This window comes from Mobula hypostoma, chromosome 10, assembly GCF_963921235.1.
Source record: "Mobula hypostoma chromosome 10, sMobHyp1.1, whole genome shotgun sequence".
NCBI classification, from domain to species: Eukaryota; Metazoa; Chordata; class Chondrichthyes; order Myliobatiformes; family Myliobatidae; genus Mobula; species Mobula hypostoma.
The window spans coordinates 26546634-26690121 of NC_086106.1; the positions used below are offsets into that span (position 1 = coordinate 26546634).

At 48.8% G+C, this 143488-nt stretch overlaps 3 protein-coding genes and 1 long non-coding RNA gene across 5 annotated transcripts; 2 read left to right on the forward strand and 2 right to left on the reverse strand.

Annotated features, from left to right (window-relative positions):
• Positions 1-3619: 3619 nt before the first annotated feature.
• On the reverse strand, positions 3620-21778 carry LOC134353262 (uncharacterized). The gene is made up of 3 exons (XR_010019567.1): positions 21252-21778; positions 11630-11756; positions 3620-4024 (listed from the first exon to the last, which is right to left on the reverse strand). It is a non-coding gene; the product is annotated as an uncharacterized LOC134353262 (long non-coding RNA).
• Positions 5209-20857, forward strand: si:ch211-284o19.8 (protein lifeguard 1). Its single transcript, XM_063061295.1, has 7 exons — positions 5209-5427; positions 8218-8308; positions 10625-10800; positions 16843-17043; positions 17681-17809; positions 19904-20047; positions 20461-20857. The coding sequence occupies exons 1-7, from the start codon at positions 5425-5427 to the stop codon at positions 20608-20610; spliced, it is 894 nt and encodes a 297-aa protein (XP_062917365.1). The 5' UTR covers positions 5209-5424; the 3' UTR covers positions 20611-20857.
• A 1072-nt stretch (positions 21779-22850) lies between the features above and the next one.
• Positions 22851-62995, reverse strand: parp2 (poly (ADP-ribose) polymerase 2). Of its 2 annotated transcripts, none has more exons than XM_063060176.1 (19): positions 62920-62995; positions 58308-58431; positions 55876-56012; positions 54696-54905; positions 54170-54313; positions 53750-53820; positions 52536-52586; positions 51453-51549; positions 49706-49781; positions 35767-35875; positions 34128-34290; positions 33568-33706; positions 33236-33299; positions 32697-32831; positions 31282-31409; positions 31031-31130; positions 27391-27489; positions 26275-26399; positions 22851-24649 (listed from the first exon to the last, which is right to left on the reverse strand). In XM_063060176.1, the coding sequence occupies exons 1-19, from the start codon at positions 62993-62995 to the stop codon at positions 24490-24492; spliced, it is 2208 nt and encodes a 735-aa protein (XP_062916246.1). In that variant the 3' UTR covers positions 22851-24489. The 2 variants fall into 2 exon arrangements, with proteins under 2 accessions (XP_062916246.1, XP_062916245.1); XM_063060175.1 differs by lacking the exon at positions 62920-62995 and adding an exon at positions 60860-60999 and having other exon boundaries at positions 22852-24649.
• On the forward strand, positions 62947-102486 carry mettl17 (methyltransferase like 17). The gene is made up of 13 exons (XM_063060177.1): positions 62947-63210; positions 63870-64019; positions 67029-67137; positions 67474-67555; positions 81380-81453; positions 81882-81976; positions 90103-90173; positions 95529-95636; positions 95807-95875; positions 96087-96122; positions 96573-96665; positions 98270-98454; positions 99094-102486. Exons 1-13 carry the CDS (start codon positions 62994-62996, stop codon positions 99212-99214), a joined length of 1410 nt encoding a protein of 469 aa, XP_062916247.1. The 5' UTR covers positions 62947-62993; the 3' UTR covers positions 99215-102486.
• The last annotated feature ends 41002 nt before the right edge of the window (positions 102487-143488 follow it).

Sequence of the window (143488 nt, forward strand, 5' to 3'; positions counted from 1 at the left end):
TTCTGCCTCTTCCATCTTCCTCCCCCCTCCAATCTCCACCTCCCTCTCCTGCATCTCCCACTGTCCCCGTCTCTCCCATGCCTCCTCAGTAACCCACTCACCATTGCCCCCACAAATGAACCCTCTTCTGCTCCATTCCAAAGCCCCACTGACCCTCACTTGAACCTGATTCACCGCAGTTCTGACCATAGCAGAGAACCAGCTGAATTATTCAACACCCTTCAATACTCAGCAGCTTCTTCAATCCTCTTCATTAAATTCTCCGAGAGTCAGCTGATGAGTCAGCAATGTACAAAGCATATAAAATCCCATTCCAGGGGGAGGGCTGGGGAGAAGTTATGCATCCTTCACACCGTCCTATCACACACTCCCAGAGACAGAGTGAGTCTGAATCAATGGCGGTGACAAATCAGTATATTGGAGGGAGATTGAAAATCTGGCTGAGTGGTGTGACAACGACAACCTCTCACTCAATGTCAGCAGGACCAAGGGGCTGATTATTGACTTCAGGAAGAGGAAACTCGAGGTCCTCCAGCCAGTCCTCATTGGGAGAGGGTCAGCAATGTCAACTTCCTCAGTTCATCATTTCAGAGGATCTGTCCTGGGTCCAGGCCGCAAGTGCAACTATGAAGAAAGCACGACAGATCGTCTAGTCACCAAGAAGTTTGCAAAGATCCAATGTGACTTCTAATACTTTGACAGACTTCTGCAGATGTGTGGCGGAGAGTATGTTGGCTGGTTGCATCACGGCCTGGTATGAAAACACCAACATTCTGGAACAGAAAATCCTACCAAAATATAGTAGACATGGTTCAGTCCATCACAGGCAAAGCCCTCCCCAGAACTGCGCACATCCTCATGGAGCGTTCATTGCAGGAAAGCAGCATCCATTATCAGGGACCCCCATCACCCAGTTCATGCATTCAGAGGTTGTTGTCGTGGTACCTCTCAGCCAGATTTTTAATCTCCCTCCTACGTACTGATTCGTCACCAACTTTGATTCAGCTTGTGACAGTGGTGATATCAGCAATCTTGAATATGGCATTGGAGCAGTTCTTAGGCGCACGCAGTCACAGTGAGCAGAACAAGGGGGCTAAACACACAGCCTTGTGGTGCACCTGTGTTAATGGAGATGTTGTTGTCAATTCAAATTGACTGGGGTCAGCAAGTGAGATAATCGAGGATCCAATTGTGCAAGGAGGTATTGAGGTCAAGGTGTTGAAGCTTATTGATTCGTTTTGAGCAGATGATAGTATTGAATGCTGAGTTGTGGTCGACAAAAAGCATCCTGATGTATGCATCTTTGCTGTCCAGATGTTCCAGGGTTGAGTTAAGAGCCAATGAAATGGCATCTGCTGTGGACCTGTTGTGCCAGTGGGCAAACTGGAATGGGTCCAAGTTGCTCCTCAGGCAGGAATGATTATGTTTCATCACCAAACTCTCAAAGCATCACTGTGGATGTAAACGTTACTGGACGATGAAGTGGAGTAACTGGAGTGGAGTACTGTAAGTGGAGTGCCACAGGGATTGGTGCTGTGCATTGTTGTTTGTCACCTACATCAACGATCTGGATGATAATGTGGTTAATCAGCAAATTTGCAGATGACACCAAGATGGGAGGTGTAGTTGTCAGCATGGAAGACTAGCGAAGCTTGCAATGGGATCTGGACCAGCTGGAAAAATGAGCTGAGAAAATAGCAGATGGAATTTAATGTAGACAAGTGTGAGGTGTGGCATTTTGGGAGTACCGACTAGGGTAGGTCTTGCACAGTGAGTGGTGGGTCACCGAGGAGAGCAGTAGAACAAAAGGATCTGGGAATACAGGTCCATAATTGATTGAAAGTGTTATCACAGGCAGTTAGGGCTGTAAGGAAAACTTTTGGCACATTGAGCATTGAGTACAGGAGTTGGGATGTTATGCTGAAGTTGTATAAGACATTGGTAAGGTCTAAATTGGAGTCCTGCAGTCAGTTCTGGTCGTCTACCAACAGGAAAGATGTAAATAAAACTGAACGAGTACAGAGAAAAGTTAAAAGGTTGTCGCTGGGACAGAAGGACCTGAGTTTAGAGGAAACACTGAATAGGTTAGAAATTTATTCCCTAAAATGTAGAAGATTGAGGGGAGATTTGATATACAAGATTATGAGGGGTATAGGTAGGGTAAATGCAAGCAGTGTGAAACTACAACTGGAGGCCATGGGTTAAGGGTGGAAGGTGAAATGTTTAAGGGAACATGAGGAGAAACTTATTCACTCAGGTAGGTGGTGAGAGTGCGAAATGAGATGCCAGCACAAGTGGTCGATTCACTTTTGATTCCAACGTTTAAGAGAATCTTGGTTAGGTACATGGATGGGAGGGGGATGGAGGGCTCTGGTCCAGGTGCCGGTCAATGGACTAGGCAGCTTAAAAGGGTCAGCATAGACTAGATAGGCTGAAAGGCCTGTTTTGTGGTGAAGTTTTCTATGACTCTATGATAGTCATTGAGGCAGATTCTTGTTGGGCACCAGTATAATTGAAGCCTGTGGGTAGATCAGACTCCCGGAGTGAGTGGTTAAAGATCTCAGTGAGCAGCACAGATCATTAATACCTGGCGAGGTACCCCATTTGGACCTGAGCGTTCCTTGGCTCCACCCTTCTGAAGGATGCTGTCATGTTGGCCGCACAGACTGAAATCATTGGAGGCTGCGTGAGTTCCTCCATGGTTTCATGATCAAAGTGAGCCAAGAAGGCATTGGGCTCATCTGAAAGCAAAACCCTATTATCACCTATGTCACTTGATTCCACTTGGTAAGAAGTCATAGCTTTCAAGCTCAGCCATAGGTGTCCACGGTAATGAATTTAAAGTATTCAGCACTTACTGGCCAAATAAATTCCTTTTCATCTCTATTCTAAGGGGGACATCCTTTGATTTAAGGCTGTGCCCTCTGGTCCTAGACTCTCCTACCATTGAAAACATCCTTTCCACACACACTCTATTAAGGCCTTTCAATATTCTGTAGGTTTCAATGAGATTCCCCTCATTGTTCTGAACTCCTGTGAGTACAGACCCAAAGTCAAAAGACGTTCTTCATATGTTAAGCCTTTCACTCCGGGATCATTATTGTGAACCTCCTCAGGACCCTCTCCAATACCAGCACATTCTTCATTCCACATTGAGCCCAAAGCTGCATACAAAACTCCAAATGCGGAGTGTAGTGCCTGTGTGCAGGGTGTTCTTGTCGATGTGTACTGTGTAGTGTCGGTTTGCAGTGTGTGTGACAATGTGCAGCGCGTGTGGTGTGCCTGTGCGTAGTGGGTGCCGCATAGTCCCAAAGGACTGAATGGACTGGAGTGTGAGGAAAATATCAAACATCCACTCTCTCCAGGGGATCTTCTAGAGGGAATAGATACCAGGTTCCATAAACTGACCAGCTTCTTCAAAAATAAATAAAGTTGACTAATAGGATTTTTTTTTTCTGATTATGAAGATACACAGTCCTCTTTTATTGTCATTTCGTAATGCATGCATTAAGAAATGATACAATATTTCCTCCGGTGTGATATCACAAAATACAGGACAGACCAAGACTGAAAAAACTGACAAAACCAGCATCTGCAGAATTCCTGTTGTTTGCGTAATTATAACATATAGTTACAACAGTGCACGATACCATAACTTGATGAAGAAGTCCGTGAGCACAGTAAAGTTCAAAGTTTCTCAAATGTCCCACGTCCCACGCAGACGGGAGAAGGAAGAAAAACTCTCCCTGCCATGCCGACCACAATCCGACTCTGAGTTATCCGAAAACTTCAAGCTCTGATCAGCTCTCCGACACCGAGTACTGAGCGCCATCTCTGTCCGAACGACTCGACCTCCTTCTCAGTTGCCAAAAGCAGGCAAGGCTGGGGATTTTGAGGCCGACCCTCCAAAAGATTCCCAACCGCACAGTAACGACATCAGTGGACGGGCGTTTCAGAAATTTCTCCAGATGTTCCTCTGTGCTTTCACGTCCCTTCTCCATCAAATCAGAATTGTCCACGGCCCCTATTTAACAGATAACGACATCATTTTTCACCGGAGAGCTGCGCACATGCAGGCGCGCCGCCATCTTCTCCTCCCGCATCCAAGTAAAGATTTGGCCTTCAAGTAAAGATTGTACACAGGAGCTGGCCTGTGGGTGGGGGAAAGACAGAGAGAGATCCACCACAGAAACAGTCTCTTCGGGCCATCCAGTTCCTACTGAACACCAATCCCATTCCTATCAGTCCCACGCCCAGATTCTACCCCTCAGCCACACCGAGGGACAATTCACGGCAGCTGATTAACCCACCAACCCATATGACTCTGGGATGTGGGTGGGGACCAGTATTCTTGGGGAAACTATGGGGTCACAGGAAGAGCATGCAATCTCCACACACACACACACACACACACACACACACACACACACACAGCAGAGGCTGGGGTCAAATCTGAGTCTCTGGAGCTGTAAGACTGAGAAGGGAAAAGAGAGAGAAATGGATGGTTGAGAGAGACAGATTGAAGAGGCAGACAGTGGGATAGAGAGGGGGAAAGGGATACAGAGGGAAGAGAGAGGGGAAAGAGAAAGAGGGCAAGTGAGGGATGGGCAGAGAGAGAGAGAGAGAGAGAGAGAGACAGAGAGAGAGAGAGAGAGAGAGGGGGGGGAGGGAGTGGTGAGATGGCAAAGGGGGAGAAAGCCGGTGGAGAAAAGCAGAAGGAAAGAGGAGGGAGAGAGGATAAGAGGAGGGAAGATGTTGTAGAGAGAGGGAGAGGGGATGAGAAAGGAGGAGAAAGAAAAAATGAGGATGGTGGTGCAGAGGGGGAGAGTGCAAAGGTGAGAAATGGGAGAGGAGAAAAGGAAGGAAAAGGGTGGTAAAGAGGGAGGGAGGATAGAGAAGGGAAAGGGAGGGGGAAAGAGAAAAATGTGGGAGAGAGGGATGGGGAGTGGTAGGGAAAGGAAAATGGGAGGGAGGGAGTAGGGGAGTGGGGAAATAGAAGAGAAAGGGATGGAGAAGGGAGAGAGGGGGGAGGGAGAAGGCAAAGGAAAAGGGAGAGAGAGGCAGTTGAGAGAGAGGAGGAGGACAGAGAAGGTGCTTGGAGTGAAATTCATGTCATGTATCAGGCAGTGGCTGCAGGAGGAAGTATGGAGTTGTGAAACAGCACGATCCACATCCGCTGGGCCTTCCACCACTTCCCCACCCCCTCACATAATCTGTCCTGTCTCTCCGGAGCCATCCGCCCAGGGCAACTTCAAAGGAGGCTCGAGTGTCGGCAAAATCTGGGCACAGAGCCCTGCTTCGGAGGCATCAGCGGCTGCACAGCGACAAACGAAACAGCCAGAGGATCTTGGGGCCGGGCAGCGTCTGTGAAGGGAAATCTGTGGGTTGAGACTCTGCGTCAGGACTGAGAGTGGAGACGAGCAGATGGTAGGTACGGAGGGGTAAGGCAGAGGCAGGCAGACGTCCGTGACCTGAACTTCGTTCACTCCTTACCACCCAGAACTATTGCTCCTTTATTCATGGAACATGGAAACAGGCCCTTTCGGGGGGTTACTTGTCCATGCTTCCCGATCTTGTCCCATTTGCCCATATTCCTCTCAACCTACTCTGTCCATGTATCTGTCCACATGACTCTTAAACATTGTGATGATCCCCGCCTCTACCACCTCCTGTAACAGATCATTCCACACACCCACCACTCTCCTCGGTCTTCTATTTCTAGACCCACCTGCCCTGGGGAAATGACTATGACCATAAGGTCTCCCCTCAGTCTCTTTTGCTCCAGGGAAAAATGTGCCAGGCTGATTAGTGTCTTCATACAAGTCCAACCCTCTGGATCTGGTAACACCCTGGTGAATCTCCTCCGCCTTCTCCCCAACACAGCCACATCCCTCCAGTACAGCAGTGAGCAGAACTTCATACCATACACCAGGCCTCCTCTCACCCATGGAATCTTGTCTGTCCACTGAGAGGCAAGAATGGTAGGAGAGTCACTGTGGACCTCTCTCTCTGCTACTCTGTACATCTCTATTGCTCTCATTTTCTCTCTACCTTTCCCCACCTCTCTTTCACACTCATTCTCTCCCTCCCTTGCTTTCTATCCCAGTACCTTTCACTCCCTCTCGCTCACCTTAAACCTGAGCGCCTAGGTTCCAGACTCCTCTACCATGGGAGAGGGCGGCTGGGAAGATTTCCCTGAAATTACAGGGGCTGCCCGAGGTGGGGGCAGCCACCCGCCATTCTCACGCTCACCACAACCACTGCTGTCTGGGTGTGAACAAGATCCATACTGACTTCCTACCGCAGCCCGGCTTCCCCCTTTGAGACACAGCAGCCTGCCGCCCGTGGCCCCATCTGATCTCAGCTGAGAGGGCGGGAGGGAGCATCCCAGCAGACAGGACGGAGGCCATGAGACCCAGACCTTAAACTCAAACTCAAGCCTCTCCGGGAGTGATGGTCGTGGTGGGAAAGGGACGGGGCGGGGGTGGGGGGGGGAGGAGGAGGAGGATGGAGGTTTAAGTTGAAAAGTGGGTGGTAGGGGAGAGGAGGAGCGGGAAGCTGTATGGAGAGAGTGGGGAGAGGGGTGGGGGACATGTGGGGAGCAGAGGGCTGTGGAGGTGGTGTTATGGATTGACTGGTGGTTGAACTCCCTCTCTCTGCACTACAACCTCCAGTATTCAACTCCACCCCCCCTCCCCTGCCATCTTTCAAAATGTCTTTTCTTCCGGTCTCCCTCTCGTCGTTTCCGCAGTCAATGGAAACCTTGAGCAACTCACACAAACTGCCAGAGGAGCATAGGAAGTCAGGCAACTTCAATGCAGGGAAATGGACAATTGTTGTTTCAGGCCTAGACCCTTTATCAGCAGAGTATTAGTCCCCTCTATAGATGCTTTATGATCTGCTCAGATCTACCAGCATTTTGTGTTGGTGTCTCTGTCTCTCTTTCCCTCAGTTTCTCACTCTCACCATCGTTGTTTACCTCCATCTTGCCCCTCGCATCCCCCTTTCCTTTATCCTTTCCATCTTCCTTTCTCTCCTTTCCTGCTTTCCCTTCCCTTCCCCTCTCCCTTTCCTCCTTCCCCATTACTCCCTCCTTCAGTACCTGTGGGAGGGGTAGAAACTGCCTTATGACACGTGCGTAACAGAAAATGAAGTTTGGGGGAGGAGTTGTGTGACGTCACATCCAGTGCACCCTCCCCACCCAACCCTATTGAATTGACCACCACCCCACCCTGGAAACAACAGGAGAAGTAGGGAGGGGGCTGAAACTTCTGCCCTTTCCATCCAGCTTCTACAGGTCCCAGAACAGGTTAGGGAGGGGATGGGAAGGAGGAGGATAGTCTCAGTTCTAACCCTCACCACCAGGGGTACTGAGCCCATGGCTTAACTTCGTGGAAACCTGGCCTCAAAGATACCAGAACAAGCTCAAGACCGTTGACCCAACTCTACTGCAGCCACAGATCAAGGTCTGCGAACAGGTCCTTCAGCCCATCCTAGCTGTGCCGACCAAGGTAGACCCATCTAAGCCAGTCCCACATGCCCGTGGTTGGCCCAGATCCCTAGACACCTTTCCTGTCCAAGTGTCTTTCAAATGTTGTAATTGTACCCACCTCTACCACCTCCTCTGGCAGCTTGTTCACAACCCACCACCCCCGTGTGCAAAAAAATTAACCCTCAAATTTCTATTAAATCTCTCCTCTCTCAAACTTATGCCCTCTAGTTCTTGGGAAAAAGATTATGTATATTTACCCTATCTTGTGATTTGATACTCCTCTGTAACATCACCTCTCAGTCCCCTACACTATAAGGAATACTACCTATCAGAATGGTCCCCTTCATTGCCCCTGCCTGCCTTCTCACCAGATGCTGTCAGACATTGAAAAGGGTAGGGGGTAGGTAGGATGGAGAGTGAGGGAGAGGGAAGGGACAGGGAAGAAGTTGAGGGAAAGGAAAGGAAGGAGGGTAATGGAGGGGGAAGGAGGGAGTTGAGGGAGAAGGGGAAGGAGAGGGGAGGGGAAGGGGAAGGGGGTGAGGGTGAAGGTGAGAGGGGGAGGGGGAGAGTGTGAGGGGGTGAGAGGGTGGGGGAGGAAGGGAAGGGAGAGGTGGGAGGGGGGAGGGAGAGGTGGGAGACTGACCTTAAGGGTTGAGGGTAGGGTAGGGACAGAGGGGATGGTTTCAGCTATCGCCCCGACCTGATGACATCCCTCCTCTCCACAGGAACCGCCTCCTTCAGCAGCACCTACTATGAGCTCCGAATACAATGACAAGATGACCCCCGTCCACAACGAGGTGTCTGCTGCCTCGAGAGGTAATGGTGCTGCACAGGGTGACCCAACCAAGCTACTGGTGTCTCTGCAGAGCATTTCCCAACCAGCACATATGTGGAGTAACAGGGAACTTGTGGTTTAATAGTCCTGCACATCAAACGTTCACAGACTGAGGGATTGTGTATGGTGGGAGTGAATGGGAAGGGGTGGGGTCCATTGGGATTGTGTATGGTGGGAGTGAATGGGAAGGGGTGGGGTCCATTGGGATTGTGTATGGTGGGAGTGAATGGGAAGGGATGCGGTCCATTGGGATTGTATATGGTGGGAGTGAATGGGAAGGGGTGGGGTTCCATTGGGATTGTGTATGGTGGGAGTGAATGGGAAGGGGTGGGGTCCATTGGGATTGTGTATGATGGGAGTGAATGGGAAGGTGTGGGGTCTGTTGGGATTGTGTATGATGGGAGTGAATGGGAAGGGGTGGGGTCTGTTGGATTGTGTATGGTGGGAGTGAATGAGAAGGGGTGGGGTCCATTGGGATTGTGTATGGTGGGAGTGAATGGGAAGGTGTGGGGTCTGTTGGATTGTGTATGGTGGGAGTGAATGGGAAAGGGTGGGGTTCATTGGGATTGTGTATGATGGGAGTGAATAGTAAGGGGTGGGGTCCATTGGGATTGTGTATGATGGGAGTGAATGGGAAGGGATGGGGTCCATTGGGATTGTGTATGGTGGGAGTGAATGGGAAGGGGTGGGGTTCCATTGGGATTGTATATGGTATGGTGGGAGTGAATGGGAAGGGGTGGGGTCCATTGGGATTGTGTATGGTGGGAGTGAATGGGAAGGGGTGGGCTTCCATTGGGATTGTGTATGGTGGGAGTGAATGGGAAGGGGTGGGGTCTGTTGGGATTGTGTATGATGGGAGTGAATGGGAAGGGATGGGGTCCATTGGGATTGTGTATGGTGGGAGTGAATGGGAAGGGGTGGGGTCCATTGGGATTGTGTATGGTGGGAGTGAATGGGAAGGGGTGGGGTCCATTGGAATTGTGGGCAGTGGGAATGAATGGGAAGGGGTGGGGTCTGTTGGGATTGTGTATGGTGGGAGTGAATGGGAAGGGGTGGGGTCTGTTGGATTGTGTATGGTGGGAGTGAATGGGAAGGGGTGGGGTCTGTTGGGATTGTGTATGATGGGAGTGAATGGGAAGGGGTGGGGTCTGTTGGATTGTGTATGGTGGGAGTGAATGAGAAGGGGTGGGGTCCATTGGGATTGTGTATGGTAGGAGTGAATGGGAAGGCATGGGGTCCATTGGGATTGTGTATGGTGGGAGTGAATGGGAAGGGGTGGGGTCCATTGGGATTGTGTATGGTGGGAGTGAATGGGAAGGTGTGGGGTCTGTTGGATTGTGTATGGTGGGAGTGAATGGGAAGGGGTGGGGTCCATTGGGATTGTGTATGGTAGGAGTGAATGGGAAGGCATGGGGTCCATTGGAATTGTGGACAGTGGGAGTGAATGGGAAAGGGTGGGGTTCATTGGGATTGTGTATGATGGGAGTGAATAGTAAGGGGTGGGGTCCATTGGGATTGTGTATGATGGGAGTGAATGGGAAGGGATGGGGTCCATTGGGATTGTGTATGGTGGGAGTGAATGGGAAGGGGTGGGGTTCCATTGGGATTGTATATGGTATGGTGGGAGTGAATGGGAAGGGGTGGGGTCCATTGGGATTGTGTATGGTGGGAGTGAATGGGAAGGGGTGGGCTTCCATTGGGATTGTGTATGGTGGGAGTGAATGGGAAGGGGTGGGCTTCCATTGGGATTGTGTATGGTGGGAGTGAATGGGAAGGGGTGGGGTCTGTTGGGATTGTGTATGATGGGAGTGAATGGGAAGGGATGGGGTCCATTGGGATTGTGTATGGTGGGAGTGAATGGGAAGGGGTGGGGTCCATTGGGATTGTGTATGGTGGGAGTGAATGGGAAGGGGTGGGGTCCATTGGAATTGTGGGCAGTGGGAATGAATGGGAAGGGGTGGGGTCTGTTGGGATTGTGTATGGTGGGAGTGAATGGGAAGGGGTGGGGTCTGTTGGATTGTGTATGGTGGGAGTGAATGGGAAGGGGTGGGGTCCATTGGGATTGTGTATGGTGGGAGTGAATGGGAAGGCATGGGGTCCATTGAGATTGTGGGCAGTGGGAGTGAATGGGAAGGGGTGGGGTCTGTTGGATTGTGTATGGTAGGAGTGAATGGGAAGGCATGGGGTCCATTGGGATTATGGGCAGTGGGAGTGAATGGCAAGGGATGGGGACTGCTGCGATTGGACAGCCAGGCAAAATCAGAGTCAGCTATCTCACCATTGCACTTCAAATTCAGGACCTGACCCCACCTGTGCCAGCACAAGGATGGAGGAACCTCAGGAAGGTATGGCTGTAACTAACCAGAATCTTGACAATTCACCCCAAGAGGTACCACCCAGTTACACGAGCAACTCTGAAATGTTCCACCAGAGTCTAGACGATCAGAAAGTCCAGCGTCACTTCATCAGAAAGGTAAGAGAAGTGAGGGTGTGGTGAGAATGTTAGTTGGAGAAACCAGAGTGGATGGAGTCCTGCACTGTCACTGGGAATGAGTGATGGGGTGGTGCGGAGGGAGCCTCATCCTGTGCCTGACCCTGTCGGTGGGTGTATGTGAGATGGGACGGTGTGAAGGGAGCATCAGCACGTGTCTGATTCTGACACTGGGAGTGTGTGATGGGACAGTGTGGAGGGAGCCTCAACATGTAGCTGACCATGTCACCGGGAGTGTGTGTGACAGGATGATGTAGAGGGAGCCTCTTCCTATGTCACGTAAGAATGGAATGGCAGTTGTCACTGGGATCTTTCACGTGCACGTAGATTGGGGTGTATGGGTCGTTCAGGAAGCAATACCACCTTTGTCTTGTCGTGTTCATTCTGGGGCGGCTCACTCACCTTTGGACACCACCAGACACTCAGCTCTCATTTGTGTTTCCAAGTAGCTGTTTGCAATTGATAGCAGCCACACTGCTGCATGCAGCTTCGACAGATGGGCTAAACCAGATGAGAGTACCTGGAGAGCCTCATGATCTGATGAGATAGGGACATGCTTATCCTAGCATGTGGTCAGCTCTGGCAGACTGCGGATGAGAACAACAGTGACATCCAATGGCCAGGAGGGTGGTCCTGCCATGCTTCGTGCAGAGCAAAGGACATGATAAAGCACAGAGAAAGTCCTGGTCATCCATTGCAACCAAAAAAGTCACCAGTTTATGGCAACTACTTGAAACACTGGACCTGAACTTTTGAGGTTGAGAGAGTGGAACTGCCCCAGTGTAACAGGTTTTCCACTTTAAAAACTCACCAGCACAGGTCTCCTGGATATGACTGACAACCAACAGATTGAGTGAATCAAGTTCGCCTTAGTAATCTTGAGGAGGACTTCAGAGAATACATCAGAGATAACTTTCTTGAACAGCAAGTTAGTGAACCTACAAGGGAAAATGCTATCTTAGATTTTGTCCTGTGCAATGAGACAGGTAAAATTAAATATCTTGCAGTTAGGGACCATCTTGGAAAGAGTGATCACAGTATGATTCAATTCCTCATGCACTTGTATAATAGACCACAAGACATAGAATTCGATGATTTGGCCCATTGATTCTGCTCTGCTACTGATCTTGATTGTTTTTTTTTCCCCCTCTCAATCCAATTCTCCTACCTTCTCTCCCTGTAACTTTAACTGACCCTCCTGCTTTAAATGTATCCAATGACTTGGCTTCCACAACCATCTGTAGCAAGAATTTCTACAGATTCACCACCCTCTGGCTAAAGAAATTCCTCCTTTCTTCTGTTCAGGAACAGCTTCTTCCCCTCTGCCGTCTATTTCCTAAATGGACATTGAACCCATGAACACTACATCACTTTTTTAATATACAATTATTTCTGTTTTTGCACAATTTTAATCCACTCAATATATGTATTACGTAAATTGAATTATTGATTTATTATTATTTTCTTCTTCTATATTACGTATTGCATTGAACTGCTGCTGCTAAGTTAACAAATTTCACGACACGTGCCGGTGATAATAAATCAGATTCTGAAGGGCCATTCTTGTACTCTGACGCTGTGCCCTTTGGTCCTAGATTCACCTAATTTAGGAAACATCCTCTCTGCATACACTCTGATTAAGCCTTTCAATATTTCAATAAAGTAGGTTTCCCAAAGACCCCCCTCCCCCCATTATTCTAAATTCTGGTGAGCACAGGCCCAGAGTCTTCATATGTTAACCTTTTTCATTCCCAGGGCCATTTTTGTCACCTTCAACAGGACCCCACCAGTAAGCACATCTTTCCCTCTCCACCCCTCTCCGCTTTCCGCGGGGGTCGGTCCCTCCGCGACTCCCTGATCCACATGTCCCTCCCCACGGATCTCCCACCTGGCACTTACCCCTGTAAGTGTAAGTGCTACACCTGTCCCTACACCTCCTCTCTTGCCACCATTCAGGGCCCCAAACAGTCCTTCCAGCTGAGGCAACACTTCACTTGTGAGTCTGTTGGAGTCATCTATTGCATCCGGTGCGGCCTCCTGTACATTGGTGAAACCTGACGCAGATTGGGGGACCGCTTTGTCCGCCACAACAAACAGGATCTCCTGGTAGCCACCCACTTCAACTCTGCTTCCCATTTCCATTCGGATATGTCCATACATGGCGGTCTCTACTGCCATGATGAGGCTAAACTCAGGTTGGAGGAGCAACACCTGATATACCATCTAGGTAGTCTCCAGCCCCTTGGTATGAATATAGAATTCTCCAACTTCCGGTAATTCCCTCCCCCTATCCCTATGTCACTCTGCCCCCTCCCCCAGCTGCCTACCACCTCCCTCATGGTTCCACCTCCTTCTACTACCCATTGTGCTTTCTCCTATTCCTTCTTCACCTTTCCTGCCTCCCCTCCCCCACCCCTTTATCTTTCCCCTTACTGGTTTTTCACCTGGAACCTACCAGCCTTCTCCTTCCCACCCTCCCCCCACCTTCTTTATAGGGCCTCTACCCCTTCCCCCTACAGTCCTGACAAAGGGTTCCGGCCCGAAACATTGACTGATCATTTCCACGGATGCTGCCCGACCTGCTGAGTTCCTGCAGCGTTTTGTGAGTGTTGCTTTGACCTCAGCATCTGCAGATTATTTTGTGTTTACCATTTTTGTAAACCTCCTCCGGATCCTTTCCAATGCCACTCTTCTTAGGTAATCATCACGATACTCCAGGTGTAGTCTGACCAGCACTTCAGCATATTACGAAATTCCTCCTTGTCTCTCTTTGAAAGGGGCATCCTTCTATTCTGAGGCTGTAGTCCTAGACTCTCCCACGATTGGATACATCCTCTCCGCAACAGATCAATCTACAACCAGTCTATTATGCCCTAAAGAAGGGAGGCTACAATGGGATGAGGGAGGAGCTGGCTAGTGTGGACTGGGATCATAAACCTTATTGTGGGACAGTTGAGGAACAGTGGAAGTCTTTGTAAGAGATTTTTCACGGTGCTCAACAAAAGTATGTTCCAGTTAATAGCAAGGACTGTAAGGCCAAGGAGGGCTGGCCTGGATAACTAAGGAAATAAAAGAAAGCATCAAATTAAAAGCTCATGAATACAAAATCTGCCAAGAGTAGCGGGAAGTTGGAGGATTGGAAAACCGTCAAGAAGCAACAAAGAACCACTGAGCAAGCAATAAGGAAAGGGACAGTAGATTATGAAAATAAACTGGCACAAAATATAAAAAACAAATAGTAAAATATTTGTAATTATGTAAAGTAAAAAAGGGTGGCTAAAGTGAACTTCAAATAAGGATAAATTAATATTAAGAAATGTGTGGAAATGATTGAAGCCTTAAGTGACTATTTCATGGTGGAAAGCATGTCTCATATGCTAAAGAAAGATATCATGGACACATTGGAAGGTGAGGATGCCGATACGATTACTGTCACTAAAGAGGTAATGATGAGCCTGAAGGTAGACAAGTACCATGTTCTTATGGGATTCATTAGGGTATTGAAAGAAATGGCAGAAGTTATAGTAGATACAAAATTTACCAAATTTCTCTGGACTCTGGGTAGGTGCTGGTGGATTGGAAGACAGTGAATGAGACATCAGTATTTAAAAAAAAAATGGGCATCTATAGGCCGGTTAGCTTCATGTCTGTAGTCAGGAAACTGCTTGAAACTATCATTAAGGAAGTTGTTTGAGTAGATTGTCAAGGATGAGGTCATGGAGTACCTGGAGGCACATGACAAGATAGGGAGAACTCAGCACAGTTTCCTTAAAGGAAAATCCTGCCTGACAAACCTATTGCAATTTTTGGAGGAAATTACAAGTAGGCTAGACAAGGGAGATGCAGTGGATGTTGTGTATTTGGATTTTCAGAAGGCCTTGGCCAAGATGCCGCACATGAGGTTGCTAATCAAGATAAGAGCCCATGGAATTATGGGAAAGTTACATATGTGTATAGAGCGTTGGCTGATTGGCAGGAAACAGAGAGTGGGAATAAAGGGATTCTATTCTGGTTGGCTGCCGGTTACCAGTGGTGTTCCACAGGGGTCTGTGTTGGGGCTGCTTCTTTTTACATTGTACATCAACGATTTGGATTATGGAATAGATGACTTTGTGGCTAAGTTTGCTGATGATACAAAGATAGTGGAGGGGCTGGTAGTGCTGAGGAAACACAGAGTCTGTAGAGAGACTTGGATAGATTGGGAGAATGGGCAAAGAAGTGGCAAATGAAATACAATGTTGGAAAGTGTATGGTTATGCACTTTGGCAGAAGAAATAAACGGGCAGACTATTATTTAAGTGGGGAGAGAATTCAAAGTTCTGAGATGCAACGGGACTTGGGAGTGCTCGTGCAGGATACCCTTGAGGTTAACCTCCAGGTTGAGTCGGTGGTGAAGAAGGCGAATGCAATGTTGGCATTCATTTCTACAGGAAGAGAGTACAGGAGCAGGGATGTGATATTGAGGCTCTATAAGGCACTGGTGAGACCTCACTTGGAGTAGTGTGTGCAGTTTTGGGCTCCTTCTTTAAGAAAGGATATGCTGATGTTGGAGAGGGTTCAGAGAAGATTCAATAGAATGATTCCGGGAATGAGAGGGTTAACATATGAGGAACGTTTGCCAGCTCTTGGACTGTACTCCTTGGAGTTTAGAAGAATGAGGGGGGACCTCGTAGAAACATTTCGAATGCTGAAAGGCATGGACAGAGTGGATGTGGCAAAATTGTTTCCCATGGTGGGGGAGTCTAGTACGAGAGGGCATGACTTAGGGATTGAAGGGTGCCCATTCAGAACAGAGATACAAAGAAATTTTTTTAGCCAGAGGGTGGTGAATCTGTGGAATTTGTTGCCACGGGCGGCAGTGGAGGCCGAGTCATTGGGTGTATTTAAGGTGGAGATCGATAGGTATCTGAGTAGCCAGGGCATCAAAGGTTATGGTGAGAAGGTGGGGGAGTGGGACTAAATGGGAGACTGGATCAGCTCATGATAAAATGGCGGAGCAGACTCAATGAGCCGAATAGCTGACTTCTGCTCCTTTGTCTTATGGTCTTATATCAAGACAAGTGCTTCCATTAGGCAGATGGAACATCATTTCCATGATACATTAATTCATGAAGAACAGGTGTTATGCAACAAACTTACCAGAGTTCTGGACTCTGGACTCAAAGGATATAATGAGCACAGTAGACAGAGGGGAACAGATCCTCTGAAATGTAACACCAAAGAATTTAACATTGCTGATGCTGACCAGAAAGGAATAGCTCATAGACCCCGAGCTTCCTCCCGATGTCAATAATCAGCTCTTTGGTCTTATTGACATGGAGTGAGAGGTTGTGGCCCGTCACAGCATCTCCATCCTATATGCTCATTCGTCACCACCTTTCATTCAGCCAACAGCAGTGCTGTCATTAGCAAACTTAAATATGGCATTAGTGCTTCACCTCCCAGTCATAAGTATAATACTGGTTTTAGAGGCAGTGAGGAGAAGGTTCACCAGGTTGATTCAGAGATGAGGTAGTTAGCCCATGAGGAAGATTGGGTCACCTGCTGGAATTCAGAAGACTGAGTTTTATATACTCTCAATCACACAGTGTGTCTCACAGAATCATATACAATTATGATAGGGACAGATAAGCTACAGACAGGAAAGTTGTTTCCTCCGGTATGTGTGACTAGAACGAGGGGGGTATAACCTCAAGATTTGTGGGTTAGATTTAACACAGAAACTACTTTTCCCACAGAGTAGTGAACCTGTGGAATTCTCGGCCCATGGAAGCAGTGGAGGCTGCTTCATTAAATATATTGAAGGCATAGTTAGATTTTTGCATTGCAGGGGAATTAAGGGTTATGACAAAAAGGTAAGTAGGTGGAGATGAATCCAAGGCCAGGTCGGCCATGATCTTATTGAATGGTGGAGTACATTTGACAGGCTAAATGGCCGACTCCTGTTCCCTTCTTATGGCTCTTTCCCTGGGAGTGTGTGGCGGGACAGGATTGAGGGAGCCTCATACTGTGTCCTCTCCCCAGGTGTTTGTGATTCTGGGTGTACAGTTGCTCTTCACCTTTGGTCTGGTCTGCGCCTTCACCTTCTCATCAGACATCAAGCTCTTTGTCCAGAAAACCCCAGCGATATACTATCCCTCCTTCGCAGTCTTCTTTGTCACCCTCATCACTCTGACCTTCTGCAAAAGCGTTCAGCGCCGATACCCTTGGAACATCATCTGCCTGGTAAGACCCATGGTCTCTCTCCTCACTTGTCCTCCCCCTTCTCACTCCTTCTACCCACATATCATTCCACCCTCACTCCCTTGACCCTCTTGACATCCTGCCTCTCCTCCCCCTTGTCATTTCCTCTGTCACCTCTCTTTTTCTTCCCTCTCCCTTCGCCACTTTCCTCTCTCCCTCTTTCCAACCCAACTCACACCCACCTGCTTACCCTCTGCTGTGCAACTCTCGGGGGAAAGGGGGGGGGAGGGGAGGGAGGGAGGGAGGGAGGGAGGGAGAGGGAGAGGGAGAGAGGGGGAGAGAGAGAGAGAGAGAGAGAGAGAGAGAGAGAGAGAGAGAGAGAGAGAGAGAGAGAGAGAGAGAGAGAGAGAGAGAGAAGGGGTATGGAGAGTGGGGTAGGGGATGGAGAGGGGGAGAGAGGGGAGAGAGGGGAGAGAAAGAAAGAAGATGATGTGCAAAAGGTTGTGATGGAGTGACAGAAAGAGAAAGAACAAGTGAGGCAGATAGACTGAAAGACTGAGGGACAGGAAAGGTGAGAGAGCAAAGAGGGAGGAAAGACGAGCTAGACATGGACAGGTTGTGGATCTTGTCTTCTGCTCCCGTTCTGGACTCCACCTGACCTACTGTACTCCTTCTGCAGGCCTTCCTGACCCTCAGCCTCTCCTACATGGTCGCTATGGTAGCCTCCTACAATGACATCACCTCTGTTATGATTGCTCTGGGCAGCACGGTGGCTGTGTGTCTCGGCATCATCCTCTTCTGCAGTCAGGTGAGTCCCCTTGTCCTACACAGCAGTTCATTTGGCCCTTCTCGTACGCGCCAGTTTGCGGAACAGTCCTATTCTCCCATTCTGCAGGTGGGAAGGACATGGTTGCACTGGAGAGAGGGTGAAGATGCCCCAGGATGTTACTGGAAGTAGAGGACTTTAGGTACAGGGAGGGACTGTTTTCCGTGGAAGAAACAGCGTTGAGGGGTGATCCGGTAGAGGTTTATAAAATCTGACAATGGATAAAGCAGACCATCATGTAAGGAAGAGAAAACGTCGACATAGAGAGTGCAAGAGGAGAGAGGTTCGGCTCCGGTGATACAGGGTCCTAATGAAAGTGCCCCCGGGATATTGTGTAAAAGTCTGGTCTCTCGACCCAAGGAAGGGAAAGCCTGAGTCAGAGGTTCACTGAATTGCTTCCTAGAATGGCGGTGGTGGATTGTCCCATTTGGAGAGATTAAATAGACCGGACCTGTACTCTCTGGGGTTGGGAGAATGACAGAACTCATTGAAATCCCTCCAGGGCGAGACAGGTGAGTGTGGGGGATGGGGTTTCCCGATGACTGGATATGCCAGGCCCGGTGGTGGTGGTGTGTGGGGGGGTGGGTGTTCTCCATCTCAGGTTCAGGGCCATTCAGGACAGATGAGGAGAGATTCTTCTCCTGCCCCAGTGGAGGGAGAACCTCTGGAAATCTCTCCCCGAGGGTAGAGAAGGAGGGATCTATTGATGAGTTCAGTTGAAACAGAGACCAAGAGAGCAAACAGAGACCAATGGAATCAAATGCCACAGACTTGACCTCATTGAATGGTGATCAGGTTCCATTCAGAAGCGAGACTGGACACTTGGTCGAGAGGTGCCACAGTAACAACCTCTCACTCAGCATCAGCAAAACTAAAAAGCTGATTGTTTGACTTTAGCAAAGGCAAAGAGGGTGAACATGCACCAGTCTACACAGGGGGAAATCAGCAGTGGAGAGAATCGGTAGCTATAAATTCCTGTTTGTTTACATATCGAATCACTCCTGCCAGGCTCAGCACATAGGAGCAATCACGAGGAAAGGCGCCAATGTCTTCACCTACACTTGGTTTGTCACTGAACACTTCTGCAGATGTACTATTGGAAACATTCTGGCTGGTTGCATCACAGCCAGGTACTACAACTCGTATGCACAGAAACTTAAGCAGCTGTAGAGATCACAGGCACATCAGAATCCACAGGAGTCGATACATCAAGATGACACTATCCATTATTGAAGATCCTCACCATCTCATGCCATATTCTCATAGTTACCATCAGGAAGACGATAAAGAAGCCTGAAGTCCCACGCCTCCAAGTCCATCTCTCTGCCAAGAGAACTTTTCTATCCCTGAGTAACCACCCCTCTGGTCAGGAGGACTTCTCTTGCACAGGAAGAGCTCTCTGCCGTTGGGTCACCACCTCTTTGGTCAGAAGAGCTTAAGTGTTTCTGGATAACCACCTCTCTCATCAGGTGGACCTCCCTGTTCATGGGTAACCACCACTTTGGTGATGAGAAGCCCTCTGTCTCTGGATAACCACCTCTCTGGTCAGGAGAACAATTTTATCCTTGGGTAACCAACTCTCCGGTCAGGTGGACCTCTGTCCTCGGGTAACACCTCTCTGGTCAGGAGGATGTCTCTGTCTCTGGGTAACCACCCCCTCTGGCCAGGTGGACCTCTCGGACATTGGGTAGCCACCTCTTCGATCACGAGGACCTCTCCATCATAGGGTAATCACTCCCTGATCAAACAAAACCCTCCGTACCTGGGTATATACCTCTCTGGGCAAGAGGACCTACGGGTAATCACCTCACTGGGGAGGACTTCTGTCCTTGGGTACCACCTTTCTGGTCAGGAGGAACTGTTCGTCCCTGGGCATTCACCTCTCTGCCAATGGAACCTTAACCGCATGGGATGTCCCACACTTGGGAAGGTTGGGTCTTCAGTGATGGTGAGGAAGATTGGAAGATAACTTGCTCATGTATAGATGGACTTGAGCAGGTGACAATAAACTTATCTTTCAGTTCTCCCTGACGCTAACTTTGTTTTTTTCTCCCTCTCCCTTCCACCTGCCCCTAGACCCGGCTCGACTTGACCTGCTGTTATGGCTTCCTCCTGGTCTTTTCGATTGTGGTTTTCATGTTCGGATTCTTCTGCATCTTCTTCTACAACCAAGTACTGCAAGTGGTCTATGGGTCCTTGGGAGCTCTGCTCTTCTCGCTGGTGAGTACAGGGTATAGGATACTGCCTCTCTTCATCCACCTCTGGGAACACCACCCCCCACACCCTAACCCCTCCCCCCCCACCAACAGTTGGGCGAGGAAGCACATTTTTTTGTCCAGTCTGGACAACAGAGTGCTCAGAATAGAGGGTCTTTTGAAGACTTTATAGTTTGGAGACAGCTAGTTAAATGGAAAGTGAAGTACTCTCCATACTGTCTCGTCAAATAGGGCCAAGGTCAGACTCAGTCTGCACCATCCCACACCCCAGGACCAGATCAGATATGGTGAGATTCTCCCAGGGACAGGGTCAGGCATGGGTGAGGCTCTCTCCACATCAGGTCACAGGGGCAGGGAATGCTGCTCTCCCACCACAACCGCACTCCCCACTACCCACTCCTTTTCTTTTCCTTCCAGTTTCTGGCTGTTGACATCCAGCTCGTACTGGGCAACAACCAGCTTGAGCTGAGCCCCGAAGATTATGTCCTTGCTGTACTGATCCTCTACTTGGACATCATCAACATCTTCATTTACCTGCTGATGATCATGGGCGTCACACGGCAGTAGGGGAAGAGGTCCTGAGATCAGCAGTGTGGAGAGGGAGACTGGTCTAACCACAGAGGGCATGTTGTGCACTTCAGGGGACTGGCATATTGGGATGCTGCAGCCTTTCCTACACCCCAAACCCAATGGGCACCTCTGCTGCACCTTCCTCTTCCCTCCCACTCGCTTCCAATCCAACCTGCTTCCTCCCCACCTACCCCATCCCTCACCTAGCTTAAGTGCAGCAAAACTGTCTTATCATTAATAAAGTATTTTTCATAACTTGGCTTTGAGGGGAACTGGTTGGGGGCGGTGTTTGGGTGGGTGGAACCTGCTAGCCACCTCCTCCCCCACCCCCATGTACAATACCTCTGCCCCCTGCACAGGTACTGTAGACAGGAGAGGCTTGAAGGGATGTTGGTAAACTTCAGGCAAATGGCCACTGGGTGCCTTGGTCAGCACGGCTGAGTTGGGCTGCAGGACCTGTTTCTGTGCTATACAATGTGGCTCCCTCTCCCCGACTCAACAGGTTTATTCTCTCTTCCCATCACACAGTAATACAGCAGGGAGGCACACCCTTCAACTCAACATACCTAACTGAGCTGGTCCCACCTGCCAGCGTTTCAACCATGTCCCTGTAAAACCTTTCCCAACTTTTCACCCACCATTTGGTTAGGAATTATTGGAGAATGAAGTCAGGGAGATAGTCCAATCACACTCTCTCTCCCTAACCGAGATGCAGGTCAGGTGGCATCGGTGAATGGAAAGGACCAGTTTTGGATGAGACCCTTCAGTTTCTTCAGTCACACTGAGCATCTTCGTTCTGTCTGTCGCAAAAGGTACATTCGTCAAGCACCCCCTCACCATCCACCAAAAGTAGCGAAACATTTTAATTCCAATTTCCATTCACAAGTTAGTCTATGGCCTCTTGTGCTGAGATGAGGCCACCCTCAGGGAGGAGGAGCAACACCTTGTATTAAATCTGGGTAGCCTCCAACCTGATGCATGAATATCAATCTCTCTTTGGGTAAAAAAGAAACTACCCCCCTCCCTTCTTACTCTTATTTCCCACTCTGACCTTTTACCTCTTCTCATCTGCCTGGGTCCCCTTCTCCTTCCCTTCGACCTGTGGTTCACTCTCCTCTCCTCTCAGGTTCCTTCTTCTCCAGCTCTTTACCTTCCCTACCCACATGGCTTCGCTTATCTATCACCTTCCAGCAAGTCTCCTTCCCCTCCCCTACTTTTTCATTCTGCCGTCTTCCCCCTTCCTTCTCAGTGCTGAAGAAGAGTCACTGCTACGATGAGGCTGAAGCCACTCTCAGGTTAGAGGAGCAATACTTTATATTCTGTATTCTTCAGCCAGAAGGTACAAACATTGATTTCCCTAACTTCCATTAAATGCTTCCCCCGCCCCTTCTCTTTGTTTTCGTTCCCCATTTTGGTTCCCCTTTCTTCTCAGCTGCGCATCACCTCGTTGCCTTAATACCACAGACTACTGTCCTCTCCTACTGGATTCCTTCTTCAGCCTTTTATCTCTTCCAGCTCTCACCTCCTAGCTTCCCACATCATTCCCTCTCCCTACCACCCACCCATTTTGCCTCCCTCTCATCTAGTCTCACCTATCAGCTTAACCTACTCTCCCTCACCCCCCTTCTGCCCACTTCCTCTCCAGTTCTGATGATGAAGGGTCCCAACCCGAAATGTCAACTGTTCATTCCCCACCACAGATTCTGCCTGAATTCCTCCAGCCTTTTGTGTGTGTTGCTCAAGATTTACAAGCATCTGCAGAATCTGTTGTCTCTCCTTACCCACCAATCAGAAGGGACATTCCATCTCCCTGATTGGATGGCACACACATCGATTGGATGGTACACTAACACTCCTCTTCCGATTGGATGGTACACTAACACTCCTCTTCCGATTGGATGGTACACTAACACTCCTCTTCCGATTGCATGGTACACTCATGCTCCCTTTCCATGATTGGACATTTCATTCCCTCCTGTCCTCAAACACAAATTAGGCAGTGAACTCACTCACCTCTTGCTCAGCAACTGGACAGAACCCTCACTGCCACTCACCGACTGGATGGGACACTCTCAGTGCCGCTCATCGATTGGACAGAACACTCACACTGCCACTTTCTGATGGGACAGGACACTGTCCCCTCACTTGCTGATTGGATAGTGCCCCTTTCCTCAACAAGAACCCAAGCCCAATTTTAAAAACACACCACTCCATGTCAAAACAAAGCACACAAGTTTGTATTTTCTTCTTACAAATGTATCAAACTTATGGTAACCAGCCTCCCCCACATACACCGTGTAAGTTCCTTCTTCCAGCACCCAAACCCGCCCCCGAGGACGGTCACCCCCCCGCCACTCCTTCTCTGCCCCAGACGTGGCCCTCTGGCATCCAGCTGGGGAAGGAAGGAGGCAGGTTACCTCATGAGGAGAGGTCAGACAGGCCAGGTCTGAAGCCATCCAGGGAGGGAAAAGGGGACTGGATTGAAATACATCCCATCCTGGGACTGGCATGATGACACGGTGTGTTTTCCTTCCTGTGCGAGGATCTGGAACTGGTAGGAGGAGAAGGTGGGTCACCGTCCAAAAACAAAGGGATTGCTCTTTAATGATGGAGAACAGAGGGTGATATTTTATTTTGGGTTGGATGGATCTTGGGAATTCCTACCCTCAAGGGAAGGTGGGAATGGAATGTGGGGATATCTGTAAGGTCAAGGGAAGACGGATTCTCAGTGAGGGTCTGGCGGGGGGGGGTGCAATTGGAGAGGAACATGAGGTCTAGATTGCTGTCAGGTGGGCTGTGACCGTGTAAGAATTGGGTTCAGTCTGAGGAAGGGCTGAATGGTCTCCTGATTCCAAATTGCATTTCCATAGGATGCTCCAAGTTGTTGAACAATCAGCTGAATCGGTTTTGGGGATAACCGCTGGAATGTGGTTTCCTATGCTTCTGGATTTGCCTCCTGAGCTAACTCATCAGCATACAGGCCTGAACTCCTGGCTCAAGGGCCAGACCCACCTTAGCAGGGTGGTACAGAGTATCGTGGGTCAGTTTCCTGAGGAGGGAGGAGGTTCCCTTACCGGGTTAAACCCGAAATTGTTGTGATTTAGGGGAACAAGAGCCAGTCTTATTGAAAGGTGCGAGGTCGTGGGGAGAGGGCTTAATGGGCGAAATGCTAAGAGGGTGTTTCTCTAGTGGGGGGAAGATTCCAGAACTGGGTGGCGGGGTGGGGGGGTGGCACAGTCTCTGTTATATTGTGTAGAGACCTGGTCTCCCGACCCAAGGAGGGGGATATTGTGACAAAGGAAGTACAGGAGGACAGTGATCCTCTTAAGCTTGGGTCTCTTGGTGAGACCACCCCTGCAATATTGTGCACAGGTCTGGGCACCCAACCTTAGGAAGTAGAGGTGTGTGACAGAGGGAACACAGAGAAGGTTTACCAGCTCGGTCCCTGGGATGGGGACGGGGGATTACCCATGCAGAAAGATTAAGCAGTCCTCTCTGGGGTTTGGGACAATGAGAGGATAACTCATTCAGAACCCTCCTGAGGCACGACAGATAACAGAGTAGGTGAGGGGGACGGGGTTTCCTCCTTACTGTCCCAGACCAGAAGGGAGGTAGGAGGTCACTCAGAACAAGGGTTTGCTGGTCAGAATAGATGGGTAGAGATTCTCTCCTGCCTCCCCCACCCCCTAGACGGAGGCGAATCTTTGGAAATCTCTCCCCCAGAGGGAGATGTGGGTTGATGAGTTTTGGATATGAAGGAAATTGGCAGAATGTTAATGTCAGTCTGACAGAACAAGGGGTGGGTGGTTTGCCTCTGATGGAGAGGCCAGCAGCCCTTGGTGAGGAGGTCCTCATGGATACCAATTGCCCAGCTGCTCACCACAGGGAGACAAAGTCGAATTGCACCTTGAGCAGGTACCTCATGCGCACCTGGGCGGGCTGGTAGACCACGTATTCGTTGTAGTTTAGGGTGTAACCATGGGGGTTCTTCACTCCTGTCTCCTTCCCGGGGCCCATGGGGACCATCACACCATCTCTGTAGAGCAGGGGATGGGAGGAGAAGGCAGTGAGATGGGGGATGGAGGGCAGGTGATGAAATCGTGAGGAGTGGGAGCGGAGCAGGAGGAGGTGGGGGTGGGTTGGAGGAGGAGGTGGGGTGGGGTGGGGTGGAGCAGGGGGAATGGGGTGGAGGGTAGGGAGGGAAGAACAAGAGAACATCAAAATCATAAGAAAGGAACCAGGGCTTGAACAATCTCCCCTGACCTTGGGCCCTGTCCATGTACCCATTCCCAGGGAAAAAGTCTCACCACCCCATCTTATCCTTGCAACTTAACCTCTCCTGCCCACATTCCCATCAACTCCCCAGGCCTATATACTGGGTGACAATTCCCAGCGGCTGATTAACGCACATGTCTCTGGGACGTGGGAGGGAACTGGAGCCCTTGGGGGAATCCCACAGGGTCACAGGGGAGAACACAGACGCTCCTCTCATATATATATACACACACACACACACACACACACACACACACACACACACACGTGCGCGTGAGGTGGTGGAGATGGGAATTGAACCCGGATCTCCGGCTCTGTTGGACAGCAGCTTTCACCGCTGGGCCAAGTGCCAGCTCTCAGACACTCACCCAGCTGAGAGCTTACATTTGCTTCCCTGGGGAAGTGCAGACTGCAGCTCTGCACAGTCCGGAGAGGCGGTCGTTCTCTATGGCAGACACTCACAGCTTGTGCTAGAGTGCGCAGTGCCGGAATCGCTGGACGAGCACCTGAAAGACCCCGAGCCCTTCACTTCTGCTGGCTTCCAACTGGGCAGAATCTCCCCTCCACCCACCCCCCCCCCACTTATTTAAGGCTCTACTTCACCCACCACCTCCTCTAGGGGCAATTAAATGCTAACCAAGATGAGATGCAAAACTCAACCTGCACGTATGTGAATCTGGGTCTCATCACCCTGCAAAGCCATTCCTCCCATTCTGCACTTACTAGCTCATATTCATTCAAGGTCGGGGAGGTTGTTCAGATGTCCGGAGTCATGGAGTTACACAGCACAAAAACCGGGCCGTCGGTCCAATTCACCCACATTACCTGAACAAGTCCCACTTGCCTGCATTTGACTCACATCCCTCTAAACCTTTCCTAACCATGTACCTGACCAAATGTCTCTTAAATGTTTTAATTGCACTCCACCTCTGGCCGTTTGTTTCACATACCCATCTCCTTCTTTGAAAGACTGCCCCTTTAAATCTTCCCCCTCTCATCTTTTACCCGTGCCCTCTGCTCTCTTGCTGGGGGAAAAGGCCGTCACCATCTATCTTATCCCTCATGATTTTATAAACTTCTGTAGAATCAGGATTCACTCGAGCCAGTCCTGCCTCTCCTTACAACTCACACCCTCCGGCCCCAGCAACACCCTCGTGAATCTTATCTGCTCCAGTTCTAGGCTCACCTGCCCTGGGGAAGAAGTCTCTGGCCTGGCAGAGAGGCACCGAACAGCCTCCCCTGCCCTTTCCTAGGGAGGAAGTATCACAGCAGGAAAGGTCACGCTGTTATTGAACACGGCAAATCCCCTAGGGTTTTCTGTGAGCAATACTTTGGGGAAGGAGGTGGGAGGCAGAGAGAGAGAGACGGGAGCACTGAGGTACTTACAGGCTCACGCTATTGCCCTCCTTGGGGGCCACACGTCCCAAGCCCATGGTGCTATGCTTTCCTGCAGGCAGATGGTCAGCACCAGCATCAGCGGTCAGCAACTCGTTACAGTTCCCGAGGGCGACCTAACCATGCAGCGGGCGGCAAAGCAGTGGGGATTAGATTGAAGATCAGTTTTACATAGTCACGTGTACATCGAAACACAGTGAAATACACCGTTTTGTGTCAATGTGCTGGGGGGGGCAGGCTGCAAGTGTTGCCGTGCTTCCAGTGCCAATATAGCATGTGCACAATTTACTAACCCTAACCCACATGAGTTTGGAACGTGGGAGGAAACCGGAGCACTCGGAGGATATCCACGGGGTCACGGGAACGATGTACTAACTCCTTAGGGACAGTGGCAGTAAATGAACGTCGTTTGGTAATCACTGGCATTGTAAAGCATTGCACTAACTTTAATGGTGCTGTGCTGCTAAACCGCACTCCCCAGGAGTTTCACTTAGAACTATACGGAAACCCGGATGTGGGAGTGACTAGCCGGGATTCAATCCTAGGGTTCGGAGGGTTTATATAAAGAATAACGGATCACCAGGAGCGAGTTACAGACTGGAGTTCAGGTGGTTTATATGTAGAATAATAGATCCCCAGGAGTGAGTTACAGGCTGGGATCTAATCCTGGAGTTAAAGGTGTCTACAAATACACAGAATAACACATCCCTGCGATTCAGGTGGTTATATGCACAATAACAGACCACTGGGAGTGAGTTACATGCTGGGATTTAATCCAGAGGTTTGGTGGGTTTATAACAGATCCCTAAGCGAGGTATAGGCTGGGATCTGATCCAGGAGTTCAGGAGTTTATATATAGGAAAACAGATACCCAAGAGTGAGTTACAGGTTGGGATCTAATCCAGGGGTTCAGGGTGTTTATATGTACATAAAATAACAGACCCCTGGGAATGAGTTGCAGGCTGGAATTTAATCCAGGGGTTTGCGTAGTTAAAGTATATATAGAATAACAGATTCTCAGGAATGAGTTGCTGGCTGAGATTTAATCCAGGGACAAAAAAGATATTTGTTCTTGGTTCTCATTCTGGAGATTCCTGATATCCTTACCTCGCACAGCAGTAACAATCCCAGGTCTTGTTCTCGAGTGGCAAAGCAATAATTGGCACTCTTTGAGGACATGTCAGCGAAGTATATCCCCTTGCCGAACTGCAGGGAAAGGGGTTGGGTTGAAGAAGGAGAATGAGAGAGAGAGAGAAAAGGGGGAGAGACACATGAATGGAAGCTTGAAAACTGCAGGACTAAAGGGGATTGATCAGATTACAGTACAGGTGTCCCCCGCTTTTCCAACGTTCACTTTATGAAACCTCACTGTTACAAAAGACCTACATTAGTTACCTGTTTTTGCTAACAGAAGGTGTTTTCACTGCTACAGAAAAAAAGCAGTGTGTGAAAAAAAAGGCAGTGCGCGTCCCCCGAGCAGCCGCTCTCCCCCAGATTCAGAACAGCATTCTTGCTGGCATTGCTTAAACACGTGCCTGTGAGCAGCCGTTTGCAAGATGAGTTCTAAGGTATTGGAAAAGCCTGAAAGAGCTCGTAAGGGTGTTGCACTTAGCGTAAAACTAGACATAATTAAGCGTTTCGATCGTGGTGAACGAAGTAAGGACAAAGTGAGTTTGGCTTGTGGAAGTTGATGAAGATGATGTTGAAGAGGTTTTGGCATCCCATGACCAAGAACTGATGCAATTGCAAGAGGAAAGGATAACAATCAAAACTGAATGCAGTAGCGAACGGACCGAAAGTGAAGTTGTCCAGGAACTGAACGTGAGGCAACTACGTGAGATTTTCGCTGCAATGATAAAGTATGACTTTAATTTTGAAAGGGTAAGTTGGTTTAGGGCATATTTGCAGGATGGTTTGAGTGCTTACAAAGAACTGTATGATCTAAAAATGTGCAAGGCTGAGCAGTCAAGCAAGCCTTCCACATCAGTCACAGCAGACAACGAACCTTGACCTTCGACGTCGAGGCAGGCAGACATAGGAGAAGATGACCTCCCTACCCTCATGGAAACAGACGATGAGATGACACCCCAATGTCCTATCACCCCAAACTCTGAGCCGCGGACAGATACTGATCCACAGAGAATGCAGCGGTAGCCAGGAGGCACCCAGCACATTTTTAAGAAAAAAAAGCCGAAACAAACAAGCTAATTAATTGCATCGCCTCTGAACTGGGCCGACATTTACGTGCCCAGCGGCACCTAATTAATTAGCTTGTTTATTTCGGCTTTTTTCTTAAAGATGTGTTGGGTGCGTCCAGGGCACCGCTGGAGCGCTGCATGCTTCGCGGATTGGTATCGGGTCGCTGCCTGGAGGGTGGGGGCCACTGCACCACCCGAACCTCCGACGACTTGGCCTAACACACCATCATCAGTGTGCTCGGTACTGTCCCAATTCCGGTAAGTGATACTACACTGTACATATATTATTTCTACTTTATATCAGCTGTGTATTTTTACGTTATTTGGTATGATTTGGCAGCTTCATAGCTTAAAGGTTACTGGAGAGCGCTTGCGCTGTGTTTTTGCTGAGAGCTCTTGTGTGAGATTTTCGCTACGGAGAACAGTGCCGGCAATTATTGTGGAAAAGTAGTTCTACTTTATACAGGCTGTGTATTCATCATATCATTCCTGCTTTTACTATACATTACTGTTATTTTAGGTTTTGTGTGTTATTTGGCATGATTTGGTAGGTTATTTTTGGGTCTGCGAATGCTCACAAATTTTTCCCATATAAGTAAATGGTAACTGCTTCTTCGCTTTACGACATTCCGGCTTACCAACCGTTTCATCGGAACGCTCTACCTTCGGATGGCGGGGGAAACCTGTACCTGGAATTGAGGATAGTTCTAACATGAGGCAGACACTGATAAGCCGCTAAGTGCAGAAATTATGTTTGAGAGCCTTGCTGTCTGTTCTCTGCCTCACTTGCTATCTCTACAGCTATCGGCTGCACCTCTATTTACATTCAAGGACACAGAAATACTGTTTTCGGCATTCTTGTGTCTGACACTGTCCCTGGCAATATGTGACGGAATGGTGTGGGGGGGAAGCTGTTTAGGTAATATGTGATGGGACGGTGTCGGGGGAGCCTCACCCTGTGTCTGCCGACATCAGCCTGTCTTTCAGGAGGGTGAATACGCAAGATCGAATACGTGGTAAGGCTCTGAAAGCTTCTGCCAAACAACTGGCGGGCGTATTCAGGACATTTTCAACTTCTCATTACTACGGTCAGAAGTTCCCACCTGCTTCAACAATTATACCAGTGCCCAGGAAGAGCAGTGTGAACTGCCTTAATGACTATCGTCCAGTAGCATTCACATCTATGGTGATGAGATACATTAAGAGGTTGGTCATAGCCAAAATCAACTCCTGCCTCAGCAAGGACCTGGACCCACTGCTATTTGCCTATGGCCACAATAGGTCTATGGCAATCTCAATGGTTCTTCACATGGCCTTAGCCAGGGTGCCATTCATTGACTATAGCTTAGTGCTTAACACCATCATTCCTACAGTCCTGATCGATAAGTTACAGAACCTGGGCCTCTACAATTGGATCCTTGACTTCCTAACTGGAAGACCACAATCTGTGCAGATTAGTAATAAAATCTTCTCCTCGCTAACCATCAGCACTGGCGCACCTCAGGGATGTGTGCTTAGGCCACTGCTCTACTCTCCCTGTACCCATGACTGTGTGGGTAGGCACAGCTCAAACACCATCTATAAATTTGTCGATGATACAACCATTGTTAGCAGGATCTCAGATGGATGTGAGAGGGTGTACAGGGGCGAGATATACCAGCAAGCTGCGAGGGTTGTTGCAGCAACAACCCTGCACTCGACGTCAGTTAAGACCAAAGAGCTAATTGCAGACTTCAGAAAGGGTAGGACGAGGGAACACGAACCAATCTTCATAGAGGGATCAGAAGTGGAGAGAGTGAGCAATTTCAAGTTCCTGGGTGTCAAGGTCTTTGAGGGTCTAACTTGGTCTCAACATATTGATGTTGTGATAAAGAAGACAAGACAGCAGCTATACTTCATTAGGAGTTTGAGGAGATTTGATTTGTCACCCACAACAGTCAAAAACTTCGACAGATGTACTGCGGGGAGCATTCTGACAGGCTGCAACACTGTCTGGCATGGGGAGGGGGCTGCTACTGCACAGGACCGAAAGAAGCTACAGAAACTTGTAAGCTTAGTCAGCTCCATCACGGGTACTAGCCGCCATAGCATGCAAGACACCTTCATGAAGTGGTGCCTCAGAAAGGCGGCGTCCATCTTTAAGGACCCCATTACCCAGGACATGCCCTCTTCTCGTTGTTACTGTCAGGATGGAGGTACAGATGCCTGAAAGCACACACTCAGCGATTCCCCACTGCCATCCGATTTCTGGATGGACATTGAACCCATGAACACTACCAAACATTTCTTTTATTATTTCTGGTTTTCGCATTATTTTTAATTTAACTATTTAATGTACATATATATGTTTACTGTAATTAATTTGCTTACCTATTATTTTTCTATATTATCATATTAACTGCTGCTAACTTAACACATTTCATGACACATGCTGGTGATATTAAACCTGATTCTGATGCTGAGGTGGAGGAGATAGGATGAAGGGAGGGTTGCCAGCAGGGGAGCCTCCAGTAAAACAGAAATCTTGTTCTTTCCTGCCCTCAACTTACCATGTATCCTGTGACAGGAGCCTCAGGTGGGGTGATGCATAATCCCCGGTTTAAGATGCTGACCCAGTTGGACATCCGAGACCCGTGCCAAAGCAACCGCCTAGAAGAAGTGGAGAGACAATGTATGAGGGAGAAGGATTGAGGGACATGTGCCAATGTACAGACATCCCCCGAGGGAGAGGAACTTGAGGGACACCAGTCAGTGTACAGATATCCCTCTGAGGGAGAGGGACTGAGAGATACCATCCTACCTGTTGCCGAGGTCAGAGCGGAAAACCTCTTTCTCACTCTCCCTCGCCACCTCGAAGACCTCAAGAAGCTTCATTTTGTACTCGTTGTGGGTGGGGGCGTGCGTCGACTGGAGGTACTTCTCGATCACCTGGGCGGAGGGATCATAGGGTGCTATAAGTTTGAACTTAAGGTCTATTATATGTGCCAAAATACAATGAGGAGCATGTACAGGAAAAATAACTTGCCTGCATCAGCATCACAGGCACGTCAGTACACGACACACAGAATATTGAGAGAAAGGAGCAGGATTAGCCCATTCAACCTAGAAACTACTCTGCCATTCAATCATGGATTGTTTATTTTCCCTCTCAACCCCATTCTCCTGCCTTCCTATGATCTCTGATGCCCTTACTAACCAAGAACCTATCTACCTCTGCTTTAAATTTATTCAATAACTTGTGTGCCAATGAATTCCACAGATTCACCGCTCTCGAGCCAAAGAATTTCCTGCTCATCAGTTCTAAAGTGACGTCTTTCTATTCTGTGCCCTTTGGTCCTAAACTCTCCCACTACTGGAAATATCCTTTCCTCATCTATCGAGCCCTTTCAATATTTGGTAGCTTTCAATGAGATCCCACCCTCATTCTTTTAAACTCCAGTGAATACACTCAGAGCCATCAAATGATCCTCATATGTTAACCCTTCATTTTCAGCATCATTCTCGTGAACCTATGGACCCTCTCCAAAGGCAGCGTATCCTTTCTTAGATTGGGCCCAAAACTGCTCACAATACTCGAAGTGTGGTCTGACCAATGCCTTATAAAGCCTCAGCATTACACTATTGCTTTTATATTCTGGTCCTCTCACAATGCATGCTAACATTGCATTTGCCTTCCTTACCATCAACTCAACCTGGAAGTTAACCTTTATGGAATCTTGCACAGAGACTCCCAAGTTCCCTTGCACTTCCTGATTTCTGATTTCACTCCAATTTTAGAAAATAATCTACACCTTTATTTCTAATTTTGCTTAAATTATAACACACAGTGGTAAAAGAAAACTGGGCAAAAAAAATCAGAGACAAGTGCATATCTCTGTGGTTTCCCATTGCAGAGGTAGGGTCAACACTGTGCTGGTCGTTTCAAGAACCTGCTCCCACCCCTCCCTCACACTAAGACCTCAACCTAGCCCTTACTCACCACTTCTGTCGCCGCTACTCAGGATTGGAAATGCTGGGCAGACACTACCACACACAGCGCGCCCCACTTCCCAAAATGAGGTGTCTTGCTTCCTTTCCTACTACCACCTTGGATTGCCCTCTGGCTCAAGAGAATGACGGGATTCTGTGGAGGGAGTCTCACCCTGTGTTTCAGCCTGTTGTTGGGATGGTGGAGAGAGAAGGGAGGATGTCCTGGAGACGGTGGGAGAGACTTACCTGGAACTGGTGTGAGCTGTGATCCAGGGGCTGGAGGCTGCATTGCAGAGAGTGGTAGTGACGGTCCAGAGGGTTTTCTGTGCTGTTCTGATCTTTCTTCACCACGCCAATGGCCACCTCGATGTCGCTGAGAGCCTGCAGTGGAGAGAGGGAATGTCACAGGACTACCTGTGGGCAGTAGTCGATGGGAAAGCAGAGAAAGAGAGGTCGGGAAGGAGAGACAAATGGGTGGGGGTATCAGAGAGCAGAAGAAGACTGGAGCTGAGAGAGGAGAGCTGGGGAAATAGAAGGGTGTAGTGGAGAGAGAGAGAAAGGACAGGCAGGGATGGGGAGAGCAAGGAAGAGCAGGGGTCTTGATGGGCCGAATGGCCGATTTCTGCTTTGTCTTATGGGTGTGTGGGGGAGAGGGAGAGAGAGAGAGAAGGGGAGAGAGATACTGAGGGGGAGGGGTTAGAGGGAGGGTGGCGAGGTAAGATGGAAAGAGGGGGCAGGTAGGGAGGGTTTAGGTCCGAGAACGAGGTTGAAAGTGAAGGTTTTACCTCCAGGAGGCTGATTTTTTCCTGAAGTTCTTTCCGGGTGCGAATCAGTGGTGGGGTCTTCAGCCTGTGGTTGGGTTTGGAGGTGGAGGGGTGGGGGTGTTGAGTGTGACAAACAGGTAACAATTAGTGTATGCATTTAACTATAGTTAATAGCCACAAACACGTATACATTTTGGTAGTTATCCCTAATGATCAGCATACAGGCCTAAATATCCATGGTTAACAACAACACCATACAGGTGTAACTGTGGTTAAGGCCAGACACCTCTCCAGTCTGAATCTTTATCTGTACAATGGGCTGATTGGAGACCCAGCAATCTCCCTGCTCTTACCCAAAGTCGTGGGGGATGCGGGTGTAGAATTCGTTGCAGGCCTCCAGCAGGGCTTTCCCAGTCACATTCCGGTTCAGACAGTCCTCGATCTTTCGCAGGGAACAGTAGCCAGCCTTGATCTGCTCAGTGGTCAGCTTTCCTGGTGGTGGTGGTGGGGAGGGAGAGAGGGGAAGAGAGGGGGGGGGGAAGAGGGAGAGGGAGAGGGAGAGGGGGAGGGGTGAGACAGAGAGGGGGGAGGGGAGGGGGGAGAGAGGCAGAGACTCAGACCAGAATTGTGCACATTGCTTGTGAATAGGAAGGTGAGGTTAGGACTGTGTTTGGTGGGAGCGAACGGGAAGATGTGTGGCCTGATACAGCGGGAATAATTGGGAATGTGTGAGGTCTGTTAGGATTGTGTACAGTAGGAGTAAGTAGAAAGGGGTGGGGCCTGCTATGGTGGGAGAGAATGGGAATAGTTGGGGTCCATTATGCTAGGAGTGAATGGTGTCTGTTAGGGATTGTGTATGGTGGGAGTAAATGGATAGGGTTTAATAACACCCGGGGAACACCCTCCCCCTTACCTAGCGGAGCCTTCCTGGTGTCATACTTCATCTGAAGAACCATCTCCTCCATGGCCTTAATGTCGCAAATCAGCTTCATCAACTCTTGGAGTCGGTGATCTAACTTCGATTCCACCTGTGGCACCTTTGCCCCCGCCTCAGGCTCCTTTCCCTCCTGTGCATTCTGGTAACAGTCAAAGTAAGGGTTATTGTCATCTGGAACAGCCTATGTACCTATAGGTGCAATGAAAATCTGATTGGAAACAGCATTCACAGAAAATATGTAAATTATACACAACTGTTACAAGAAAGAACACAAGAAGAAGAAAATCAAAGTCCATCGTAACACACGTGGTCAGCGTTGCTGTACTGAGCTAGTGATTAGGGTAGTGCTGGTTGGTTCAACAACGGAATGGGTGAAGCAAAGTAGCTGTTCCTGAACCTGCTGATGTGGGACTCGAGGCTTCCGTACCACCTGCCCAATCGGAACCGCGAGATGGTTTGGACGGCGGGGATCTTTGATGACAGAACCTGCCTCCTGTAGATACTACTGATGGGTGGGAAGGAATTAGCCTGTAATTTGACAGAGTCCACTACTTCCTGCAGGTTCTTATATTACTGTGCATTGGAACTGTCATATAAGGCCGTAATGCAACCAGTCAGGATACCTTCAACAGTAACAAACAACCTGCCGAAGGAACCGAGTGGATCAAGCAGCATCGGTTATGGGAAAGGAACTGTCAATGTTTTGGGTCCGATGCAGGGCTGAATTTGAAATATGAACTTTCCCATGACAGATGCTGCTCAGTCCATCCTCCAGCAGATTGTTCTTTGCTCCCGATTCCGACACCTGCAATCCCTTGTGTGTCTACTATCAGCAGACATCTATGATGGGGCTTTCCTTGTCAATGCATTTCTGTTCTGGATAAAACCTGGTGTCGGGTCAGGTGTAGGGGGTTCTGATAAAACACCCAGGGTTGGGTCAGGTATACGTACCAATAAAACACAGGGGTCGAGTCAAGTGTACGTTCCGATGAAACACCCGGGGTTGGGTCGGGCGTATGTTCCCATAAAACACTTGGTGTCGGTTCAGGTGTAAGTTCCAATAAAACACCTGGGGTCAGGTCGGATGTACGTTCCGATAAAACACCCGGGGTCGGTTTGGGTGTACATTCCAATAAAACACCCGAGGTTGGGTTGGATGTATTTTCCGATAAAACACTAGAGGTCCGGTCGGGTGTATGTTTGATAAAACACTCAGGGTCGGGTCGGGTGTACATTCGATACAACAGCCAGGGTCGGAGTGGGTGTACATCCCGATAAAACACCCAGGGTCGGGTCAGGTGTACATTCGATAAAAAAACCCAGGGTTGGGTTGGATGCACTTTCGATAAAACACACAGGGTCGGATCGGGTGTACATCCTGATAAAACACCCAGGGTCGGGTCAGGTGTACATTCGATACAACACTCAGGGTCGGATCGGGTGTACATTCTGATAAAACACCGAGGTCAGGTTGGGTGCAGGTTCTGATAAAACTCCCTGTATTGGGTTGGGTGTACGTTGCAATAAAACACCCTATATTGGTTCGGATCAAACACTCAGGGTTGGGTTTGCTGTAGTTTCCAATCTCTAGGACTGATCTGACCTGCCCACACACCTGTTCCACAGAATTGCCACTGTAGTCAAGGGTTAGCATGTCATACTTGCCGGCGACTTTCTCGAAATTTGCTCTCTGGGACCACTCATTTTTTGTCTTGTCAGAAAACCTGGCAGAGGGAAAAGAAGGAACAGGTAAAATGGGAAAATCAAAATTTGTGCTATCCATGGGAATACGTGATGGGATAGTGAGCACCCGTCACACCAGCCTTACTGTATCCCTGGCAACGTGTCCTATCAACACTACCATCAGTGAGGAGATACAGGAGCACAAAGATCACACTGAATATTTTAGTCACCGCATCTTCCTCTACACCACCAGATTTCTGAACAGGCAATGCATCTACCCATGAACACTACCTCACTATTTCGGCTCCCTTTTTGCTTTTTTATATGTATAATTTATTTTTGTAATATATTTTTTAATGTATTGCATCGTACTGTTGCCACAAAGCAACATATTTCATGACATATTAAACCTGATTCTGATGGGATGGTCTGGAGGGAGTCTCACCCTGTCCCTGGGAGTGTGTGACGGGACGGTGTGGAGGGAGTCTGACCCTGTCCCTTTTTTTTTTTACAAAATTCTTTATTACAAATGTCAGTGCTATACAATATTTACAAACCCAGTGACTAACATATTTACTACACTACAAACAGACAATACATCTTAAACCAATATATTGCCATCCTCATCAATGATGGCATTTACACCCCGCGGAGCCCAACGGTCCCGGAACACCTCTACGGTCGCCGTGGACTGTGCGTATTCCTTTTCAATGTTCACCCGGGCACGAACATACCCCCTAAACATAGCCAGGCAGTCCGCCCGGGGAGAACCTCCTGCCACCCTTTTCCAGGAGCCACGGATGGCAATTTTCGCCAGCCCCAGGAGCAAGTTGACAAGGACATCCTCATCCCTCTGTGCCCCCCTCCTTACTGGATGACCATATATAAATAGGGTGGGACTGAAATGCAACCAGAAGGCGAGAAGCAGCCCACGCAAAAACGCGAAAAGGGGCTGCAGCCTCACACACTCCACGTACATGTGGTACACGGTCTCCTCCAGCCCGCAGAAGTGACACGCGGCTGGGAGATCCGTGTACAGACTGAAGAACTTATTGCAGGGCACCGCTTTATGCAGCACCCTCCAGCCGAGATCCCCAAGGTGCATGGGGAGGACTCCCTTGTAAAGGGACTTCCATTGGGGACCCCCCTCACCTCCAGGTGGAAAGACCGACCGCCATGGCGTGTCGGGACGGTGGACAAAGGCTAGGAAGTGGAGGGTGTGGAGCAGCAGCCCATAAAGGTACCTCCTGCCTGCATCCCTGAATGGGATTGTGGGTGTCGATGAAAGACGGCTCAAGTTGTGTGGATTCGTCTCTCGGGTAAGGCTGCGGGGCCTGGGCCCGACGAGCAGCTCAGCTTGAGTCGATCCACACACCTGAGCCGCACCGACATCCGCTGAGGCAGGGCAAGGGTCGGCCAGGACCCCGCCCTCTGCCAGAGGAGGGGATTCCCGGCCTGAGGCAACCATGTTCCAGACTCTCAGTAGGTCCTGATAGAAGCCGGGCAGCCTCTGCAAAGCAGCACGGCTGACGCCTGCCGGTGGTAGCTGCATATCTTCGTGAAGGCAGCAGCCCCTCCGGAGGAAGAAAGACGCCAACACGTGCCACCTGGGAGGGCGCTCGGCGTACAGGAATCTCTGCAGAGTCCTGAGGCGGAGAGCCGCCAGTCGTGTGCGTACACACACCAGCGACTGTCCGCCCTCTCCTACTGGGAGACTCAGAACCGCTGCAGAGACCCAGTGTTTCCTGTTTCCCCAGAAGAAGTCCACCAGCTTCCTCTGCATTCTCGCAACAAAAGGGGCAGGGGGGGCCAAGGTGACCATCCGGTACCACAACATGGAGGCCACCAGCTGGTTTATGACCACCACCCTGCCTCGATAGGAAAGCACCCTGAGAAGGCCTGACCAGCGCCCTAGCCGGGCCATGACCTTTGTCTCCAGGTCCTGCCAGTTCGCCAGCCAGGTCTCCCCAGAAGGACTCAGGTAGACTCCCAGATAGAGAAGACGTCTGGTGCTCCACTCAAAAGCTCTCATCTCCTCCGGCAGGGAGTCCACCTGCCACTGGCCTACTAAGAGTCCGGAACATTTCGCCCAGTTGATCCTGCCGGAGGATGCCGCCGAGAAAACATCTTGGCACTCACGCATCCTCCGCAGGTCACAGGGGTCTGTCATCATGAGGAGTACGTCATCGGCGTAGGCCGAGAGGACGACCCTCATGTCCGGTTCGCGCAGAACCAGACCTGTCAGCCTTCGCCGAAGAAGGCCGAGGAATGGCTCGACACAGATCGCATACAGTTGACCGGACATGGGGCACCCTTGACGCACTCCTCTTCGGAAGTGGATAGGTCCTGTCAGTGATCCGTTGATCTTAACTAGGCACTCTGCGGCAGAGTACAGGAGCCGAACTCGGGCCACAAAGTGTGGTCCGAGCCCAAAAGCCTGCAGGGTGCCCAGCAGGAAACTGTGGTCCACCCGGTCAAACGTCTTCTCCTGGTCAAGAGAAAGAAACGCTGCCGGGGTCCCAGTCTCCTGGAGCAGGTGGATCAGGTCCCGTACTAGGTGGACATTGTCCTGGATGGAGCGGCCCGGGACCGTGTAAGATTGGTCAGGATGGACCACCTGTCCAATTACCGAACCCAGACGGTTGGCCATTGCCCGGGCGAAGATCTTGTAGTCCGCGCACAAGAGGGAGACCGGCCGCCAGTTCTTTAGCAGGCGGAGGTCTCCCTTCTTGGGCAGTAGGACCACAACAGCTCTTCGCCATGAGAGGGGCATTTCTCCGGTGGCTAGGCTCTCCCCTAGGACAAGGCTGTAATCATCCCCCAGGACATCCCAAAAAGCCTGATAAAACTCAACACTCAGTCCATCCAAACCAGGGGACTTGCCCCTCCGGAGTTGCCGAAGGGCAGTGGACAGCTCCTCCCGAGTCAGGGGGGCATCCAGAAGCACTGCATCCTCTGGACTGACCTTAGGCAAATCCTTCCAGACCTCATTGCACGCCTCCGCATTTGACGGATCAGGCGAGAATAAGGACCGATAGAATGAACGGACCTCATTGTTAATTCCATCAGGGTCCGTGATGGAGGAGCCATCGGCAGCCAGCAATTCCACTAGCTGCTTTTGAACTCCCCGCCACCTCTCCAACGAGTAGAAGAAGGGTGAGCCACGGTCCAAATCCTGCAGCATTTGGATCCGTGACCTCACGTACGCACCTCGGGACTGCTGAAGCTGCAAGTCCCTTAGTGCGTCCTTCTTCTCCTGGTATTCCTGCCACAGCTGCTGGTCTCCAGTGGTCGGACCGAGGCGGGACTCCAGGTCAAGCAACGCTCTCTCAAGCCGCTCAATCTCAGAGCCCCGCCCTTTGGTCAACCCCCTAGTGTACTCCCGACATAAAAACCGGATGTGGGCTTTGCCCACATCCCACCATAGCCGTAGGGAGCAGAACTCTCTCCGCCTCTCCTTCCAGGAGACCCAGAACGCTCGGAACGAATCCCGGAAACGGCTGTCCTCCAGCAGCCGGTTGTTAAAATGCCAATACCCGGATCCCACCCGAGGGTGTAGTGGAATAAATTCCATCCACACAAGGTGATGATCCGAGCACGACACTGGCCGCATAGAGGACGCCGACACGCGGGAGGCGTAGGCCCGAGAGATGTAAATGCGGTCTATCCTGGAACCTCCTTCTCTAGACCTTCTCGAGAAGGCGCTAGAGTTGGGGTGAAAATTCCGCCAGCTGTCCACCAAGTCAAAGGAGCCGACTAGCTCCTTTAACTTTTTTGCTGATGCTGGGTCGCGTTGGAGGCCCGAACGGTCCTCCGCCTCGAGGGTACAATTGAAATCTCCCCCGAGGATTACGCAGTCCCCAGGATCGATGGAGCTCAGCAGGGTGGACAGCTGACAGAATAGGCGCGTCTGCATCACACCGCGCCTGGGAGCGTACACATTGATAAAATGCAATGGTACGCCATCCAGGCGCACAACCAGGTGGAGCAGACGGCCGGGCACAACGTCTTGGACTCTTTCAACTACTGGCTGGAAGGTCGGGGCCAACAGGATCGCCACCCCGCTAGAAATGGAGCTGAGGTGGCTCATGTAGACCCCGCCCTGCCACTCCAGGAGCCAAGCAGACTCGTCCCCAGGGATGGTATGGGTTTCCTGCAGGAAACTCACCGTATACCGCCCATCCCTGAGGACTGAGAGATTGTTATGCCTGCGAAGAGGACCCCTGCTGCCGTTTACATTGAGACTAGCTATGGTAAGCTTCATGGCGGGAACACACTAGGTCTCAGCAGCTGCGCCCATTTCGGTGAGAGCGGAGGCGCCTTCCACCACACTGTCCGGAAAGAAAGCAAGGATACCTTTTGCTTTCCGGGCTCGAGCGGTACCAGCAACACCCTGTGACCCACCATCCCCCGTAGGAGCGAGGCTGCTTCTCCCTCTGATGTCCCTTACTAGGTCATCCAGGAAAGATTTTAGTTGCCGTCTGTCGTTCCCCACCACCGCATTCCTCTTTCCCTTTCCCTTTCGTCTGAGGATGACTCGCAGGGACCTCACCAGCCTCGGCATGCTGGGCCAGCGAAGCGAGGCTAGCTGAGGCCGGTGCTTGGCACCCTCAGAGGTGAGAATGAAATGCTTAATTTCCTCTACAGGTATCAATGGAGATTTCTCAGGAGGGGTGAGGATGTCCATTGTTTCACTATCGAAAGAGTCCCCCTCCAACCCGTCACTGCAGACAGAATCCCCATCGGCCTCCCCGCATGTTCCAATAGATGGCTGCGCCTGCGACCCACACAGCGCAGCGGGCACCTCGCTCTTACCTGCCTTCTCCACCGTCGCATCAGCCTCATCCACATTTGCGACAGTGGAGAGACAATCCCCAGGGACTCCCTGCAAGTCATTTATTGCTGGGGTCGATGTGCACAGAATATCGTCCTCCCTAGGGGGCAGGCATAGAGGGGAACCCGGCACCTTTGGTCCAAGGGATTCATAAGCCGCCTGGTGCTGAGAATGAGAGAGCTTTGCCTCGTCTCCTCTTACACTATTCGGTATACTGGCCTCCAGAGAGGCGCTGACTTGTAGGTCCTGGGTGGAGGCCTCCAGGGCTGCCTCGTTTGTGCAAACAGGCCTATCACAAGCTTTTTGCACAACCACACCATCTACCCCAGGACTGGTGGCTACATCTGAGGACTCAGGTTTAGAACCAACCCCTACCCGGATTCCCACCCCTTCCTGGGACTCCCCCGCATCTACATCCCCTGCCCTCTTGCGGGAACGTTCCCTTCTCCTCTTCACGCTGGAGGAGCACACAGGTGCAGGCTTCACCGATGGGGCGGCGCCTTCTGTTTCCATCGCCCCGTCTGCTTGCGCACCTCCCCGAGCCCCACGCTCCACTTCAGACGAAATGGGTGTGAGCTCTGCGGCCTCAAAGGCCCGCTTCTTACTATGTTTAGATTTCCCCTTTGCCTTCTTACTCCGCACAGACTCCACCCCGTCCCCCACCTGAACTACAGGGAGAGGAGCAGGGACCGACCCAACCGTAGAAGTAGGGACAGGGGTAGGGGTAGGGGCAGGGTGAGGGGCTGGGGCAGGATCATGGGCGGGGGCAGGGTCAGATGCAGGTGCAGGCGCACGCGCAGGAGTAGGATCAGGGGCAGAGGTAGCTGCGGCACTGGTGCCCGAAGTGGGCTCCCTCGGGTTCCGGGCGGCAGGACAGTCCCTCCGAAAGTGCCCTACCTCCCTGCACGCATGGCACCGTGGGCGCTCGGAGCTCCAGTACACCTGATAATCTACTCCCTCGTGCCGGACAGTAAAGCGGCCCTCAACATCGTCCTCCCTTTCCAGCTGCATGAAAACCTGACGCCGGAAAGAGATTACGGTGCGGAGGGTGCGTCTCTTAAATTTGTGTCGGATGGCAGTAATCTCCGACCTTACTTGCCCTAAACGGGCCAGTGGGGGAAGCAAGTCCTCATTTGGAATGAAAGGCTTAACATGCCCAAGCACGATACGTTGCGTGGGGGCCGTCACCAGCTCCATAGGTAAAAAGATGTTGTCCACCGTGACTCCCCTGCTTAGGGCCCGGTGCACTAGCTCTTCATTCACCAGATAGAACACCGTCTTTCCGAACTCCTTCTCGGTGGCCAGAATACCACCTTTCCCCACAAGGTCCTCCATTGCCTCCGTACACTTTTCTAGTGTCATTCCAGGGCGCAAAATACATTGCACCCCACGTTCCACCTTCACCGACCGAAACAGGGCGTTGTCCGAGGCCGGGGAGGCAGCCGCCCTTGCGTAACTCCCCGAAGGCCCGCGACTCCCTGGAGACCGGTCCGGCATGCTGGCGCTCTTTCCAGTCCGAGAATTTTGCGGCGGTGCCAGTTAGAAGTCCTGGAGCGAGTCGAATAACTGGCCGGGAAAGTTTGCAGTCGACAGTTCCTCGCTGGCTCGGCGCCAGGAAAGGCTCCGTCGGACTTGCAGAGACCCAGGCCGGGAGAGGCCGAAACGTCCTTCCAGATGCTCCGGCACCGGCACCGAACGAAAAATCAGGAAAACAATGGAGGAGGAACGTTGCCCCGATGTCAATGGGGGGAAAACGACGGCGTTTGCCTCCGGTTTTGGAGCGAACCGGCTTACTGGCGAGTTGCCAGCGGCCGCAGCTGGGAGCTACGCAGTAAGCAGCCGCCAACAAACCCAGTCCAAACCGGCAGCAAAAACTCCACACCGAGCTTCCACGCCAACGCCGTCACTCACTCAGTTGTCCAAGAGACTTTTAGAGCCACCTCCAAAGTATTCCACGAACTTTATCCAGTAGTTTTCCTTCGATTTCTCCCAGCTCAGTCAGCACAGCTCCTCTCTGTGTCTGACCCTGGGAGTGTGTGACGGGACGGTGTGGAGGGAGCCTCACCCTGTGTCTGACCCTGTCCCTGGGAGTGTGTGACGGGACGGTGTGGAGGGAGCCTCACCCTGTGTCTGACCCTGTCCCTGGGAGTGTGTGACGGGACGGTGTGGAGGGAGCCTCACCCTGTGTCTGACCCTGTCCCTTTTTTTTTTTTTTTTTTTTTACAAAATTCTTTATTACAAATGTCGGTGCTATACAATATTTACAAACCCAGTGACTAACATATTTACTACACTACAAACAGACAATACATCTTAAACCAATATATTGCCATCCTCATCAATGATGGCATTTACACCCCGCGGAGCCCAACGGTCCCGGAACACCTCTACGGTCGCCGTGGACTGTGCGTATTCCTTTTCAATGTTCACCCGGGCACGAACATACCACCTAAACATAGCCAGGCAGTCCGCCCGGGGAGAACCTCCTGCCACCCTTTTCCAGGAGCCACGGATGGCAATTTTCGCCAGCCCCAGGAGCAAGTTGACAAGGACATCCTCATCCCTCTGTGCCCCCCTCCTTACTGGATGACCATATATAAATAGGGTGGGACTGAAATGCAACCAGAAGGCGAGAAGCAGCCCACGCAAAAACGCGAAAAGGGGCTGCAGCCTCACACACTCCACGTACATGTGGTACACGGTCTCCTCCAGCCCGCAGAAGTGACACGCGGCTGGGAGATCCGTGTACAGACTGAAGAACTTATTGCAGGGCACCGCTTTATGCAGCACCCTCCAGCCGAGATCCCCAAGGTGCATGGGGAGGACTCCCTTGTAAAGGGACTTCCATTGGGGACCCCCCTCACCTCCAGGTGGAAAGACCGACCGCCATGGCGTGTCGGGACGGTGGACAAAGGCTAGGAAGTGGAGGGTGTGGAGCAGCAGCCCATAAAGGTACCTCCTGCCTGCATCCCTGAATGGGATTGTGGGTGTCGATGAAAGACGGCTCAAGTTGTGTGGATTCGTCTCTCGGGTAAGGCTGCGGGGCCTGGGCCCGACGAGCAGCTCAGCTTGAGTCGATCCACACACCTGAGCCGCACCGACATCCGCTGAGGCAGGGCAAGGGTCGGCCAGGACCCCGCCCTCTGCCAGAGGAGGGGATTCCCGGCCTGAGGCAACCATGTTCCAGACTCTCAGTAGGTCCTGATAGAAGCCGGGCAGCCTCTGCAAAGCAGCACGGCTGACGCCTGCCGGTGGTAGCTGCATATCTTCGTGAAGGCAGCAGCCCCTCCGGAGGAAGAAAGTCGCCAACACGTGCCACCTGGGAGGGCGCTCGGCGTACAGGAATCTCTGCAGAGTCCTGAGGCGGAGAGCCGCCAGTCGTGTGCGTACACACACCAGCGACTGTCCGCCCTCTCCTACTGGGAGACTCAGAACCGCTGCAGAGACCCAGTGTTTCCTGTTTCCCCAGAAGAAGTCCACCAGCTTCCTCTGCATTCTCGCAACAAAAGGGGCAGGGGGGGCCAAGGTGACCATCCGGTACCACAACATGGAGGCCACCAGCTGGTTTATGACCACCACCCTGCCTCGATAGGAAAGCACCCTGAGAAGGCCTGACCAGCGCCCAAGCCGGGCCATGACCTTTGTCTCCAGGTCCTGCCAGTTCGCCAGCCAGGTCTCCCCAGAAGGACTCAGGTAGACTCCCAGATAGAGAAGACGTCTGGTGCTCCACTCAAAAGCTCTCATCTCCTCCGGCAGGGAGTCCACCTGCCACTGGCCTACTAAGAGTCCGGAACATTTCGCCCAGTTGATCCTGGCGGAGGATGCCGCCGAGAAAACATCTTGGCACTCGCGCATCCTCCGCAGGTCACAGGGGTCTGTCATCATGAGGAGTACGTCATCGGCGTAGGCCGAGAGGACGACCCTCATGTCCGGTTCGCGCAGAACCAGACCTGTCAGCCTTCGCCGTAGAAGGCCGAGGAATGGCTCGACACAGATCGCATACAGTTGACCGGACATGGGGCACCCTTGACGCACTCCTCTTCGGAAGTGGATAGGTCCTGTCAGTGATCCGTTGATCTTAACTAGGCACTCTGCGGCAGAGTACAGGAGCCGAACTCGGGCCACAAAGTGTGGTCCGAGCCCAAAAGCCTGCAGGGTGCCCAGCAGGAAACTGTGGTCCACCCGGTCAAACGCCTTCTCCTGGTCAAGAGAAAGAAACGCTGCCGGGGTCCCAGTCTCCTGGAGCAGGTGGATCAGGTCCCGTACTAGGTGGACATTGTCCTGGATGGAGCGGCCCGGGACCGTGTAAGATTGGTCAGGATGGACCACCTGTCCAATTACCGAACCCAGACGGTTGGCCATTGCCCGGGCGAAGATCTTGTAGTCCGCGCACAAGAGGGAGACCGGCCGCCAGTTCTTTAGCAGGCGGAGGTCTCCCTTCTTGGGCAGTAGGACCACAACAGCTCTTCGCCATGAGAGGGGCATTTCTCCGGTGGCTAGGCTCTCCCCTAGGACAAGGCTGTAATCATCCCCCAGGACATCCCAAAAAGCCTGATAAAACTCAACACTCAGTCCATCCAAACCAGGGGACTTGCCCCTCCGGAGTTGCCGAAGGGCAGTGGACAGCTCCTCCCGAGTCAGGGGGGCATCCAGACGCACTGCATCCTCTGGACTGACCTTAGGCAAATCCTTCCAGACCTCATTGCACGCCTCCGCATTTGACGGATCAGGCGAGAATAAGGACCGATAGAATGAACGGACCTCGTTGTTAATTCCATCAGGGTCCGTGATGGAGGAGCCATCGGCAGCCAGCAATTCCACTAGCTGCTTTTGAACTCCCCGCCACCTCTCCAACGAGTAGAAGAAGGGTGAGCCACGGTCCAAATCCTGCAGCATTTGGATCCGTGACCTCACGTACGCACCTCGGGACTGCTGAAGCTGCAAGTCCCTTAGTGCGTCCTTCTTCTCCTGGTATTCCTGCCACAGCTGCTGGTCTCCAGTGGTCGGACCGAGGCGGGACTCCAGGTCAAGCAACGCTCTCTCAAGCCGCTCAATCTCAGAGCCCCGCCCTTTGGTCGACCCCCTAGTGTACTCCCGACATAAAAACCGGATGTGGGCTTTGCCCACATCCCACCATAGCCGTAGGGAGCAGAACTCTCTCCGCCTCTCCTTCCAGGAGACCCAGAACGCTCGGAACGAATCCCGGAAACGGCTGTCCTCCAGCAGCCGGTTGTTAAAATGCCAATACCCGGATCCCACCCGAGGGTGTAGTGGAATAAATTCCATCCACACAAGGTGATGATCCGAGCACGACACTGGCCGCATGGAGGACGCCGACACGCGGGAGGCGTAGGCCCGAGAGATGTAAATGCGGTCTATCCTGGAACCTCCTTCTCTAGACCTTCTCGAGAAGGCGCTAGAGTTGGGGTGAAAATTCCGCCAGCTGTCCACCAAGTCAAAGGAGCCGACTAGCTCCTTTAACTTTTTTGCTGATGCTGGGTCGCGTTGGAGGCCCGAACGGTCCTCCGCCTCGAGGGTACAATTGAAATCTCCCCCGAGGATTACGCAGTCCCCAGGATCGATGGAGCTCAGCAGGGTGGACAGCTGACAGAATAGGCGCGTCTGCATCACACCGCGCCTGGGAGCGTACACATTGATAAAATGCAATGGTACGCCATCCAGGCGCACAACCAGGTGGAGCAGACGGCCGGGCACAACGTCTTGGACTCTTTCAATTACTGGCTGGAAGGTCGGGGCCAACAGGATCGCCACCCCGCTAGAAATGGAGCTGAGGTGGCTCATGTAGACCCCGCCCTGCCACTCCAGGAGCCAAGCAGACTCGTCCCCAGGGATGGTATGGGTTTCCTGCAGGAAACTCACCGTATACCGCCCATCCCTGAGGACTGAGAGATTGTTATGCCTGCGAAGAGGACCCCTGCTGCCGTTTACATTGAGACTAGCTATGGTAAGCTTCATGGCGGGAACACACTAGGTCTCAGCAGCTGCGCCCATTTCGGTGAGAGCGGAGGTGCCTTCCACCACACTGTCCGGAAAGAAAGCAAGGATACCTTTTGCTTTCCGGGCTCGAGCGGTACCAGCAACACCCTGTGACCCACCATCCCCCGTAGGAGCGAGGCTGCTTCTCCCTCTGATGTCCCTTACTAGGTCATCCAGGAAAGATTTTAGTTGCCGTCTGTCGTTCCCCACCACCGCATTCCACTTTCCCTTTCCCTTTCGTCTGAGGATGACTCGCAGGGACCTCACCAGCCTCGGCATGCTGGGCCAGCGAAGCGAGGCTAGCTGAGGCCGGTGCTTGGCACCCTCAGAGGTGAGAATGAAATGCTTAATTTCCTCTACAGGTATCAATGGGGATTTCTCAGGAGGGGTGAGGATGTCCATTGTTTCACTATCGAAAGAGTCCCCCTCCAACCCGTCACTGCAGACAGAATCCCCATCGGCCTCCCCGCATGTTCCAATAGATGGCTGCGCCTGCGTCCCACACCGCGCAGCGGGCACCTCGCTCTTACCTGCCTTCTCCACCGTCGCATCAGCCTCATCCACATTTGCGACAGTGGAGAGACAATCCCCAGGGACTCCCTGCAAGTCATTTATTGCTGGGGTCGATGTGCACAGAATATCGTCCTCCCTAGGGGGCAGGCATAGAGGGGAACCCGGCACCTTTGGTCCAAGGGATTCATAAGCCGCCTGGTGCTGAGAATGAGAGAGCTTTGCCTCGTCTCCTCTTACACTATTCGGTACACTGGCCTCCAGAGAGGCGCTGACTTGTAGGTCCTGGGTGGAGGCCTCCAGGGCTGCCTCATTTGTGCAAACAGGCCTATCACAAGCTTTTTGCACAACCACACCATCTACCCCAGGACTGGTGGCTACATCTGAGGACTCAGGTTTAGAACCAACCCCTACCCGGATTCCCACCCCTTCCTGGGACTCCCCCGCATCTACATCCCCTGCCCTCTTGCGGGAACGTTCCCTTCTCCTCTTCACGCTGGAGGAGCACACAGGTGCAGGCTTCACCGATGGGGCGGCGCCTTCTGTTTCCATCGCCCCGTCTGCTTGCGCACCTCCCCGAGCCCCACGCTCCACTTCAGACGAAATGGGTGTGAGCTCTGCGGCCTCAAAGGCCCGCTTCTTACTATGTTTGGATTTCCCCTTTGCCTTCTTACTCCGCACAGACTCCACCCCGTCCCCCACCTGAACTACAGGGAGAGGAGCAGGGACCGACCCAACCGTAGAAGTAGGGACAGGGGTAGGGGTAGGGGCAGGGTGAGGGGCTGGGGCAGGATCACGGGCGGGGGCAGGGTCAGATGCAGGTGCAGGCGCACGCGCAGGAGTAGGATCAGGGGCAGAGGTAGCTGCGGCACTGGTGCCCGAAGTGGGCTCCCTCGGGTTCCGGGCGGCAGGACAGTCCCTCCGAAAGTGCCCCACCTCCCTGCACGCATGGCACCGTGGGCGCTCGGAGCTCCAGTACACCTGATAATCTACTCCCTCGTGCCGGACAGTAAAGCGGCCCTCAACATCGTCCTCCCTTTCCAGCTGCATGAAAACCTGACGCCGGAAAGAGATTACGATGCGGAGGGTGCGTCTCTTAAATTTGTGTCGGATGGCAGTAATCTCCGACCTTACTTGCCCTAAACGGGCCAGTGGGGGAAGCAAGTCCTCATTTGGAATGAAAGGCTTAACATGCCCAAGCACGATACGTTGCGTGGGGGCCGTCACCAGCTCCATAGGTAAAAAGATGTTGTCCACCGTGACTCCCCTGCTTAGGGCCCGGTGCACTAGCTCTTCATTCACCAGATAGAACACCGTCTTTCCGAACTCCTTCTCGGTGGCCAGAATACCACCTTTCCCCACAAGGTCCTCCATTGCCTCCGTACACTTTTCTAGTGTCATTCCAGGGCGCAAAATACATTGCACCCCACGTTCCACCTTCACCGACCGAAACAGGGCGTTGTCCGAGGCCGGGGAGGCAGCCGCCCTTGCGTAACTCCCCGAAGGCCCGCGACTCCCTGGAGACCGGTCCGGCATGCTGGCGCTCTTTCCAGTCCGAGAATTTTGCGGCGGTGCCAGTTAGAAGTCCTGGAGCGAGTCGAATAACTGGCCGGGAAAGTTTGCAGTCGACAGTTCCTCGCTGGCTCGGCGCCAGGAAAGGCTCCGTCGGACTTGCAGAGACCCAGGCCGGGAGAGGCCGAAACGTCCTTCCAGATGCTCCGGCACCGGCACCGACACCGGACGAAAAATCAGGAAAACAATGGAGGAGGAACGTTGCCCCGATGTCAATGGGGGGAAAACGACGGCGTTTGCCTCCGGTTTTGGAGCGAACCGGCTTACTGGCGAGTTGCCAGCGGCCGCAGCTGGGAGCTACGCAGTAAGCAGCCGCCAACAAACCCAGTCCAAACCGGCAGCAAAAACTCCACACCGAGCTTCCACGCCAACGCCGTCACTCACTCAGTTGTCCAAGAGACTTTTAGAGCCACCTCCAAAGTATTCCACGAACTTTATCCAGTAGTTTTCCTTCGATTTCTCCCAGCTCAGTCAGCACAGCTCCTCTCTGTGTCTGACCCTGGGAGTGTGTGACGGGACGGTGTGGAGGGAGCCTCACCCTGTGTCTGACCCTGTCCCTGGGAGTGTGTGACGGGACGGTGTGGAGGGAGCCTCACCCTGTGTCTGACCCTGTCCCTGGGAGTGTGTGACGGGACGGTGTGGAGGGAGCCTCACCCTGTGTCTGACCCTGTCCCTGGGAGTGTGTGACGGGACGGTGTGGAGGGAGCCTCACTGTGTCTGACCCTGTCCCTGAGAGTGTGTGACGGGACAGTGTGGAGGGAGCCTCACTGTGTCTGAGCTTGACCCACCGAGTGTGTGACAAGACAGAGGGAGCCTCATTTTGTTGGAAAATGTTCACTGGTACCAAACAAATGGAGTACAATGCATAACCCTGAACGGCCGCGCCCAGGGCATCGAGAGATCTTTCCCCTGCCCCTGGCCCTCAGAACCATTCCGTGACAACTCCTTGTTTACTCACTTTTTCTCAAAGATGTCTTTGGCTTTCTGTAGATCAGCTCCACATGGGATCAACTTGTTCTGTCCCACCTTGCCCACTGAAAAGGAAAAGGAAAATGTTTCCCAACTCAACATCGGGTCTATAATCCACAGACTTCCTGACCCCTTGCATCTGGTTTAATCTCACCCCTTCAATCGGGACCCTTGTTGACGCCTTTGACTCGTAATATTTTATTCATCTTCCCTCTCTGTCTCATTTAGTATGGACCCACACCCATTCAGATCACCCCCACACCCCGCTTGAAACGACTCTCATTCTGTCCCTTTTAACGTCTCATCCTTCATCCTCCACCCTTGTTAGTCCTCTCTGTTCTATTAAAATCTCAATCCTCAATCCAGACCCTCGCAGACACCCTCTGTCCCGTTAATATTTCTCCCTCTTGATGAGAACCTCGTTAACCCCCTCTGTCCAAATTAATATCTCACTCCCTCATTCGGGACCCCTGTTAACCTCTGACCCTTTTAATATCTCACCTTCTCCTGGATGAGGATTCCCATTAGCCCCTCTGTCCCATTTAATATTCCTAACCCCTCTGATCAGGATACTGGTTAAACAGTCTCTGCCCCACGTAATATCCAATCCATGCACCTCCTCCCCCTCAGATCAGGATCCTCATAACCCTTTCAATGTTGTTTATTATCTCCACCCACCCACCCCTTCCCTACAATTGGAATTATGGTCAACCTCCTCTGTCTCATGAATTACTACCCCAACCCCCTCCGAATCAGGACCCTCATTGCCCACCTGTGTCCCATTTAAATTCCCCCCCATTAGGATTGTCATTAATCGCCACACCCACTCCCATATAATATGCCTTCCACATCATCAGGACACTCACGAACCTCCTCCGTCCTATTTACTATCTCCCCACCCCCCGCCTCCCCACAATAAGGATTCTGGTCCCATGCAATTCCCCCACCAGGATCAGGACTCTCATTAAATCCCCCCGTCCCAAAAATATTCAACCCCTCCACAACCAGGACCCTCGTAAACCCCCTCTTTCCCATTAATATCCTACCCTTCCCCAATCAGGACACTCGTTAACCCCTCTGTTCCGTTATTATTCGACCCCTCCGCAACGAGGACCCGCATTGACGCCCTGTCCCATTAATATGCCACCCTTCTCTAATGAGAACTTTCATTAACCCCTTCTGACCAATTAATATTCCACTCCTCCCCAAACAGGACTCTTGTTAACCCCCTCTATCCAGTTAATATTCCATGCCTCTCCTAACCCACTCTGTCCTGTTAATATCCCAGCCCTCCTCTGGTTAATCCTGTTAATACGCCACCCCTCCCCAATCAGAACCCTTGTTAACCCCCTCTGTCTATTAATATTCCACATCTCCCCAAACAAGACACTAGCTAATCCTGTGTGTCCCATTGACATTCCACCACTCCCCAATCAGGACACTCATTAACCCCATCCATTAATATTCCACCCCTCCCCTACGAGGAGCCTCATGAACCACCTCTGTACCGCTAGTATTCCACCCCTCCCCAATCAGGACTCTTGTTAACCCCCTCTTCCCTATTAATATTCCACCTCTCCAGATCAGGACCCTTATAAACCCTCTCTGTCCTGCTCTGGATGTGGACCTGAACACTGTTGTCCAGTGGTCAGGCAGATCACGGCCTGCGCTCAGGGTGAGAACTTCCTCGGGTTCTCCCAGCCAGCGGTATTGGGGTCTGAAAGCAGGACACTTACCCCTTCCCCAGCGCATCCATACATTGAACCGCCTGCTGTCGTCGTCCTGCAGCAGCTGAATGATGTAGAACTTGTTGTTATTGAACTGCAGGTTTGTCTGCATGGGGGAGAGATAGATGGACGAGGTGTCATAAATGGACGCAGGCATTTTCTCCAGCGCTCTCCAATCACAGACTTCAAACTTGCCCCTTGCACACCTCCACAGTCAGGTTCATGTTTCTTGATGCTGGATGTTCACCCTTTTCCTCACACTCCCGCGCCTCCCCCCCCCCCCAATTGCAGGTAGATAGGTAGGGTGTGTGTGTGTGTGTGTGTGTGTGTGTGTGTGTTTCCACAGAAAGTTTGGCACAAGAAACAAGAATGTGATAAATTTTAGGCAGTGCCACTATTTCACTTGCAGTCTGTTTCCATCCCTGTCTCTCTCTTAAACTCACTGACTTTCCTCCCTGGAGGTCCCTGAGCAGTTTCTTATAAAACATTCTTTGGTGCCTGACCAACACACTTAAAATGCTGGAGAAACTTAGTAGGTCAGGCAGCATCTATGGAGAGGTCCTACATCAGGACCAGGAAGGAAGGGGGCAGAAGCCAGTATAAGGTGGTAGGGAGGAGGAATACAAACTGGCAGGTGATCGGTGAGACTGGGTAAGGGAGAAGGTAGGTGGGACGAATCAAGAAGCCGGGAGGAGATAGTTGGAAGAGGTGAAGGGACTGAAGAAAAAGGAATCTATAGGAGAGGAAAGGACCATGGGACACAGGTAAAGAGGTGGGAAATCAGAGGGTTATCCTTACTGACGACAAGCCTCGGCCCAAAACATCGACTGTTTATATCCCTCCAGAGATGCTGCCTGACTTGTTGAGTTCTTCAAGCATGTTGTGTGAGTTGCCCCAGATTTCCAGCATCTCGTGTCCAGGATACAGCGACTTTGGAGGCAGCCTGGTTGTAGGGAATGTCGAGGGGGGGTTTATACGCAGACTGGAGGACATCCCTCGGACTCGTCCGAAGGAAGGAGGCCAGACAGTGAGGGAACATGGCTAGAGAGGGGGGGAAATCGGCAGGGGGTCCCAGGAAGCAGTCAGACCTACCTGGTTTAGGAGTGCATCATAAACTTCATCCGCCTCACAGTACACATGTGCCTGGAAGAGAGGCAGAGGGAGACAGTCAGGATTGGGGGGCAAGAGTGTGTGGGGCTTTTCAATGACCCAACAGGCTGGTCCACCCTACAAATCCTCCATGACCGTCACACTTCACAGTCTCCTACCCCTATTCCCAACAAATCAGAATTTAGAAGGGAGAAGGTACAGAGCCTCAGGGCTCACACCAGCAAGTTCAGGAAGACTTATTACCCTTCAACCAAAGGAGATAAATTCACTCAACCTCACTTGCCCCATCATAGAAATGCTCCCAAAGCGTCTGGACTCACTTTCAAGGCCTCCTCATCTCATGTTCTGGATACTTACTGCTTATTTATTTATAATTATTTATTTTTGTATTTGCACAGTTTGTTGTCTTTTGTACATCGACTGACCGCCAAAGTTGGTGCACGTTTTTCATTGCTTCTATTATGGATTCAGTGAATCTGCCCACAAGGAAGGGTATCTCAGGCCTCAACCCCCTGACCTTTTCAGTCGGACCCAACATTTAGCTCGCCACTTGGACAACAGTTTCGTTTGTTATTGGCACATGTAACGAGGCACAGTGGAAAAACTTTGTTTTGCATATCAGTGGGGAAGAAGCAACCCTTCAGCCTGGTGGTACGTGCTTCCAGACCTTTGTATCTTCTAATCAACGGGTGTGGAGAGAAGAGAGAATGTTCAGGGTGAGTGGGATCTCTCATTATGCTGGTGCTTTCCCGAAGCGGTGAGAAGTGTTGACGGAGACATGCCCTCTTCCAACTGTCAAGGAGCAGCGACAACACTCAACATTTTAGGACCAGCTTCTTTCCCTTCACCATCAGCTTTCTAAATAGTCCATGAATCCATGAGCACTGCTCCTCATTTATATGATTCATTTAATTTCTATTGCAATTTATGGTAATTTATTTGAGTCTTGCACTGGCCTGCTGCCACAAAACGATGAATTTGACAACATACTGTATGTGAGTGAGAATAAACCTGATTCAGATAAGAATTTGATGCTCTGTGCCTGTGATGCCACTGCAGGAGAGTTTTACACTGCACCTGTGCGTTCGTGGACAGGTGCAGTTGAGATAAACTTGACTCTGTTCTGAGAGAATGGGACTGTGGGTTAGGTGCAGGGTTGTACCTCACTCCCCTCCTTTTCCCTCCACTGGCCTTACCTTCCCCTGCTTCTCCCGACATTCAGCGTCCACAGCGGTCTTACCCTTCACTACAAGCGTCCGCACGGTACCTGGGGTGTGGAGAGGAGGGCAGGAAGGTGAAAACATGAGAGATAAAGCACTCCCTTCCCCAGCCCTTTGGTGCAACCCACTCTTTCTCCCCACAGATCACACCCACCCCGGGATGCACCCCCTATTCCTCCGCCTCTCCACTCCCAGCACCCCAAGCAACCTCCCCCATCTCCCCTCTCCCTCTGGACATGCACCTCCAACACTGGGACCCATCCCACATCTTTCCCCTACCACACACCCATCTTCTCCCTCACCCCTGGCAAAATCTCAGCCTGAGGCACACACTCCCCTCCCAAGTCGTCCTGCGTGGATCATGAACAATCTTCGCTCCCCCAAAGCGGGACTCACCATCGCCCCCCTCTCCGCCAGGGGAGGCAGAAACGTCTCTGGATGGGGCCCTCAGAGATCTCTTGGCTGCAGCAGGGGCACTGGTCTGGGGGCAGGTTCCGGGAGAGACTGGAGGAGCGTTGGAGCTGGTCGACTGCACTGCATCTGCGGGGAGGGAGGGGTGTTGTGTGACGGAGAGGGAGGGAGGGGTGTTGTGTGACGGAGAGGGAGGGAGGGAGCAGGGAAGAGATGCAGGCAGGGGAAGGGAAGGGAGATCAAATCATTATCTTAATGCCTACCAACTGTCTGCACAAACCCGCCAGAAACATGAATAAACTGACAGAGAAAATCCCCCCACCCTCCGTAAACCCCCCCGCCAGGAGACCCCACTCACTCCCACCCACTCCGTCCCATTCCCCCAGCTCAGCCCTTCCCACTCACCCGTTACTTCTCCACTTCTTCGCCACTGCCAGCTCCATCAGCGTTCCCTCAACCCTCTCCCTCCCTGCCTGTTTACATACCCACCCCTCCTCCAACGCCCTCTCACCAGACAAAACCCGTCCCATCCTGCTTTCGGCCTGGCTACGTCTGTTGACCTGCCTCATACTGGACGTATCCAGCAGGTAGTGTTTGCGGCCAACAGTCAGGCTGACTGGCTGGGACTTTGGCTGCCTCTTCGCCCTCTCCAGCTCCCGACAGGTGTCTGCACTGTATCCCTGCCAGCTGCCTCCATCGTCCTCCCACTGCCACAGGTAGTCTGCAGGGGAAATCACAGGGTGAGGCTCCCTCCGCGCCGTCCAGTCACGTACCCCAGGTACAGGGTCAGAGCACCATTCATCACACACGCCCAGGGACAGGGTCAGACACAGGGTGAGGCTCCCTCTACACCGTCCCATCACACACTCCCAGGGACAGGGTCAGACACAGGGTGAGGCTCCCTCCACAGTGTCCCACACCCAGGAACAGGGTCAGACACAGGGTGAGGCTCCCTCCACACCGTCCTGTCACACACTCCCAGGGACAGGGTCAGACACAGGGTGAGACTCCCTCCACACCGTCCCATCACACACTCCCAGAGACAGGGTCAGACACAGGGTGAGGCTCCCTCCACACCGTCCCATCACACACTCCCAGGGACAGGGTCGGACACAGGGTGAGACTCCCTCCACACCGTCCCATCACACACTCCCAGAGACAGGGTCAGACAAAGGGTGAGGCTCCCCCCACACCGTCCCGTCACACACTCCCAGGGACAGGGTCAGACACAGGGTGAGGCTCCCTCCACACCGTCCCATCACACACTCCCAGGGACAGGGTCAGAAACAAGGTGAGGCTCCCTCCACAGTGTCCCGTCACACACACCCAGGAACAGGGTCAGACACAGGGTGAGGCTCCCTCCACACCATTCCGTCACACACTCCCAGGGACAGGGTCAGACAGAGGGCGAGGCTCCCTCCACACCATCCTGTCACACACTCCCAGGGATAGGGTCAGACACAGGGTGAGACTCTCTCCACACCGTCCCGTCACACACTCCCAGAGACAGGGTCAGATACAGGGCGAGGCTCCCTCCACACCATCCCGTCACACACTCCCAGGGACAGGGTCAGACACAGGGCGAGACTCTCTCCACACCGTCCCATCACACACTCCCAGGGACAGGGTCAGACACAGGGTGAGGCTCCCTCCACACTGTCCCCTCACACACTCCCAGGACAGATACTTACAGTCCTCCTTGTCCTTCACTGCACAGCGGACCCTCCTCTCAAAGCCCGTCTGTGTGTTCCTCTGGACCATTTTTTGCAAATCCACATTGAGGGTGGTGGCTGGAGTCAAAGACAGGAGAACTGATGGACTCCCAGAGCTGTGGAGAGAACATCAGAGATCTTCAATCTGCAGCTCCTCACTTCCTCATGCTCAACACCCCACCCCAACCCTCAGCTGCAGGGATCCTATACAAACACCAGTGTTAGAGAACAGTGCGATCTAACCCCTCCATTCCAGGGAGAAGAGATTCCAGTTATAGGAATGCCATTGTGGTATACTGAGAAATCAATGTGGGATTGACACAGGAATGCGGGGAGAGAGTGAGGCAGTGGGATTAGAATGGCAATTCGTACAGGACTTTGGGGAGAGAGTGGGGCAGTGGGATTAGAATGGCGATTGGTATAGGACTGTGTGGAGAGAGTGGGGCTTTAGAGTTATTGTGAGCTCTGACACAGAGCTATGGGGAGAGTGGATCAGTGGGATTAGTATGGAGACTAATAAAGAAGTGTGGAGAGTGTGGGTCAGTGGGACTGATACAGGGGTGGGGAGGGAGCGCGTCAGCGGGACCAATACGGGGGTGGGGAGGGAGCGGGTCAGTGCCCTTTTCACTTCCCGCCCTTCACTCTTCCTGCCTTACGGATGTCACTGGCTTTGCCAACAGTTATCCCTTAATGGCCCTCAACCCATTCCCTCCACCACCACCAGGGAAAAGGAGGTAGCTTAGGGCCTAGCTCATTGGATGGGTTCGGGGGTTTGTACAACCCTGGGTTAGTTCTGGGGTTGTGGAGCTGGAGGTCGGGGGAGAATCCGGGGTGGAATCAGTTCACCCTGAGGGAGCGTTGACGGCAGGCACGTTTAAGCAGTCTCTGGCGGTGCACTGGAATCACCATGGTGTGGAGAGTTAGAGACTACTGATAAATGGGATAAACATGGATTGGGACTGCACGGCCAGCATTGACATTGTGGGCTAAACAGCCTCTTAACATGAAGAATGAAGCTCTAGATTACAGAACCCACACAGAAACCGGTCCTTTGGCCCACCACTTCAATGCTGACCCCACTTCGCTCAACTACACCGATCCTATTTGCCCACATTGGCACCACACCCTGTCTAAATTGTCTTAAACGTGGAAATTGTATCCGAACCCACCACCTTTCTGAGTCTTTCGTCGGCGGTGAGTGTTGTGACTGTGATCGAAGTGACCAGAGAAACACTGAAGCTGATCGTATGGAACAAGGAGACATTCATGGGTCCGAGTTCGTAAGACACTCAAAGCTGCTGCGCAGGTTGACGCTGTGGTTAAGAAGGCATCCGGTGCACTGGCCTTCATCAATCGTGGGATTGAGCTTGGGAGCCAGGAGGTAATGTTGCAGCTGTAAAGGACCCTGGTCAGACCCCACTTGGAGTACTGTGCTCAGTTCTGATCACTTCACTACAGGAAGGATATGGAAACCACAGAAAGGGTGCTGCGGAGTTTTGCAGGGATGTTGCCTGGATTGGGGAGCACGCCTTATGAGAATAGGTTGAGTGAACTCGGCCTTTTCTCCTTGGTGCGACGGAGGATGAGAGGTGACCTGAGAGAGGTATACAAGATGATGAGAGGCATTGATCGTGTGGATAGTCAGAGGCTTTTCCCCAGGCTGAGATGGCTAGCTCGAGACGGCACAGTTTAAGGTGCTTGGAAGTAGGTGCAGAGGAGATGTCAGTGGTAGGTTTTTCATGCAGAGGGCGGTAAGTGCGTGGAATGGGCTGCCAGCGATGGTGGTGGAGGCAGATACGACAGGGTCTTTTAAGAGACTCCTGGATAGGTACATGGAGCTTAGAAAAATAGAGGGCTATGGGAAGTCTAGACAGTTCTAAGGTAAGGACATGTTCCGCACAGCTTTGTGGGTCAAAGGGCCTGTATTGTGCTGTGGGGTTTCTATGTTTCTATTCTCATGGAGATACTTTGGTCAATGCTCCCTGATCCAACATTTCATCACATTTTTGTATGCTAACGAACAAAGGTAACTATAGAACTACTATAGTAGCAATGGATTCATAATACTCCTGTTGAGTTACATATAATTTTCAGATACCTAAATCTTCACACCAATACACCCAAAATTTGTGTTAATCACTGCTCTCTCCCAGCTGCATTCATGCACATGCAGACATATCAGGTCAATAGGCTGTTTACTGCATTCATGAATGTTCACTCATCTCAGGTCAACGGGGTGTTTTGGAAGGCCAGGGTGTCCACAATAACACAGCACAGATAGATAGAGCCGGGATCAGAGGAATAAAGGCTGAAATCAGGACTAGCAGGATGAGTGCAGGGGCCAGCACGGATGTGTGTGGCTCCATGAACTCAGAGCTGAATGACCCACCCCAGCACCTGTTCCTGCTCACCATAAAGCCCTCGAGATCTCCTGGCCATGCTCGTCCAAGTAAACACTCCACTTTCCGCCATCCGCTTCCCATTCCCAGCGGAACTCCAGGTCCTCCTCCACTTCCAGGACCGTCCGTTTTCGAGCTGCAGGGGAGAAGAAACAGCGCAGTAAACAGCGGTGGCCCAGGGAAGGCGTCAGTCCCTATGGCTTTACACCACCTCATCTCAGCTGCCTCCGGGTGGGGTGGGGTCGTTGTTCTGGATTCATCCCGTTTCCTTAGTGGTCAATAGTTATTGGTTAATCGTTGCCACAAGTACCAGGGTAGAATGAAAAGATGGTCTTGCATACTGTTTACACACATCAAATCATTACAAAGTGCACAGAGCTGGAATAAGTTAAAGCAATAACAATGCAGAAGAAAATGTCAAAGCTACTACAGGTAAACATTAAAGTGTAAGATCATATCAAGGTTGACTGCGAGGCCCAGAGTCGATCTGATTACACAAGAGGCCCGTTCAAGAAACTGGTAGCAGCAGGGTAGAAGCTGTCCTTGATCCTGGTGGTACATGCTTTCAAACTTTTGCATCTTCTAACCCAGTGAGTAATGTCTTTGATTGTGCTGGCTGCTTTACAGGGGCAAAGATAAGTGTAGACAGAGTCCACAGAGGTGAGGCTGGTTTCTGTAATGTACTGAGCTGCATTGACAGTTTCACGCGATCGCGTGCAGACCAGTTGTCATACCACACTTCACTGCATCCAGACAGGCTTCCTACGGTGCATTGGCACAAACTGGTAAGGGCAGTCGGAGACATGCTGAACTTCCTTAGCCTCTTCACGAAGTAGAGGTGTTGGTTGTGACATTAAAATGGCTGGACCAGGGCAGGTTACTGGCGATATTTTGTCTAAGGAACTTGCAGCTCTCAATCTCAGCACGGCTGATGTAGGCAGGAACGCGTGCACCACCCTCCTTCCCAAAGTAAAAGTCGGTTTGTTTTGTTCACAATGAGGGAAAGGTTGTTCCCATGACAACACGATATTGCAGGGTTTCTACTCAACCACAGTGGACTCACAACATGGATTTGCATGTACTGAAACAAATCGATAAAAAGCAGAGGATGCTGTAAAAATTTAGGGGTCAGGCTGCACTTGTGGAAGCAAAACATGACTCTGGACAATGAAGTGACTCGACCCAGGTCATTAGCTTATGTCGCTTGACCCAACAATAATGACATTATTGTTTACTTGCACTGCACGTTCTCTGTAGCTGTTAACACTTTATTCTGCCTTGTTTTTCCTCAATGCGCTGTGTGGGTGAATGAACCATATATGAGATAATCTTTTCACTGTGTCTTGGTACTTGTGACACTAATAAACCAATTCCAATTAATTCTTCTCGTGTTCAGTTTGATTTTGTTTGGCTCTGTATTCCAGCGTCTGCAGTTTCATTTAGTCTTTGTACGATCTGGAAATTTTGGAGATGGGGTGTGGTTTGATTGATTTTAGAACCAAAGTGAAGACCTAGAAGCTGGGAAGAGCAGCTCCTGGCCTTCCCTGGTTCCTGATCACTGCCTCTCTCCTGTTCAATAACTTGGTTATTCCCGCAGCATCACCTTCTCACAATAACCTCTCCATTAACCTGAATTTTCCAAAACCTATCAGCTTCCTGTCCTCCTTGTCAGAAACATCAACTGCTTATTTCCCTCCAAGGAGGCTGCCGGACCGACGAGTTCCCCCAGCATTGTTTGCTGCTCAAGATTTCCAGCATCTGCAGAACCTCCTATCCCTCCACACCCATATTTAATTCTTCTTCCACTCACTGACTCTTCCAACTACATGACCACCCACCCGCTCTCTATCACTCTGTTGAGGAGGACATCCCATACTTTGGGTGTATTCTGCTTAGGGAGGATACACCCGTCCTGTCTGATCCTCCAACTCTGGACTGGCACCTTCCGCGAATTATTCCCTCTACAGTTCAGATCGATAGGTCTCCATCCCACAGATTGTTGCCACTCTCCATGATGAAAATCTTCGCTTGCAACCCACCAGATTTTTAAACCTCGATTTGCGCCCTGACCCCACACGTATCCAGCAGAGGTGGCTCCCCCTGGACTTCGTGGATAAGCCCCGGGTCAAGTCTGCCCTGGTGAGGCTCACACGGCCAGGTGGGGGGAGGGGTCGCAGTGTCAGCACACTGACCAGCTGAGGGGCATCACCGTGACAGGACCCAGCTGAAGCGGTCCCGATCCTGGTCACAGGATATCACACGAAGGCGGCATCTCTCCACCCTGAAGGGTCACGCCCATTGACTCAGCACCGCGTATTCAGAGGAGATTGGTCGCAAGTCTAGGTGAGGGGGCCGCACCCAGTGGCTCCTGGCCAGGCGCGGGGAACCCCCCCAGCCCACTCCACCGACCACAGTCTGTGAGGACCACCCTCACTCAAAATACGCGCCCTCACTCCATGAGAGGGTCCGACCGCACCCAACTGCCCGCTCCACGTCAACAAAACGAGTTCCACGACCCGTGTCCCAACCGAGCACCCCAGAGTAAAGTGCCGGGTGACCCTTACCGGACGCCATAGAAGAAACGACAAGCTTTCAAACCCGCTGCGCCACACCGACGGCCAGGCTTGGTCCGCCTCACCCCTCACTCGCTATTTGCTGTTACCACAGCAATCGTCCGCACTTGCGGGATGATTGGTGGAACGCATGTCAATCAGACTATTGGAGCAATCAGCAGAGAGGGCGCGTTCTCCCGCTTTGCCACCGCCCTCCTTGCGGTGATAGGCTGCCGAGACTGTCAATCGCAGAAACCCCATCAGCCCCCTATTATTCCCGGTCTAATCCATCATTAACCAATAGCGATCTAATCTATCCTTCTCGGTGGTAGTCGGCGTCCTTTCCAGACCGACGGCATTTCGACGTAGCGGTTCGCATCTATGTGAGATCCCAACTCCGAATCCCGCCTCCCAGTGCATGGTTACCGCGTTTATTGGTCCACTGTGCCCGGGTTGCGCCAATGCTTGATACGCATCGGCTAACGTTCCCTGTCCATCTCACAGCCAATGTCCCGCCTCCGGCCGCGTAGCGCTGTGTGTGACGTGATGCCAGCTGGCGGGAGATTTCTTCTTCTTCTTGTGTTGTTTTACGGCGGTTGACAAACCAGCTTTAAGGTGCATTACCGCCACCTGCTAGACTGGAGTGTGGATCGTAGGATAAACAGGAGAAGGGAAAAGAATTGCATCCCCTATATCCTATATAATAAACCTGAGTCTTTCAGATACTTCATGATACAGATCTGTATTTCTCTTGAATTCCCACTTAAAATGTCTTCTATACCCACATCAGTTTTTTCTGTTTATCTTCAGCGCTCCTATCACCTTCACTCTTTTTGATACTTCTTACATGTTCAACTGTTTCAGGTTGATTACAGTATTCACACAGCCCAGTTGGATGTTTCCCTATTTTGTGTAATGTGTAACTAAGACTAGTGTGTCCAATTCTCAAATGACTGATGATTACTTCTGTCTTTCTGCATCCACTTGACAATCTTTTGTATCTGACTTGCCCCTGTATTTTGTAGTTGTCTCCCCGTTTCACTCTCATCCCAATGCTTCTGCCATGTCTCCTCAATACGTGTTTTAGTAACACTCTTGACTTCCACTTTGCTAAGAGGGATCTGAACCTCTATTATAGACGATTTGAGCGATTGTTTAGCTATTATGTCCACCTTTTCACTACCCGCCACTCCACAATGAGCAGGAACCCAAAGAAAGCTTACTTCTACCCCATTTTTAGTCAGTGTATATAACTTGCATAGAATCTCCAATAAAATATCATGTCTACTTCCTGATTTTCTTGATTTGATCGAGGTTAGTGCAGATAAATTGTCTGAACAGGTTACAGCCTTTTTGATATTATTTTCTTCTATCCAAGATAATGCACTCAATATTGCCATTAATTCTGTTGTATACACTGATAAATGTTTGATGTTCTTTTCCTGAGACTAGTTTTGCACTGAGGAATGTAGACTGCAATACGGTACCTGCGTGGCCAGATCTAGGGTCTTTTGATCCATCCGTAAATATTACAAGTTCGTTTCTAAAATATATTCTTGTACTATCTGTTTGATTCCATACTTAGACTTTTTAACAAGTTGTTGCAGGTTTTTATCTGTGGTATGCATTGTAAAGAGCCATGGAGGAACATCAGATATTGGAACTGTAGGGCGATATTCCATTTCGTGTAGATCATATTTTTGTGCTGCTGCATCCCCGATCCGTCCACAGCTATTATAACTTGACTTATTATGTTCCCAGCAGTCTTAGGCGGGAGATTTTCCAGCCTCCGTCGCTTCTGACCAGTGGAACTCCACGATATCTCCAACCTTTCAACTTGAACGGCGGAAGAGATAGATCCGCCCACATCCACACTCCCATTGGCCAGACCCGTGACAATCTTGCCCACCTGGTATTCCGATTGGTCTATTTCGACAGCCGCCCCGGGAAGCGGTTTTTATTTTTTCCCCCAAATTTATTAAATAATTAACGTCAGTGAAGTAAAAGTTATGATACTGGTAAGAATCATGAGAGAAAAAGGATCCTAAATTTGAAACATAAAACACACACACACACACTTGCCTCGGAACCCTTCAGCGTGGGTCTGAGGGAAGGGGGAAGGTTCTTGGTGGGAAACCTCGTTGCCATGGCGGCTGGTGTCAGACCTGCAGTCGGGCTGCGGAGCCTCGCCGTCCTGAGCCGGAGGCTGTGTCCCGGAGAGGTGCTGATCGCCTTGGGCCACCAACACCGGCCCAGCTCCTCCGCCTCGGCGACACCGCACCGCCGCCATCCAGGTATCAGTGCCCTCGGCGCCCTCCGCCTGCCCGAGGCGCTGCGTCAAGCCGCGCAGCTCCGGCTGGACGGTGAGTGCCCTTCCGGCCGCTTGGTGGATGGTGGAACCTCAGGGTTCATGAATGGGTGGGGGGGGAAATCTGAGCACTGAGTGATGCTGCAGTAGGGGTGTGACGGGGTTGTCATGCTGGGTAGTGCGAGGCATCGTAGTGGTGGGTGGGCGAATGCCCTAATCGTTGGGTGTCGCTGCCAGTAGGTCAAGCACTGGGTGGTACTGTGGTGGAAAGTGGGTAAACCTCTTGGGCACTGGGTGATGCTTCAGAAGGGCTGGGGCGGGGTTGTCATTCTGGGTAGTGGGGGGCATTGTGCGTCGCTGCCGGTAGGTCGAGTCCAGTGATGGTGAGTGGGGGGATCTCCTGGGCACCGAGAGGCGCTGCACCGGATGGGTGGGACGACCACCTGGACAGTGGGGTGCTGGGGAACCTCCAGCTGCGAGGTGGTGGAGGGAGCACCTAGTACTAGATTGTACTGTAGTGGGTTGATAGGGATCCTCCTGGGTAGTGCGCAATTTTTGGGGTGTGGATTCCTCCCTGCCAGGAGGGGGTGTTTTGGAGGGGCTTTTGGTAAATGTCAATGTCACACTGCAGTGCTGCCCTCCTGTCAGCTTGGGGGGGGGGTGGTGCTCCATGACAAACGAGTGCTCATTTTGTGTACTAAATTCTCCCCCAAGCAAACCCCATCAACTGCCTTGAGGAGAACGCCAGAGACCTCACCAACTTCCTGTGGAGCCGCCAGCGGGCAGTTGAGGACGTTGAACTACGCGCCAGAGCTCGGGGACTGGCAAAGAAGTTCCAGGAGGATACTGAATGCGATGAAATCGGTGAGGCTACATTGGGGGTGGGGGAGGCATCAGGGGAAGGCCAGAACAGTTACTTAATCCGGAACGGGGAGGGTAAGTTTGTCTTGGCGAGAGGGTCAGGTTGTGTGGGGGAGACAGAGGGGGATTGAAGTGCTTACCAGTCTGAAGGAAAGGGAAGCATCTCAATTGATGCAGTGGGTATGGGGAAAGTGTTCTTTCTAGTTAGAGAATCTCGGACCCTAGAGGAGGAGGAGAGGGAAGGAAGAAGAAAACAGTGAGGGAGGGGAACAAGAGAGAAAGGTGATGGGGGGAGGGAGAGAGATATGAGAGAAGGAGTGGTGGGAAGTTTCCATTTGGGGAATGCAAGGTCCCTGTCTCAAGGCAGGCAGTGGCGGTGTGTGTGTGTGTGCAATGGAGATTTATTTCCTCTTAGAGGGTGAAACGAGTCTTTGGAGCTCCCTCCCTTGAAGGGCAGTGGGAACATTGCAAGCCCGGAGGAGACAGATTCTCCATAATCTGTAGATTTCTAGGCAGAGAGGAAGCAGTTGGGTGGAAGAGCAGGTCACCCTCCCACCAAACCCTGTCTAAGGAGTCTGACATTGTCCACAGTACCCCTCATGTGCAAAGGAATCTGAGGTGGAGTGGGTCAGTAATTTTAAACTCCTTGGCAATATCATTTCAGAGGACCTGTCCTCGGACAGCACGTAAATGCCAGCACAGAGAAGGCACAGCAGCACCTCCACTTTTCGAAGTTTGTGTAGATTCAGCATGTCACGTGAAACTTGGACAAAATACTTTCAAAGTCCAGTGGAGATTGTCCTGACTGGCTGCAAAATGGCCTGATATAGAAACACCAATGCCCAGGAACAGAGAAGTCTGTAGAGAGTGGTGGATGCAGACCAGTTCATTGCAGGCAAGGCCATTCCCATCATTGAAGACATCTACAAGGAGCACTGCCACAACAAAGCAAAATTCATCATCAAGGATCACCTTCGTCCATGCTGTTCTCTTTTCTCATTGCTACCAAGGGGCAGAAGGTAAAGGAGTCTTGTGTCCCACACCACCAGATTCACGAACCATTATCACCCGACAACCATCAGGCGCCTGAACCAGTGTGGATAACTTCACTCACCTCAGTGCTGACCTGATTCCACATCTACGGACTCATTTTCGAGGACTGTACAACTCCTGTTAACAGTATTGTTTATACATCGGATTCCAGTCAATTGGACCATTGGTTAATCAGGGTAGCCACTTATTTTGGACAACTCTTAAAGAACAAAATTGAGAAAATAGCTCGCATTCCTTTTGTTATGTGGGACATTGGTATAGGAGACTGTTGCCAAACAGTTTCTAAATGTAGTCAGTCGCATGCATGTTGTGTGGCTGTTTGACACTAAGTGGTGCTTAAAGAGAACTGTTTTTAAACAACATTAGTTGCATGTGTTTGTGTTCACAAAACAGTGATTTATTTGAGTAAGAAATCAGCAGTAAAACAATTCATAACTGTTTGACTCACTCTGGTTTCATCATTTGAGCTTGGTGATGCCAGAACGGCCAGGAGTGGAAATGGAACTATTTCACTACTCCAAATTAGGAACTATGAGAAGTTTGATGTTATTGACATTCATCTTGAATGTTGAAATGAAAATGAAAATTTGGAGGAAAAATTTATCAAAAGCATGTTTGAAGACAGTCCATTATCTCTGTATCAGTGCTGCTTTTGGTTATTTTCAGTCAATCAAAGGCCATAGCTGCAAACACAGGATTAATTCTTCCATCAGAAACTAATACAGTTTTATAATATTGTATTAGTTCTGGTTGCATTTTAACTTGTTCTGTATTTCATTTAAATGCATAACTTGTTATTCAGTTAAGTCAGCAGTCCCCAACCACCGGGTCGCAAAGCATGTGCTACCGGGCCGCGAGGAAACGATATGATTTGGCGATATGAGTCAGCTGCACCTTTCCTCATTCCCTGTCACGCCCACTGTTGAGCTTGAACGCACACGAGGTCAAGACCATGACGTAACAGTCAGGATACTTATAACATTACATCTATCGAAGTTCGATAGAGTGTTTGGTAAAAAGCCGAAACACCTTACACTCTTGATATTGATGCTGAAAAGTCTTCTTTCTGATTGCATTGAGTTTCAAGTTTAAGTTTAATGTCATTTAATCATACACCTGTGTAGAGCTATAGGAAACAACGTCCATCCTGGACAAGGTGCAAAAGCAGTATGTACAGTCAGGAAAAAAATAATATTGCCACAATCTGTGTGTCTGGGCCCCGGACCGGTCATTCAGTACGTAAACATCCAATGAATTTAAGCCTGCTGACCCTCTCTCTGACACATAAACAGCGGAGGGAAGGTCAGTGGGAGAAGTCTCAGGCTTTCAAACCAGAATCAGGTTTATTATCACTGACCTAGGTTATGAAATTTGTTGTTTTCTGGCAGATGTACAGTGCAAGATATAAAAAATTTACTCCAAGTTACAATAAGATTAAATGAATAGTACAAAATCGGAAAAGCAGATGGTGTCAGTGGGTTCAGAGACCATTCGAAAGCTGATGGCGGACGGGAAGAAGCTGTTCCTGAGCTCGGTGTGTCCTCAGACTCCTTTGCATTTCCCTGATGATAGTAGTGAGAAGGAGGCATGTCCTGGATGGAGAAGCTTATTGTGATGAATGCCACCTTCTTGAGCTTTGCCTTTTGAAAGTGTCCTGGATAATGGGGGGGGGTTGTGTCTGTGATGGAACTGGCTAATTTGCTTCTGATGCTATGCATTGAACCTACATACCATGCAGTGATGCAACCAGTCAGAATGCTCTTCGCCGTATATCTGTAGACATTTTCAGGAGTCTTTGGTGACAGATCGTGAGTGGTGTTGAGCTCTAGAGGGAGCACTGGTGGTGTGTGGATTCGGTTGAGATGACCCGCGTGGTAGGATCGGACTGACTCTCCTCTCATCTCTCTCTTCTCCCCTCGTTGCCCACACCCCCCCCCCATACATCATAACCCCTCCCAGACCAGGATTCCCGGGAACTCCAGGCAGGCGAAGAGGAGCGTCAGGAGCGGCTCCGACATCAGGTGCTGGCTGAACTCCGTAGGACCATTCCTCGATGGAAGGCAGTCAGGTAATCCAGACTCAACACCCTCCCCCCGTTTCACACCCCCTCGGGTAGGAGGGTACATGGGAGGTGGAGACAGGGAATAAAAGGATGTAATGGGGATTGAGAGGGAGAAAGGTGTGGAGGGGTGAGAGAGGGACAAAGCAAGTCAGTGAGAGGGACACATAGAAAGCAAGGGGGGAAGAGAGAGAGAAAGTGGAAGTCAGGGAGAGAGAGAGTTGGGGGATAGGGGGAGGTAGGGAGAGAGTTGGGGTTATCCTAGTTTCCTGACAGAATTCGGAAGCCACTCCTATTGCTCTGTCCCCAACTCCCTGAACTAGCATCTGCTCTGTCTTTCCACAGCTACGACGCACGTCTGAGTCACGTGTACCTGGCAGCTCGTCTCGATGGCGGATACGCGGCTGTGACACGGGTTCTGCACGAGGTCAGTCCCTGCCCAAGCAGCCCCTTTCCCTGGGAGAGTCTGACAGGGTGGTACAGAGGAAGCCTCACTGTGTCTGTGACTCTATCCTTGATAGTGTGTGACGGGACAGTGTGGAAGGAGCCTCACCCTGTGTCTGACCCTGTCCCTGGGAGTGTGTGACGGGACGGTGTGGAGGGAGATTCACCCTGTGTCTGACCCTGTCCCTGGGAGTGTGTGACGGGACAGTGTGGAGGGAGATTCACCCTGTGTCTGACCCTGTCCCTGGAAGTGTGTGATGGGACGGTGTGGAGGGAGCCTCACCCTGTGTCTGACCCTGTCCCTGGGAGTGTGATGGGACGGTGTGGAGGGAGCCCACCCTGTGTCTGACACTGTTCCTGGGAGTGTGTGATGGGACGGTGTGGAGGGAGACTCGCCCTGTGTCTGACCCTGTCCCTGTGAGTGTGTGACGGGACGGTGTGGAGGGAGCCTCACACTGTGTCTGACCCTGTCCCTGGGAGTGTGTGACGGGACGGTGTGGAGAGAGTCTCACCCTGTGTCTGACCCTTTCCCTTTTGTTTGTAAAATGCTTTTATTCCAAATACAAAACATTCAACAATAATACAAATGTATATGTAAGATAGTGACTAACACAATTAATAGAAGAACTAAATTAAACTAAGATACTTCCATCTCTATCAAGTTTAGCACTAATCCCCTGCAGCACCGAGCAGTCAGGGCCGCCTCCATGGTACCCATACTCAGTGTATGTTCCCTCTCAGCGGTAACCCGGGCATGAACATACCCCCGAAACATTGCCAGGCAGTCTACACTGGCAGAACCCTCCTCTACCCACTTCCTGGACCCACGGCTATCTGTTCTAGCCAACCCCAGGAGCAAGTTGATGACGACCCTCTCCCCCTCCTTACTGGATGATCACATACAACTAGGGTGGGGTGAAAATGTAAGCACAGGGTGAGGAGCAGCCCTCACAGATGTGCAAAAAGGATCTGCAGCCTCACACACTCCTTGTATCTGTGGGACACTCTCCTCTAGCCAACGGAAGTGACATGCGGTTGGGAGATCCATGCACAAACTAAGGAAATTACTACAGGGCACCACTCTATGTTGCAGCCTCCACCCTAGGTCCCCAAGTTGCAAGGGAAGAACTCGCTCATAAATGGACTTCCATTTTTGGGTATCCCCTCACTACCAGGTGCGAAGACAGAGTGCATGGCGTGTCGGGACAGTGACAGGAGCTAGGAAGTGGAGGGTAGCCTATACAGGTACCTCCTACCTATATCCCTGAATGGGACTGTGGGCGTTGATGAGAGATGGCTGAAATTGTGTGGGCCAGGCTCCCAATAAGATTCTGGGCTTGGGTTTGATGAGCAGCTCTGGTGGAACGAAGGTGATCTCATTCGGAGTCACTCCACAAACTTGAGCTACACCGACATCCGTTGGAGAGTAGGGCAAGGGTGAGTCATTAGGTTAGCCAATGACTCCACACTCTGCCAGTGGAGGAGGTTCATGGCCTCACGCAATCATGTGAAAGAACCATTATGGGCAAGTGATCATGATATAATCGAATTCATTCTGAAATTTGGGAAGAAGAATTTTAAAGTCACATGTATCTTTATTACAGTAGAGTAAAGGGAATTAGAGTAGAGGCATGAGAGAAAAGTTGGCCAAAATTGATTGGAAAAGAACATTGGCAGGGATGACAACGTAGTAGCAATGGCTGGGATTTCTGGGAGCAATTCAGAAGGCACTGGATACATACAACCCAAAGAAGAAGAAGTATTCTAAAGGAAAGATGACAATCCTGCCTAACAGGAGAAATCAAAGTCAGAGTACAAGCCAAAGCAAGGGCATTTCATAGAGGAAAAAATTCATGGGAAGTTAGAGGATTGGGAAGCTTTTAAAAACCAACAGAAGGTAACTAAAAAGTCATAGAGGACTATAGGTAAGCCTGGTAATTTCTAAGGTAGGGACATGTTCGGCACAACTTTATGGGTCGAAGGGCCTGTATTGTGCTGTAGGTTTTCTATGTTCTATCTTCATTAAGAAAGTAAAGATGGGATAAGTAAGTAAGCTAGTCAATAATATTGAAGAGGATACCAAAAGTCTCTTTGATATATACACACACACATACGTACATATACACAGTATAAGAGAGCGTCCAGATTCTCTGCGTCCTTCAGCTTGACGATTGGCAAACCCCCCTAAGCTGCACTGTCCGCACTGGACGGATCTGGTGAGACCAAGTCCCCATAGTAGGAGCAGCTTTCTTTTTTTGATCCCCTCATAATCTGTACCGGAGAAGCCATTGGCAGCCAGTAACTCTACCAACTATTTCTGGACTCCCTGCAACTTCTCCAACATGTAGAAGAATGGTGAGCCACCGTAGAAGTCCTGCATCTAGGCTCTGTTTGCTGGAGTTGTAAGCGTCTTGGGATTGCTCAAGCTGCAGAATCCTCAGCGCGTTCTTCTTCTCCCGGTCTTCCTGCCATAACTTGGCCTCCAGCAGTCGTACCAAGAAGGAATAATTAAATCAAACAACTCTCTCTCAAGCTTCTCAATCTCAGAGCCCTGCCTCTTTGTTGACCCCCGAGGGTACCCCTGACATAGAAACAGGGTGAGTGCTTTGCATACATCCCACCACAGCTGTAGGGAGCAGAAATCCTCCTGTCTCACCCTCAGGTGACCCAGAGAACTCAGAATGAATCCCAGAATCAGCTGTCTTCCAGCAGCCAGTTATTTTTTTATAGATTTTTTTATTGATCATATTTTATAAACAGATACACATAAGAAAAAAGAACAAACAAAAAACAGACAAAATACTCCCTCCCCCACCCACAACCCTGGTATGGTAAAAGTTTCTTCCTCGTTTACAATTGGAAAAATAGCAAAAATAAAATTTGATCAAGTAAGGTATGAGGTCCTAATGTGTATTAACAAAGTATATATTACTACACTAAGCAGATAGTAGAAGCACGGGAAGATGGGTATCCATACTAATTCAGTAACCAAGGAGTTGTAATGATGGTAATAAGGCCAAAAAGGAGCCCCATATTTTTTCATATGTTGCTGGTTTCCTCCTCACACTATACAAGATCTTTTCAGGTTTACTACAGGATGTTAACTCATTTAACCACTGCCTGAGTGAGGGAGGAAATTCAGATTTCCAGTTTTGTAGGATACACTTTTTCCCGGCTGTAGCCGCGAGCAATATAAAGTATTTTTTATTGTAGTTCACATTAAGACCATGTAGATCTCCCGAAATCCAGACCCTAGGATCAAATGAAATTTTGGTTTTTATAATATCTGAGGTTATACTAACAATGTATTTCTAAAAGCCTTCCCGATAAGAGCAAATCCAAAGCATATGAAGTAAGTCTCCGTCACAAGATTTACATCTCTGACAATTAGGAGAGGCGTTATGGTATATCTTGTGCAGTCTGTGTGGTGTGTAATAAGTCCTGTTAAAAATATTAAAGTGTATTTGTCCGTTTAGTTGTAATTAATACAGTTTGAGACATTTGAAGGATATTACACCAATCAGCATCATTGCAATTGCATTTAAGATCTGATTCCCACTTATTTTTAATATCACTCTTAGTATAGATTGGCAAGTTACTGTTTAAAATAATATAAATAGATGACGTAAGACCCTTTGTAGTGGACAAGGCTTTACTAAGCAAGTGCTTTTCAAATGGGGATTCTATTGGAATTTGTGGATAGCCTGTATAACTGTTATGGACCCAGTGTCTAATCTGAAAATACTTAAATAAATTATGATTTGGTAGATTAAATTTACCAGACAGTTGTTGAAAACTAGCAAAGTTATCTTGGCTATATAAATCTTCAACTGTTTTTAACCGCTATTAACCCAATTTTTTAGAATTCCATCTGCAATCAGGTGGGGGAATTCGGGTTATTCCACAGAGAAGTTTTCTGAAATAACGAGGTATTTATACCAATAACTGCATGAGCTTTTTGCCATACTACAAAAGAATTTAAAATTATAGGGTTCTTAGTAATATTTAAAAGTGCTTTCTTAGATGTTAAAAAAGGAAGAACTTTTAAGGGAATATTTTTTAATTGATGTTGTTCAATAGGAAGCTATCTAGTCTCATTGTTCTCAGAGTGCAACCAACACCTTATTGGATGGAACTGAGCTGCAAGTTAAGAACATCTAAAATTAGGAAGATTTAATCCTCCCTTGGCGTAAGGGGCCTGAAGGGTTGAGAGTTTGACTCTAGGGACTTTACCTTTCCATAAAAAGCTGGACATTGATTTGTTTAAATCATTAAATAGACTTTCGGGAATTTTAATTAGGACACATTGGAATAAATATAGAAATTTGGGGAGTATATTCATTTTAATTAAGTTCACTCTTCCAATTAAAGATAATGGCAGCTCCCTCCATTTCTGTAAATCTAATTTAAACCGATTCAATAGTTTAGTGTAATTATCTTTAAGGATTTTGTCTGCAGATCTCCTAATTTCTATGCCTAAATATTTAAATCCATTCGAGCACCATTGCAAGGGTTTGACTAGGTTCTTAATGTTGTTATCCTGTATGTTAAAAGACATGACTTCATTTTTTGAAAGGTTTAATTTATATCCAGAAGTAGCACTGTATTGTTGGAAACATTGCAGAAGGGAGGGTAATGACTTGTCCGGATCAGACAGGAAAACTAAGAGATCGTCGGTGTAAAGGGCTATTGGGATTAGTACGAATAGCAATAGGCAGTGGCTCAATAGCTAGTAAAAACAGCAGCGGAGCACTTGGACAACCTTGGCGGACTCCTCTGGATAGCGGGAAGGTACCCGACAGGACTCCATTAGTTAGAATTTGAGCTTTAGGACCGGCAAAAAATGTTTCAATGTATTGAACAAATCTCTCTCCAAAATTCCTTCCTTTTGCAGACTTTTAAAGAAATGTAGATTCTATCCTGTCGAACGCCTTCTCTGCATCCATCGACATTATCAACATGGGATCATTTTGCATATGAGCCTCTTCCATTATGTGGAAAAGTCTCCATACATTATCAGATTCATATCGATTTCTGACAAAACCTGTCTGATCAGCATTAATGATCTTAGGGATAATGCCATCTATTCTTAATGCAATTAATTTTGATAAAATCTTGTAATCTGAATTCAAAAGGCTAAGGGCCTGATAAGAAGTACATTTTTGATGGTCCTCAGGTTTTGGCAGTAATATTATTGTAGCCATTTCCAGAGAACGGGGCAAAGTTTTATTAATCAGTGCCTCCTTGATCATATTTGTTAAAGGGGTTAAAAGCTTATCTGAAAAGGCTTTAAAGTATTCAATTGGAAAGCCATCTGGCCCCAGAGCTTTATTGTTCTGTAGAGACTTCATAGCGCCAAGAACCTCTTTTTCAGTTATATCAGAATCAAGAAGATCTTTATCCTTAGGATCTAACTTAGGTGGATTTAATAAGTTCAAGAAACGTGTTGCTTTAGTATTTTCTATATCATGATCTGTCTTATATAGCGTTTCATAAAACTTTCTGAACTATTGTTTTATGTCCTGTGGGTTAATGAGGGATCTGCCATCATCCGTAACAACAGATTGGATAAATCTATCCGTCTCTTCCTTTTTTATTTGCCAGGCAAGTAACTTGCTAGTTTTGTTTCCAAATTCATAATAACGGTAGTTAGTTCTGGCCATGTCTGCCTCACCTCTACTTGTACATAAATTATTGTATTGAATCTGTTAAAGTATTTCTTCACTTTTAGTAAAAGCATGTTCACGTTCAAGATTTCTAATCTCTTCCTCTAGGGATACAAGAGTTTTCCTTTTCTCTCTTATGTGTGCGATATGAAAGGATTTGTCCTCTCATATGTGCTTTTAAAGCCTCCCATATGTTAGTGTAGGAAGAAGAATTTGAATTAGTTTCCATAAATAAATCAATGTGGCCGTTCATAAATCTGAGAAATTCCGGATCATTCAGCATATATGTTTTAAATCTCCGACTATAAGATGGCTGAGTAATATCCAACTTCCATGTCATCTTTATTGGATTATGGTCAGAGAGTATAGCTGGTAGGTAGGAGCATTCAATAACCCTGGATACTGTACTTTCGGATATCAATTCCAGACGTACTGTTTTGGATACTGTTGGGGGAGATGTCTCATCAGGGGAAGGCAGCAGCAGCCGAGTTCATGGCACCATGGGTGGCTCTGCGGCACAGGAGGGAAGGAAAAGGAGTGGGAGAGCTATAGTGATAGGGGAATCAATTGTAAGGGGAATAGATAGGCATTTCTGCGGCCGCAAACGAGACTCCAGGAGGGTATGTTGCCTCCCTGGTGCAAGGGTCAAGGATGTCTCTGAGCGGCTGCAGGACATTCTGGAGTGGGAGAGTGAACAGCCAGTGGTCATGTGCACATAGGTACTAACGATATAGGTAAAAAAAATGGGATGAGGTCCTACAAGGTGAATTTAGGGAGTTAGGAGATAAACTAAAAAAAGTAGGACCACAAAGGTAATAATCTCTGGGTTGCTACCAGTGCCACGTGCTAGTCAGAGTAGAAATAGGAGGATATTTCAGATGAATACGTGGCTTGAAAAATGGTGCAAGGGGGAGGGATTCCCCATTTCTGGGGCATTGGAACCAGTCTGGAGGAGGTGGGACCGGTACAAACAGGACAGTCTGCACCTGGGCTGGACTGGAACCAATGTCCGAGGGGGAGCGTTTGCTACTGTTGTTCAGGAAGATTTAAACTAATGTGGCAGGGGGATGGGAACAAGTGCAGAGAGACAGAGGGGTGTAAATTGAGGGTAGAAGCAAAAAGTAGTAAGGTGATAAGTAAAAGTGGCAGGCTGGCAAATCCAGGGCAAAAATCAAAAAGGGCCACTTTTCAACATAATTGTATAAGGGCTAAGAGTGTTGTAAAAGCAAGCCTGAAGGCTTTGTGTGTCAATGCAAGGAGCATTCGTAACAAGGTGGATGAATTGAATGTGCAGATAGTTATTAATGAATATGATATAGTTGGGATCACAGAAACATGGCTCCAGGGTGACCGAGGATGGGAGCTCAACATTCAGGGATATTCAATATTCAGGAGGGATAGACATGAAAGAAAAGGAGGTGGGGTGGCATTGCTGGTTAGAGAGGAGATTAACGCAGTAGAAAGGAAGGACATTAGCCGGGAGGATGTAGAATCGATATGGGTAGAGCTGCAGAGCACTAAGGGGCAGAAAACGCTGGTGGGAGTTGTGTACAGGCCACCTAACAGTAGTAGTGAGGTTGGGGATGGCATTAAACAGAAAATTAGAAATGCGTGCAATAAAGGAACAGCAGTTATAATGGGTGACTTCAATCTACATATAGATTGGGTGAACCAAATTGGTAAGGGTGCTGAGGAAGAGGATTTCTTGGAATATATGTGGGATGGTTTTCTGAACGAACCAGAGAGCAGGCCATTCTAGACTGAATATTGAGCAATGAGGAAGGGTTAGTTAGCAATCTTGTCGTGCGAGGCCCCTTGGGTAAGAGTGACCATAATATGGTGGAATTCTTCATTAAGATGAAGAGTGATATAGTTAATTCTGTAACAAAGGTTCTGAACTTAAAGAAGGGTAACTTTGAAGGTATGAGACATGAATTCGCTAAGATAGACTGGCATATGATACTTAAAGAGTTGACGGTGGATATGCAATGGCAAGCATTTAAAGATTGCATGGATGAACTACAACAATTGTTCATCCCAGTTTGGCAAAAGAATAAACCAGGGAAGGTAGTGCACCCGTGGCTGACAAGGGAAATTAGGGATAGTATCAATTCCAAAGAAGGAACATACAAATTAGCCAGAAAAAGTGGCACACCTGAGGACTGGGAGAAATTCAGAGTCCAGCAGAGGAGGACAAAGGGCTTAATTAGGAAAGGGAAAAAAGATTGAGAGAAAGCTGGCAGGGAACATAAAAACTGACTGTAAAAGCTTTTATAGATATGTGAAAAGAAGAAGATTGGTTAAGACAAATGTTGGTCCCTTACAGTTAGAAACAGGTGAATTGATCATGGGGAACAAGGACATGGCAGACCAATTGAATAACTACTTTGGTTCTGTCTTCACTAAGGAGGACATAAATAATCTACCGGAAATAGTAGGGGACTGAGGGTCTAGTGAGATGGAGGAACTGAGGGAAATACATGTTAGTAGGGAAGTGGTGTTGGGTAAATTGAGGGGATTAAAGGCAGATAAATCCCCAGGGCCAGATGGTCTGCATTCCAGAGTGCTTAAGGAAGTAGCCCAAGAAATAGTGGACGCATTAGTGATAATTTTTCAAAACTCTGTAGATTCTGGATTAGTTCCTGAGGATTGGAGGGTGGCTAATGTAACCCTGCTTTTTAAAAAAGGAGGGAGAGAGAAACCAGGGAATTATAGACTGGTAAGCCTGACATCGGTGGTGGGGAAAATGCTAGAGTCAGTTATCAAAGATGTGATAACAGCACATTTGGAAAGCGGTGAAATCATTGGACAAAGTCAGCATGGATTTGTGAAAGGAAAATCATGTCTGACGAATCTCATAGAATTTTTTGAGGATGTAACTAGCAGAGTGGATAGGGGAGAACCAGTGGATGTGGTATATTTGGATTTTCAAAAGGCTTTTGACACGGTCCCTTTTGACACGGTCCCACACAGGAGATTAGTGTGCAAACTTAAAGCACATGGTATTGGGGGTAAGGTATTGATGTGGATAGAGAATTGGTTGGCAGTCAGGAAGCAAAGAGTGGGAATAAAAACAGGACCTTTTCAGAATGGCAGGCAGTGACTAGTGGGGTACCGCAAGGCTCAGTGCTGGGACCGTAGTTGTTTACAATATATATTAATGACTTAGACGAGGGAATTAAATGCAGCATCTCCAAGTTTGCGGATGACACGAAGCTGGGGGGCAGTGTTAGCTGTAAGGAGGATGCTAAGAGGATGCAGGGTGACTTGGATAGGTTAGGTGAGTGGGCAAATTCATGGCAGATGCAACTTAACATGGATAAATATGAGGTTATCCACTTTGGTGGCAAGAACAGGAAAACAGATTATTATCTGAATGGTGGCCGATTAGGAAAGGGGGAGGTGCAACGAGACCTGGGTGTCATTATACACCAGTCATTGAAAGTTGGCATGCAGGTACAGCAGGCGGTGAAAAGGGCGAATGGTATGCTGGCATTCATAGCAAGAGGATTCGAGTACAGGAGTAGGGAGGTACTACTGCAGTTGTACAAGGCCTTGGTGAGACCACACCTGGAGTATTGTGTGCAGTTTTGGTCCCCTAATCTGAGGAAAGACATTCTTGCCATAGAGGGAGTACAAAGAAGGTTCACCAGATTGATTCCTGGGATGGCAGGACTTTCATATGATGAAACTAGACTTATACTCTCTGGAATTTAGAAGATTGAAGGGGGATCTTTTTGAAACGTATAATATTCTAAAGGGATTGGATAGGCTAGATGCAGGAAAATTGTTCCCGATGTTGGGGAAGTCCAGAACGAGGGGTCATAGTTTAAGGATAAAGGGGAAGCCTTTTAGAACCGAGACGAGGAAAAACTTCTTCACACAGAGAGTGGTGAATCTGAGGAATTCTCTGCCACAGGAAACAGTTGAGGCCAGTTCATTGGCTATATTTAAGGAGGAGTGAGATATGGCCCTTGTGGCTAAAGGGATCAGGGGGTATGGAGAGAAGGGAGGTACAGGATTCTGAGTTGGATGATCAGCCATGATCATACTGAATGGCGGTGCAGGCTCGAAGGGCCGAATGGCCTACTCCTGCATCTATTTTCTATGTCTAATAGGAGTCATGGACATTTGAAAAGAAGGAAAAGTCTTTTACATTTGGATTAAGTTGACGCCAAACATCGCAAAACCCCAGATCCCTCATGCCTTGATCCAGGACTGACGCTGCCCTTGAACAATTAAGAGATCTTGGTGTAGATCAATCCATAGCTGGGTCTAAAACCAAATTAAAGTCCCCACCAACCAGACTGTGGTCTAAAGCTCTTGTAAGTTTTAATACCAAATCATTAAAAAAAATGGGATCATCATGGTTGGGGCCCTATGCATTAATCAGTGTGACCCTGTTCATATTTAGTTCACAATTAACTAAAAGATGTCTACCGTTCTTGTCTTTTTCTGTTGATATTAATTTAAACCTGACGTTTTTATTGACGAGTATAGCTGCACCCCTTGCTTTTGTGGTAAATGAAGAATAGTAAACTTGTCCAACCCAATCTTTTTTTAACTTTATATGTTCTGTATCAGAAAGGTGAGTCTCTTGTATGAATGCTATATCAGTGGAATGTCTCTTTAAATATGTAAGAATTTTTTTCCTCTTAATTTGGAGAATTAATCCCCCTGACATTCAAGGAGATTATCTTAAGGTGACTAGTCATGCCTTAAAGAAAAAAATAATAGCTACCTCAGAGCATAAAGATAGTGCGAGAACTGTAAGAATAAGAGTAATTAAGAAACAGAACCATACCATATACCCGTATGAGACCCACCCATTGACGCCACCGAGACCAAACATCCCCGGAGGGTAGGCTACTCTCTAAAAGTGCAAGGATTCTCAACAGTTACAGAAAAATATAATGAGCATTAAACCACATTAATTAAGAATTCTAGGTTAACTTTCTTTAACTTCTTCGTCCATGCTGGGTCACATTGGAGACCAGAGCGTTCCTTCACTTGAGGGTATGGATGAAATCTCCCCTGAGAATGATGCAGTCCCCAGGCTTGATCGAGTACTGCAGACTGGACACCTAATAGTTCTGCAACACCCCGGATGGTACACCACCCAGGTGCACAACCAGCTGGAGTAGACGGCTGGGAATGATATCCTGGACTTTCACGATTTGCAGCTAGAAAGTTGGGGCCAACAAGATTGCCACCCCCACTAAAGTTGGATCTGAGGACTCTCACGTAGACCCCTCCCTGCCACTCCAGGAGCAAAGTGCACCTCGGCTCCTCGTGTGGTATGAGTTTCCTGCAGGAAACATACCCCATATCTCCAGTCCGTAAGGACTGAGAGATTATTAAACTGTGGCGAGAACCCCTGCTGCTATTCATATTGAGACTAGCTATGGTGAGCTTTATATCAGGAGTACACTGGGCCTCTGCATCAGCATCCTTCCCGGTGAGAGCAGAGCCACATTCCACCCAACACTCCTCAAAAAGAGCAAGCATGCTCTTTGCCCTCTGTGCTCGAGTGGTGACAAAGCCACCTTGTGACCGGCTATCCCTCAGAGGAGTGAGATTGCCTACTACACTGATGTCCCTTACCAGATCATGCAGGAAGGATTTAAGCTGTTGCCTATCGTTCCCAGACAGCATTCTTCTTTCCTTCCCTTTCCGTCTGAGGATGACACGCAAAGACTCTGCATGCTGGTCCAGCGTAGGGAGGCTAGTTTCGGCCAATGCTCCTTACCCTTAGAGGTGAGAATAAACTCTTTGATCTCCTCAATGGGTATCAACAGGGACTTTTCTGGAGGGGTGAGGATGTCCATTGTCTCACTATCAAATGAGTCTCCCTCTATCTCCTCACTACACAGAGAGACCCTAGATTCCTCCCCATGAGTACCACCAGATAGGAGTATTTCTAGCCCACACAGTGCAGCAGCTACTTTGCTCACACCTGCTGAATCCACCTTCAACTCAGCCCTACCTCCAGGAACAACTACAGAGGGACCACTTCCAGGAATTCCTTGTGAACCAAGGGTTGATTGTGTCAGCATAGTGAGTACGTCCCTCACCTCAGGAGCCAGGCCCAAGGTGGACCTTGACGTGTGTAGTTCTAGGGGTCCATTGGGAGATGGATACTGAGAATGAGAGAAGCTCTTTGCTGCTTTGCCATCTTTACCCGTGTACTGCCTCTAAGGAGCCACAAACAAACAGGTCCTTGGTGGAGTGCTCCAGCACAGTTTCCATTACCATATCAGGGGCAACACCATCCCTTACACACACTCTGTCCACCACAAGGCTCGAGGTCACAATGAGCAGTTCAGTCTTTGAGCCAACCTCCATCGGGATTCCCACACCCTCCGATGAATCCCTTGCATCCCTGTTTCTCCTCTATTGGGAGAAGAACTCCTTCTCATCTGCTTGCAGGAGTACGCAGTTACAGGGACCATCAATCCAGCAGCATCCTCCGCTTCCGTCACTCCGTCCATCCGCGCACTTCCTTCAGTCTCCCACTGACCTTCACGGAAAGTGGGTTTCTTGGTACAAGGGACAGGGACGGGAGTGAGCTCCACAGTCTCAGGGGCCTTCATCTTCATGTGTTTGGATTTCTGCATTGCCTTCCTCTCCCTCAGTCTCCTCCCCGTCTCTCGCCGCATCCTCGCTACACATAGCCTTCGTTTCCCCCTCCGGAACTATAGGGGCTGAAGCAGGCACAAGAATAGGAATGGGCAGGGGCAGCAGTGGCCTCCTTGGGCCAGGTGTTGGGGCAGTGCCTTCGAAAGTGTTCCACCTTCCTGCACGCGTGGTACCACAGGTACTTCAGTACACCGAGTAGTCTACCCCTTTGAGCTACAGTAAAGTGGCCCTCAACTTCCTCCTCCCGTGACAGCTGCATGAACAGCTAGTGCTGGAAACAGATTACACTACAGTGAGTGTGTCTCTTAAACTTGTGCCTGATGGTACTGATCTGTGATCTTACTTGTCCCAAGAGGACTAGATGGGGAAGGAGGCCCTTATTAGGAATGAAGGGCATGACGTGCCCAAGGATGATCCCTCACGTGGGACCCGTCACCAGCTCCAACTGCAAAAATATATCTCTGACTGATCCCCCTGTTGGGAGACTGGTGCACCAAATTGTCACTCCTCAGGTCGAAGACTGCCTTCCTGAACTCTTTCTCAGAGTCCAAATTACCGCCTACCCCAACCAACTCTTCCACGACCCCCGAGCACTGTTCCAGAGTTATTTCAGGGCACAAAGTGAATTTCCCCTTGCGTCCATCCTCCACCGCCTGAAACAGGGTGTTGTCCAACGGTAGAGAAGCAGCCGCCCTTGTATAGTTCCCCAGACGTCTGCAACTCCCAGGAGTATGGTGGCACAACAGCCTGAAGCAAGAAATATAGGTAGCAGTGTTTGCTGATAAAGTCCTGTAGTGAGTAGTGTTTCTGGATGGAAGACTTTGCCCTCTCCTGCAGTGTCAGCAGAATCCATCGGTCTGGCCACCTGAACCTTCTGGGTCCCGAAAAGAACTGGAGCACGCTGCAGACGGTCCAAATTCCCTTTAAATAACAGGGTGGGAAAGGACTCTTCTGTTGCTGGGGCAGTACGAAGGCACTCAGGACTCGACAGTCCCATTTGGTCTCAAAGAACTCCCAGGCTGTGGGAGGTCGAATGTCTAAAATGCTCCCGACACCCACACTGACTAAGAAACATGATGAGGCAGGAGGAAAGGGGTGTTAGAGGGGTTCTGTTCCGCTTGAGGAGCAAAAATACTTCCTGATGAGTTGCCAGTGGCCGCAGTGTGAAGGTACACAGTTAGTGGCTGGGAACAGACTCGGCCCAAACAAGCGGAAAAACTCCATAAGGATCCTCCACACTGAAACAACCAGTCACTCAGATGTTCAGGGGACCCTCGGTACCTTCTCCAAAGTATCTTTTAAACTTTAAACAGTAGTTTTTCTTGATTTCTCTCAAGTCAATCAGAACAGATTGACATTGTGTCTGACTCTGGGAGTGTGCGATAGGATGGTGTGGAGGGAGCCCCAGCCTGTGTCTGACCCTGTCTGTGACAGAGTGTGATGGGATGGTGAGGAGCGGGCTTCACCCTGTGTCTGACCTGTGACATCTCTTTGTTTCTCAGATTAAGAAGCGAGTCCCTGAGTTTGAGCCCAGTACGCTCCTGGACTTTGGATCGGGCACTGGAACAGTTGCCTGGTGAGCCTCTATAATGGGAGCGGTGGCAATGGCAGCAAGATGGAAAGGGGGCAGAGAGGGAACCAGAGAGTGGAGAAAGGGAGGGAAGAAGAATGGAGGGAGGAGAAGAGGGTAGTGAAGAGCGGGAGGAATGAGGGGAGTAGAGAGGGGTTGGGGATAAAAGGGAGAGGGAGGAGGAAAAGAGGATGAGTGGAGAGAAGCAATGGGAGAGAAGGGGTGTAGATCTCCCACTAAGCAATGGCGTGTTGGATAAACTAGGACTAGTTCATGTAGATGTTGTAATTGTACTTGGGCCATGATTTTTCTTCTCCCCCCTGTTGCTTCCCTCCTTAAATTTTTGTCTCTGTTCTACCTCCCCACCCCCACTTTTTCTGCATCTGAGATGTCGTGTTTTGTCTCCCTCTGATGCCAGTGTCCTCCCCACACAGGGCAGGGCGCAGAGCCTGGGGCGCATCCCTCCGCGAGATTGTCTGTGTGGACACCTCCCCACCCATGCATCAGCTGGCCGGCTTCCTGATGAGAGGTAGGTGGGTGGGATTGTTGCACTGACACACCCCTGCTCCCCACCATTAAATCCCATCTGATCCATACTGGTACCCATCAAACCCACCTCCACAATCCTTATGCACCAACGTCAACCATGGTATCCCGCCTCTCCAAATTTCTCTTGAGTTCCTCAGCCTCTCCCACCCACCAGCTTGCTCTGTTGCCATGGACCCAAGGCATTACTCTCACTCCACCTCATCTATGGTGGATCTGTCTTTGGCATTACGGACATCCCCAGTCTCTTCTCTCACTGCCTCCTGGGAAAGAGGGTTTCAATGACTCACCCCTCTGAGAGAAAATATCTCCCCCATTTCTGTCATAAATGTACAACCCACTTAATTTTACGCAGTGGCCCCTCTCCTCTTTACGCTGATTTCTCCCCCTTCCTTCTCTGTCCCTGTTCCCTCTCTTTCCTCTCCACTGAAACCCATCCTCTTCTCTCCACCCTACCCACCTCTCCCATTTCCCCCATCCCTACCTATTATGGGGAAACGGATTCATTGATTGCAAGTAAGCACATTAAGCATTAAATTACTAACAGTAAAACATTCGACCAGACATCTAAGTGATACAAGTACTCATCTAAGCCACTCTAAATTCCAAGATCTACAACACTATAAATATTTAGTAACACTTCAATCTCAACAGGTACTTCATTAGATGTCTCCATGTTACACAACTACAAAACTAAATATTCAACAGATACTTAGCTCAGTGTACGTGTCAACCCTCCTATACCTGCACTATTCTTTCCCAATGGTTCTTCAGCACCGGTCGCGACCTTAGTGTGAAGAGGAGCCTCTGGAGACGAAGGAAATCCAGTCAGTCTCTCGCACATCCTATTCATATATCCCTGAGGCATCCAGAACCGGTGTTGTAGCGCGCAAGGCAACCACTGGGAAAGAGCTGTTGCATCCCTTGAACGGGTCACATTATACGCCCCTTGAAAGACACAACACCATGACAATTCTCAGACTGGTATGACCCTGGTGAATACCCCACTAAACTACATAAAACACAAGTACAATCCCCAGTACAATAAACGCAATAGTCACTCACCCCCCCCCCCCCCCGGTGTACTAGAGAAGTCCACTAGCACCTTATCCATGAACTGTTGGATGTGATCAGGTGAGTGATGTCCCCACTCGTCAGGAATGTAGGTGCAGCCTTCTTGGCCAGTAATAACACAAGTCCCGCCTTTCTCCACACGTAGGTAACATAAGGCCATCCAAATTGTTTCAGCCGCCGCTGCAGCTTTCTTACTACGTCGACCAGCGTGGGCAGGGTGTTCATCCAATGCACTGAGGTGATGTGTGTAGGACACCACATATCTACAGTAGCAACAGCTGTACCAACTCGTGGGGAGCTACATATCCAGTTACTGTCCACCTTTACAGCACCATTCAGTGGGATACTATTCCTGCTCACACTCACTGTATCACACTGACTGGTTGGACCTGTGCTCATCATTACGCCTATGCCAGCACTCCTTTACCTTCCCTGTTGGGTGGGAAATTACTTTCGGAGTGGGAACATTGAGTTAAACAAATCGTATAAAGGGATTCATAAAGCATTTACCACATTGGGGGCGGTGGGGGGGGAGGTGGTAGCAATGCTCATGTTCCTTAAGGCTGCTACCATAGTGTGGGGTGAAGTTGGCTGAAATAGACTACTCCCTCCTTGCCCCAAATCAGAATTCTAAAACCTGAGAAGCTGGACAATTCCCCCCAATAGTCTTTTTCCTTGTATCAAAAAGGATCAATATTAATGGCATCCCTTCTGTGGTGTGATTAGGAGTCCTCGTACAAATCCAGCAATATGACACATTAGTTGTGTTTGCATATTCGTATGCCATCCGCAGGAATGTGTTATAGGAACTTCCACCACAAGGCAGCGTCATCACCATTGCCATCAGTTTCCCATTCTGTATGTAGGGAGACACAGTCTCGTTCCTGATTCGTCACTGGGTATTTAGACAGAAAACAATCGTTATTAAAAACAACAACTTTTAGTATTGCTCCCTAAATCTCCCAATCTTCCAAAATATGAACTAAATGCCCATTTCCCTCTGAAATGTGGGCATCTCGTATCTGGAATAAAGATGCACAGATTTCCATCACTTTAAACTGATTTTCACATAGGCAAAGTGAAATCTGGGTCACTCCCTAAAACTAATTCCATGGAAAAGAGATAAAAGTTACAAACTAAATATACAGACAGGACAAACAAAACTATAGGTTTGTACTTCTCTTTTTTCAGAACCTTCAAAACTTAGGATAAACAGTTAAATCCCACGGTGAAGAACTATCATATTTTCCAGAAATCAGAGTAAAAGACTACTGAGCAACACAAAATGCTGGAGGAACTCAACAGGTCAGGGAGCATCAATGGAAAAAAAGATAGTGGAAGTTTTGGGCCGAAACCCTTCGGCAGGACTGGAGGGAAAAAAGCTGAAGAGTAGATTTAAAAGGTGGGGGGAGCAGAGAGAGAACCACCAGGAGATAGGTGAAACCTGGAGGGGGAGGGATGAAGTAAAGAGCTGGGAATTTGATTGGTGTGATGAAGTGAGAGAGGGAAAAGGGGATGGGAAATGGAGGAGTGGGGTGGGGGCGAGGGTTGGAGGCATTACAAGAAGTTTGAGAAATCAATGTTCATGCCATCAGGTTGGAGGCTACCCGAATAGAATACAAGGTGTTCCTGCAACGTACGTGTAGCCCCATCATTGACAGTGGGCATATGGGAATGGGAAGTGGTATTAAAATGGGTGGCCACTGGGAGATTCTGCTTGTTCTGGCAGACGGAGCGTAGCTGTTCGGCGAAGCTGCCTCCCAGTCACCTTTCCCTCCCACCCACCTTCTGCTTTCTGCAGGGATGGCTCCCTACGCGACTCCCATTTCCTTTTGTCCCTCCTCACTGATTTCCCTCCCGGCAGTTATCCTTGCAAGTGGAGCAAGTGCTATACCTGCCCCTACACCACCTCTTTCACTACTATCCAGAGCCCTAAGCAGTCCTTCCAGGTGAGGCGACACATCACCTGTGCGTCTGTTGGGGTCATTTACTGTGTTCAGTGCTCCTGGTGTGGCCTCCTGTACATCGGCGAGACCCGGTGTGGATTGGGAGATTGCTTCACCCAGCATCTGCGCTCCGTTCACCAAAACAAGTGGGATCTCCCAGTGGCCATCCATTTTAGTTCTAGCATCTGCAGATTTTGTCTTGTTTGAGAAAAAACAGTCACCGAGCCACTTAAATGCACAGCTCTCTTAAAAGATAAAAACTTATATCAGTGGGTCTCATTTTTCACTGAAGCATAGGATTAATTTAAACACCCTTCTGATATAGATTTAACAAACAGAAGGCAGACTTTGCACTCTCACACATGCATACACTCAAGTAAACTCATGCGTGGCCACTCCTCACATGACATTTTACTGACACTTGATTATAGGGGGAGAGGTTGTAGGCGAAATGAGCCACTCCTCACGGGGGTAGGACGGGTAGGTGACACCCAACCCCCATGACGCCCCCTGCCACTAATGGTCAGCCGGTGCTTTTTGCCGAGCTTCCGCCAAAGGATAGGAGGAATCCTGAACGGAATGTAAGGAATTCAGCAGAGGACAGAATGAGCCCTTATCAGGAGAGTGCTTCCAAATTGACTCTTCCCCCCCTCAATGCCTTCCTGACCTCTCTGCCCCTGGCAGTGCTTCCTCCACATTGCACAGAGGGCAGGAGTGGGAGCCCCACTTACCTGCTCCTTCAGGCTCAGAGCAACGGGCCAAGTGCATTTACTTATGGATCATACAGGATCCCCCACTCAACGTCTGTTTACCCAACTTCTGTACCCGGCTAGACGCACCTTCCTTTACAAGTTCCAAAACCTTCCAACAACTGAATGGCTGCGTTTGCAGGACGCTGGACTGCCAGCCCATTAAAGAAAGCACCACTCCTTTCAAGTAGGGAGCCGATGCCCTGTGATGGTAGGATAGAGTTCAGAATCCTCTGGCTGACTATCAATCTAACTGTATTACCTGTAATTAGAGCCCACTGGTGAAGGGCTGTAGTCCTTTCCTCTACTGTGCTGCACTTCGCCCTGGGTTTTAAATCCCATTCAGGGAGGGAAGGGTACCTGTCCCTGAATGGTGCATTATGGTGAATATTGGTAGCTCGGTTTGAGGCGTTTGATTTTCAGTGTTAATTGAGCTTGCAGATGATTCATCATGAACTCTATTGGCTGGTGTTTCTTTGTTTCTTAGGGTCTTGTAGATAGTGTCTATTTTGATATGTCTGTTTATGGAGTTATCAGAAGAGAACGATGCTTCTAAAAATTCTTGTGCTTGCTTTGTGTTTGCCTGCGTCAGAAACTCTGCAGTGTCCTTCAGTACGGTGTTCATGTACTGAGATCAGTGACAGCGGGATGGTCTCTGTACTGCCAGTTTGGGTTCCCGTAAATGTGAGCCGGTCGAATTCAAAGGTAAACTGAAAGGGTAGCCAATCAGGACCGATGCAAGCAAACAGGGGCCTATATAAGCATGAGCGTCCCCAGAGAGAACCACCAATAACTGTGCACTGAGGATGTCACCTCAATTGGTGACGAAACCTCTGTATGCTACTTGCCAAGTTCGATGAAAACCGCAACATGAAATGATGCATAATGTCCTGGGTAAGGAGCAGCATCGTCAGGGCATTATTGACTGTGTGTTGGGATCATAAGCCCTCTAAAATGCCACTTTCTATCAGGTAGTCAGTTCAGGACCCCCCTCTCCCCATCCCACCATCCCACATCATCAATAACCACTTGGCCAGAGGATCTCCTGGCTTCTGTCTATACATATCATCTAAATTCGCCAATTCCTTAGCAGAGAATTCCCTGATCTCTTGTCATGAAGGGGCCAATTGTACTAATTCTTGTACATCATCTTCCTCCTGTCCCACCTGGGAGGAGGGGATGCTCTTTATGGCGGGTATGGGACTTCGTGATAACCGGCCTGGCCTACACTGTCCCTGGTGCTTAGGGGAGGGGACAGCCATGTTGAGGGAGAATTATAGGATTCCACTCTGTCCTCTCTTCATCTTCACCATCCAGCCAGACATCCCCATCCCCCATCCTTGCGTTGGGATCATTATCCTGATGCATCAAGGCTTGGACCTTAATGGGTCCAGGTTGCCGATTAGCCTTTAGATTTTGTATCTCCATTAGCCGACAGGCTATCTCCGTACACTTGTCATCTAGCTCTGAGGCGTGGGACTGTGCCGACCGGATGACTTCCCCCATGCTGACACAGTGCTGATGCAGCACCTCCACTTTGTTCTTAAGCCCTGCTGTCTCCTCTTCTTTCTGTGCGATTGTGTCATGCTAATGCCTTACGATGGCTGTCAGTCAGAATGCATCCCTCTGGCTCTCCTTCCTCCTGGGGAACCTTGCCTTCTTAAGTATGGACATTATGTGGTGTCCAATTTTCACACTGCGCGAGTCCAACTTGCGTGACCAGTCTACTTGTGTCCCGTAGTCTGCCAGTGGGTTTGCGATACTCCTGAATCCCGCACTGTTGTCAATCCACCCTGGGACTTGGTACTGCTCTCACAGGGCGTTCATTCTCTTATATAAGCTAATAAAGATATTCCGTTCAATCACCAAATCCTGCTCACAGTGTCAAATGATGTGGGGAAGCAGGTTTACTAGTTTGATACGTGAGGCAGAGCACACTCATTACGAATAAGCACGTTAACCATTTATTTACAGATAAACCATAAAATTTTGACCAAACATCTAAGTCAAGCAAGTACTCATCTAAACTACCCTAAATTTCAAAAACTATCAAACTTTACATTCAGTAACAGAGGTATTTCAGTATATCTTCTTAAGTTACACAACTACAAAATTAAACATTCAACACCTGGGCCCTCCAAAACTTACAGCACAGTTTCAATAGACAATAGACAATAGGTGCAGGAGTAGGACATTCGGCCCTTCGAGCCAGCACCGCCATTCACTGTGATCATGGCTGATCATCCACAATCAGTATCCAGTTCCTGCCTTATCCCCATAACCTTTGATTCCACTATCTTTTAAGAGTTCTATCCATCTCGTTTTTGAAAGCATCCAGCGACTTGGCCTCCACAGCCTTCTGGGACAGAGCATTCCATATATCCACCACTCTCTGGGTGAAAAAGTTTTTCCTGAACTCCGTTCTAAATGGCCTACCCCTAATTCTTAAACTGTGGCCTCTGGTTCTGGACTCACCCATCAGCGGGAACATGCTTCCTGTCTGCAGCGTGTCCAATCCCTTAATAATTTTATATGTTTCAATAAGATCCCCTCTCAGCCTTCTAAATTCCAGAGTATACAAGCTGAGTCGCTCCAATCTTTCGACATATGACAGTCCCGCTATCCCGGGAATTAACCTTGTGAACCTACGCTGCACTCCCTCAATAGCAAGAATATCCTTCCTCAAATTTGGAGACCAAAACTACATACAGTACTCCAGGTGTGGTCTCAGCAGGGCCCTGTACAGCTGCAGAAGGACCTCTTTGCTCTTATACTCAATTCCCCTTGTTATGAAGGCCAGCATGCCATTAGCTTTCTTCACTGCCTGCTGTACTTGCATTCTTGCTTTCAGTGATTGATGTACAAGAACACCTAGATCTCGTTGTACTTCCCCTTTTCCTAACTTGACTCCATTTAGATAATAATCTGCCTTTCCATTCTTACCACCAAAGTGGATAACCTCACATTTATCCACATTAAAGTGCATCTGCCATGCATCTGCCCATTCACCCAGCCTGTCCAAGTCACCCTGCATTCTCATAACATAGAAACATAGAAACATAGAAACATAGAAAATAGGTGCAGGAGTAGGCCATTCGGCCCTTCGAGCCTGCACCGCCATTTATTATGATCATGGCTGATCATCCAACTCAGAACCCAGCCTTCCCTCCATACCCCCTGACCCCTGTAGCCACAAGGGCCTCCTCACATTTCACACTGCAACCCAGCTTTGTGTCATCTGCAAATTTGCTAATGTTACTTTTAATTCCCTCATCCAAATCATTAATATATATTGTAAACAGCTGCAGTCCCAGCACTGAACCCTGCAGGTACCCCACTGGTCACCGCCTGCCATTCCGAAAGGAACCCGTGAATCGCTACTCTTTGTTTTCTGTCAGCCAGCCAATTTTCAATCCATGTCAGTACTCTGCCCTCAATACCATGTGCCCTAATTTTGCCCACTAATCTTCTATGTGGGACTTTATCAAAGGCTTTCTGAAAGTCCAGGTACACTACATCCACTGGCTCTCCCTTCTCCATTTTCATAGTTACATCCTCAAAAAATTCCAGAAGATTAGCCAAGCACGATTTCCCCTTCGTAAATCCATGCTGACTCGGACCAATCCTGTTACTGCCATCCAGATGTGTCGTAATTTCATCTTTTATAATTGACTCCAGCATCCTTCCCACCACCAACTTCCCAATTGTTCTTCATCACTGATCATGACCTCAGTGTGAAGATGAGCCTCTGGAGACAAAGGAAAGCTGGGGAGTCTCTCGCATGTGCTATTCTTATACCCCCGATGTGCCCAGAACCAGACATTGGCACTGAGGCATGTAAGGCAGCCAGTGGGAAAGAGTTGCAGTAGTCAACAAACTGGCACAGTGGAAGTGGCTTTTGACAAGCAAGTAAACTAACACTTTACATTTCACTGCCCTCTCCCCTCTCCTCCCTCCCCTTTTCTTCCCCCTTCCTCTCCCAGGATATGACTTCATGGGTCCTCATGAAGGGATTTGGCATAAAACATCAGCCGTTTATTTCCTTACACAGATGCGGCCTGGCCTGCTGAGTTCAGCCGGTTTGTGTGTGCGTGTTTTTCACGGTGATCTAAGTGTGGTCTGTAAAGCCTCAGAAGCTCATCCACAACATCCTTCTGATGGCAGGGAACCAACACTGAGCACAGTCCTCCAGGTTTCAGCCTCCTGCACTCAGCCTACCTGCTTTTCTTCCCCACGCCACGTGCTGTTCTGCCGATTCCCTGCATCAGGCGCCCCTCCTCAGCCGACACCCTTCCCCCACTTGGCGACACCACTGACGCTCGATTCTCTCCTCACTTTAGGGGGTAGCGATGTGGAGACAGAGCACAGCAGGGGCGTCTACTTCCGGCACTTCCTCCCTGTCTCGCCCAAGGTGGGTTACAAATGGCAAGGGGTCTGCCACACCCCCTCCCTTACTGTTGTCCTGGTAAACTGTGACAACCCGTCCCCCTGTCCCTAGCTCGTAGGGATAGGTGATCCCTCAGTCCCTGTGAGTGACCGTGTCATTATCCTTCCGTGTAGATTGGTTTATTATTGGCACACGTTCCGAGGTGCAGTGAAAAATCTTTGCATGCCTTTGTTGCAGTCCATTCGACCAGAAACAGTACATCGAGGTTGTACGAGGGAGAAGCAATTACAAACTGCAGAATGAACTATTACAGTTACAGAGAAAGTGCAGTGCAGGCAATCAGCGAGGTAGATTTTCGGGTCAAGAGTCCATTATTGTACATGAGGGCCATTTCATGGTCTGATAACAGTGCAGTTAAAGCTGTCTTTGATGGCACATGCTTTCAGGCTTTTGTGTCTTCTGCCAAATGGAAGGGGTGAAGGAGAGTGAATGTTCAAGATGGAGAGGGTCTTTGTACTGGCCACTTGACTGAGGCAACGAGGTGTAGACAGACTCCACTGAGGGCAGGCTGATTTCCGTGATGTGCTGAGCTGTGTCCACAACTCTGCAGGTTCTTGCAGTCACGGGCAGAGCACCTGCCGTACCAAGCCGTGTTGCGTCTGGATAGGATTCTTTCTGTGGTGTCTTGATAAGAGGGTTGACAGAGACGGGTTTTATTTACATTGGAAAAGCTTAGGAAGTTCTTCCCTGAGTGTTGGTGATTCTGGGGAATTCTCTGCCTCCAAGAGTGTTGGAGGCCGGATCTCTTTAGGTGTTGATGGACGTTTGAGGAATCAGGGTGCTGAGGGTGGAGGGTTGAGCGCAGTGGGGCATTAGGACTAAAAAGGGAATGAGGGAGAAAGAAGTTACAGGGACCAGCGACCAGTGGGAGATTGGAAGTGTTAGAAGACATTACTCACTTCGGTTCACCAAGGCATCGACTCCCGGCAGTTCGGTGTTTTGAGCAGTAACCAATCAGTGATTGGGATCGATTGGCCAGAACAAATTAAAATAAGGCAGGGGCAAGCAGAGCAGTCAACATTGGAGTGGACAGTGTTACAGTGAGGATTTTGAGACTTTAGCTCTTCAGTGCTTCTTTGAGGAGAGACTTCAGTGCTTCATTGAGCGAAAAGCTGTAGGTAGATTTTTTTCCCCTGAAGTTTATTTAATGTTTCTCTTTTTTTATGTTTGCTCAGTTTGAACAGTAGGGACACCAGGCAGGATGGTTGAATGCTCCTCTTCCAGGACGTTTGAGGGCAAGGAGACCATCAGTGTCCCTGTTGACCACTCCTGTGAGAAGTGCATCCAACTGTAGTTTCTAAGATGCCACATTAAGGAGTCTGAATTTGAGCTGGAACTGAATGTCATTACTGAGGTCGAGGGGGTAATAGACAGGACATTAGAGAGGTAGTTATACTCAAGGTGCAGGTCACAGGAAACTGGGTGACAATCAGGAGTGGGAAAGTGATTAAACAACCAGTACATCGTACCCATTTGGCCATCCTCCTCAACAACAGATATACAACTTTGGATACCCTTGCAGGGGATGACTTAGCAGAGGGATGTCTCTGGCAGTCTGGCTCCGTGACTCTGAAAGGAAGGGGAAGAAGGTGCGAGATGTGATTTGAGGGGATTCATTAGTTTGGTGGACCAGAACAGGGATCCTGTGGACAAGAACGAGATTACTGCATGGTACGTTGCCACCTGGGTGCCAGGATCTGGGACATCATGGATCAAATCAGCAGCATCCTTAAGCCGGAGGTCCTGGTCCATGTAGTTACTAATGACATAAGTAGGAAAAGTGCCGAGGTTCTGCATTCAGGGAGTTAGTTGCTCATTTAAAGGGCAGGACCTTCAGGGTTGTGATCTCAGGATTACTACCTTTGCCACGTGGCAGTGTGGCCAAAATTAGGAGCATTTTACAGATCAGCACATGGCTAAAGAGCTGGTATAGGATAGAGGGGATCAGATTTTTGGATCATCAGGCTCTCTTCCAGGTAAAGTGGGACCTGTACAGAAGAGATGGTTTGCACCTGAACTAGAGGAGGACTGATATCCTGATGGGAGGATTTGATAATGCTGCATGGTGGTGGCGGGGGTTGGGGGGGGGGTTAAATGCGAGTTGCAGGGGATTTGAAACCAGAATGCCAGAACTGATAGTAGAGAGACTGTAGAGACAGATGTTCATAAGACCTCAGTCAATGTCAGCAATCAAAAGGTAGAGCCTGGTGTGACTAATGCCCTGAGCTGTAATGCAAGATGCTTCACTGTAAGTAATAGGAAAGGCAGATGAGCTCAGGGCATGGATCAACACATGGAATTGTGATATTGTAGCGATTGGTGAGACTTGGTTGCAGAAGGGGGAGGACTGGCAGCTCAACACCGTCGGGTTCCATTGTTTTAGATACAATATAGTGCCAGGGATTACAGGAGGAGGGGTGGGGTTATGAGTCAGGGAAATGTCACCTCAGTGTTCAGTAAATTCAGAATGGAGAACCTGTCTTGTGAGGTGTTATAGGTGGAACTGAGTAATAACAAAAGGTATGACCACATTGAAGGGGCTATATTATAATCCACCCAACAGTCTACAGGATTTAGAGGACAAAATTTGTAGAGAGATCGCATGCTGCTGCAAAAAGCATAAAGTTGTTATTGTAGGTAATTTTAACTTTTCTGCATATTGACCAGTACTCTCATACTGTAAAAGGACCCAATGGGATAGACTTTGTCAAATGTGTTCAGGAAAGTTTCCTTAATTAGTGGATAGAAGTCCCAGCGAGAGAGTGTGCAGTACTGGCTCTGCTATTTGGGAATGAGACAGGGAAGAAGACAGAAGTTTCTGGAGAGAAACACTTTGCATCTAATGATTACAATGCTATTAGTTTTAAAATAAGTATGCTAAAAGATAGGCCTGGTCTGTGGATTGAGATTCTAAATTGGAGAAAGGCTAATTTTGAAGGTATCAGAAAGCATCTGGCGGGTGTGGATTGGGACAGGCCCTTTCCTTGGAAAGGTGTAATTGTTAAATGGGTGGTCTTCAAAATTGAAATTTTGAGAGTACAACGCTTGTATGTGCCTGTCAGAATAAAAGGTAAAGATAACAGTTTGAAGGAACCTTGGCCTTCAAGAGATATTGAGGCCCTAATTTTGAAAAAAAGGAGGTGCATAGCAGATATAGCAAGGTAGGACGAAAGGAGGTACTTATGGAATATAAGAAATGTAAGGGAACACTTAAGAAATCAGGAAAGAACCCTCGCAGACAAGGTGAAGGAGAATCCCGAGCACTTCTACAGATCTGTTAAGGGCAAAAAGATTTCAAAGGAGAAAATTGGTCCTCTGAAAGATCAGAATGGTAATCCATGTGTGGAGCCAAAAGAGATGTGGGAAATCGTAAATGGACTTTTTGCATTTGTATTTACTCAGGAGATGGACAGAGATTTTACAGAAGTGATACAAAGCATCATTGATCAAGGACCCTACAATGATTACAGAGGAGGAGGTGTTTGCAGTCCTGAGGAATATTAGAGTGGATACATCCCATGTGTCCGACAAGGTGTTCCTTCAGACCACAAGGGTAGCAAGTGTGGAAATAGCAGGGGTCCTACCTGAGATATTTAAATCATCCTTAGTGACAGGTGAGGTACAGAAAGTTTGAAGGATAGCTTATGCTGACCCGCTATTCAAGAAAGGCTCTAAAAATACACCAGGAAACTATAGGCTGGCGAGCTTGACATCAGTACTGGAAAATTTACTGGAAGGTATTCTAAAGGACTGGATAAATGAGTATTTGGATAAACATGGACTGATTAGGGATAGACAGCATGGCTTCCTGCATGGTAGATTGTGTTGAACAAAACTTTTTTTCAAAGGATGTTGCCAGGAAAGCTGATGAATTCAAGGCAATGGATGTTGTCTTCTTGGACTTTAGCAAGGTATTTGCCAAGGTCTCGCATGGGAGGTTGGTTAAGAAGGTTCAGTTGGTCAGCGTTCTAGATCAGGTCCTAAATTGGCTTTGTGGGAGAAGCCAGAGAGTGGTGGGTGATGGTTGTTTCTCTGATGGGAGACCAACAATGTTGGGTCTTACACAGTGAACGTAGGGCACTGAGGAGTGAGGGGATCTGGGTACACAGGTCCATAATTCATTGCAAGTGGCGTAACAGGTCGATAGGGTGGTAAAGAAAGCTTTTGGTACATCGGCCTTCATAAATCAAAGTACTGAATACAGAAGAGGCATTTTCATTTTGAATTTGCGTAAGAAATTAGTGAGGTCTAGTGCAGTATTTTGGTCACCTATGTACAGGAAAGATGTAAATAAGATTGAAAGAGTACAGAAAAAATTTACAAGGATGTTGTTGCGACTGGAGGACCTGAGTTAAAAGGTAAGATTGAATAGTTGAGGACTTTATTGTTTGGAATGCTGAAGATTGAGGAGAAATTTGTTAGAGGTATACAAAATTGAGGGTATAGTTAGTGTAAATGCAAGCAGGCTTTTTTCATTGTGGTTGGGTGGGACTACAACTAGAGGTCATGGGTTAAGGGTGAAAAATGAAAAGTTTATGGTGAACATGAGAGGAAACTTCTTTTCTGAGTGGGTCGTGAAAGTGTGGAATGAGCTGCCAGCACAAGTGGTGGATGTGAGCTTGACTTTAAGAGAAGTATACACATAGGTACAAGGATGGTAGGCATATGAAGAGCTATTGTCCTGGTGCAGGACAATGAGCGAAAGCAGCTTCAGTGTTTTGGCACTGACTTGATGTGCCAAAGGACCTATTTCTGTACTGTATGACTCTATAACTCCAAGGAGAGATGCAGGGAGAGGGAAGTTTTCTTGTTTGGGATGGTAACTGTGGATATGAAGCTCCGGGCAGGTTGAAGGGAAGATTGCAGTTTAGGATCAGAAAAGGCTTCGCTCTGGATGGTGTCTGGGTCATTGGGAATGTTCTGACAAGCATGGGTGGCTATCAAGGCCATTGGGAGGGGGCGACAGTGTGAGACACCCAAACTGTGTCGGTCAAATGGGTGGTGGGGGTGTAGAGTCGGCAGGGTAATGAGGGCACACGTGAGCTGTGCATGGTCTGGGTGGCGGGGGGGGGGGTGTGTGGTGGCAGTAGTGGAGCCTGTTCACGAGCAGTTGTACTCCCAGAGAATAGAGAGCTAACATTTTCTCTTCCTGTCCTTCTCCATTTCCCAACCTCCCTAACTCAACCCCCTCCCCAACTGTCTGCCCACCTCTTTTTAATCCCTACCCTCTATCTCTCTTTCCAAATTCCTCCCACTCTCTTTCTGTCCCTCTCCTGCCCCACCTCCTCTTCCATCCCCACCCGGCCAACTCTCTCCCAGGTGAAGTTTGATCTGGTTGTGTCTGCCTACTCCCTGTCCGAGCTGCCTACCTGTGCGGACCGCTGCCGTGTGCTCGAGACCCTGTGGAGGAAGACGCAGGGCTTTCTGGTGAGCCCAGAACTCGTGTGGGTTGGGGTGGGTGGTGCCTGAGCCTCTGGACCAGGACTTGGTGTTGTTGGGTTTTTTTAGTGAAGGCAGCAGGGGGGAGGGTCTCTAGGGCCCTTGATATCATCTCTGAACTTATTTTCCCACCCCTCCCTTCCTCTCCCACCCTCAAGGTGCTGATCGAGAACGGGACCCGAGATGGCCACCAGATTCTGATGGAGGCTCGCAACCTCGTCCTGACGGTGAGTCTCAGCTGATCGTGATCCTCCCCTCAGTAACGTCCCATCTAACGTTTCACCCCTTCTCCTCTGTCAGGTCCCTAATCTGCCTCAACCTAGCATGGTTCCTACCTCCCATCCCCATGATCTCTCCCCCCCCCGCCCCACCATCCCGAACAACAAGCATCACATCTGTCTACTCCTGCATTCATCGCTTTTCATACTCTTTCCACAGGCAGATGGAGAGCCTTTCGGTCATGTCTTTGCCCCGGTGAGTAGGGATCGGTATCTGGTGCAATTCTCGGACGTTCATCACTGTTGTTTGTAAAAATAAATTTCTTTTGTATGGTGGATCAATGATTGTAATTTGTATCTCCTGCTGCCTCTGTAACTCTCTAACCCCCCTCCACTCTCATTCTACCTTCCCACCTTCTTCACTCACTCAACTCCTGTGCACCCTCATTGCCCCCCTCCCTTCCCCTTTGCTCTCACAACCCTCACTGACCCCCTTGTTCATACCCCTCTCATCCCCTCCACTCTCATCCCACTCCTGCTCTCCTCCCTCCTTCACCTCATACCCCCTCCCCTTTCCCATTTCACCACCTGCTCTCCACACTTCCAACCGCTCCTTGACCCCACCCCTTTGGTCTTCTACATCTCTATCCCTTGCACCTTCTCTCTCCCCTCCACCCTATTCCCCACATTCTTCTCTCTCACACAGTGTTCCCACGACCTGGCATGTCCCAAACTGGCAGGCAGTGTCCCACAGCCATGTAACTTCAGTCAAGCTTACCATCCACTGCCATTCTCCTGGGTGAGTACTCACGACTCGGACCTGGACCTAGAAGCCCAAGGGCCACAGCAATACCCGTTTGCCTGGCTCTGCAGGGTTCGTTTCGCTGCCTTGCCGACCCAGCAATCTGGACTCAATCCTGACATCTGGTACTTTGAGTGTGTGCACATGCATCCCAGTTCAATATCTGTGTGAGGTGTAAATTCTGAGTGGATTTGCAGGGGCACAGGGATGAGCTCAGTCCTTGCTGCACTGTAAAGCTACACCTGCCTTTGTGTAATTAGGAATGTATAACTAATATACAGTATATATTTACACATCAAAAGGTCCTTTAGAAAACCAAGAATGGATGTCACCTGTGGTATTGGCATCCCACCACTAGGCACTGTTGCTGAGTTTATGACATGGCCCTCCCATCACTGGACACAGGCGGAGCATGTCCACAGTTTGTGGATCTCCTAGCATTTGGTGTCACTGTTACTCTCTCCAGAGTGTGGATCTCCCAGCAAGCAGTGTCTCTGTTCCCACTGCAGTACAGACTTCTCACCACACTGTGCTGCCGTGTGACTTGTAGTGCAGCTCACTCGCCAGTGGGTGGCGTAGGGGGATGAAGTGAGCGGACAGTGGGCCAGCCAGACTTGATCCAAAATGCTGACTGCCCATCTCCCTTCCTCATGAGCTGCCCAAAGGCTTTTGCTGCAGAATTCAACAACTGCTTTCCCTCAGTTAGACAGGCCTCAGGGGAGTCCACACCTGGTGCACGCAGGAGAATCTAGCTAACCCTGTAAATTTCCCCTGAGGCAGGGAAGCTGTTCTTAAACACTGGAACTCTGCTTCTCCCCCCACAAACCTTTACTGCTTGTGGGCTGGGGCTGTCACAACCATGGACTTGGCTGTCGTGCTTGTGAATATGCAAGTGTCAGCTAATTCTTATTTCATTATGGCAGTATTTAACTCCCTCCTTTTCATTGTAGCGCTTGTCAGCTTCCTGTCAGTACGTTCGGATATGTCACAAGTTTAGGGGGAGGGGGAGAGAGAGACACTGAAGTGGGTGGATAGTTCAGACTTTAATGTGAACAGGATTTTCAGGGAAAAGAAAACACTCAAAGTTAGGCCAAACAGGGCCGTTAACTGAAACTTTCAAACGGAAAACTAGATGCCAACGCTGCAGTTGAAAAGAATACCTAAATACTCTAAATATAATACGGCTGCCACCTGTCCTCAGCATCAGTTGATTTGATACTCCACTTTCTCAGGCAAGGCCGAATGCAAGCAGGCAACCTAACGTTGTTCTGCTTTGCTCTGGTCTCAACAAGTGCTACAACGAAGAGAAGGGAATGAGATACTGCCATAATGAAGTAATAATTAGCTGATACAATTGCAAAATTTGCTGCGCAGCTAAGTCCGTGGTTGTGACGGGCGATGTCAACCAAATTAGTTATGCCGGCAGGGTGGAGAATGAGCTGCAGCATTGTACATCTCAATACTCTGCTTTAGCTGTGTCCTTACCGTTGTCTCTCTCACATTCCTCACTCTCCCTCTGATCCCTCATACTCTCACTCTCCCTTCCTCTCTCACCCCCCTCACTTCCCCATCTTCCTACCATCCCCGCCCCCGCCCCACAGAACCCTGGTGTGAAACGGGAACTCTTCTCTTACCTGGTGCTGAGACGAGGTGCACGCATGGAGGGGGGAGACTGGCCCCGGGTAATCCGCCCCGTCCTGTGCCGTCCGCGGCATGTCCACACCCACCTCTGCTGTCCTGATGGAACACTGCAGCACTTGGTGCTCACGTCCCGCAAAAGCGGCAGGTAATGGGGGGGAAGAGGGTGGTGAGCGGGAAGGTGAAGGGGAATGTGGGGGGAATAGGGAGGGGGAGGAGAGGGAGGGAGGATTAAACAGGTGGGAAGTGGCAGAAGGATTGAAGATGGGTAGGGAGGTCAATGAGTGTGAAATGGAAGAGGGAAGGTTGGATGGAGGAAATAGGGGAGGAGTCAGAGGTGAAGACGGTGCGATGACACTAAATCCAGGACATTGCAACGCCTCTGCCCAGATGGATAAACACCACTAACATGGGAAAAGATTCAAGCAACCACATCCACACTCCACCCGTCACAAGAAAAAAACATGGGTTCATGGGAGCTTTCTGTGTGCAGGCTCTAGAAATCTCAACCCCTCTTCTCTCCCACACTGCCTGCTGCTTCTCTCCCACACCCTGCTTCACTCTCATTCCACCTCTCCTTCTCCCTCTCACAGAGAGTCCCACCCTGGCAAGGGATTCCCTATCCCCTGCACCTTCACACCACACGCACAGGCCTGAATTAGAACTAACCTCCAACCGTCAACGGGACTCAGGGCAGATGTTTCGGGACCAGGCATTTGAGGTGTGGTGGGGGGTAGGAATCTCTCCCATCCTGACTGACTTCCCATCCTGACCCTTCTCTCTACAGGGATCGCTACCGATGGGCCCGCAACTGCTCATGGGGAGATCGCCTGCCCACGCCCTCCAGTGAGGTCACCGCAGCAGATGGGAGCCAGGTCGCTAGCGGTGTCTCCGGGACAGAACCCTGAGGCGCTGCCATTGCTCACCTTCAGAACTTCACCTTCCGCCGATGGAGTGGGGGCTCAAAGCCATGTTGGATACGGCCCTGTCGGAGACTTGACGGGAGAGGGGGTGCTGGCCCTCCAACTGGAACTCCTCCACAACAAGGGAACGTCCCAGTCTGTACGTGTGGCCGTCTTCTGGGAGCCCGGAGGGTGCAGGGACCCAGATCCTGGTTTACATGGCAGGTTGGAAGACACTATTTGTTTAGATAAAAGACTTTCTGTGATTTAACATTGAATTCTTGGTGAGTGTTTGGAATCTTCTTCCTCAAAGTTGAGGAAGAAGTCCTGGGAGAGAGACAACTGGAATTGATGACCTCGTCCAGTGGAGATGATTCCTGGCATTGCACCAGAGCAGCTACAGGGGATGTTGCATGACAGTACAGCCCAATATTGCCATCGAGTTTATAGATGGGGTTATACAGCAGGGAAACAAACCTTTCGGCCCTGCTCATCCATCACCGACTAAGGTGTCCATCTGCACCATTTCTATTTATCAATATGTGGCCCAGGTCATTGCACACAGTACTCTCAGTGCAGTCTCACCAATATCTCATACAGCTTTACAGCATCCGCACTCCTTTGCAATAAAGGTGAGCATGGCATCCACAGACTTCCTCTGTCACCTCTTCCAGGGGCCTTGGCTCCTGTGCCCCCCAGGATCTGTGTTCTACACCAGGGCCCTCACACCGTGCAGTCTTGGCACCAGTAACACACACACACAAACTGCTGCAGGAACTCAGCAGATCAGGCACCAACTATGGAGGGGCATAAACAGTCTACGCTTTGCGTCGAGATGCTTCATAATGCGGTTCACCAAGTATATTCACTATCTAGTAAGAAGCTGCAGAATTCTCCACACGATCTGGGGGTCGGATCGTTTTGATCCGAAGCAGCTGTGGAACACATAGAACAATTAATGGCTTAAGAAATGCCTAGACTCGTAAACATGGAAGGATATTGGCCATACGCGGTCAGGAGCGATTGGTTTAATTAGGCGTCACTAGTTCGGCACAACATCAAGGGGCTGAGGGGTCTGTTCCTGTTGTGTGGTTCTATGTGTATTTGAGGGGTGTTAGCTTGTGCCTCGGGGTGATGAGACACCTCATCGAGAAGGCAGCGGCAATGGCAGTTGGCTTATTGAGGGGTGTAGTGTTAACATGTCAGGAGCAGTTCAGAGAAAGTTTACCTGACCGTTCCCTGGGGCGAGTAGGTTATCTCACGAGGAGAGGTTGAACAGGTTGCGACTCTGTCCATTTTGGAAAAGGAGAGGGACCTGACTGAGACATGTCTCATTCTTGGGAATGCGGATAGGGAGGAGGGCAGGCATATTGAAAGAGTAGGAATGGGGAAGGTGTTTCCACCTTTGGGAGGATCTAGAAACACAGATCATGTAGAGGGTCATCCAACTACCGCAGGGAGGGGAAGAATTTATTCCACACAGTGAAAAACTGTAGGTCGATTTTTTTTTTCAATTTATTTATGCTTCCTTCTTTATGATCAGAGCAGTAGGGATGCCAGAAGGGATACTTAAATGCTGCTGTTGCAGGATATGAGAAGGCAGGGAGATCTCCCGTGCCTCCGTCGGCTTCACCTGCAAGAAGTACATCCAGCTGCAACTTCTAACCGACCGCGTTGAGTAGTTGGAGCTGGAGCTGGATGAACTCCGAATCATTCAGAAGGCCTGGGGGTGGAGGCTGGTAGGCAGGACTTACAGACAGATAGCTACACCCAAAGTGCAGGGGACACGCAACTAGGTGATAGGAGGGTGAAAGGGGTTAAACTGCTGGTGCAGAGTACCCCTGTGGCTAACCCCCTCAACAATAGATGTAGCACTTTGGATATGTGTGTGTGTGTGAGATGACATTGCAGAGTGCAGAGGAACCTCACAACGGTGAAGAGTCTCTACTTCTGGATAAGAAAGGAATGGGGAGAAGAGGTGAGCTTTGTTGATAAGGATTCGTTATTTAGGGGAATAGAAATGAGGTTCAGTGGACGAGAACGAGAATCCCGAATGATTACCTGCCTGGGTCTGGGACATATTGTATCGAGTCCTCAGAATTCTTAACTGAGAAGGTTAACAGTCAGGTGCCCTGGTTCATATAAGTACAATAACATGGGTAGGAAGAGAGATGAGGTTCTGTATCGTGAGTTCCAGGAGTTGGATACTAAGTTATTGGAAGGACCTCCAGGGTGATGATCTATCTCTCACTCACTCCTGTTCGTCTCACTCTCACATGCCCTGCTTGTCCTCTCCCGCACACTTCCCTCTCCCCTGTGCTTTCCCCTCTCACCCTTCCTGTTCCCCTCCCCTCCCTTTCCTCTCCTCCTTCCTCACCCCTACGTCTTTGCTTTCCCAATCTCTTCCTCTACCCTTCCCTATCTCGTTTGCACTGCTTCTATTTCCATTTCCCCTCCATTAACCTACCCCTTTTCTCCTCCTCACTCTCACAACCACCTCTCACTCCCTTCTGCCCCCGACCTCCTGCCCTTCCCTCATTTCTCCCTCTCCTCCATTGCACGGTGCCCAAGGTAGAGACGACACACTTCCCTCGCTCCCGCATAACTTCTGGCGCCCTTGGACCAGTCCTGCAGCTGCTCTCATACTGTCATAGGGTAGCAATGTGGGTAGAGTTAACTTCCCTCCAGCCCCTTCCAGACCACGGAAATCTCCTGCTGAAGGCCTGTGAGGCTATTCGGAGGGGCCAGAGGATGGGATGAGATGGGAAATTAGTCTGGGGAAGAGGCTAGGCTCTCCACTGAGCCACTGGCAGATGTCTGTCATCGAATCTGATTTTCTCTGTAGGGGTCAGGGTACAGAATGTGAACGGATTAACACATTAACTGGTTTATTTTCCTGTGTTGGGAGAGTGGTGGGGTGGTTGGTTTCCTTCTCCAGGTAAGTGTAAGGGTTATCTCATTTGTGCTCCAGGCGCCCGTGCTGTGTTCTCAATTCCCCAATCGCTCCTTTTTCATGAGTCCCCTCTCCAATCGCTCCATCCACCCTCTGCAGCCACCCCACCTTGGCCCCTCCCTCCCTCTCTCCTTCTCCAGCCCAGGAATCTGGGTCTCGAGCGAATGGCTTGGTAGGAGTCTTTAATAATTCAGTGTCAGCGAAGGGTGGGGCTGTTTTGATGAAGGCATAGGTGGCTATTTTAGTAAGGGCACTTGCAGCCTCAATGATGGTGAAAGACAGCCAATCTGATGATGCGGTGATGGGACACTTTGATGAAGGCATAGGTGGCCATTTTGATGGGAATGCAGGTAGCCATTTTGTCAATGCCTAATACGTTGCCAATATGTCATCGTACAATCATATGGTCAAATTGGGGGTGGGTGGTCTGGCCAGTCAATTTGAAGGGTTAGGAACACTGTGGGCGTACATTTTGTCACTGTGCATTGACATTGCCAATTCCTCATGGCATAGTAACATGTCCACTTTGCTAGCTCCCAGCGGCATCACCATTTTGATCAGCATTCACGGATGGCACAATTTTGATGGGATATCAGCATTCGCTGTCGATACACGATGACATGACCAATCCAATGGACATGTGGACATTTCAGTTAAGAGTGGGGACAGATGTTTCATTCACAGCGCCCAACAATGTTAGCATTTTGTCAAAGCACAGTGACATGCCAACTCGAGTGTCATGGGCAGTCAATGTGATAGCGACCTCACCAGCTACTCTGATGTGGGCACGGACGAATATTCTGCCCCAGTGCCCAATATGTCAAAGCACAACAATGCGGCCAATTAGGGAGAGCAGGGTGTGTGTCTCAAAGGGGAATGCAGGCAGTGATATTGTCCATGCCCTATGAAGCTGCCAATTCATCAACACGGCAATGTGGCTAGTTGATGGGGGTGTGTGATATGGCTGCCCCAGTGCTCTACAACATTGCTATATTATTAACGCACGGATGTCTTCGTGCTGATGAAACGTGGGAGGCCGTTGCATTGTAGAAGGGCGTTGCCTTTCAGTTGGGGGCGCACGTTTTACTACTACCCAATGCCACCGCATCTCGTGGGTTGAGGAAGGTGACAGCCAGCTGTCCCGTTTCTTGCAGTGTTGTGCTCGTTTTCATCAAAGGAAGAGATGGGGTGGATGTGGGAATGGTCTTCGAATACTAGTTGGCCATTCCTCTGTCAGGCAACTGGAGCTGTGGCCTCCAGCTCAGCCTGGCACAGTCTGACCAGAGAGGATGCAGCGGGCTGGAGCCTACGGGATCTTTCCGCTCCATCACAAGCTGATGTGTAAATGGTTCGGGGAGAGGCCGACTTGTCCATTCTACAACCTGGCTTATGTACCGACTTGAGGGTTGGTGTGTGTGCTGCGGGGCTAGGGATCCTATAGACATGAGTGGCTTGGAGGGGTTAGGTAGGGGCCAGGAAAAGTGAATCCCTAAGGCCTGCTGCGTATTCCCAGCAGACTTTGAGAACGGCAAATGCTGCTCATATGGGTGATGTTATAAAGTAGTGGGAAGCAAAGGAGGGTAAAGTAGAGGTTAAGGAACAGTTGTGTAGGTGGGGCATGGTCTGTGTAGGCACGGGAAGGGAGCCCTCAGAACACTCCAGGGGTAAAAGGGGTTGAATGGTTCCTGAGAAGTCAATTAAAGTGGGATTGGAGAAAATGGATGAATGCATGTGTGTATATCCGAGTGCATGTCCTTGTGAGTGTGTGTGTGTGTGTGTGTGTGTGTGTGTGTGTGTGTGTGTGTGTGTGTGTGTCTATGGTTTAATTCTCTGTCAGTGCTGTGTCACTGAGTAAACGTGCGAGTGTGTGTGTATGAGCATGAATGTGTCCCGTGTGTGTGTGTGTATAAGTAAGTGAAGCTGTGCCACATCTGAGCTGTCTGAAGGTGGTGTAGGCAGATGACAGCGAATGACAGTGGCAGGGGTGCGGTTGTGGGGGGAGGAGAAATGAGGGTGGGGGTGCCCGTGTTCTGGAAACACCACAGCCGCTGAAATCCCACAGCAAAATCCGGTCAGGATGGGGATGCAGGCCTTCTGCAACCTTCCTTCTGAGGCACCAGCACTCACCTGCGCCATTCAGCACCCCCAGTCCTCCCTGTCTCCCTCTTTCTCTACACCTTGTGCTCCACCCAAACGTTTGAATGACCCTTTTCACCGCCACAGTGTGTTGGCGAGGAGCAGGAGCGTGTACGTGGTTGGATGGGGAGGGGTGAAGGCAGATGCACAGATGAGCTTCGATCGTGGTGACACTACTTCAATGGTGGAGAGAGGGCGTGCGGGGCGGGGGAAGAGTTTGGGGACAACTGTGGGACAGAGCAGAGGCACCCCTTCTCATCGCCTAGCGCCCGGTCCTCCAATCATTTTGCCATGAGGTTCGCGCACGCTGTGTCTGCCTCCCAGAAACATCTCGGCAGCTGCACAGTGCGGAACAACCCGAGCGATCTCCAAACTGCAAAGCAAAGGCTCGAAGTTACAGCATCACAGTCAAGACGAAAAAAAAACAGACGTAACATTCATAAATAGTTTCATGATATAGCCAGAGACATCGACCGAAGGAGCATTGTGTGTAGGGGCCATCTTGATCAGAAGTCTTTTGTAATGGAGGTGATGGGGTCTTTAATAATGGACGCCGCCTTTCTGAGTCACCTTGAAGATGTACTGGATACCAAGATTATATTTCTTCTTCATTATGCCGTTTAGTTTGAACAACAACTGAACCTCTTGGCTATGTCTGCATTATTTTTATGCGTTGTTGCTGGCCACGACTGGTTGATTAAATATCCGTATCAACAAACAGGTGTACAGATGTACCTAACAAAGTCGGCACTGAATGTATATGGAGTATCTGATCCGCAGGTTGCAGACTAGAATCTAAACGAGGGATTCAGGAGGGGGTTTATATATAAAATAGCAAATCCCCGGGAGTGGATTACACACCTGGATATAATTGGGGTTGCTTGTCCTATGGTTATTTGTAGAACTCGGGTCTGACCAGCTTCCTGAGCGACATGATCTATGTCCAGCCCTTGATGTCGCTCACCGAGAACTGAATGTGTGTGTGTGTTGGCGGAACGAGATGGGGGAAGAGACAGGGAAGTGAGGAGGAAGAGGGGGAGTAAAGAGGAACGCAAGGGATTGGGTGAGGAAGAGAGAAGCGAAGATAAGAGGGAAGAGATGATAAAGAGAGGGTGACGAGGGCGAAGAGCAGGCAGAGAGTGGGAAATGGGGAAAGAGGGAGTGAAGAGATGGAGAGGAGATGGGTCAATGAGAGGTCGGAAGAATGTGCGGAAGTGAGATGGAGAAGAGAGTGGTGAGAGAAAGAAGGGGAGAAGAGAACGGGAAGAGTGTGGGTGAGGAAAGAGGAAGAAAGAAGGAAGATAGATGGTGAGAGAAAGGTAGAGGTAGAGAAGGGGAGAGCGAGATTGAGGGAGAGGGGGCGGAATAAAGTGAATTGTGCTGTAGAGGGGGAGATGGGGCAAGAAAGTGTGGGATGACATGGGGGTGGCTGGAGAGATGCGTGAGAAGGAGAATGGGGAGAAAGGGAGGGGAGGGGGAGAGTTGGGGTAGAGAGGAGAAATGGGGAGGAAGGGGAGGGGTGGGTATAAAGGTGGGTGTAGAGCGAAGGAACAAGTGTTTATGGGGCGTGTAGAGATGTGGGAGGAGAGAAGGGGAGGAAAGAGTGCGATGAGAGAAGGTTGATGAGGGGAGTGAAGGGAAGAGAGGGGTAAAGGGAGAGGGTGGGATGACTGCAGTGCGAGAGGAGTGGAGAAAGGAGACAGAAAAGAAAGAGAGGCCAGTAATGGGCGAGTGGGGAAGGGATGAGTGAAGTCACATAGCCAGGATGAAGGCTCCAGCTCCCACCCACACATTGATAATTCTCTGGAAGATAGAGAGAGGCAGAGGTTTTAAAACAGAGCCTCCCAACCTTTGTTTTTATGCCATAGACCTCTACCATTAATCGAAGGGTCGGTGAGCGCCAGGCTGGGAACCCCTGGTTTATAATGTCCTTCTCGCCATCAGCTACTTCGTTCATCACCCGGTTTATTTTGTTTTTTTTTTACTTTTTATTTTATTTAGAGATAGAGCGGGGAACAGGCCCTTCCCGCACAACGAGCCAAACCGCCCAGCAAATCACCTATTTAATCCGAGTCTAATTACAGGATAATTTACAGTGAGGAATTGACCAACTAATCGGTACCTGCTTAAACCGCGGGAGGCAACAGGAGCCCTCATGTGCTGATTTGTGGTTTTCAGGGACTCTGACCACGTCTGGTCTCTGCGTCAGCCTTCCCACCGCAGTGGGAGAACTGTTCCCCTCTCTCCACCCAACCGCCTCCAACGGAGGACAGCGGACTTGGTTCCCGAGCCCTATCCTTCCACCAGCCTTCATTGGGGTTAAAGCATCTGTCTCGGGACCGGGGAGAGAGTTACCTCACCACCCGCCACCCCGATCTCCGATTTCAACCCAGGCAGGATGACCCACAGGTCAATGGATCACCAGGATCTCTAAGAGAGAGAGAGGCATGGAGGGGTTTGGAGTGGGGGAAAGACAGAGAGAGAGAGGGATGGAGGAGCGGGAGACGAAATGGGAGCTGCGAGAGGAGGCCCAACCCCTCTTCTTGATTTTCTGCATCTTCGCCACTCTGTTTCACCTCCATTTCTGTCCCTTTCCCTACCCGTCCGAGCATAATGTCCAAAGCACCTTGTAAATAAGGAAAGCTGTCAGCAGGAAGGTGACTTCTTACGGGTCTTTTGCAAGCATCTTTTCAGAGAATCGCCTCAGCGTGCTTGAAGGCAGCCCGAGGGAACACCTCTCCTTCTACCTTATTGATGCGCTTGAATTCCGCCGCTGCTTGTCCCTCCATGATTATTTCAGCACAGCCTGCGCATGGATTGATCCCTAAAGCGGGGACCGGCATGTCTGTCTACCTCGGCCCAAAACATCGTCTGTTTACTCTTTTCCATAGATGCTGCCTGGCCTGCAGAGTTCCTCCAGTATTTTGGATTTCCGGCATCTGCAGATTTTCTCGTGTCTGTCTACCTGTCCGGGTCCAGACCAGGCCCGTGTGAGCGTATCCTTACCTGTTTCAACTGCGATGTCGGATATATCTGGTGTTCCGGCTAAACAGCCTGACCTTCTTGAGGTCTTCACTGAGAAGACGGCCACCTTCCTGTCTCCACACCGGCCATACGACTGTGCCATTAACTTCTTACCCAGTACTATTCCTTACCCGGGCGCTGGCTCTTTTCCCTATCTTGTCCACTGGCTATGGAAGAACACATGATGGATGCACTGGCCTTTAGATTTATCATCCATCAACCTCGCCAGCAGGAGCGGGTTTCTTTTTTTTTTGAACCGGAATGTTGCAAGCTCCGTTCCTGCATTGATTATTGGTCTTTCAAGAACATCCCGGTGAAGAGCTGCTACCCTCTTCCCCTCGTTGCCTGTGCGTTTAAACATATTCAAGGAGCAACCGTATTCTCCAAGATAGATCTGTAGGATGCTTATAACCTGGATCGTATGAGAGAGGGGACTAGTGGGTGTGAGTCTTCATCACTTCCACTGGCCATTTGGTCTGGCCATCCAAATAGGAACTGTTTCTCAGGAATTGGTCAATGATATGCTCAGGAACATGTGGAATTAATTTGACGACATTCTGATCTATTCCTTCCCTTGCTACGGTCACATTAAATATGTCAAGCGGGTGATCACACGGCTCGTCGAGAATATAATTTACGGCAATCCTGAGAAGTGTGAGTTTCAAAAACAACAGCTGTCATTCTTGGTCTACATACAACATTTCCAGTGTTGAAATTGATGTAGTTAAATTTCAGGTGGTCATAGCGCGGCCCAATCTACCTACAGTGAAACAGGTGCCTCGCTTCGTAGAGTTTGCGAACTTTTATCACTGCTTCATCACATACTTCAGTTCAATCACGGCTCCCATAAATACACTCACCAAGGTGATCTCTGCAAGGTTCCATTGGACCAGCAAAGCAGACCAATCATTCGTATACCTAAAACAATACTTCACCACTGCCCTGGTGCTACAACACCTCGACCCATCGTGTCCTTCCATTATCGAAATGGATGCATCAGATTTCGGCTTTGGAGCTGTCCACTCCCAGTGTTGTTCTGCGGATAACCTGCTGCACCCTTGCGGCTTGACTCCTGCCGAGAGTAATTGCGATGTTAGGAGCCGAGAAACCTGCCTATCAAGAAGTCCCTGCAAGCATGACAACACGTTGGTGGTATGGAGCAGATCACACCAACGGCACCTACATGCTGGTCGCTAAGAGACGAAACTTCTGTCGAGCCTGTTTGGCTGTCTTCATGCTATTTAACTTTACCTATAATTCCAAGGCTGATCCTTTCTCCCGGCAGTTTGACGTACCTGAGAACAACGTCAAAGCAACGTTTTGCGCATTGCTGCTCCAGTAATTTGAGACAGACAGTCGGAAGTGAGGGCTGCCCAACAGTCGAATCCAGGCCCAGGTGAGGGGACCTCCCAATTGGCTGATCGTCCTTGCTCCGGTGCGCCCAGGAGTGTTGAAATGGGGTAATTCCACCCGTCTGATTGGCCATTCTGGAATTCAATGCACCCTGGAATTTATCAAGGGACGAGTCTGGTGGCCAGCCAGAATGTCCCAGAGCATCCAGGACTTCGTTTCTCTCTTCCCTTTTGTGCCCAGACAAGATATTATGGCAGCGACAAACGAATGTGTCAAGTCCACCGCTTGTGCCTCGCCGCCTACGGTTTCACCTTTCGTTGGATATCATCACTGGCCAGCCCTCCTTTGAGGGAAACACTATCAGCATGCTGGTCCTGGTCTAATTCTTCAGGACTGCCCACTTCATTGCTCTTCCTAACCTCGAGAGACTGCAGCCGTCATGCTTCATCATGTGTTCAGTCTGCACGGGTTCCCTCACAACATAGCGTCTAATCGAAGTTCTTGGAAGCCCTTCTGTTACCTTGCGTGATCTACAGCCGGCCTCTCATCTGATTTTCACCCCCCATCTAATGGCCAGACCGAGGATGTGAATCGGGATTTACAGACATCCATTCGCTGCCTTCTAAATCCACGTATGACAGCTCCTAACTGTTTGGGCAGAGATGAAACAAAACAACTTTAAGTCGCATTTCCTAGTTTAAGAGATTCTGAAGCTAGACACCACAGGTTTTTGCTGGGCATGGGTGAGAGAGCACAAGTCCGGGTATTTTTTCAGCGTATTGAAGGGGTACGGGGTTTTTTTTTATAGAATATGATGAATAAACAGGAATAGGATACTAGGATGGTCAAAGATGGGAGGGTAAAGTGTGGGTCGGTATATATGTGTGTGTGTGTCTGTGTGCGTGTGTGTGTGCGTGTGTGTGTGTGTGTGCGTGCGATTGGGTGAAGGGATTTAGAATGCGTGTCTAGTGCACATTCTGGAGCAGAGGGTGGTGGTAATGCACCATTAAGCTGGATGCCAACCGCCGCAAAACAAGATACAGACAGACAGAACTTTAAGTCGCTATCTACTGGACGAGTACACCTGACATCCATAGCCGCCAATGAATTCTACAGATTTACCACCCTCTGGGTGAAGAAAATCCTCATGTCCGTAGTAGATAACGTCCCCCAGTTCTGATCCCAGACTCCCCCACTATAGGAAGCATCCTCTCCATATCCTCTCTAGCTTGGTCTTTCACAATTCGATGGGTTTCTATGAGACCCCCCGCCCACCCCTCATTCTGCTAAATTCCAGTGAGTACAGGCCCGGGCAACAAAGGCCCCTCATATGATTAATCTTTCATTCCCGGAATAATTTTTGTGAACCTCCTTTGAATCCCCTCCAACATCAGCACATAATTTCTTGGATAAGGGGGCAGAACTGCTGATAATACTCCAAATGAGGCCATGCGAGTGGCTTCGAATGCCTCAGCATTACCTCCTTTGTATTTCTATTCTCGCTCTCTCTCGAAACAACTGCTAACATTTCATTTGCTTTCCTCACCACCGACTCAACCTGCAATTTAACTTTAGTGAGTCCTGCACGAGGAGCCCCAAGTCTCTCTGCACCGCTGAAAGTTTGAAATTTCTTCCCCTTTATAAAATAATCGATGCTTTTTATCCCTTTACCAAAGTTCATAGGCATACACTTCCTGACACGGTACTCCACCTGCCACTTCTTTGTACATTCTCCAGCCTGTCCGCATCCTTTTGCAGACTACCTGCTTCCTCAACACTACTTGCCCCTCCACCTATCCTTGTAATGTCCGGAAACGTGGCCGCAAAACCATCAATTCCGCCATCTATATCATTGGCATACGCATTATGTCATGGAAACTACAGGAATTCTGCAGATGTTGGAAATTCAAGCAACACACATCAAAGTTTCTGGTGAACGCAACAGGCCAGGCAGCATCTCTAGGAAGAGGTACAGTCGACGTTTCAGGCCGAGACCCTTCGTCATGATTAACTGAAGGAAGAGTCGACTATAACTCTTCCTAGAGGTGCTGCCTGGCCTGCTGCTTTCACCAGGAACTTTGATATGTGACATTATGTCATGGTCCGGTCCGTGAAGTACGAATTCCGGTTCACAGTCCGGTCCGTCGACTCAGGACTCTGGGTCTTCCAGCTGTCCCTTGTTTGAGCCAATCATAGGCACCTGATTCCCATCTTTGTGCTTGCAATACAAGTAGCCTTGGGATTGAGTGTGGGCTGCTGGTTTGTCTCGTCAGTCCCCGTTGGAGCAACCTGCTGATGGAAGGCTAGTGAAACCATTTGTGATCCCTAGGCCTAGTTGGAGGACCACTGCTTCATGGAGCCTCGTTGCCGCTCGTTGGAGTGGTCTTTGCGCTAGGGATTCGGCTGTTTCCCGGGCCAGCTGACTGGCTGCCAGCCACTCTAAGCTTGGTAGGGATCTGGCTGTTTCCGTAGCCAGTTGAGGTTGCTGGCCGAACTGAGACTCGGAGCTTCCCCGGAGCAGAGATAGAAGTGTCTGCCGTTCTTTGGTGTTTGTCTTTTCTTGTCCTTACCTCTGTGGGGTAAGCCAGGCCGTTTGCAGTTACCCTGCAGGGGGATCTATCTTGTCTTGTCCTCCCCTCCGTGGGGTAAGCCAGGCCGTTTTGCCGTTGCCCTACGGGGGGACCTGTCTTGTCTTGTCCTTGTCTTTGTTGGGTAAGTCTGGACGTTCTGCCGTTACCTGACGGAGAGACCTGTCTACCTTGGTGTGGAGATGAAGTTGAGTCCCGGCTTATTGTAGGAGAAGTCCCAGCTCACTATCTATGTTCTGTCCTGTCTCAGGTTTGTGTTGTGTTAAAGATGATTCCTGGCTTGTCAAAGTCCCGGCTCTATGTTGATGTTCAGTTCCCAGCTCCAGTCTCCGAGTTATCAGTCTCGGCATTTCAGGACGAAGACCCCAAGCCTCGAGGATCCCGCAGCCAAGCTCCAAGAACCCAAGCCTCGAGGATCCCGCAGCCAAGCTCCAAGAACCCAAGCCTCGAGGATCCCGCAGCCAAGCTCCAAGAACCCAAGCCTCGAGGATCTCGCAGCCAAGCTCCAAGAACCCAAGCCTCGAGGATCCCGCAGCCAAGCTCCAAGAACCCAAGCCTCGAGGATCCCGCAGCCAAGCTCCAAGAACCCAAGCCTCGACTATCCCGCTGCCAAGCTCCAAGAACTCTAGCCTCGACGATCCCGCAGCCAAGGTCCAAGAACCCTAGCCTCGAGGGTCCCGCAGCCTCAAGTCCCAAGATTCCAGCCTCAAGCCAAGCCTCAAGTCCCAATACCCCAGCCTCAAGCCAAGCCTCAAGTCCCAATACCCCATCCTCAAGCCAAGCCTCAAGACCCAAGACCCCGGCCTCAAGCCAAGCCTCAAGACCCCAGCCGGCAGCCAAGCTCAAGATCCAAGACCCCAGCCGGCAGCCAAGCTCAAGACCCAAGACCCCAGCCGGCAGCCAAGCTCAAGACCCAAGACCCCAGCCGGCAGCCAAGCTCAAGACCCAAGACCCCAGCCGGCAGCCAAGCTCAAGACCCAAGACCCAGCCGGCAGCCAAGCTCAGGTCCCAAGATTCCAGCCGGCAGCCAAGTCATGTCCTTGCCTGGTTCTGGGGTCCGATCCCGAGGCAAGACACAGATTCTAGGTCCTTGTTCAGACTCGGGCTCGGAGTCCAAGCCTTCTCCCCTAGTCCATGGTTCATAGCCCTGGTCCCGCTTTCCCTCGCCCAAGTCTGCACTCTTGTCCCTGCTCCTTGCCTGAATCCTGTCACGTCCTTACTCTAGTCAAGTCCTGTTCCTTGTACTTCACTGTCTGTCTCTTGCATTTTGGTCCGTTTCCGGCACCCCATTGTGACACATTAATATAATTGGTCACAACACCGACCTCTGCTGAACACCAGTAGTCACCTTCAGCCAACCAGAAAAAGCTCCGTTTATTCCCACTGTGTTTCCTGCTGAACAACCAATGCTCTATCCATACTAATATTATTCCTGTGATACAATGGGCTGTTATCTTCCTTGCTAAGTATCCTCATATGTGGTAAAGGCCTTCTGAAAAACCAACTGCACAAAATCTATCGATTATGCTTTGTATATTCTGCTTGTTATTTCCTCAAATATTTACAACGGACATTTCAGGCAACATTTTCCCTTAAGGAAACCATTCTGACTTTGACCTATTTTTATCATATGTTTCCAACCACGCAAAAATCTCATCCTTAACATTCGTCTCCAATATATTACCAACCACAGAAATCAGACTAATTACCTTTTAATCTCCTTTCTTCTGCCTCCCCCTTTCTTAAAGAGTGGAGTGACATTTGCAATTTTTCATTCCTCCCGAACTATCCCAGATCCAGTGATTCTAGAAAGATCATTATTAATGCCTCAACAACATCTTCAGCCACTTCTTACAGAACCCTAGGGTGTGATCTATCTGGTCAAGGTTACATATCTACCGTCAGACCTTTCAGCTACGCAAGCACCTTCTCACTAGTAATAGCAATTGCACCACCTTCTGCCCCCAACACCATCGAACATCCAAAATACTGCTAGTTTTTTGCAGAATTCAGAGTGATGCAAAACATTTATCCACTTCGTCCGCCATTTCCTTGTTCCACAGTACTATACCACTGCATCATTTTACAGCGGTCCGATATCTACACTTGCATCTTCCTTACTCCTTATATATCTTATATATACGTTTTTCCCCGGTCCAATCACCCTGTCAAGTTAGTCAAATCCCTGTCAAATCCCTGTATAGATCGTACTTTCCCCGGAAGAGATCCCAAAGATCCATATATCTGATGTCTCCCCACCCTCGCCTTCCACCTCAAACATCCATTCGTCTGCTAAATCTTCCTTTTCTTAACCTGACAAGAGCGTGGCACAGGCAGTAGTCCAGAGATTACTACCCTGGAGATCCTGCTTTTCAGCTTTCTGCCTAGATCCCGTACACTGAGCTTCCCGTTCTACCTTCTACCCAAGATCCATAAACTTGCCCGTCCAGATGAACCCATTGTTTCTGCTTGTTCTCCCTCACTGAACTTATTTCTGCATACTTCAACTCTGTTTTATTCCACACCCCTCTCCCCGGTTCGGTCCCTTCGTACTTGTTCTTTACAATGACTCAAGTTCCGAGGCCCAGATCGTTTAATTTTCACTATGGATCTCCAGTCCCTATAAACCTCCATCGCCCACCAGGATGGCTTATGGATCTCCGCTTCTTTTTCGACAACAAACTCAAGCAGTTTCCTTTCACTACCACTCACCTCCGTCTGGCAGAACTGGTCCTCAATTTCAACACCTTCTCCTTCGGTTCCTCCTACTTTCTTAAATCAAAGATGTACTCATAAGGGTCCCAGCTATGCCAGCCTCATCAGTCGAGCAGTCCATGTTCCAAGCCTTCAGGGTACCGTTCTCCAACTCTTCTTACGCTATATTGGTGCTGCTTCCTGCACACCTGCTGAGTTCGTCGACTTCATCAACTTCGCCTCCACTTTCCACCGTGCTCCCAAAATTAACTTGGTTTATTTCCGACACCTCTCTCACCATTTTCGATATTTCTGCTTCCAGCTCTGGAAACTGTCTATCCACCGGTATATCTTAAAAAAGAACACTGAGTCTCACAGCTACCTGGACTAAAATCGAAAAAATGCCATCCCCTTCTATCAGTTACGCTGTCGCCGCCGCATTTGCTCTCAGGATGAGACTTTTCATTCAAGAACTAATGAGAAATGTACCCCAGGCTACTGTGGGAAGCGAGGGAGGAGACTGCTGAGCTTCTGGCGATGATCGTTGTGTCATCAATAAGGGCGGAAGAGGTTCGGGAGGATTGGGGGGTTGTAGATGTTGTTCCCTTATTCAAGAAAAGGAGTAGAGATAGCCCAGGAAATTATAGACCAGTGAGTCTTACTTCAGTGATTGTTAAGTTGATGAAGAAGATCCTGAGAGACAGGATTTATGACATTTCGAGAGGCGTAATAGTATTAGTATAGTATAGTATAGTGTAGTATATAGTATATAGTATAGTCAGCATGGCCTTGTTAAGGGCAGGTCGTGCCTTACGAGCCGGATTGAATTTTTTGAGGATGTGCCTAAACACATTGATGAAGGTTGAGCCGTAGATGTAGTGTATATTGACCTCATCAAGGCATTTGTTAAGGTACGCCATACAAGGATTATTGAGAAAGTAAGGGGGAATGGGATCCCAGGGGTCATTGATTTTGAATCCAGAACGTGCTTGCCCACGGAAGGCAAAGAGTGGTTGTAGATGGGTCATATTCCGCATGGAGGTCGATGACCAGTGGTGTGCCTCAGTGATCAGTTCTGGGACCCAAACTCTTCGTGATTTTTATAAATGACCTGGATGAAGAAGTGAAGGGATGGGTTAGTGAATTTGCTGATGACACAAAGCTTGAGGTTGTTGTTGATAGTGTGGAGGGCTGTCAGAGGTTACAGCAGACATTGATAGGATGGAAGCTGGGCTGAGAAGTGGCAAATGGAGTTCAACCGCGATAAGTGTGAGGTGATAAATTTTGGTGGGTTAAATATCATGGCAGAATATAACATTAATGGTAAGACTCTTGGCAATGTGGAGGATCAGAGGGAACTTGTGGTCCGAGTCCACTGGGACACTCAAAGCTATTACGCAGGTTGACTCTGTGGTTAAGAAGGAATACCGTGCATTGGCCTTCATCAACCGTGGGATTGAGTTTAAGAGCCGAGATGTAATATTGCAGCTCTGTAGGACCCTGGTCAGACCCCATTTGGAGTACTGTGCTCAATTCTGGTCGCCTCACTACAGGAAGGATGTGGAAGCCATGGAAAGGGTGCAGAGGAGATTTACAAGGATGTTGCCTGGATTGGGGAGCATGCTTTATCAGAATAGGTTGAGTGAACTCAACCTTTTCTCCTTGGAGCGACGGAGGATGAGAGGTGACCTGATAGAGGTGTACAAGATAATGAAAAGCTTTGATCGTGTGGATAGTCAGAGGCTTTTTCCCAGGTTTGAAATGGCTAGCTCGAGAGGACATAGTTTTAAGGTGCTTGGAAGTAGGTACAGAGGAGATGTTTGGGGTAAGTTTTTCATGCAGAGTGGTGAGTGCATGGAATGGGCTGCCGGCTGCCGTGGTGGAGGCGGATACGACAGGGTCTTCTAAGAGGCTCCTGGATAGGTACATGGAGCTTAGAAAAATAGAGGGCTATGGGTAAGTCTAGACAGTTCTAAGGCAAGGATATGTTCGGCACAGCTTTGTGGACCGAAGGGCCTGTATTGTGCTGTAGATTTTCTATGTTTCCTACCCCCCACCACTATCAATGCTGCCTTCAACTGCATCTTTTCTATTTCACGCACGTCTGCTCTCGCTCCATATTCCATCCACAGTCCAAGGGATGCGGTTCCTCCTGACCTCACCTACAACTCCATTAGCCTCTGCGTCCAGCACGTAATTCTCCGTAACGTCTGCCATCTCCAACAGGATCCCACCACCAAGCACGTCTTTGCCTCCTCTCAACTTCCTGCTTTTCGCAGGGATTTCTCCCTACGTGACTCCGTTGTTCACTCGTCCCTATCCACTGATCTCCCTTCTGATGCTTACCGTTACAAACAGAACAAATGCCATACCTGTCACTACACCTCCTTCTTCACTACCATTCAGTGCGCCAAACAGTCCTTCCAGGTGAGACGACTCTTCACCTGTGAGTCTGCTGTGGTCATCTACTGTACCCCGTGGTTCTCATTACCCACCCCCCTGGTGTTCCTTCTAACCTTTCTTCCAGGGTCATTTACTTCACTTCCCTGTCTCCCCATTTCACCTCTCACCCACCACATTCTACTTCTTCCTTCCCCTCCCTGCCATTTTACTCATACTTCTCATCTTACTTTTCACTCCTGATACACGGTGTCACACCGACACATCGACTGTTTATTCCTTTCGATCGATGCTGCCTGGCCTGCTGAGATCCTCCCAACATTTTGTGTGTGTTAACTTGGATTTCCAACATTTGTATATTTTCTCGCGTTTGTGATTCTTCAACTACAGGCCAAAGAGTAAGGTTAAAAGGTGAAAAGTTTAAGGGGAACATGAAGGGAAACATTTTCACTCAGAGGGTCGGGAGAGTGTGGGATGTTCTGTCAGCTCGGTGTCAACATTTAAGACAAATTTCGATAGGCAGATGAATAGCAGAGGTGGGATAGCTATGGTGCCGCAACAGGTAGATCAAGGTAGGCAGTTTAAATGGTTTCGCCATGGAGTAAATGAGCCGAAGGGCCTGCTTCTATGACTCTATCACTCTCTGCATACTTAATGAACCGGAAACAGTTTCATTTCCTCCTCCATCAGTTTTCTGAACGGTCCAGCAAACCATAAAATCCGATCTGGTTATCCCTTTTCGGCACAGTTTATCTCATACATTCTGCATAGAATTCCTGCCTCCTTGAACTGCTATCTTGTTACAAAACAAAAAAAGCATGTCTCCTAGCCTCCTTGAACAGCAATCTTGTTACAAAACAGAAAAAGCATGTCTCCTAGCCTCCTTGAACAGCAATCTTGCTGCAAAGCATAAATGTCTTCATTAAAGAACAGTAAGGTTTGTTTGAATTAACTTCGTCCTCTCCCGTTAATTACATTTGCCGCTAAATAGTTCTGTATATACGATGGAGAGTTCAATGATGATGATTATGTTATTTAATATACCATAAGCCAGATAAAATAAACCTCCCACTTCCGTCAATGGCGCAGTAGGAACATTCAATATTCATCCAGAGAAAGCAATTAGCTGAAGTGGCTTTCTGCTAACAAGCAGTGGCACTATCATGGATTTCGCGTCATGTCGGCTGTCACACAAACAGGAAATGCTGTGCGGAGATCTTCAGATCTTAAACTAAAGAAGTGCGACCGGATGTTCAGGAATCCACTAATAGATTAAAGAAGAGATCCCATCCTTCTCATGCCGCAGACCGCAGGTTGGAAACCCTGGTTTAAAGCAATTTGTATGTCTAGCAATGTCAAATCAATCACAAGAAAAAGTGCATGGTTAACAATTATGCCATTTTGCACGGGTAAAGAAGAAAGTAGGCTTTAATGAGGGCAAAGAGTTATTTACATATCACTAGACCAATTCGTGATCTTGTGGAATGGGGAAATCAGTTTTGATTTCACTATATTTTTAATCTACGGGAACCATATGCTTCCTTTAATTCAAAGCTCCTTTATTATCTAAACTTTTGACGGCCCCTATCGTTGGACTTCTATCGTCATGCTTCTGAATAACAAATAGACTTTATTTGACTGAAGATCTGATTAGAGTGAAGGGGTATTTCAGAACGTGGAACAGATCCTCTCTGAACTTTCTCTGGGTCGCGGTGTAAATGAACGTGTTTGAACAGCAGCTGAGCATCTGAAGCATAGTCGCCGAACGTTCAAACATTGGATACCGTCTCATCAAACTTCTGAAAAGAAATGCCTCTTTCGCACGGTAGTAAACAAAATATGCAACGCTTGTGGCCCAGAGTAGAAGAAAACTGCTGGAGATGGCGAGCAGCAAAATGATGGACCTCCTACGTTTCACCATCTCGGGATCCTCGCTGCTGGAGTCTCGGAGGCTTTTGCGCACCTGATTAGCGACCAAAATGCGCCGGACGGTCAGCACATTGAACAATACAATTAAACAGAACGGAATCACTGGAGTTAACAGCTGGTCTGTCCAAGAAAATGCAACCCATTCTGGAAGAGCATAAAATCTCTGTAGTATACGACAACCCCACGAAATATTTTTGTCAATGAAGTAACTAACGTAAGCAAAAGGCAAGGGAATGTTCTTAAAACAGAAGATCACGCTCAGTGTCAGAAGAACCACCACCGCTGTTCTCTCGGTGCAGTATTTTCTTGCCATTTTCTGAGTTGAAATGGCTACACATCGATCAAAGGTGAAAGCGACCGTGAACCAAACAGAACAGTCGACAGTCGCGGTCGATAGGAAGAGAATTAACTTGCACACGGGAGTGTACAACAAGAAAGAGGACCACCAATACATTGCAGCAATTTTGTGCAACATAACCTTGCAGACAATCACCGAGAGGTCCGCCGTCGCCATAGCCACCAGGTAACGAGTGATACATCTGGAGAGACCGGACTTTCCACGGGACAGCGTCATAATCGTCAACAGGTTCACTGGGAGAAAATGAAAGAATAAACCTTGAGCCGAGCTAAGAACTGCTGCGCTGGGACTGAAGTGACTGGGGGAAGGGTATTTAGTTATTTTATTCGCACACTCCAACTGCAAATAGGCATCTTTTTAAATGTTTCCCTTCCTTTGATTCTGGTCCCCGATCTTTCACACAAACATGCATATTTCATTCTAAACTTCTATAACGTCGAATAATTTAATTTAACCCCAGCCTTAAAAGTACAAAAAGTAAAGAAGGACGAAGAATGGAAACGTGGTTTGAAGGAACGACCGTTGGGAACAGCAGAAGGAAACACTTCTGAGCAGTGTTCAACTTCCTGGAGAACTAAAAAATGTAAAAAAAATAATTTGTAAATAGACAGCAAATCACACAAAATGCTGCAGGAACTCAGCAGGCCAGACGACAGGTCTGTCGGAGACTCTTCCTCAAGACCTGAAAGGAAGAGGGAGGACGCCAGCATAAAAAGGAGGAATGGTGTTAGGGGAAGGAGGATAGGAAGAAGGTGCTAGATTAACCAGGTGTGTAGTAAAGGTTAAGGCTGGAAAGAAGGAGTCTTAAAGGAGAAGAGAATAGACCGTGGGAGAAATGGAAAGAAGTGGAGACCCTTGGGGAGGTGAAAGGCAGGTGAGAAGAGGTAAGAGACCAAAGTGGGGAATAGGGGAAGATGGGAGGGTATTCCAGGAAACAGAAGCAACTAATGGTGCTGATTTTTTTCAGCATCTGGAGAATCTCTTGTGTTTGTAGTGGTTTTGATACAGCGCCAATCTGGCGAAGAAACCGGGAATCTTTTGAGTATCAGAGGGTGGCTTCCGAGAGTACAGTCAAATGATCTTCTAAATTCTGAACAGAGAAGAATCAATTGGATGGTCATTCACTGGGAATGGTCTGTATATGAGAAAATACATGGGAAAGAATGATGAATTATCGAACTGCTGTAAATGAATTATCCAATCAGCTTCCCAGTTAAGCATGGGAAAGAATCCCCGCAAGTGCCAGCTCTTAGTAGCTGTTCTCGAAATCCGAATAAAAGGAAAGAGAGTAACGTTCGAGTTCAGATGTTTCATAGTACCTAACCAAATTGACACTGGCCATCTGTTCTGTAAATCTCACATGCTGCTGATCATACTGACAAAAGTTCGATTTTTATCTCTAACGATCCACCACCACAATTTTTCTACGTTTCTTAAAATTCACAATTGTCAAATATTAAGAGCCTTAAAATGAACATGTGTCAAAATACAAAAGGTATTACCTTGGCTGCCAGATAGACAGCCCGCACTGGCTGAATTGTCTCGCATTCATGTCAAAATTAATCAAAATAGTAATGCGGTGATAATAAAATACTCAATCGACTGTAATTGAAGGATAACGCATTCCTAATTTTGTGCCTGAGAGAATGGTTAGTATTAGGCTGTAATGCTATTAATGCTATGGACACAACGTGCATTCACACTGTTCGAAATAAATTAGTAACGTATGTCCTGGTAGTCTCTGCGAGGAACAGATGGAAGTATCAGTTGTAACGGAGTCGAGGCTCTTCCTCCCATTCTCCGCGATGACTTTCTGCAGGTGAAATCTTCTAAATCAAGACTGGTCACCTCCTCCCGCCCCTCCCTCATTTAAAAAAAAAATCTACCACTGTTATGCAACGGCCTCCATTCCGTCCAAGGAAATCAGAGTCCGGCTTTTTCTCAGGTGGTTCATTCATTATTCCACCGAACTGCATGCCAAGAATCTTCTGAGCAAATTTCTTCAGTTTCCAAATTACAGCTTACAGTCCTGTTAGATCAATGCAGATATCCGTTCCAAATATCCTACCCAGAATTTCGAAATTTAATTCGTCGTTCATATTTATTTTCTGTTTGCAAGCTCCAGGAAGCAATTGGAGCATAATGGAGAATTCAGTCTGATCCAACTTACCGGGGACTCCAAATGCTGCTAAAAATGGGTAATAATAGTACTCGTAAAGTAGGTGCCAATCCCAAATCATTTTCTGTCGAGGTGGCCAGTCTGCGCAGGCATACAAATTGAAATCCGTTGCAATATGAATTGGGCACCCGCGTGTGTTTATACTTATATAGCAAGTAAAAACGACTTGGAAATTGGTGATCAGCTCCCTGCGGTTTTCTATTCCAAATAAGTGTTCAGCTGGTGCTTTGTTAAGTCATCCGTTTCATCGTTGCAGCTGCTCCTTACACAATCACCAGTTGAGCACTGGCGAAATAATGTACTGTAACTTGAAAATGACATTTAAATGTACGTTTCAAAGGGCCATGCGTTCCAGGTTCTTTGCGAGGATGGTCGAGTGGTGGAAATATGAATATGAAGAGCAACGGAACCGACAGAATATACAATGCCCTCCAGTATTTTCACAGAATTCGAACTCTAATCGCCTCCATACTATGACCAATGCAGCAAAAGCAAACAACCGGTTCTGCTGCAGTGGTGAACTTTGAAATGCAGAGAAGCTGCCTATCGGGTAGAACCCGATGTGATAACATTAGGGTTAGATTCAGAATCAGAATCATGTTTAGTATGTCGTGAAATTTGTCGTTTTGTCGCAGCAGTGCATTGCAGTAAATAACAATAAAAATCTCCACATTACAGTAGTAAGTACATATAAGAAAGAGAAAAATCAATTAAATGGGAATAGAAAAACGAGAGAACAAATACTGAGGTGGTGTTCATGGGTTCATTTTCCATTCCAAAATCTGACGGCGGAGGGGAAGAAGCTGCACCTGAAAAGTGAGTGTGTGTCTTTAGGCTCCTGTACCTCCTACTTGATGGTAGCAATGAGGAGGGGGCATGTTCTGCGAGACTGGGGTTCATAATGATGGATGCTGCCTTTTTGAGACCTCTCTTTTTGACAGTGTCCTGGATGCTGGGAGACTAGTGCCCATGAGAGGCTGGCAGAGGCTGCGACTTACAGCCGCATTTTATAATCATGTGCTCCTCCATACCAGACAGTAATACAACCAGTTAGATTGCCCTCCATGCAACAACGAATGTGTCATCTTATCACTATTTAGAATCCTATTAGTTTAAAACAGTTATGGAGAGAGTTACTGGCTCTTTCAGTTACTGGCTCTGAGTATTTGCCGTGAGGTACTAGTGTATCTCTTGACAACTTGATAAAGGGGAGACGCAAAGGTAAGACATAGGTCGGGGAGCGAAAAGGGAATATTTGACATTTCTTGTATGCGAGGTGAAGCAAAATCCAAAGTGATTCTAAGGTATATGCAGAACAAAACGGAGTCAAGCAGAGAATATGTTCCTATTAGGATCAGGACGGCTGCCCGGGTCTGGAATATGAAGAAAGGAGTGAAACTTCTAATGTATATTTAACTTCAAATTTTACTTTGGAGAAAACTATAGAAATTAAAGAATTGGATGAAATCAGTGTTTCTTACTTGGAAGACATGCAAAATAATGAGGATGAGGTATTCTGACCTGTCACCAGTTCGGATATGGCCCAAGTGCGGAGTGAGAGACACTGAGGCATGGTGACAGTTCACATACTTTATTGCAAACAGTGCTTAAGGGAAAATAAACAATCATTTCTTGGCCAGTCTCACGAGCCGGTGGGAGCTTGCGGAAGTAATGAAGTGGTCATCTTGGAAAATCAATCCACAACGACCAAAATGGTGGTGTTTTCATTAGACGGGAGCAGACCAGTGATGAACTCTACTGAGAGGTGGGACCAGGGGCGGTGAGGCACAGGCAGTGGACATAACAGTGCCGCAGGACGCTGGCGTGATGTCTTGTTTCGAGCGCAGGTGGGACAGGCAGATACAAAGTCGCCGACATCCTGGGTCATAGATGCCACCAAAATTGTCTCTTTACAAAGTCCTGAGTCTGTTGAATTCCCGGATGTGCATTCCAAACACTTCGGAACGCACCGCAGCAGGGACAAAAAGCCGTTTGGGAAGTCCCTCATTCGAGCCTGGATCTGATCGTTGGGCGGCCCTCACCTCTTCCTCTATTCCCCAGATTACCGGAGTAGCGATACCGGAGCAGCCTTGTTCTCAGATCCTTCGAACTGCGGGGAGAGGGCGTCGACCTTTGTATTCTTGCTGCCGGGGCGATGTGAGGACGAAATTAAACCGTGTGAAGAGGAGAGCCCAGCGGGCATGACGGCATTTGAGTCTCTTAGCATACCGAATATATGAGAGGTTCTTGTGATCTGTTCAGACCAAGAATGGATGCTTTGCCCCGTCCAGCCAGTGTCGCCATTCCTCCAGGGCCTCCTTGACAGCCAGAAGCTCCCGGTTCCCAACGTCGCAACTCTACTCGGCCGGAGTCAAGCGACGGGATAGAAAGGAACAAGTGTGCAGCCAGCTATCTGCAGACGCGAGCTGAGAGAGGACAACTCCAGTGCCTACATCGGATGCATCCGCCTCGGCAATGAATGGCTGAGTTGGGTCTAGGTGCAGTGGTGAAACGTCGCTTCAGCTCTGAAAATGCCTGGTAGGCATCGACCGTCCAATGGATTCCTGCCAGATCTTCTTGGTGAGTGCATTAATTGGAGCCGCGATAGAGCCGAAATTCAGGATGAAGCGGCGATAAAAGTTCTGAAACCCCATGAAGCGCCGTACCTGTTTGACTGTAGACGGTATGGGCCATTCTGCAGCTGCCTGAACTTTACTAGGGTCCATTTGAACACTGGATGGCGTAAGCATATAGTCCAAAAACTACACCTCGTCTTTATGGAATTCACATTTTTCGGGCTTGGCGTACAGGTGATATTCAAGAAGGCGTCTGAGTACTCTCCGGACATTCTGGACATGCTCCTGATGAGAGCGGGAATAGATAAGGATGTGATGTAAATACACAAACACAAACTGGTATCAACATGTCCCTGAGCACATCGTTAACCAGGGCCTGGAATACAGCGGGGACATTGGCCAGACCAAATGGTATCACCAGGTATTCGTAGTGGCCATTAGATGTGCTGAAAGCCGATTTCCACTCATTCCCTGCTCTTATACTTATGAAAGGATTGGGCAGATCAATTTTGGAAAATATTGTTGCTCCTGGAGATGTTCAAACGCAGACGCCCGCAAGGAAGGAGGGTAGCGGGTCTTCACAGTGGTGTTGTTCAAGTGCCGATAATCGATGCAGGGACAGAGCCTGCAATCTTTCTTGCTCATAAAAAAGAAGCCCGCTGCTGCTGGCGAGGTTGATGGATGGATAAACCCCATGCTCAATGCCTCATTACTGTATTCCTATGGCCAGCGTTTCAGAACGAAGAGGAAAAAGAGCCGGCCCCGGTGAGGACTAGTGCCAGGTAGGAGCTCTACGGCACAGTCGTATGGCCGGTGTGGGGGCAGGGTGGTGGTCTTTCTTTTACTGAAAACCTCAAGGAGATCCTCAAATTCATCCGGAATCCCAGACAGGTCCTCATGCTTAGCTGACACAGTATCGGATTCGTTGGAATGGAGCTTGAGCTGGACCCAGAGAGATAGACAGACATGCCGTTCCCCACTCTTGGAGTACCTGCAGAGACCAATCGATCCGTCGGTTATATCGGGATGACCAGGGGAGACCAAGCACCAGTGACAGTTCAGGTGAATTAACCAGATAGAAAGATATTTCTTCATGATGGTTGCCTTCGAGCACTAGTTGGATGGGTTGGGTGGAAAGATGGATCAGGCTGGTTGCCAGAGGTCGACCATCCAGCACCTTGACGTTGATCTTTTCTCTTAATTCCTGGATTGGAACTCCCCATCTTTGAGCGAGGTAGATGTCCATAATGTTCCAGGCTTTACCAGAGTCAAAAACGCCTTAAGTTCATGGGTTTGAGACCTCCATGACAAGGAAGCTGACTGAAGAGAGAACCGACCGATCAGGATTCCGCTCCCTGCTGACGGATATCCTCTTTTAGGACGCTTGGGGCATGCCACCTGGAAGTGTCCTGGATCACCACAATAGAGGCAGGAATCTGTTCGCCGACGCCGCTCTCTTTCTTCCTGAGACAGGCGCATGCGCCCCACTTGCATAGGCTCTTCCGTGGGCTGGGCGCTGGGTGGTGAGGGAGGGGGAGAGGGTGAGGAAAGATGGTGATCATGTGAAGGAGGGGGAGAGGGCAAGGAAAGACACTGTTCTGGCGGCGTGTAGGAAGTTTGAAACATTCTTTCCCTGTGCTACTTAATTACCCGGTCGTCAACTCGGAATGCCGGCTTAATCAGGTCATCCAGACTATCCTGCTTGTCCCGGACAGCGATCTCATGCCGGAACCCTACGTTCAGTCCACGCTGAAAGGCAGTGAGGAGAGATCACTCATTCTATCCCGTCTCTGCTGCAAGGGTACGGAATTTCACTGTACAGGCTCTCACCGTTCCTCTGCCTTGGCACAGGTCGAAGAGTCGGAGAGCAGCCTCCTGACCTCGTACTGGAAGATCAAAAACCCTCCTTAACTCCGCCACGAAATGTCGGAACGATTGGTCTGCGGGGTATCATTGCTCCTGAAATGCGTTGAACAGGTTGAGTGGAGGTCTGCCAAGAAGATTGACCATGTACGCCAATTTTCGCGCATCATCACCAAAACGACCAGGCTGGGCTTGGGATGTCAGCTCGCAATGAACAATAAAATTCCTACAACCATCGGGATCACCAGAATATCTGCCTGGTGGTAGAATACTCGGTCCCTGTATGGTTGTGGGAGTCCGTTCTGGTCCGGGTGCGGGAGCGGGTGCATTAACGGTACAGATTATAGGGGCAGCTGAAAAGGAGGACTGCCAGATGCTGGGAGTGGGACTGAGACAGCCTGAAGCTGCTGAATTGAGTTGGCGAGTTCGTTAATGGCTGTCAGCTGATGCTGGCTGTTCACAGTAATTTCGTGGACGGCGGCCATGAGTGCGGAAACCGCAGACACCTGAGTCCGATTGTCTATAGTGACCTGTTGAACAGTTGCGGCTGGGGACGATACCTGTTACTGCAAGTGAGACTCGGCTTGGTGGCGCGAGGGTATCTGCCTCATTGCCTCCTTAACTTCACTGAGAACAGATTGCATTGCCTGTCGCCTGTCTCCTACTTGACCACTGAATCTCACGGCCAAGGTCAGCTGCTCTCTCTCTGCTGGCTCCATCTTTCTATGGTCGAGATTTGCTGTTACCTTGTTCGGATATGGCCCAAGTTCGGAGTGAGAGACACTGAAGCAGGGCGATAGTTCACAAACTTTGTTGCGAACAGTGTTAAAGGGAAAATAAACAATAAACGCTCGGCTAAATAGGGCCATCTGCTAAAGCTCTCAAATGGGAAAAGAAGCCTTTACCGCCGCTGAAAATAAAATCTAAACATTAAACGATTACCACTAGTCTAATAAATCAGTTGACTCAGAAGTCCAATTTTTTAGGGAAGGCCGAAAGCAAACAGGCAGCGAAGCGTTGCTGTGCTCTGTCCAAGTTCCGACAAGTACGGAGTTAAGTACTATCACGATTAAATAATAATTAGCTGACACGTGCAAATTCACAAGCGCAATTGCCGTATCTACTGCGCTGCCGAATCGGTGGTTGTGACAGCACCTCAGGGTGTTTTAAGGTGTATAATACAGACCTTACCGCTGCGTCCTGATAACTATGGAAAGCCGGGGAAGAAATTGCCCATGGCTTTGCCCAGGAATAATTTGGATGTGAATGTGTTTCTTTATTTTCCTGTCAACTCCTGAAGGAAAACGCACCTCAAGGTAGTATATGTACTTTGATAATAAATTTACGTTCAACTTTGAACATGCAGTATTCTCTGCGTCACTTTCATTCTCAAAGAGTTTCACTTTTCTAAATGTCATGAAGCTGACACATCCTATACCTTTCAGGTGCCACAGTTTCTCGTTCATTTCCCTTTACAATGCATATTACACCCATCCATTTTACAGTAGTTACTCCGCTATCTATAAAACAGTAATTTCAATTTGATCTCCATAGCTGGCGTACATTACGCGCAATGGACAATTAGCCATTTGGCTTCAGTTACTGAAGCCTTTTGAGCACGTGCCAGTTTCACGATAAAAGGAGGCACACTGTTGTCCTTCAATGTACCTGTCTCATACTATGGTTATAAAACTGCAGCATTTTCAATAATACTAACGTAATACTTTATCCATACTACGTTTAAATTCTCTCGGTTTTGTCACTGAATGCACTATTCTTCCACACTGTTTGGCCCTCTATATACTTTGGATATTCAATGGCCCTCATTGTAGTCGCTCTCTTACAAAGTTCAAAGTTCTTAGGAAATTTATAATCGAAGTCACCATATACAACTCCGGGATTCATTTTGTTGTAGACACACACAATAAATTCAGAATAACCTAATAACAATTATAGAATCAGTGAAAGACTGCATCAACTTGCGCGTTAAACCAATGTGCAATAAACAAAAATCTGAGCAAAAACGAAAAGGCAGAAATAATACAAATGAATAACTAAGCAGTAAATATTGAAAACATAAGATGAAGAGCCTTTTAAAGCGAGTCCAGAGGTTTCGATTATTTCAATTATCGTGCAGTAAAGTATCCCATTTGGCTCTAGAGCCTGGTGGTTGAGTGGTAATGACAATTCCTGAAACTGCTGGTGTGAGTTCTTAGGCTCCTGTACCTTCCTCCTGATGGCAGCATTAAGACGAGAGCATGACCTGGATGATGGGGTCCCTATTGATGGATGCTTTCTTGTGATGTATCTTCATGTAAAGATGCTTATGGTGGGTAAGGCTTTATTAGTGATGGCCTTGGCCGTATCTATTACTTTTTGTAGGATATTCCGTTCAAGGGCAATAGTATGTCAATGCTGGGCTGCTGTGCGTCCTGTCCAGACAGTGTACGTCACATATCGATAGACGTTTGTCAAAGTTTTAGATGTCATGCCGATTCTTCGGAAACTCCAAAGGAGCAAGAGGCGCTGCCTTGCTTTCGTCACAAGTGCACACGTGATAGGTCCGGGCCAGGTCCTCCGAAAAGATAACATGGAGGAATTTAAAGAGATACTGACTCTCTCCACTTCAGATCCTTCGATGAGAATTGGCTCATGGACCTCTGGCTTCCTCCTCACGAAGTCAATAATCAGCTCCTTGGTGTTGTTGGCACTCAGTAAGAGATTGTTGCTGTCGCACCACCCAGTCAGATTTTCTGCCTCTCTCCTATACGCTGATTCGTCATTACCTTTGATTCGGCCTACGACAGCAGTGTCGTTAGCAAACTTGAAGATGACATTGGAGCTGCGCCTCGCCACACAGTTTGAAGTGTAAAGCGGGCAAAACAGGGGGATAATAAAGATTGTGGAGGAGATGTTGTTGCCAATTCCAACCGACTGGTTGGAAATCGTGAGGAAATGGAGCATCCAATTGTACAAAGAGGTATTGAGGCCAGTGTCTTGAAGCTTATTGATGAGTTGTGAGCGGATGATGGTATTGAAGGCTGAGTTGTATTCGATAAGTGGTATCCTGATATATAACTCTTTGCTGTCCATGTGTTCTAAGGTTGAGTGGCGAGCCAACGTAACGTCATCTGCTGCCGATCTGTTGTCTGGTAGATAAACTGGAGCGGACCGAGTCACTTCTCAGGCAGAAGTTGATGTGTTTCATCAAAACTTCCCTAACCACTGCTTCGCTGTGGATGTAAGTGCTACTGGACGATAGTACCTCTGACAGGTTACCACGTGCTTTAAGAAAAGTACACGTCCCAGAACAGATACTTGTGGGACACCACTAGTCACAATCTTCCAATCTGAATGCACTCCCTCCACCACGACCCTCTGCCTTCTGCAGGCAAGCTAATTCTGGATCCACCTGGCCAAACTTCCCTGGATCCCATGCCTTCTGACTTTCTGAATAAGCCTACTGCGTGGAACCTTGTGAAATGCCTTACTAAAATCCATGTAGATCACATCCACTGCACTACCCTCATCTATATACCTGGTCACCTCCTCAAAGAACTTTATTAGGCTTGTTAGACACGATCTGCCCTTCTCAAAGCCATGTTGACTGTCCCTGATCAGACCATGATTCTCTAAATGCCCATAGATCCGATCTCTAAGATTCTTTTCCAACAGCTTTCCCACCACAGACGTAAGGCTCACTGATCTATAATTACCCGGATTATCCCCACTACCTTTTTTGAACAAGGGGACAATATTCGCCTCCCTCCAATCCTCCGGTACCATTCTCGTGTACAACGAGGACATAAAGATCCTAGCCAGAGGCTGAGCAATCTCTTCTCTCGCCTCGTGGAGCAGCCTGGGGAATATTCAGTCAGGCCCCGGTGACTTATCCGTCCTAATGTATTTTAACAACTCCAATACCTCCTCTCCCTTAATATCAACATGTTGCAGAACATGAACGTCACTCATATTGTCCTCACCGTCATGCCATGTGTAATCAAGAATATATTATGCTCTACTTAAATATACCATATGACTTGGCGTCCATAGCAACCTATGGCGACGAATTCCACAGATTCACCAGTCTCTGGCTGAAGAAAGTACTCCTTATATCCGTTCTCAGTGGAAGTTCCTCTGTTCAGAGACTGCATCCTTTGGTCTTACACTTCCCAACCATAGGAAACATTCTCTCTGCAACCACCCTATCGAGGCCTTTCAACATTTGTTTGCTTTCAATGAGAGTCTCCTCCGCGTTCTTAAGAATTGAAGAGCCCGATGGTTGAAGGGTACTAACTACTCTTGACCCTGCTGATGGGAGTCCTGGGGCACTTGTTCTTTCTCCCTCAAGGCAGCAGCGAGAAAAGCGAATGGCGTGGATGTCGACGATATTTGTTGATGGATGCTGCTTTCCTGTGACAGCGTTTCATGACTTCTGGTCAATGGTTGAGAGGGTTTTACACGTGATGTACGGGGCCAAATCCACTACCTTTTCCAGGATTTTTCCGCTCAGGCGCATTGGTGTTCCCATACCAGGCCATAATTCAGCCAGGGGATAAACATTCCACTGTACATCTATAGACGTTTGTGAAGGTTTTGGATGACATGCCGAATGTCCGCAGACTTCTCAGAAAGCAGAGGCGCTATGTTTTCCATTTGCTTTGCCGTTATGTTTATATGATGGATCCAGAAAAAAAAAGTGACAGCAAGGAGTCTGAACTTACTGACCTTCTCTAACTCTGATATGCGGAATCAGCGCCTTGGTCTTGCTGACATTGACAGGACGGTCCATAATACATGATAACAGAGAAAAAACGCGAAGGAAAATACGTAATTATCTTAAACAGTTAAATTCAGAAAAGTAGCACGAGAAATAGAAATAAAGCCATAGTGCGGCAGAGTGCATGTGTTCTGAAATCGGATGGCAGAGGGAACGAAGCTGTTCCTGAATCTTTGGACACAGAAGATGCAAATCAACAGGCCATTCCGCCCACAACTTTGTTCCAAAAATGTTAAAAAGTAAATCAAGAATCCTCAAGCACTAATCCCTCTAACCTATACCATGTCTATATTCCTCCATCTTCCTTATATCAATGTGCATGCCCAAACATCTCTTAAAATCTTTAATGTATTTGTCTCTACCACCATACCAGGAAGCGCATTCCAGTCATCCAGCTCTCTCGGAGTGAAACACTTACTCCTCACATCTCCCTTGAACCTACCCCTTCACATCTTCAATGTATGCCCTACAGTATGAGATATTTCAACCGAGGGAAATAGGTGCTCTCTGTCCACACTATCTCTATTCTTGTAAATTTCCATCAGATCTCCCCTCAGTCTCCGATGCTCCAGATAAAACAACCCAATTTTATCCAGCCTCTCGTTATAGCACATGCCCTCTAATCCAGACAGCATTCTGGTGAAGTTCTTCTGCACCGTCTCCAAAGCATCACCATCCTTCCTAAAGTGAGGCGACCTGAACCTCTACGCAGTACTCCTGATGTGTTCTAACCAGAATTTTAGAAAGTTGCTACTTAAACTCCTGACATATGGAGTCAGTGAATTGACCAATAAAAACAATCATCCCATAATCCTTCTTAATCCCCTTAGCCACTTCCAAGGAGCTATCAATTTGGATCCCAAGACCTCTCCCCTCAGCAAAGCAGTTAAGGACCTTGCCTTTATCAGCTTGAGGTTGTTGTTGATAGTGTGGAGGGCTGTCAGAGGTTACAGCGGACATTGATAGGATGGAAGCTGGGCTGAGAAGTGGCAAATGGAGTTCAACCGCGATAAGTGTGAGGTGATTCATTTTGGTAGGTTAAATATCATGGCAGAATATAACATTAATGGTAAGACTCTTGGCAATGTGGAGGATCAGAGGGAACTTGTGGTCCGAGTCCACTAGGACACTCAAAGCTATTACGCAGGTTGACTCTGTGGTTAAGAAGGCATACCGTGCATTGGCCTTCATCAACCGTGGGATTGAGTTTAAGAGCCGAGAGGTAATATTGCAGCTCTATAGGACCCTGGTCAGACCCCATTTGGAGTACTGTGCTCAATTCTGGTCGCCTCACTACAGGAAGGACGTGGAAACCATAGAAAAGGTGCAGAGGAGATTTACAAGGATGCTGCCTGGATTGGAGAGCATACCTTATGAGAATAGGTTGAGTGAACTCGACCTTTTCTCCTTGGAGCGATGGAGGATGAGAGGTGACCTGATAGAGGTGTACAAGATAATGAAAAGCTTTGATCGTGTGGATAGTCAGAGGCTTTTTCCCAGGTTTGAAATGGCTAGCTCGAGAGGACATAGTTTTAAAGTGCTTGGAAGTAGGTACAGAGGAGATGTTTGGGGTAAGTTTTTCACGCAGAGAGTGGTGAGTGCATGGAATGGGCTGCCGGCTGCCGTGGTGGAGGCGGATAGGACAGGGTCTTCTAAGAGGCTCCTGGATAGGTACATGGAGCTTAGAAAAATAGAGGGCTATGGGTAAGTCTAGACAGTTCTAAGGCAAGGATATGTTCGGCACAGCTTTGTGGACCGAAGGGCCTGTATTGTGCTGTAGGTTTTCTATGTTTCCTACCCCCCACCACTATCAATGCTGCCTTCAACTGCATCTTTTCTATTTCACGCACGTCTGCTCTCGCTCCATCTTCCAGCCACAGTCCAAGGGATGCGGTTCCTCCTGTCCTCACCTACAACTCCATTAGCCTCCGCGTCCAACACGTAATTCTCCGTAACGTCTGCCATCTCTAACAGGATCCCACCACCAAGCACGTCTTTGCCTCCTCTCAACTTCCTGCTTTTCGCAGGATTTCTCCCTACGTGACTCCGTTGTTCACTCGTCCCTATCCACTGATCTCCCTTCTGATGCTTACCGTTACAAACAGAACAAATGCCATACCTGTCACTGCACCTCCTCCTTCACTACCATTCAGTGCCCCAAACAGTCCTTCCAGGTGAGACGACTCTTCACCTGTGAGTCTGCTGGGGTCATCTACTGTAGCCCGTGGTTCTCATTACCCACCCCGCTGTGCTCCTTCTAACCTTTCTTCCAGGGTCATTTAACCTCTCAGCATTCCACCCCCCCCCAACCCTCTCCAGTCCCTTTCTCCAATCAACCTCCCAGCTCTTTACTTCACTTCCCTGTCTCCCCATTTTACCTTTCACCCACCACGTTCTACTTCTTCCTTCCCCTCCCTGCCATTTTACTCATACTTCTCATCTTACTTTTCACTCCTGATACACGGTGTCACACCGACACATCGACTGTTTATTCCTTTCCATCGATGCTGCCTGGCCTGCTGAGATCCTCCCAACATTTTGTGTGTGTTAACTTGGATTTCCAACATTTGTATATTTTCTCGCGTTTGTGATTCTTCAACTACAGGCCAAAGAGTAAGGTTAAAAGGTGAAAAGTTTAAGGGGAACATGAAGGGAAACATTTTCACTCAGAGGGTCGGGAGAGTGTGGGATGTTCTGTCAGCTCGGTGTCAACATTTAAGACAAATTTCGATAGGCAGATGAATAGCAGAGGTGGGATAGCTATGGTGCCGCAACAGGTAGATCAAGGTAGGCAGTTTAAATGGTTTCGCCATGGAGTAAAAGAGCCGAAGAGCCTGTTTCTATGACTCTATCACTCTCTGCATACTTAATGAACCGGAAACAGTTTCATTTCCTCCTCCATCAGTTTTCTGAACGGTCCAGCAAACCATAAAATCCGATCTGGTTATCCCTTTTCGGCACAGTTTATCTCATACATTCTGCATAGAATTCCTGCCTCCCTGAACTGCAATCTTGTTACAAAACAAAAAAAGCATGTCTCCTAGCCTCCTTGAACAGCAATCTTGCTGCAAAGCATAAATGCCTTCATTAAAGAACAGTAAGGTTTGTTTGAATTAACTTCGTCCTCTCCCGTTAATTACATTTGCCGCTAAATAGTTCTGTATATACGATGGAGAGTTCAATGATGATGATTATGTTATTTAATATACCATAAGCCAGATAAAATAAACCTCCCACTTCCGTCAATGGCGCTGTAGGAACATTCAATATTCATCCAGAGAAAGCAATTAGCTGAAGTGGCTTTCTGCTAACAAGCAGTGGCACTATCATGGATTTCGCGTCATGTCGGCTGTCAAACAATCAGGAAATGCTGTGCGGAGATCTTCAGATCTTAAACTAAAGAAGTGCGACCGGATGTTCAGGAATCCACCAATAGATTAATGAAGAGATCCCATCCTTCTTATGCCGCAGACCGCAGGTTGGAAACCCTGGTTTAAAGCAATTTGTATGTCTAGCAATGTCAAATCAATCACAAGAAAAAGTGCATGGTTAACAATTATGCCATTTTGCACGGGTAAAGAAGAAAGTAGGCTTTAATGAGGGCAAAGAGTTATTTACATATCACTAGACCAATTCGTGATCTTGTGGAATGGGGAAATCAGTTTTGATTTCACTATATTTTTAATCTACGGGAACCATATGCTTCCTTTAATTCAAAGCTCCTTTATTATCTAAACTTTTGACGGCCCCTATCGTTGGACTTCTATCGTCATGCTTCTGAATAACAAATAGACTTTATTTGACTGAAGATCTGATTAGAGTGAAGGGGTATTTCAGAACGTGGAACAGATCCTCTCTGAACTTTCTCTGGGTCGCGGTGTAAATGAACGTGTTTGAACAGCAGCTGAGCATCTGAAGCATCGTCGCAGAACGTTCAAACATTGGATACCGTCTCATCAAACCTCTGAAAAGAAATGCCTCTTTCGCACGGTAGTAAACAAAATATGCAACGCTTGTGGCCCAGAGTAGAAGAAAACTGCTGGAGATGGCGAGCAGCAAAATGATGGACCTCCTACGTTTCACCATCTCGGGATCCTCGCTGCTGGAGTCTCGGAGGCTTTTGCGCACCTGATTAGCGACCAAAATGCGCCGGACGGTCAGCACATTGAACAATACAATTAAACAGAACGGAATCACTGGAGTTAACAGCTGGTCTGTCCAAGAAAATGCAACCCATTCTGGAAGAGCATAAAATCTCTGTAGTATACGACAACCCCACGAAATATTTTTGTCAATGAAGTAACTAACGTAAGCAAAAGGCAAGGGAATGTTCTTAAAACAGAAGATCACGCTCAGTGTCAGAAGAACCACCACCGCTGTTCTCTCGGTGCAGTATTTTCTTGCCATTTTCTGAGTTGAAATGGCTACACATCGATCAAAGGTGAAAGCGACCGTGAACCAAACAGAACAGTCGACAGTCGCGGTCGATAGGAAGAGAATTAACTTGCACACGGGAGTGTAGAACAAGAAAGAGGACCACCAATACATTGCAGCAATTTGGTGCAACATAACCTTGCAGACAATCACCGAGAGGTCCGCCGTCGCCATAGCCACCAGGTAACGAGTGATACATCTGGAGAGACCGGACTTTCCACGGGACAGCGTCATAATCGTCAACAGGTTCACTGGGAGAAAATGAAAGAATAAACCTTGAGTCGGGCTAAGAACTGCTGCGCTGGGACTGAAGTGACTGGGGGAAGGGTATTTAGTTATTTCATTCGCACACTCCAACTACAAATAGGCATCTTTTTTAATGTTTCCCTTCCTTTCATTCTGGTCCCTGATCTTTCACACAAACATGCACATTTCATTCTAAACTTCTATAACGTCGAATAACTTAATTTAACCCCAGCCTTAGAAGTACAAAAAGTAAAGAAGGACGAAGAATGGAAACCAGTGTTTGAAGGAACAACATTGGGAACAGCAGAAGGAAACACTTCTCAGCAGTGTTCAACTTCCTGGAGAACGTCAAAATGTAAGAAAGCAATTTGTAAATAGACAGCAAATCACACAAAATGCTGCAGGAACTCATCAGGCCAGGCGACAGGTCGGTCGGAGACTCTTCCTCAAGACCCGAAAGGAAGCGGGAGGACGCCAGCATAAAAAGGAGGAATGGTGTTAGGGGAAGGAGGGTAGGAAGAAGGTGATAGGTTACACCAGGTGTGTAGGAAAGGTTAAGCTGGAAAGAAGGAGTGTTATAGGAGAAGAGAATAGACCATGGGAGAAAAGGAAGAGGTGGAGACCGTTGGGGAGGTGAAAGACAGGTGAGAAGAGGTAACAGACCAAAGTGGGAAATAGGGGAAGATGGGAGGGTATTCCATGAAGCAGAAGTAACTAATGGTGCTGATTTTTTCAGCATCTGGAGAATCTCTCGTGTTTATAGTGGTTTTGATACAGCACCAATCTGGCGAAGGAAACCGGGAAACTTTTGAGTATCAGAGGGTGGCTTCCGAGAGTACTGTCAAACAATCTTCTAAGTTCTGAACAGAGAAGAATCAATTGGATGGTCATTCACTGGGAATGGTCTGTATATGAGAAAATACATGGGAAAGAATGATGAATTATCGAACTGCTGTAAATGAATTATCCAATCAGCTTCCCAGTTAAGCATGGGAACGAATCCCCGCGAGTGCCAGCTCTTAGTAGCTGTTCTCGAAATCCGAATAAAAGGAAAGAGAGTAGCGTTCGAGTTCAGATGTTTCATAGTACCTAACCAAAGTGACACTGGCCATCTGTTCTGTAAATCTCACATCCTGCTGATCATACCGACAAAAGTTCGATTTTTATCTCTAATGATCCGCCACCACAATTTTTCTACGTTTCTTAAAATTCACAATTGTCAAATATTAAGAGCGTTAAAATGAACGTGTCAAAATACAAAAGGTATTACCTTGGCTGCCAGAAAGACAGCCCGCACTGGCTGAATTGTCTCGCATTCATGTCAAAATTAATCAAAATGGTAATGCGGTGATAATAAAATACTCAATCGACTGTAATTGAAGGACAAGACATCCCCAGTTATGTGCCTGAGAGAATGGTTAGTATTAGGCTGTAATGCTAATAATGCTATGGACACAACGTGCAATAACACACTTCGAAAGAAATTAGTAACGCATGTCCTGGTAGTCTCTGCGAATAACAGATTTAAGTATCAATTGTAACGGAGTCGAGGCTTTTCCTCCCATTATCCACGATGACTTTCTGAAGGTGAAATCTTCTATCAAGACTGGTCACCTCCTCCCGACCCTCCCTCATTTAAAAAAGAATATCTGCCACCTATTTTGCAACGGCCTCCTTTCCGTCCAAGGAAATCAGAGTCCGGCTCTTTATCAGGTGGTTCATTCATGATTCCACCGACCAGCATGCCAAGAAACTTCCGAGCAAATTTCTTCAGTTTCCAAATTACAGCTTACAGTCCTGTTCGATCAACGGAGGTATCTGTTCCAAATATCCTACCCAGAATTTCGAAATTTAATCCGTCTTTCATATGTATTTTCTGTTTGCAAGCTTCAGGAAGCAATTGGAGCATAATGGAGAATTCAGTCTGATCCAACTTACCGGGGACTCCAAATGCTGCTAAAAATGGGTAATAATAGTACTCGTAAAGTCGGTGCCAACTCCAAATCATTTTCTGTCGAGGTGACCAGTCTGCGCAGGCATACAAATTGAATTCCGTCGCAATATGAATTGGGCACCCGTGTGTGTTTATATTTATATAGCAAGTAAAAACGACTTGGAAATTGGTGATCAGCTCCCTGCGGTTTTCTATTCCAAATAAGTGTTCAGCTGGTGCTTTGTTAAGTCATCCGTTTCATCGTTGCAGCTGCTCCTTACACAATCACCAGTTGAGCACTGGCGAAATAATGTACTGTAACTTGAAAATGACATTTAAATGTACGTTTCAAAGGGCCATGCGTTCCAGGTTCTTTGCGAGGATGGTCGAGTCGTGGAAATATGAATATGAAGAGCAACGGAACCGACAGAATATACAATGCCCTCCAGTATTTTCACAGAATTCGAACTCTAATCGCCTCCATACTATGACCAATGCAGCAAAAGCAAACAACCGGTTCTGCTGCAGTGGTGAACTTTGAAATGCAGAGAAGCTGCCTATCGGGTAGAACCCGATGTGAGAACATCAGGGTTAGACTCAGAATCAGAATCATGTTTAGTATGTCGTGAAATTTGTCGTTTTGTCGCAGCAGTGCATTGCAGTAAATAACAATAAAAATCTCCACATTACAGTAGTAAGTACATATAAGAAAGAGAAAAATCAATTAAATGGGAATAGCAAAACGAGAGAACAAATACTGAGGTGGTGTTCATGGGTTCATTTTCCATTCCAAAATCTGACGGCGGAGGGGAAGAAGCTGCACCTGAAAAGTGAGTGTGTGTCTTTAGGCTCCTGTACCTCCTACTTGATGGTAGCAATGAGGAGGGGGCATGTTCTGCGTGACTGGGGTTCATAATGATGGATGCTGCCTTCTTGAGACCTCTCTTTTTGACAGTGTCCTGGATGCTGGGAGACTAGTACCCATGAGAGGCTGGCAGAGGCTGCGACTTACAGCCGCATTTTATAATCATGTGCTCCTCCATACCAGACAGTAATACAACCAGTTAGATTGCCCTCCATGCAACAACGAATGTGTCATCGTATCACTATTCAGAATCCTATTAGTTTAAAACAGTTATGGAGAGAGTTACTGGCTCTTTCAGTTACTGGCTCTGAGTATTTGCCGTGAGGTACTAGTGTATCTCTTGACAACTTGATAAAGGGGAGACGCAAAGGTAAGAGATAGGTCGGGGAGAGAAAAGGGAATATTTGACATTTCTTGCATGCGAGGTGAAGCAAAATCCGAAGTGATTCTAAGGTATATGCAGAACAAAACGGAGTCAAGCAGAGAATATGTTCCCATTAAGATCAGGACGGCTACCCGGGTCTGGAATACGAAGAAAAGAGTGAAACTTCTAATGTATATTTAACTTCAAATTTTACTTTGGAGAAAACTATAGAAATTAAAGAATTGGATGAAATCAGTGTTTCTTACTTGGAAGACATGCAAAATAATAAGAATGAGGTATTCTGACCTGTCACCAGTTCGGATATGGCCCAAGTGCGGAGTGAGAGACACTGAGGCATGGCGACAGTTCACATACTTTATTGGAAACAGTGCTTAAGGGAAAATAAACAATCATTTCTTGGCCAGTCTCACGAGCCGGTGGGAGCTTGCGGAAGTAATGAAGTGGTCATCTTGGAAAATCAATCCACAACAACCAAAATGGTGGTGTTTCCATTAGACGGGAGCAGACCAGTGATGAACTCTACTGTGAGGTGGGACCAGGGGCGGTGAGGCACAGGCAGTGGACATCACAGTGCCGCAGGACGCTGGCGTGATGTCTTGTTTCGAGCGCAGGTGGGACAGGCAGATACAAAGTCGCCGACATCCTGGGTCATAGATGCCACCAAAATTGTCTCTTTACAAAGTCCTGAGTCTGTTGAATTCCCGGATGTGCATTCCAAACACTTCGGAACGCACCGCAGCAGGGACAAAAAGCCGTTTGGGAGGTCCCTCATTCGAGCCTGGATCTGATCGTTGGGCGGCCCTCACCTCTTCCTCTATTCCCCAAATTACCGGAGTAGCGATACCGGAGCAGCATTGTTCCCAGATCCTTCGAACTGCGAGGAGAGGGCGTCGACCTTTGTATTCTTGCTGCCGGGGCGATGTGAGGACGAAATTAAACCGTGTGCAGAAGAGAGCCCAGCGGGCATGAAGGCATTTGAGTCTCTCAGCATCCCGAATATATGAGAGGTTCTTGTGATCTGTTCAGACCAAGAATGGATGCTTTGCCCCGTCCAGCCAGTGTCGCCATTCCTCCAGGGCCTCCTTGACAGCCAGAAGCTCCCGGTTCCCAACGTCGCAACTCTTCTCGGCCGGAGTCAAGCGACGGGATAGAAAGGAAAAAGTGTGCAGCCAGCTATCTGCAGACGCGAGCTGAGAGAGGAGAACTCCAGTGCCTACATCGGATGCATCCGCCTCGGCAATGAATGGCTGAGAAGGGTCTAGGTGCAGTGGTGAAACGTCGCTTCAGCTCTGAAAATTCCTGGTGGGCATCGACCGTCCAATAGATTCCTGCCAGATCTTCTTGGTGAGTGCATTAATTGGAGCCGCGATAGAGCCGAAATTCAGGAGGAAGCGGCGATAAAAGTTCTGAAACCCCATGAAGCGCCGTACCTGTTTGACTGTAGACGGTTTGGGCCATTCTGCAGCTGCCTGAACTTTACTAGGGTCCATTTCAACCCTGGATGGCGTAAGCATATAGTCCGAAAACTACACCTCGTCTTTATGGAATTCACATTTTTCGGGCTTGGCGTACAGGTGATATTCCAGAAGGCGTCTGAGTACTCTCCGGACATTCTGGACATGCTCCTGATGAGAGCGGGAATAGATAAGGATGTCATCTATATTCACAAACACAAACTGGTTCAACGTGTCCCTGAGCACATCGTTAACCAGGGCCTGGAATACAGCGGGGACATTGGCCAGACCAAATGGTATCACCAGGTATTCGTAGTGGCTATTAGAGGTGCTGAAAGCCGATTTTCACTCATTCCCTGCTCTTATACTTATGTAAGGATTGGGCAGATCAATTTTGGAAAACATTGTTGCTCCTGGAGATCTTCAAACGCAGAAGCCCGCAAGGAAAGAGGGTAGCGGTTCTTTACAGTGGTGTTGTTCAAGTGCCGATAATCGATGCAGGGACAGAGCCTGCAATCTTTCTTGCTCATAAAAAAGAAGACCGCTGCTGCTGGCGAGGTTGGTGGATGGATAAACCCCATGCTCAATGCCTCATTACTGTATTCCTATGGCCAGCGTTTCAGAACGAGAGAGGAAAAAGAGCAGGCCCCGGTGAGGACTAGTGCCAGGTAGGAGGTCTACTTCACAGTCGTATGGCCGGTGTGGGGGCAGGGTGGTGGTCTTTCTTTTACTGAAAACCTCAAGGAGATTCTCATATTCATCCGGAATCCCAGACAGGTCCTCATGCTTAGCTGACACAGTATGGGATTCGTTGGAATGGAGCTTGAGCTGGACCCAGAGAGATAGACATACATGCCGTTCCCCACTCTTGGAGTACCTGCAGAGACCAATCGATCCGTCGGTTATATCGGGATGAGCAGGGGAGACCAAGCACCAGTGGCAGTTCAGGTGAATTAACCAGATAGAAAGATATTTCTTCATGATGGTTGCCTTCGAGCAGCAGTTGGATGGGTTTGGTGGAAAGATGGATGAGGCCGGTTGCCAGAGGTCGACCATCCAGCACCTTGACGTTGATCTTTTCTCTTAATTCCTGGATTGGAACTCTCCATCTTTGAGCGAGGTAGATGTCCATAATGTTCCCGGCTTTAGCAGAGTCAAAAACGCCTTAAGTTCATGGTTTGAGACCTCCATGACAAGGAAGCTGACTGAAGAGAGAACCGACCGATCAGGATTCCGCTCCCTGCTGACGGATGTCCTCTTTTAGGACGCTTGGGGCATGCCACCTGGAAGTGTCCTGGATCACCACAATAGAGGTAAGAATCTGTTCGCCGACGCCGCTCTCTTTCTTCCTGAGACAGGCGCATGCGCCCCACTTGCATAATCTCCTCCGTGGGCTGGGCGCTGGGTGGTGAGGGAGGGGGAGAGGGTGAGGAAAGATGGTGATCATGTGAAGGAGGGGGACAGGGCAAGGAAAGACACTGTTCTGGCGGCGCGTAGGAAGTTTGAAACATTCTTTCCCTGTGCTACTTAATTACCCGGTCGTCAACTCGGAAAGCCGGCTTAATCAGGTCATCCAGACTATCCTGCTTGTCCCGGACAGCGATCTCATGCCGGACCCCTACGTTCAGTCCACGCTGAAAGGCAGTGAGGAGAGATCACTCATTCTCTCCCGTCTCTGCTGCAAGGGTACGGAATTTCACTGTACAGGCTCTCACTGTTCCTCTGCCTTGGCACAGGTCGAAGAGTCGGAGAGCAGCCTCCTGACCTCGTACTGGAAGATCGAATACCCTTCTTAACTCCGCCACGAAATGTCGGAACGATTGGTCTGCGGGGTACCCTTGCTCCTGAAATGCGTTGAACAGGCTGAGTGGAGGTCTGTCAAGAAGATTGACCATATACGCCAATTTTCGCGCAACATCACCAAAACGACCAGGCTGGGCTTGGGATGTCAGCTCGCAATGAACAATAAAATTCCTACAACCATCGGGATCACCAGAATATCTGCCTGGTGGTAGAATACTCGGTCCCTGTATGGTTGTGGGAGTCCGTTCTGGTCCGGGTGCGGGAACGGGAGCATTAATGGTACAGATTATAGGGGCAGCTGAAAAGGAGGACTGCCAGATGCTGGGAGTGGGACTGAGACAGCCTGAAGCTGCTGAATTGAGTTGGCGAGTTCGTTAATGGCTGTCAGCTGATGCTGGCTGTTCACAGTAATTTCGTGGACGGCGGCCATGAGTGCGGAAACCACAGACACCTGAGTCCGATTGTCTATGGTGACCTGTTGAACAGTTGCGGCTGGAGACGATACCTGTTACTGCAAGTGAGACTCGGCTTGGTGGCGCGAGGTGATCTGCCTCATTGCCTCCGTAACTTCACTGAGAGCAGATTGCATTGCCTGTCGCCTGTCTCCTACTTGACCACTGAATCTCACGGCCAAGGTCAGCTGCTCTCTCTCTGCTGGCTCCATCTTTCTATGGTCGAGATTTGCTGTTATCTTGTTCGGATATGGCCCAAGTTCGGAGTGAGAGACACTGAAGCAGGGCGATAGTTCACAAACTTTGTTGCGAACAGTGTTAAAGGGAAAATAAACAATAAACGCTGGGACAAATAGGGCCATCGGCTAAAACTCTCAAATGGGAAAGGAAGCCTTTACCGCCGCTGAAAAGAAAATCTAAACATTAAACGATTACCACTAGTCTAACAAATCAGTTGACTCAGAAGTCCAATTTTTTAGGGAAGGCCGAAAGCAAACATGCAGCGAAGCGTTGCTGTGCTCTGTGCAAGTCCCGACAAGCACTACGACAAGTACGGAATTAAATGCTGTCACGATTAAATAACAATTAGCTGATATGTGCAAATTCACAAGCACAATTGCCTTACCTACTACGCTGCCGAATCGGTGGTTGTGACACGACCTCAGGGGGCTTTAAGGTGTATAATACAGACCTTACCGTTGCGTCCTGATAACTATGGAAAGCCGGGGAAGAAAATGCCCATGGCTTTGCAGAGGAATAATTTGGATGTGAATGTGTTTCTTTATTTTCCTGTCAACTCCTGAAGGAAAACGTACCTGAATGTAGTATTTGTGACATGTACGTACTTTGATAATAAATTTACTTTCAACTTAGAACATACAGTATTCTCTGCGTCACATTCATTCTCACAGAGTTTCACTTTTCTAAATGTCATGAAGCTGACGCATCCTATACCTTTCAGGTGCCACATTTTTCTCGTTCATTTCCCTTTACAATACATATTACACCCATCCATTTTACAGTAGTTACTCCGCTATCTATAAAACAGTAATTTCAATTTGATCTCCATAGCTGGCGTACATTACGCGCAATGGACAATTAGCCATTTGGCTTCAGTTACTGAAGCCTTTTGAGCACGTGCCAGTTTCACGATAACAGGAGGCACACTGTTGTCCTTCAATGTACCTGTCTCATACTATGGTTATAAAACTGTAGCATTTTCAATAACACTAACGTAATACTTTATCCATACTACGTTTAACTTCTCTCGGTTTTGTCACTGAATGCACTATTCTTCCACACTGATTCGCCGTATATTCTTTGAAAATTCAATGGCCCTCATTGTAGCTTCACTCGTACAAAGTTCAAAGTCCTTAGGAAATTTATGATCGAAGTCACCATATACAACTCCTGGATTCATTTTCTTGCAGATATACACAATAAATTCAGAATAGCACAATAACCATTATAGAATCAGTGAAAGACTGCATCAACTTGCGCGTTAAACTAATGTGCAAAAAACAAAAATCTGAGTAAATCCAAAAAGGCAGAAATAATACAAATAAATAACTAAGCAATAAATATTGAAAACATAAGATGAAGAGCCTTTGAAAGCGAGTCCAGAGATTTCGATTATTTCAATTATCGTGTAGTGAAGTTATCCCATTTGGCTCTAGAGCCTGGTGGTTGAGTGGTAATGACAATTCCTGAAACTGCTGGTGTGAGTTCTAAGGCTCCTGTACCTTCTTCCTGATGGCAGTATTGAGACGAGAGCATGACCTGGATGATGGGGATCCCTAATGATGGATGCTTTCCTGTGATGTATCTTCATGTAATGATGCTCATGGTGGGTAAGGCTTTATTAGTGATGGCCTT

What these genes read in the sequence shown, in the direction of transcription:
- si:ch211-284o19.8 (XM_063061295.1), top strand. An exon ending in GGTGTCTGCTGCCTCGAGAG is followed by an intron (nt 8,309 to 10,624) that starts GTAATGGTGCTG and finishes CTTCAAATTCAG; the next exon opens with GACCTGACCCCACCTGTGCC. An exon ending in TCATCCTCTTCTGCAGTCAG is followed by an intron (nt 17,810 to 19,903) that starts GTGAGTCCCCTT and finishes ACCTGCCCCTAG; the next exon opens with ACCCGGCTCGACTTGACCTG.
- mettl17 (XM_063060177.1), top strand. Translation starts at nt 62,994, where the DNA reads ATGGCGGCTGGTGTCAGACCTGCAGTCGGGCTGCGGAGCCTCGCCGTC. An exon ending in ATCCACTGCCATTCTCCTGG is followed by an intron (nt 96,666 to 98,269) that starts GTGAGTACTCAC and finishes CCCGCCCCACAG; the next exon opens with AACCCTGGTGTGAAACGGGA. An exon ending in ACGTCCCGCAAAAGCGGCAG is followed by an intron (nt 98,455 to 99,093) that starts GTAATGGGGGGG and finishes TTCTCTCTACAG; the next exon opens with GGATCGCTACCGATGGGCCC.
- parp2 (XM_063060176.1), bottom strand. Translation starts at nt 62,995, where the DNA reads ATGGCAACGAGGTTTCCCACCAAGAACCTTCCCCCTTCCCTCAGACCC. An exon ending in CACCAGGAAGGCTCCGCTAG is followed by an intron (nt 33,707 to 34,127) that starts GTAAGGGGGAGG and finishes CACCACCACCAG; the next exon opens with GAAAGCTGACCACTGAGCAG. An exon ending in GAGGGCAATAGCGTGAGCCT is followed by an intron (nt 24,650 to 26,274) that starts GTAAGTACCTCA and finishes CCTGCTCTACAG; the next exon opens with AGATGGTGTGATGGTCCCCA.